The sequence below is a fragment of the Sphaeramia orbicularis genome, chromosome 15 (assembly GCF_902148855.1).
Source record: "Sphaeramia orbicularis chromosome 15, fSphaOr1.1, whole genome shotgun sequence".
NCBI classification, from domain to species: Eukaryota; Metazoa; Chordata; class Actinopteri; order Kurtiformes; family Apogonidae; genus Sphaeramia; species Sphaeramia orbicularis.
The window spans coordinates 7,074,359-7,218,537 of NC_043971.1; the positions used below are offsets into that span (position 1 = coordinate 7,074,359).

Genomic DNA, 144,179 nt, shown 5'->3' on the forward strand with positions numbered 1-144,179 from the left:
TAATTGAGAAAAAAAACAAAAACAAAAAAAAAAAACCGGCATAGGCAAGCTACGACATCAAGACATGGAGGTGTGAATGAAAACTTGATAAAACAGAGATTATGGCAATAATCAGAGGTTCTAATAAGCTAAATAAATTACACTGGTCTACAAGGAAAATGCTTCCAGAATAAAAGTAATGAAATTTTACCACATGAGAGTCACTGATAAAGAAAAATCAAGTAAAAAATGCTGGTTGGCTGAACTTTCCGAGATACAGCCTTGGGTCAAAATGTGAAATTCAAGAATTAAGGAGAGAATGGGTTTGACTCAAAAGGAATATTTGTCTCAGAGCTACAAGATCTACTTCAAAACACCGTCTGCACATTAGAATACATTCACTTTACAGGTTCTATTTAGTGGAAGATTTAGAAAACTATTATATAAATGTACATAAACCAATATATATGTGTAATAACACTTAATCATATACCTTGAAAACATGAGCAAACCGGCACTTTTGTCATTTATTTTCCAATTAATCTTATTAAAATACGTAACATTTAGCACATTTAATCTCTGAAGTAAATCATTTCTAAAAAAAATTGTAGACCAGTGATATTAGGCTATTATCATTGAGCTAATTGGGCTATTACATTAAAACACAAATTATTATTAAATATAATATAGAGTAATTACAGTATGATGTAAAATAAATAATGCGCTAAGCCTGATGTTTGAACTATAATTCGGCCTACTGTTCAGTTCTCCTAGCCTATAGCCTATTCTCATGGTCTACATTCATTTTTTAATGCTGCAGGGTACCTTATAGTACAAATTTGTACTTTACATAATTTTGGACCCTTTTTCATAGCCTAAAGGTGCAGTTCTGGCCTCCTAAAGACCAATATTGTACTTTTGAGAGAACATTCTTAAAAAATGTACTTATAGGTACATAAATGTTCTGATCTCGTACCTCTATTTTTGAGAGTGTAGTCAGTCCGTTGTGTCCTTGGACAAGACATTTCACCCTCCTTGCCTCTAGTGCCACTCACAATGGTGTATGAATGTTTGGCGGTGGTCGGAGGGGCTGTTGGCGCAAATTGGCAGCCACGCTTCTGTCAGTCTGCCCCAGGGCAACTGTGGCTACATATGTAGTTTACCATGTGGTGTCAAAAAAATCAGTATTTTAATCAAAAGTATTCATTTTGTAATCAAAAGTATTTAACCTGTATTCATTTTGCATGCCAGAAGTTATTCTTAGTGTAATGTGTGGATTGTACCAGAGTAGCTGACTTTTTTCCTGGGAGACCCTCGAAAGAACGAACACATGAAGCCATCGAAAGAGCCTGTGAAATGGTGGAAAGTTACAAAATGGGGCGGGCAGAAAGAGCGTGTGAGCTCATGGAAAGTTTCGGCGAATGTGGTGTACAAGAGAAGTACACGTGAAGAAAAATTTTGGACACTCTGGGAAATAATTTACATTTTCTGGGAAAAAGTTTAATATTAATATATGATAAATTAATTCTAGGAATCGACTGCATATATATATTCTCTGACCAATCCTGACAGACACCAAGAAAACCGTACCCTATTGGAGACAAGCTAAAAAAGGGGGTTTCTGACGTGACTAGATTAATGTTCAAAATATGATAAAAAATGGGTATGGTTTGTAGCTAAACCCAACCTACTTCTGATAACATAAAAATGGTCTCCCGGGGTGAAAAAGTCAGTTGCTTCTGCAGATGTCAACTCAGTGTTTATTTTATGCATGAATAAACACTTTATGTGGCTCCAATTCTGCTTGATCTCTGACTTTGACTTGACTCTGTGTGCATTTACTTGATGAAGCTCCACTACGTACTACAGTCTACTCTCGTTATACCGCCAACTTCCGTTCACAGCCAAATTGGCGGTATAGCGAAAATGGCGTTACAACGGGTTGCGTCCATAATGTGCATGTCTTTACTATATGATGTCTATGCTGCCTCCGTTAACCCGTTCTAATTGCGTTTCTAAATAAATCTTGACTCTGTTATGTTGTAAGGGATCATTTAAAGTGGGGAAACATTTTAAGCATTATTATACCGTGTCGGGAAATGACACCCCATCATCTTGAGGCTTTGGCTTAATCCCACGTCCTCTTCCCGACATCCTGACCTACTGAGTGTTCTGTGATAAATGAACGGTGGCCGTTCCGTAGACCTACTCGTAGCTTGTCGCGATCAGCGTCTGGCGCGTTTGTTTCAGTGCATTGTTAAAATTTATGTGTACTCGATGGCAATCACGCTGGCGGTATAACGGTCGGGAAATCAATGGTATAAGTGTTGTTTGTGCATGGAACTGGGCTGGCGGATGGCGATAGGCGGAAATGGCGGTAGCTAATGTAATAATGCATTGGGGATTTTTGTGCAATGGTTTTGGTCGGCGGTGAGCGAAAATGGCAGTATAACAGCGGGCGGTTTAACGAGAGTAGACTGTAGACGGGAGTACAGAGACGTAAATTCAACATGCCAGAGTACAGTAAGGAAGAGCGCCAAAGGGACCAAAGGTGTCTCCCACCTGCGGCGGTAAATTTTTCACGACAACCACCACCAGAGGGAGAATGTGAGAGCAAATGAATAATGGGTCCATAATGTAAAGCGCTTTGAGTGACCAAAAAAGCGCTATATAAATCTAATCCATTACTATATTTATCTGGGTCTAGATCTGACCGTGCCATGTTAAAAAAGGCATTTTAATGTTTCAAGAGAGTGCCTTGGATTTTTCTTCCAGTTGATGACTTCAAGTTGTTATTTATTTGATCACTGACAACCTTCAAGCTTCCGTAGCAGTGAGACGGCTAGCTTACACTGTCCACGTGCAGAGTGAATGCACCTGCGTCCTGTTGATGGGAGCCAATCCAAACACGGACAGGAAGCATATGTTGGTCCAGCTTGTAAAAGTTACTCTGAGGCTGTCAGTGCACATGACAGCCACGCTGAGACAGAGGGAATGCAGAATGACAGGCCAGCGTCTCACCTCTGAGCCTCAGAACCGAAACCGTGACAGCACGCCGACGTTCAGCCGGAGAAACAAAACTATCCCACACACTCCTGGATGGCCTTTTCTTTAAACGCCTTCTTGAAGCCTCGACAAACGCGGCTCCTAATGCATAGAACGGACAGTGTTGGGCGATACGGACAAAAAAAACCCAAACACCTTGATATAATATAATAATAATAACTAGAAAAGCACTCGGAGAGCACGGACCTCCACCAAGGCAGACCAGTCCCCCCTGTGATCACCACCAAAATGTAATCATTTGTTCCTTGTGCCAGTATCAACATTTACTAAAAATTTCATCTACATCAGGGGTGTTGAGCCGCATTATGTAATAAAATTCCCATTATGTAATAAGACTTCAAAATGTATCATCTTGTAATAAAGCCGCATTATGTAATAAACTGACACATTTTGTAATAAACTATGTCAACGCATTATATAGTAATTTTTTTTCACATTATGTAGTAAGTTTTTACAATTTGAGAAATTTATTACAAAACACACTTGACACATTTTTATTTAAAAAATATATATATACCATGGTTCATTATGTAATAACAATCCAAATTAATATAATTTCAGTGCAATTTAGAAGAAATTAGTCACAGGAGCTACAGGTCATGGAATCAGAACTTGAACCACACAGTTTAAAAATGAAACTAAAAATGTGTCAAGTGCATTTTGTAATTAATTTCTCAAATTGAATAAAACAACTTTATTATTTTATTATTACTTTATATTTCTTTTGCTGCTGTAAACCTGGAATTTCTCCTTGCTTACCTGACCTGACCTGACCTTTATTTATACCCTAGGTCTGCTTTCATCCTATTTGGTGGTCTATATTTGTTGGAATGACTTGAATAATTACAGTCTCTGGTCCCAGGATCTGTTATCTTTACGGGTTCCAAAAGTCAGAACAGAACTGGGAAAGAAAGCTTTTAAATCAGGGGTCGCAAACTCATTTTCTTTCAGGAGCCACATTCTACCCGTTTTGATCTCCAGTGGGCCGGACCAGTAAAATAATAGCATAATAACCTAGAAATAATGTCAACTCCAAATTTTCGTCTTTGTTTTAGCGCAAAAAAACCCTATTAAATTATGAAAATTCTTACTACCCAGACAAAAAAGATTTGAATAACCTGAAAAAAAGAAATTTCTTAAGAAAAATAAGTGCAATTTTAACAATATTACGCCTCATTTTATCATTTCTACATGTGCGTTATGGATCAGATCTACACAGACACTAAACACTTTGTAACAGGCAGAAAATTGTTAAAATTGTGCTTAATTTTCTTTGGACATTTCAGGTTGTTCATATTTGTTCAGGTTATTGACATTCTATTGTTGCAGGATAGCTAGTAAATGTAAATATTTTTATAATTCAATGTTATTTTTTGCACTAAAACAAAGACAAAAATTTGAAGTTGTCATTATTTACAGGCATAATGTAATATTTTTTTCATATCAAACCAAGAAATAAAAATGGAGTCTTTTTTTTTTTGTAGGTTATTATGCTTTTATTTTACTGTAGATCATATTGGTCTGTATGTGGAACCTGAACGAAAATGAGTTCGACAGCCTTGACAGTAGAATTTTTGCACTTCGCACATTCATCCCACGGGCCAGATCGGAACCTTTAGCGGGCCGCATTTGGCCCCCGGGCCGCGTGTTTGAGACTTCTGTTTTAAATGTTCTGCTCCCACTGCCTGGAAGAACCTACAGAAGGACATTAAACTGAAGGAACTGGTCTCTTTTAACACTTTTAAAGTCATTTTAAATCAATGGGAAAAGGACAAATGTGGGCGCAGATGTTTTTCTAATTGACTGAATTGGGTTTGGCTTTGAGATGCTTTTAAGGAACATTGTTGTTTTACTTTTAGTACCTTTTAAAATAATGGTGATGATTTATATGTATGTTCTTATCAGTTTTAAGTTTGTTTTTACTATTGACTTTCATTGTGTTTATGTATATTAGTGTGGATGTATGGGTGTGATTTCCATTTCTTGTAACTTCTGCTGCTGCTGTTGTCTTGGCCAGGACACTGTTGAAAAAGAGACTCTTTAATCTCAACGAGCTTTTTTCCTGGTTAAATAAAGTTTATAATGATAATAAAAAAAAATCTTATCTAATCTTATCTTTATTTATACCCTAGGTCTGCTTCCATCCTATTTGGTGGTCTACATTTGTTGGAATGACTTGTATAATTACAGTCTCCACTTCCAGGATCTGTTATCTTTACGGGTTCCAAAAGTCAGAACAGAACTGGGAAAGAAAGCTTTTAAATGTTCTGCTCCCACTGCCTGGAAGAACGTACAGAAGGACATTAAACTGAAGGAACTGGTCTCTTTTAATACTTTTAAAGTCATTTTAAATCAATGGGAAAAGGACAAATGTGGGCGCGGATGTTTTTCTAATTGATTGAATTGGGTTTGGCTTTGAGATGCTTTTAAGGAACATTGTTGTTTTACTTTTAGTACCTTTTAAAATAATGGTGATGCTTTATATCTATGTTCTTATCAGTTTTAAGTTTGTTTTTAGCACTAACTTTCATTGTGTTTATGTATATTAGTGTGGATGTATGGGTGTGATTTCCATTTTGTGGAACTTCTGCTGCCGTTATCTTAGCCAGGACACTGTTGAAAAAGACACTTTTTAATCTTAACAAGCTTCTTTCCTGGTTAAATAAAGTTTATAATACCGGTAATAATAATAATAAAATCTTATCTTATCTTAGAGTTAAATTCATGTCCCTGTTAAAACTTTTGCTGTGTTTTAGGACACATAAAAATAAACAAATGCCAGTGAATCGGTAGTCTTCCTTATATTAGTTTTTGCTCGAGCTATAATCTTACCACAGATGGAGGTTTCCCTGTAGCGTTTGATGACATTAATTGAAATAGAAAGAACAGAAGAGTATTTTCAAGCGCTCGGTCGATAACAGGCGCAGACCTACCAACACTAGTATCTCATTAGAGTTCAGTCCGAGTTATTAGAGCATGTCTGTCTTTGTGCCTTTGACCGTTAGACACACCCAAACAGTGGTGGAGATGAAGCCTCGTACATTTGACCTCAATTAGACCTGTCAACATTTATATTTATTTTCACCTACGTCTCAAAGAACAACACACACAAAGGGTTTATGCAATTATCTATGAATGTAAACATGGATTTGAGAAGAACGGACACACACAGGATTAGCAAAGCATTACCAATAAATAAATTAGCATTTACCAATAAATAAATTTGCCATGATTATTTATGTTTATTTTTATTAAAAGTGAAACTGAAAGTTGTGCTGAGGTGTAAAGTTGTGTACATTTTTCCACATACATGTACGTACAAAAAGTCTAACTTTGGCTACACTTAATACATTTAACCCTCTGGTATCTGGGCACGCCTTTTAGGCACACTTTGCACTTTGTTTTAAAAAACTTCATATTATTTTTCACAATTTAAATAAGGTTAGAATTCAAAAGTTGTTCATTTTTGCATGATCTTTAAAATTCTGGCCACCAACTAAAATGTGCACATTGTAAACAAAAGAAAATTACAAGACTAGCATCTGTCTCCCAAGTGTGCCTAAAACACACTATTTCTTCCATTTGATCTGCATGATTAGGGCTGACCTTGATTTATAAAAATAAAATCAAATTAGAGCAGAAAAATAAATCAATGTATAATATTTAATAGTTTGATTTATAGGTGTGCTTTTTATGCACACTTGGTGACAGATGCTAGTATTTTTGAACATTTGACCTAGCACCAAAAATAATAATGCAAATTAACCAATGTTGGAGTTAATCATTGACATATGCCAGGATGAAAAAATCAAATAATATGTGATACATTTTTTATGTAGTATATTGAAAAAAATTATTTTTGTGTGTTTTTTGCCTCAAAAAAAAAAGTTTGTTTACATTACAAACACGGCATTTAAAGGGTTAAAAAATGTGACAATTATTGAGTATTTGGTATTTTTATTTCCGGCTCAAGTTGATGAAATAGAAAAAAGTGTAAAAGAATTAAAAACAAACTGTATGAGATTTTTTTTGACATTATTCCACAAATGTGCGAAAAAGGCACACTTGGTGCTTAGTACAGGCCTTGGTGGACGGGATACCGGAGGGTTGAATCTTTTGTCTTTTATTTACTGAACCTTATGTGTATTTTCTTTGATTATTGTTTGTTTTTGCTTTTCTTTTCTTACTGTGCAGAAAAATAAATTAAAATAAAATAAAATAAAATAAAATAAAATATGTTTCTTCTTCTTCTTCTTCAGTGGTGGAGATGAAGCCTCGTACATTTGACCTCAATTAGACCTGTCAACATTTGTATTTATTTTCACCTACGTCTCAAAGAACAACACACACAAAGGGTTTATGCAATTATCTATGGATGTAAACATGGATTTGAGAAGAACGGACACACACAGGATTAGCAAAGCATTAAAAAAAAACTGCATTTATCTTGTGTGTTTAATATTAAGGTTAAGTTGTAAAGAGGCCGTTGTTGCCCTAACTGGTTCCCAGCTCTCTTTCCCATGCCCCCAGTATCCTCCAGTGCCTTTCAGCTTGATTGTCCAAGTGTGCCCAGACCTCCGGTGTCACCTTTATCTGCCAAATGGCAGACAATGTTGTGGCAACATGATGAGAACGTCATGCTTGAGAGATCTGCTGCCACTGTCGGCCTGTCAGTTTGGACGGGTTTTGTGTGCGTGTTCGTGACCGTTTCCTCTCATCGCGACAGGGGATCGCTGGGCTTTAAGGGGTCCGGATGGAGCAGGGGGGCTTTTTGTTGTGTAGGGTCCAAATTACCACCATTCACAAAGAACAGAGAAAGAACATATAGACCATTATATTTGACCCTTAAGGAAAGTAATCAACAAAATAACAACTTTATAGACACAGTTACTTCAGGTACAGATTTGACCGGGACAAGTACTGGGACCAAATTTTCCATGATAGATCTATAAAAACTATGGATATTAAAATATGATATTTATAAATAAGTGGTTGATCTTTGATTAATGTTTAAATGAACAGGGAGGGTATGTTACTCTGGTTTTATACAACTGATCATGAAGAAAAGGCGTCTATTACCACTAACAATATCATGTGTGATTTTACCTATAAATAAAATCAGCCATGATTATTTGTTTGTTTATTTTTATAAAAAATGAAACTGAAAGTTGTGCTGAGGTGTTAAGTTGTGTAAATGTTTCCACATAAATGCGTGAATGAAAAGTCTAACTTTGGCAACACTTAATACATTTAAATCTTTTATTTGTCTTTTATTTATTGAACCTTATGTGTATTTTCTTTGGTTATTGTTTGTTTTTGCTTTTCTTTTCTAATTGTGCAGAAAAATTAAATAAAACAGAATAAACTAAAACAGACAAAAATAAAGTAAAGTAAAATAAAGTAAAACAAAATAAAATAAAATAAAATAAAATTTAATTTAATTTAATTTAATTTAAAAAAAAATCTGCTTCATATTCAGTGAGTTTCCATGTACTAAACATTTGTGGAACATGTACAGAGGTATATATTAAATTAAAATATCTATAATTCCTTTTATGCCTTGTGTGTCACTTTATGAACTCATTAATTTAACCCTTTCATGCATAGTGGTCACTCCAGTGGACAGCTATTCTACAGCTGTTCTCTTGTATATTTATGGATTTTGTTGTTCTTTAATTTTTATTTTTTTTAATTTTTTTTCACATATCTTCATTAAAGTTTTAAGACACTACATATCTTTTCTGACATGAATTGGTAACATTATGTAGATCTCTCCTGAGTATAAACCCCCAGAATCACAAGCCCTCCCCATAGTTTTCACACAATTTATCAGTAATGTTTCTGTGTGTCAAAAATTAAACGTGTGGTGTCCAGCTGAGTGGACATTTTTGCAACTTCATGAAAAATACGCTCATAAGAATTTGTTTTCATTATTATTTTTTAATGTTTTTTTTTTAATTATTATTTTTATTGTATTTATTTTATTTTTTAATTTATTTTTCAGAAGAAAATTTTCAACCGCATTGTTTTTTTCATGCCTAAAGAGGAATAAAAACACTCAGGAAAAAAAAATTGATTAAGGTTCTCATAATTTGTGCATGAAAGGGTTAAAATAAAACAAATGTTATTGAGGGTGTTTTTAATGCTGTCTAATCTCAAAATGGATCGAAAAGGATGTATGGGGTTCAATAACGGACCTAAAATGTTCAGAATCTGAAAAAGTGTAAAAAAAAAAAAAAAAAAAGTCTTAGTTACACTGTGCTTGTTGGTTGACTCTTAAGTTTTCTTCCTTTTGATTTTCCTGTTTTGTTCTAATGGATAATTTAATAATTTAACAATTAGAAATCAGTCAGATACATTTACAATAATTTTAGAGTTTAATTATTGCACATTAACCCTGAAAACATATAATAAATAAATTCCCAGAAAGATGCATGCTTCTTCTTTTGTCAACAATATTTCAGAACAACAAAATTCAAAGACATGAAACTGTTAATCTGATCATTTTTTCTTTCTTATAATGCACACAACCTTTCAGCATCATTTAAAGTATATTAGTAGTAAAATATTTATTTACTTTTTAAAATAAATAACATTACGTTTTGACAGGAACTCTATATTTTCTGTTATTCCATCCTGAGAATCACTTCACGTTTGTCTTTTTTTGGTGAGTTTACACCTATTTCATCATAAATAACATCAGAAAGTCAACAACAAAATTCATTGATGTAGCATTTAAGAACAACCTGTTAGTACGAATGAACCTAGTGTTAATGTTCAGTCATTTTGTTAGAAATTAAAATTATAAACACTATGATTATATTTTGAAACTGACATAAAAATTCAACATGATTTGAGTCTGTTTGAACTAATTTGTAATTTAGTTATTTTCTTTAATATAATTGAATTTAATATAATTTAATTCTTGTATTAAACCCGTTTGTTGGTCGTCTATGAGTTTTCTGGTGATTAAGTGTGTTCTGCTTCGTTGTCTTCCTCCGCCCTTCCTCTTTTCAATAGAAGCCGATCCACTGGGAATGGGCTTTATTTCTGTTGGGACTGTTTAGTCTTTTGGGTGAAGGGTGAATGTGGGGGATGTGGGTGGAGAGGAAGTGGTTTCCACTGTAGGTTAAACTCACATTTAGACCTGTGGTATTTGCGTCTTGTTTTTTTTTTTTTTTTTTTTTTTTAATACTTCTTCATGCAGTAACGCTATCATTTCTGTAGAAATTAATGTTGTTCTCAAACTTTCACAGACTTTACCTAAATTGCATTGAAAAAATGTGCAAATTACTGGAGTAAAGGGTGTAATTTTCCACTTTTAAAATAAAACAATTAAATTATAACAAGAGATTTAGCTTGTTTTCAGCAGTTTTATCAATTATAAAAACATTGTGCAATAATAAAAGTACATAATGATTTTGTTTTTGGGATGTTGAAAGTTTTTGTTGATGTGTGTGAGTAAAATTATGTACAACTTGCATTCAAACTTTTCATTAGTTATGTGATATATTTGTTTGTACATTAACATAAAAGGGAAAGAGATGCACAATGTTAAAAAGGCTGAGATTGGGGGGCATTTATTTTCATGGGGAAAAGAGTCATAAAGCTGTCTCTGACCTCCAAGATGCAGCAGGTCTGTTTTAATCTGTTTATGTTACTTTATTTACTTTTTATATCCTGATTTTAAGCTGAGGATGCCCTCAAAGATTTCACCAAAAACTACAGCTGAAAACTCACTGCTAAATTTTATTTTATTTATTTATTTATTTAACCTTTAATTACTCAGGCAAGCAATTAAGAACAGATTCTTATTTACAAATGCAGCCTGATCAAAGAGCACTGCAATACAACTGTGATGGATTTTAACACATCATTTTCCTGTTTTCCATTAAACTGACAGGTAGAGTTCACAGACACACTGATTAAAAAAACCCTTCCTATACATGGCCTAATCAGCTTTCATATGACGCTATCTGAAAGACTGCGGACCGTGTATCAGTTGGAACCACAGGCCCAGAGGAAATACCAAACCCTCATGAAACAATAAGCACAGAACATAAAGTTCAGAGGCTGAATGGACTCATATGGGACTATAGGGGAGGGATTTCATGTGGCTTCCTCCTGCAGCGCACACAGCTACCAATATGAAATCTGCATGAGCTGCTTTACAGAAATGACCAGATTTATGTCAAATAAATACTTCATATAACAACTGTTCTGTAAGTAACACTAGTTGTTTTACATGTTTGGATTAATTTCCTCTTATTCATGTTCAGAGGAGGAGCTGAGGTGCTTTTAACATATTTGTACACTGCAAAAAAAAAAAAAAAAAACATAAAAAAATGGTAATATTCTGGCAGCTGGGGTGCCAAAAAAATACTGTTAAATAATGAAAAATACCCATCTCATAAAAATATGGTAATTTTCCATAATGAAAATACTGTTTTTTGCCCTAACTTTACATGAGATTTTGCTTTTTTTTTTTTTTTTTACTTTTTAATGTTTAATAAAGAATATTTACATGTATGAAAACAATCAAATTACCTATGAATATATATATATATATATATATATATATATATGTATATGTAATTTTCAATGAAACTAAGTTGTACAAACTGTATTTTGACAGTTTATCAGTGCTTATACATGTTGTACATTCACAAAAATATATTTATTCAACATGTTTGTTGTGAAACCTCCCCTAATTACACAAGATATTTGTCAATTAACAAACAAGTCTTGTTAAACTTACAGAACAAATGCTTCTTTTATGGTTAATTGTCAGTAATTTTATCTCATTTTATTATTATTATTATTATTATTTTTTTTTTTTATTTATTTTTTTTTTTTTACAGTATTAAACTTTAAATTAACAATTTAATCTCATAAATAGAAAAGCATAATTTGTGAAATTACAATACATTTGCAAATGTATTTTAACTGTATTTTTCTGTGAAAAAAGAAAAAAAAATATTTAAAAAAAATTGAAATTTTATGGTTATTCACAGTTACAGTTTTTTCATGTTATTTTACATTTGACATGTAAAATCACAGTCTATTTTTGGAATTTCATTGATATTTTCCTGTATCTTAAAAATACTGGAAGAATCTGTTAAATAAACAGTGAAAATTCCATTAAATTACAGATTTTTTTTTTTTTTTTTTTTTTACAGTTTTAATTAATTTAATTAAAACATTTAACATTTCAATATGCTGCCCCATCTGCATGGACTGTCCTGCAAAACAACTTAAATCTATCTGAACTTGTAACTATAGGTGAATTTAAAGCTATTTTAAAGGAGAGTGAAATCAATGAGCTTGGTCAGTGTAACTTTAACCCTTTAGTTTATTAATAATTCATGCATTAGTGACATTTTTGACATAAAACATAGACTTATGGATTTCTACACTGCTATTCAATTTAGTGGATTTGATGCATCAACAGTTTAACATGTAATTTTTTTAATGCATAAACACATCCATAAAGCTCTGTCCAGAAACAGAATATATCACTGATTTAAGAAAACATATCATTTCAGTGTAAAATATAACTGTCCACAGTGATTATATTCTGGGAAATTTCAGTCACTGAGACAAAATGACAAAAACCATTAGGATTAAACTGTGAACAAATTATTGCCTAAACGGCAGATTATTAAAGAATTTCTTTGCAACCACATGTTTTGATTTCATTAAACAATTTATCAGGTTAAGATCTGACTTTATTTATCCCACAGTGGAGAAATTCAAGTGTCACAGCAGCATTTACAGTAGAGTGAGCCCAAGAAACATTAGAAAACACAATGGCATAATTAAGAGTTAGAGTCATTACTGAAAATAATGTAACTTTAATTAAAGACTGAATATCTGTCCGCTGCAGTGATGTCATGCATGAAAGGGTTAAACTTGTAACTATCGACCGTAAGTTTTTGTGTTATGTGCTGATTATTGATTATTTTTTGTCTTGTCAGAAACTGTGTGTTATGCTACTTTTCTTGGCCAGGTCACTCTTGAAAAAGAGATTTACAATCACAATGAGGCTTTTTTTTTTTTTAACCAGGTTACATAAAGGATATATAAATATAAAGGAAAAACCTGATGGTGTCGGCCTCATCCAGGATGGTAGTGTCCTAATCCATAGAGAATGAAGGCTGCTATGAAAGGTTTAATGCCAGAGTGGTGTTGGTTCCTCCAGTAGACTTCACAGATCAAAGCTGTTCTGGATGTAGACAATAGTCCATCACCTGATTTAAGATGCTGGTTTTTCCTTTAATTTGTCACCCATGCGTAGTTTTGAAGGAGTTAAAACTTGCAAAAGTTCCATAGACACTGAAAATCTACTGAAATACAAGTCCATGCCGCCAAAAAGAGTCTTAAATCCAATCCTAACTCCAAGGTTGTCCAGAGAGTCAATGGATTGTGAATTCTAAAACATTCCAGAAGGAAAATGGTCCAAAAAATGCATCAGAGGTGAGAAAAATCTGCAGCTGGAAAGGATTTCCACCAGTTTTTCATGAGTATTCATTTAAAGGCTGTTACCGTGGATGTTACTCCTGAATGTCCGTTGGGTCAGAAGACTGAAGGACATCCAGAGAACATCCTTTGGTGCAGAACATCCAATATGATGCCATCACAGCAGCCCTTGGAGAAAGCAGAGCTACTGTAATAATATCCGGTCTGCCTCTGTATCCCTGGTCTGATTAAACTTTAGCACCACAGCATTAGACGATCTAAAAGCGTCCATGTCATCGTCTCCACGGAAACAAACAGTAACGGTCACTTTCTTGATCAGCTGCGTCCCATCATCCCTCTGTTGTGGCTGAGCATTTTATACACCCTTTTTTTTCACATGACTGGAAAAATAAGTCACAGTTTAATGCTTCAGAGAACTGATGCCGGATTTGTTTGGGCTTTTCCAGCCATGAAGACACAAACATAAGACACCAATTTGTAAAGTGATACACAAACTGGCAGCCTTTGTTTCACTGGGATGAGTCCAAGAGGTTCTACTGAGACTAAAACCTCATCTAGAAAAAAAAAAAAAAGTACTAAGCCTGACATGACAGTATCCCACATCAGAAATCGACTTAAAAATGCATCTTATTTTGACTGCATCGCCAACATTTGACCTTGTAACAAAAACTGGATGAAAATGTAATAAAACCACATTGTGCAATAGTTGTCGCTTTTCCATTGACCTTCAAATTACGCATAAAAATGTACCTAATGGAAAAATGACAATTTTGCCAAAACTCTCGTTTTTCGATTAAAAATTTTTCCACTGGCAAGAGGTGGTTTTTCAGGCGTAGCACATTGATATATCACACAAAACTGCAATGGAAAGACTAGAGTCACATGAATAAAAAACTACATTGAACACTGAACTAATATTTCAGGGTTTTTTTTGTAAATATTACCCTAAATCTCATAATAAATTGAATTTAGCTCATAAGCAATTTGTATATTCTAACATGAAAAGATTAAAACTGTATTTCACCTGAATTATTTGCATGTATCAATAGGATTAGTAGATCAGGTATTGATTTTACATAACTGATTGTGGATGGCTGTTTACATTTTTGAGGGTGAAAAGGCTGAATAACTACAAAAAATGACAAGTGAGTAATGTCCTGTATTAACACTCTAAAATCTCTCCCTGATAATTCATAAATTCATTTATTTATCTATTTATTTATTTGACAGGGACAATGCAGTGAAACATGAGTTGCTTTTCCATTGACCCGCAAATTGCACAACTATAACTTGAGCATAAAAATGTACCTAATGGAAAAACGACAATTTCGCCAAAAGTCTCATTTTTCGATTAAAAGTTTATGCGCTGGCAAGAGGTGGTTTTTCAGGTGTAGCACAAATGGTATATCACGCAAAACTGCAATGGAAAGACCTTTTTTCGGAGCTAGAGTCAGGTGAATTTAAAAAACGGATGTTGACCGACGTTACAACGAGCAAAGAAGAACAGTTTTAAAAGAAACATGGCACGGTATGTGTGGACACACCAGGAAACTGAATCTTTTTTTTTTTTTTTTAATTTAGTACGAGATAGAGAGGTAATATATAACAACAATGAATATATCTGTAAATCAACATGATATTTATGTTCGTCGCCATGTTTATGGAATGACTTCTCGTGTCAGCTTGTGATAATAAATAAACAAATCATCACATTTGTGAATGAATGAAGGTGGTTTAAGTGAAGGACATGTCGTACAAACGTGAGATTTTGGAATTAAATTAAAAGCGATCATCTGGTTATGACTGTTATAATAACACATTAAAGACCACCTAAAGCTGGACCAAATGATGGCTAAGAACAGGGTGTACTGAGACCAAAACAAGACCAACATTTGGGGGGGTTGAGACAAAGACTGAGGCCAAGACAAGATTCTCAAATATTACATATATGTTTTATGGTATATGACACTGAAATAACTATGATCTTTAATGGAGGAATATGTGAATTTTCAATCAGAGTTACAGATTATAGACAAATCACACCTGTTGCAAAAGGTGTCACACCTAAAAGAAAGATTTTTTTTGTCAAAAAACAGTGTAGATCAGTGGTTCCCAACCTTTTTTACTCATGACCCCATTTTAACATCACAAATTCCTGGCAACCCCAGACATTCAAAACAGAGACATTTTTTTTCTGCTAAAATTAATTTGTTTTTGATCATGTAATAGTTTGCTATACTATGTTGCAAATAAAGGTTAATTTTAGATGACATTTAGTCTATATAACGTATACTATTATGGACGGAGGCAGTAAAGCCACGTGTAGATTAGTGCACAATGAGAGGATTTTATTTTCCTTGGTCAGGGTATTTACAGTCAGTCCAGCTTGGATTTACAAGGCTGACAATTAATACTGAACAAACAAGAACTCAAACTATGAATTATGAAAGAGCTGCAGCATCTGAAACTGACCACAATGAACATTTGACAGATAAACAGAACCACAGTGCTTCAGTTTCAGCTTCACAGTTTGTCATGTCTTTTATGGATTGAGATTGTCTCTCTCAACTCACCACATATTTTTTATTAGTAAGTTGTTTTTTTTTTTTTTAATCAATTACTAGAAATTTCAAGTGACCCCATTTGAATTCCAGGCGACCCTACATGGAGTCCCGACCCCATGGTTGAAAACCACTGGTGTAGACGTTATGGAAATAACATTTAGTGGTAACCCTGCAACTGTAGTCTTGATCAGTTTTTAAGTAAAATCCCATGTTTGTCTGAAAAAGAATGAAAAGAGTTACAGTCGAGATTGAGCCAAAGCCTAGACCTTGAAGAAGACACTGAGACCAGTCTCCAGTATTACAACACCAGTAAAGTGATCAAATATGGTAATTATGATGAATCTCTTGGAAATTAGGAAAACAAGTAGACCATAACAGTGTAATAAATTCAATATGTTAAAGTTTTGGATTGTTACTTCTGCCAAGGAACGGTGGAAGTTATGTTTTCATCGGGGTTTGTTTATCTGTTTGTCTGTTAGCAAGATAACTCGAAAAGTTATGGAAGGATTTTAATGAACTTCTCAGGAAATGTTGATACTGGCACAAGGAACAAATGATTAAATTTTGGTGGTGATTGGGGGGGGGGGGTCTGCCGTGGTGGAGGTCTGCGCTCTCCGAGTGCTTTTCTAGTTTTGAAATAAAATCCCATGTTTGTCTGAACAGGCATGAATAGAAATAGTTGAGATGGAGACAAAGCCTAGAGCTAGGAAAAAGTCACACTGAGACCAGTCTTGAGTACTACAACACCAGCAAAGTGATCAAATATGGTAACTAGAAAAGCACTTGGAGAGCGCAGACTTCCGCCAAGGCAGATCAGTTGTGCACCCCCCCCCCCCCCCCCGTCACCACCAAAATTTAATCATTTTTTCCTTTTGCCAGTATCCATCCATAATTTTTTGAGTTATCTTGCTAACAGACAAACCCCGATGAAAACATAACTTCTGCTGTTCTTGGCCGAGGTAATTATGGTGCATCTCTTGGAAATTAGGAAAACAAGTAGACCCTAATAGTGTCATAAATTTAATATATTAAAGTTTTGGATTGTTACCTCTGCCAAAGAACGGCGGAAGTATTGTTTTCATCGGGGTTTGTTTGTCTGTTTGTTTGTCTGTTAGCAAGATAACTCAAAAAGTCATGGAAGGATTCTTATGAACTTTTCAGGAAATGTTGATACTGGCACAAGGTGCAAATGATTAAATTTTGGTGGTGATTGGGGGGGGTCTGCGTTCTCTGAGTGCTCCTCTAGTTTTGAAATAAAACCCCATGTTGGTCTGAAGAGGCATGAATACAATTACAGTCGAGATGGAGACAAAGCCTAGACCTTGAAAAAGTCACACTGAGACCAGTCAAGAGTACAACGCCAGTAAAGTGATCAAATATGGTAACTAGAAAAGCACTCAGAAAGCTTCAGTAAGTAAAAAATTTGTGCCCCCCCCCCCAGAGTCACCACCAAAATTAAATAATTTTTTCCTTGTACCAGTGTCAATATTTCCTGAAAATTTCATCCAAATCCATCCATAACTTTTTGACTTATCTTGCTTGTTAGCAAATAAACGAACAACCAAACAAACCCCGATGAAAACATAACCTCCGCCGTCCCTTGGCTGAGGTAATTAAGGTGCATCCCTTGGAAATTAGGAAAACAAGTAGACCATAACAGTGCAATAAATTTAATATATTAAAGTTTTGGATCTTTTCTCTGTCGGAGTTGTGTTCCCGATCAAGTTGGAATTCTATTGGACATTATTTGTTATTATAAATTGTACTTAGTTTTATTCTATGAGCTCAAATTAGTGCTCATCAATGCTCTCTCCTCTCTGCATCTGTAAGAGCTGCATTGTTTGACGTGACAGAGAAGAGCTGGGCCTCCGCTGAGATGCTGCACCTCGCGTGACTTCCACCTCTGCAGGCCGCAGCCCATCGTGCATGACTGTCCGTCATCATTACTTTCTTGTAAAAACACCAAAGACAGGCCCGGGGAGGGGGTCGTGGAGGAGAGGCTTAGCTTCCCTTTGAGCGCCGCGTCACCTCTGACCTCTCACAGGGGGGAAGAGATAAACACAAGGGGGGAGACGACTAAGCTTCAGTGACTTTTAATGACAGACCTGGTTTGGGTTAGAATAGCAACACTGTTATCATGCAGAGAGCAGATAAGATTAGGCGTCATCAGGCAGGCCAGCCGAGGTGGCAGCCTCTAGTTTTCTTCTGCATTTAGTCACGTAGGTGTGCTTTAAATGTGAGGTGCATATTAACATTAGCACACACAGGTGAACTAAGCTGCAAAGGTCTCCGACTTCCAGATTTCCTGCAGGATGTGCAATAAGCAGCGGAATTTACTACATCCAAAGGGTAAAAATATTAGTTTTTGTTTTATTGACCAGTATTTAACCAGGAAAAAATGACTTAAAAACAATTTACAAGACTGTCCTGGCCAAGACAGTAGCAGAAGCTGGAAAAGTAGAAATGTCTGCCATATATCCGCATTAAAAACACACATAAAACACTCACACACATCACACTAAAACCATACATATAGAACACCATCATTAATCTAAAAGGTACTAAAAGTATACAACATTGTTCCTTCAAAGCATCTCAAAGCACAACCCGATTCAATCAGAAAAACATCCACATTCAGCCTTTTCCCCATTTAAAATGACTTTAAAGTGACCAGCTCCTTCAGTTTTAGTTCCTTCTGCCGGTTGTTCGAGCAAATCCTCACCAACTTTAAAACATTATAATTATTGAAGTCATGCCAACGTATGTAAACCAGTAATATGACAGCAAAAAATATATATCTTCACCGATGTTTCATCTGAAGGCCTGATCATACTTGCATTCATGTCAACATCATCCTTGGTTCATTCCTTTCACACAGTAATCTGCGAAAACAAAAACACCTCCGCCTTCATTAAAAGCTATTCACATTCTATTCACTGCTTCTTTTCCACAGGGTTCTTGTCAAGTCTTTTCAATTAAGCCAATAAAAACAATGAATGACGACAACAGTTACAAGGGTAAACGCGGGCAAACCTTTTTTTTTTTTTTTTTTTTTTTTTTTTGTTGGCGTCGATTTGGAAAGCGCAGTCATGCAGCTGAACACGTAATAAGCCTCCCATTCTTTACAAAGAAGCAGCAACAGTTCAACTAGTGGACTCCACAGACCCTTGAAAAGGTTTTTCCTCCAGTAGGACAAAAAAAATGCGACATGCACGCCGATTGAGGATTCCGGGGGTAAAATGCCCTTTTAGTGTGAGAATAGAGGGAGACGCCTTCACGGGCTGCTGACTACGCTTTGGCAAGGGCCTCCGTAGCCCTTGGCTGGACAAAAAAAACCCCACCATACAGATAGAGGTACCTCAATGAGCGCCCAGTTAATCTGCAAGGTCATTAGTATACTTGAAGCACTCATTAGCATCATTCTCACGAACATAGAAGGAGAGCTGTTTTTTTTTTGTCCAAATCGGTGAGGAAAGCACAGGATTTGTGGACTTCTGGGAAATATCGGAGAGGGAGGGGGGGCGGAGTTGTGTTGGGGCACTTTGACATTTGGAGTCACCGGGGTTATTCAGTCGTAATGAGGCGCTCGCGGTCGGACCAAAGTAAAAAGGCTTTGCCCCAGCGCTCAACTCTCCCTGAATCATGGCCAGTTCGGTTTGGTGTAGTCAGACCAATCACACGGCGGCGTTATGATTCATCTCTAATAGAAAGTAATTAACAAGATGGGGCCATGTGTGTCTGTGTGTGGTTCAGCAGTGTGTGTCCGCCCCTGTATTTATGCTTTTTGCTAAATCAAAATTAATCAATTCATAAAAAAATGGAATCCATGTGCAGCAACATTCTATGAAAAAAACGTATATTTGCTCATAATTTGATCAGTTGAAATGTTGCCACTAGGGGGCAGCAGAATGACCCAAAATTCACCAAAAATTACTTAAGAAAATAGTTTTGGTAAATTTATTGATCTGACTACCTATCTAAAATAATTGTATCTTGAGTAATATCTCATGTTTTAAGTCATGAACAGTCCTGACAAGTGTTTTCAAAACAAAAATACGCATTTCCTTTGCTGGTAAATACTCCAGTAGATGTTCAAAGACAGTAAATTTGAAAGATATGACATCAGAACAAAGAAAACTGAAGAAAAAGTGATATACTGAGTAAAATATATCATTAACTGAACATACAAATAATCACCTACAACCACTGTCATGTATCAAACTCCGTGGGTTTTACTGGTGAATCAATGTAATGCTCGTAAAAGCTGAAATTAACGTTGAGGGTCATTAGATCAAAAACAGAGGAAACTGAAGAAAAAGTGACTTTTTCAGTAAAATATACCATTAACTGACTACAAAACAAGTGTGTCCATCCACTATCATTGATCCAACTCCATGGGTTTTACTGGTGAATCAATGTTGGAGAAGATGACGGTGTTTCCATGGTAACCACAGAGCCTTTCAACGTCCAAATGGGTCACATCTGATGACCACGAGAAGATGAAAAACTGGATTTTCTAAATTTATTAAACATTAATCAGTTTATCTAGCTTCTAACCAACATCTAAAATTACTCTATCTTGAATAATCTCTCATGTTTATGCTTATGAACAGTCTTAACAGAAGCTTTTATGACAGAAAATATCCAACTTTTTGGCTGCTTAATGCTCTGTTGTGTTCATTAGCTAATGCTGAACTCAGATTATGGAGATGTAGTCGATGAGAGCTGTGTGACTCAACCAAAACAGTGATGGTGGAAAATAAAAACAGTGAAGTAAAAGGCGTAAATCTGGTGTAAAACTAGCGTAGTCAGCTATCTGTCTTTCTCAATGACCAATCTGTCAGGAATCGCGGGGCTTGAATCCAAATATTAAGGCGAGACTAACAGGCGCCGAGTAAACCAATCACAGATAAGACGGATGTGACGCTTTTGTCAGAGAAACTTATATATATATATATATATATATATATATAGGGTATGTAGGGTGTAATCTGTAATTCAATCCTTATTTTTGAATCGATTAAACAACCGACAACAGTTTAACCCAGGGGTTTCAAACTCATTTTAGTTCAGGGGCCACATTAAGCCCAAATTGATCTCAAGTAGGCCGGACCAGTAAAACAACAGCATAATAACTTGTAAATAATGATGACTCCAAATTTTTCTCTTTGTTTTAGTACGATCAAAATTAAATTATGAAAATATGTACATTTACAAACTATCCAAACAAAAATGATGTGAATAACCTGAAAAAAATTAGATTTCTTGAGAAAAATAAGTGCAATTTTAACAATATTACACCTCAACTTACCATTTATACATGCATATATATTATGGATCGGATCTACAAAGGCACAAAATATTTAATAACAGGAAGTATAATGTTAAAATTTTACTTACAAAATTTCAGGCTTTTCACATTTTATTGTTAAAGGATAGTTTGTAAATGTTAATATTTTCATAATTTAACGTAAGTTTTTACACTAAAACAAAGAGAAAAACATGGAGTTGTCATTATTTATAGGTGTAATGTAATATTATGTTTTTCATAATAAACTAAGAAAATTTGGAGTCATTATTAAGTCACTATTATTTTAGTTGAGATCACATTGTCCTGTATGTGGAACGGGAACTAAAACGAGTTCGACATCCTTCATTGTTAATATCTTAAGTGTAGTTTTTGCAAATTCATTCTGCGGCCCGGACTGGAACCTTTGGCGGGCTGGTTTTGGCCCCCGGGCCGCATTTTTGACACCACTGGTTTAACCCATAAAGACCCAGTGATACTTTCGTGTCAGTTCCTAAATTAATTTTTCTCTTTATTTAACCTTTCTTGAGTGTTTTATCACCATTTATTATAATATTATCCTCTGTATTTGGCATTTTTTAAGTGTAAATCATGTATTTTCCTATATTTAATTCACTGATCATATAGATGTTCATAGAAGCTCAGAATAAAGTTGAGGGTTATTATATCAAAAACAAAGAAAACTGGGAAAAAAAAGTTACTTTTTCAGCAAAATCTCTCATTAACTGAACATAAACCCAGTGTGTCCATCCACTGTCATTGATCCAACTCCGTGGGTTTTACTGATGAATTTAGAAGATGGGAAGTGTGTGAAGTGGGTATTGTATTTAAGTTATGTGTAAAATCCAAAAGTAGTGTTTTTTCTTGTATGACTGCCACTTTCTTTTATCTTGATTCCAATAAAAAGAACATTGAAAGAAAAAAAAAGAAAAGTGACAGGTCTAATCACTTCCAAAGCCGTACTATCATTATGATTTTGCATTATTTATATTTGTAAGTTTGATCTGCTTCTTGCATCATAAAATCATCTAAGCGTCTGATTTGTACGACTACAACATTTTAACACGTGCACGGCTCGTACGAGTTTTCATCGGCGGCTTCAGCTTCCTACAAAGCTGAACCGAAGCTTCTCTATTCTGTGTAAATCCCTGAGAAGCGTGAAGTGGGAGGCCTGTGTTCAGTGAAGTTGTCAGCGTCTTCCCCTTCAGTTGTCACCCCTATGATGAAGCACATGTGCGTGACTGCTCTGCACCTTCAGAATAGCCTTGGGCGGTCGCCTGTATTCCTCTGTTTTCCCTACAAGTTCACAGCGTTGATTTAAAGAATAAGATAAGCCCTGTAAGTGCCGTTAAAGGCGTGCAGCTCTTCTCAGGTCCCTGTACGTGCTGCCAATAATTACAGGCATAAATCACAGTAATGGCTCGTTTCATTTCTCAGTCCTTTTTTTATACGTGAAGAAACTTCCTAACGCAGCCTCCTCGGATTTCCTCTGTATGAAACTATGATCTGAATGTGAGAAATGTTGGAGGAATCAGATGCGATCGCCGTCGCACCGGGCTTGGAGCTGCTTAATATAACTGTACCGTGGCTGTCTGAGCAACTCATCACCTGGACACACCTTCCTGAGCTCCTCCCTGACCTCCATGTCTTATTCACACGCGATGAGCAATTCAGCTGTCAGTCAAGCAGGAAGAGAAACTGCTGTTGAAACAGAACGGGCTGGAAACGAGGAGCTTTAGGGGCCCCGGGCGGGAGCGTCTGTGTGGGCCCTCAGCGCACGTCACCTCGCTGCACCTCACAGGGGATTACCTAAGGGACTGAGTGTCCAAACAACAACAAATGTGGGCTTTAAGGGCTATTTTTAGTCTTATAGTAACACTTATAGTACTGTGGGGACCAAACTGCAATGATAGTTGAAAGGATTAATGCACAGTTTGTTTCGCCATGAATCTAGATGAGATTTTTATCATATTTAATAGCCCTAAAGACATAAAACTTTTTTTTTGCTGTTTCCCAAATAACTTTTTTCTCCACATTTAACTCTTTCTAAGTGATCTGCTCCATTTATTACACTGGTCAACAACAAATTTATTGTTTTAGTTTTTTAAGCTGATTTAGGATAATTTTGGTGTGCTGAATCCAAAAATCACATTCATTTTGCTCAATCAGGTCAACTTTCTGAACTATGCTACATATTGGCTTTTTAACATTTTTGCTTACATTTATGGGCATTTTCACATCATATGATACAAAATTCTTTCATATTTCTTGCAATAAATGAGTTCTGAAGATTTTACTTTTGCCAATTTATAATTAATGGTTTTTATAATATTACAGGTGAATGAAATGGCTGCGACTAGAAGATCTTGCAAAAATAAGCCTGACGTATTCTGCTACATCTGCGGTGAATACACCATTGTACCTAACAGGAATCCTGTTAGAAATTTTTTTTTTTTTCTCTTAAAACCTATTTTGGGTGAGAACTATATAGAAAATCAACTGATAAAGTCACAAAAATGTAATCAATTTTGTGAGAAGATCAAATTTTTCAAAATCAAATTAACAAAAAAAACCCTGACCTGATTGAGAAAAACAGATGTCATTTTTGGATTTAGCGGTGCAAAATGGTCCTAATTAAGTTGAAAAAACCTAGACAACTTGCAAAAAACATTTTTTTGTAACCCAGTGTAATTATTATTGTCACATTATGTGTTTACTGCATCTCAGAGGGGATTACCTAACAGACTCAGCGTCCAAACAACAACAAATGTGGACTTTAAGGGCTATTTTTAGTCTTATAGTAACACTTAGGTGACTGAATTTGTGTATGAAACTGCAATGATAGTTAAAAGGATTAATGCATATTTTGTTTTGCCATGAATCTAGATGGGATTTTTTATCATTTTTAATATCCCTAAAGACATAAAACTATTTTTTGCTGCTTCCCAAATAACTTTTTTCTCCACATTTAGCCCTTCCTAAGCAGGGGTGTATGAAAATATTGGTATCGTAATATATCGCGATATTTCACTTCATGATACTGTATCGATATTTTCAGGTATTTATTCAAATGCAGACATGGCGGGGGTTCATTTTTGTTTTTTGTTTTCCAAGCTCTTATTTCTATATTCACGTGGGTATTTTGTTCTGTTGTTTGTTTACTACAAAAGTATTATTGTGATATTACAGATCATAAATGTAGTTTTTTGAAATTGATAACACTGTTTTGTTAAATAATGGATAATTCAAGCATCCTAAAAGCACTTTTCGCTGTCTGAAAGACGCAAATGTTTGTTTTTTTTATTGGGAATGCACAAAAATAATGTTCTGATGTTGGATGGTTCTGGGACTGAACATTGTGCATTCTTTTCGCAAAAGAATACGAACATTTAAGCAGGATCTTAAACTGTAATGTCGGTACAACATTATTTATTTATTTATTTATTTGTGTGGTTTTTTTGTACTGGTAAAGCTGCATGTTAAAACTTTATTTATCCAAATGCTGCACTATAAGTTTTTCCAGGAAATAATCTTTTAAAAACGGAAAAAAAAACCCAAAAAATCTCGCCTTGTTAACAGTATCATGATATATCGCAATATATCATATTCTGATCCTAGTATTGTATCGCCAGACTCTGGCCAATACACACCCCTATTTCTAAGTGATCTGCACCCATTTATTATAATTACATTATGTTTATTGTCACATTATGTGTTCACTGCATCTCAGAGGGGATTACCTAACAGAGTCAGTGTCCAAACAACATCAAATGTGGGCTTTAAGGGCTATTTTCAGTCTTATAAAAACGCTTTTAGTACTGTGGTGACCAAACTGCAATGATAGTTAAAAGGATTAATGCACATTTACCATGAATCTAGATGAAATTTTTATCATTTTTAACCCATAAAGGCCCAGCGCTACTTTTGTGGCAGCTCCAAAATGTTTTTTTTCCCTCTTTATTTAACCTTTCTTAAATGATTTATCAGATTTTATTGTAGTATTATCTTCTTTATTTTGTGTTTTTTCAGTGAAAATCTGGTATTTTCCTGCATTTAATTCACTGATCATGTAGATGCACATAAAAGCTCAAATTAATGTTGAGGGTTATTATATCAGAAAGAGAAAAAAATAAAAATAAAAAGTGACTTTTTCAGTACTTTTTTAATATACCATTAACTAAACATAAAACAAGTGTGTCCATCTACTATCATTGATCCAACTCTATGGGTTTTACTGGTGAATCAATGTTGTAGAAGATGACAGTGTTTCCACAGTAACTACGGAGCTTCTAAACATCCAAATGGGTCATATCTGATGACCATGAAAAGATGACAAACTGCATTTTACACCAAATATTTACACTCATTTCTAGGTTTAGGGATTCAGAAGTTATTAAACATTTTACATTAGCAGATGATTTTGGTCAATGGTGGACGTTTGGGTTCCAATGGGTTAATACCCCTAAAGACCTTAAAGACCTAAAACTATTTTTTGCTGTTTCCCAAATAACTTTTTTCTCTACATTTAACCCTTACTAAGTGATCTGCTCTATTTATTATTATTATTATTATTATTATTATTATTATTATATTATGTTTAATGTCACATTATGTGTTTACTGCACCTCAGAGGGGATTATCTGATGGACTCAGTGTCCAAACAACAACAAATGTGGGCTTTAAGGGCTATTTTTAGTCTTACAATAACACGTATAGTACTATTTATACTACTATGGTGACTGAATCTGTGTACGAAACTGCAGTGATAGTTAAATGGAGTGATGCATATTTTGTTTTGATATGAATCTAGATTAGATCAACATTTTAACCACTAAAGACCTAAAACTATATTTTGCTTACTTCCAAACAAGTTTTTCTCTTCTTTTTTTAACCTTTCCTAAGTGATCTACACCATTTACTATTATTATCTCATGTTTATAGTCACATTATGTGTTTATAGTTATATTCTATGTTTACAGTTATATTGTATTTTCATTTTTTTAATAGTTACACATTTTTAAAAATAGGTTTTCTGCTTTGTTTCTTGTGACACTGTGGTCTTTAGAGTGTTGTAATTTAAGATTTATTTATTTATGTATTAACTTACTTACTTAGTTACTTACTTACTTACCTATTTACTTATTTACTTATTTATTTATTTATTTACTTATTAGGGACAGTGCATATTGATGAACATCTACAGCAATTGCAGCTGTAAATATGCCAGATTATAGCAACAGTGCTAATTTCCATCTGTAGTCCCTAGGCAGGTGACAAGAAACACAACTGACAAAAGACGAAACATCATAAAAACACACAAAACAACACTGTGAGGACAATCTACTGATAGTCACAGGTTGTATTGTTGTACATATGGCAAAACTGACAAAAAAAAGGTTGACTTTGACTATATATTAGTGGAAATCAGATGGTTTTCTATATTTAATTAACTGATTATGCAAATGTTCAAAAAAGTAAATCAGAGTAAATTTTAAAGTTATAATATCAAAACAGAGAAGACTGAAGAAAAAGTTACATTCTAAACAAAATGGTGCACTGTGTATAAGTTCTAGTTCAACTTTATATTTGCTGGTTTAATAAAGTTCTAATATCCACACATATGCATTTGTATTTAGATCCAATCTGATATATGTGAAGTATAGAACAGCAGGAAAAACAAAAGTTTCAGGGGAAAAACAGCTTCTCTAAACCAAAGTGGTCGTATTTAGTTTGACCTCCCTTTGCACTTAACATGACTTTAACCCTTTTGTTCAGAAAATATGAGATTTAGGGCATTAGTGTCTTTTAAGGCTGGGCTCATATTTCCTGTATTTCCTTGTTGCATCTGAAAAAAAGAGAATGAGAAATAAATATGTGTGCAAAAACAACCCAGATGAAGGTGGACCAAGACTTCTGCACAGTGCTGTAGATCATTTACTAACTCGAAAACAAGCGTCTACAAGCACTATCATTTGCCAACCTACATGGGGAGAGGGTGACACTGCATTTTACCTGAATTGATTCAATGTACTGGTAGGATTAGTGGTTCAAAAGTAAGTACATACTGTATTTCAGATCACTACATGTTTTTGATCACTAGTGGCTGTTTAGGTCTTTGAGGATTGTAGAATAAAGTTTTGTTTGTTTTCCCTTCACCCTCCAACATAAATTTCTGCCAAACAAGAGACTAAAACTTAATCTAATCCAGAAAATAATGGTGAGACAGGAATTAAATGGCAGCTACAAATATATAGGAATATACTGTACATAATTTTTAAAGGTTAATCTTTAAAAGTGTATCTTTTGCTTTGGGAAAAACGCCAAGTTTAATCAGATGAAGCAGCTTCTCAGTTTTCTTAGAATTTGTGGAATTACTTGAAATACAGCAGTGACACAATGACATTTAAAGCCACCTTGCATTACTGAGTGCCTTACATCCATGCTATTCACAGTAAGTGGTTCAACTGAAGACGTACTGAGTCAGTCCCATGACCACAGATGTTCAGGATCACCAGTTTGGCCACTTATGCTCCACTGACCGACCACTGACACACTGAACACACAGACCTGCCTCTATATTTAATCACTAACACGCACACACACATACACACGCACGCACACACAATTGGATAAATCTAGTACAGACTGTAAAATTAAAAACAAGGGAGGGGGACCAGCTTGGGATCAGTCTAATAACTGGGTTCTTCCAGAGAAAGAGGCTGGGACCAGTCATTTATTGACACGTTTGTCTCCACCCTCAAAAGTCTGCAGAAATGAAACAAAATCCCAGTGTCACCTTGTAAGAGGTTCATCCCAGGGAGACAATTGGAGGATCCACAATCAGTAAGTCAATTTGTTCTTTATACTTAGATATTTTTGCAATGTATGGATGGAAGACATTAAGATATAATTATACAGTTACAACAAAAGGATAGAATTAGACCCTGATTATTATTATTATTAGACACAGCTAATATGAGAATATCTTAGTGTTTTAGGCCATAAAACAGAAAAAGTCTGTTGAAACTGACAGTTACCAGAAAAAAGCAATAAAATACCAAAATGATGGCAAAGTATTAAGTATATTAAAATAGTATGGGTTAAAAATATAGTCTGTTCAGTTATTGAAGGAAAAGTAAATTTGCAAAGTATTTTATGGTTTAATTTAGATTAAAATTGTGATAATTGTGTTTAAATTATTGCGCAATCACTGATGGACATAATTAAGCAGGAAACCTTTTAAAAATTGTTATTCTATTCTTTTTAACAAACAAACAAACAAATAAAGAAATTTTTAAAAATGGGACGGTTTCTGATCCGGGTCCGGTTTAGGTCACAGGACACCGGGTTTCTCTGAAGCCGCTGTCCGCGGTCCTGAAGCGCAAAACCCCGAATCTGGTCAGAAAACGGTTCAAACTAGAGCCGAGCACACAATTCCAGAGCCGACATCCGGCTGTTGTGATCCCTCAGAGGCTGAACTGCACACAAACACCTCAAACAGGCGGACACTAACACAACAAACACGAAAACACGACGCGTCAAAGCGCACCGCTGAAGCCCGGCTGAAGCCCGACTGTTTCCGCGGCTGCAGAACGCGCACCAGGAACAGAGCCAGGTCTGAAGAGGACTGAACAGAGGAGCAGGGATTTACTCTGCGGTGGCGCATGTCCACAGCTCCCTTTTACGCATCAGCGCGTAGTTTTAGACTTAAAAAACAAAACAAAACAAAACACCAGGTTGAATCCGGAGTCCTGCAGGACAGACTGGTCTGCACCATGAGGGTTAATTAGAGGAAATTAATGGGTTTCCAACACGGGGCTCGCCTCCTCCTGGTGGTTTGGTGGGAAAGCACACCCGAACTGCGCTAAAACACTGCACATCAACGCATCTGATGCATCACAGAAAATACAGAAAACACGTAAACTCGACACATTCTTTAGATTTTAATGCGCATCTTTATATTGTACAAGAAAAAGTAACTGCGGCTCCAAGGGCATTAAACTCAGCTGTAAAACATAGGAAATCATATATTTTAAATCAGTAAAAGTATTTTCTTTTTGTTTTGGTAAAAAAAAAAAGAGTTTCTTTTTTTAAATTTAGAAACATGAAACAATAAAAACGAAACCACATCCAAGCTGTATAATAACATAAGACGCGCACTTTGCGGAAAAGTAAAACTTTATAAACCTATTTTAAAAGAAATACACTGTTATCAAAACTTCCATCTAATAAACATACTTTTTCTTTATTTTAGACACAATAAATCACCTGAAATCTGATTGTAAATTATATAAAATACCAGTTACGCCTTTGTTAAAATGCAAGCTTGTAATACATGTTTTCAGCGCACAATGTTAGAATTGCCTCTGACTTTACTTTTTTAGACTGCGTTTCCTCAGGCAGCGACTCGCGAAAGCTTGTTTTTAACAATTTTATAAATTGTGGATTCATATGAACAGCATTTTATATAATAATAATAATAATAATAATAATAATTATTATTATTATTATTATTATTATTAAAGTTACTGCTAGACTTTAAAAATTACTATTAACAGCTGCTTAGTTGTAATGGCTACTACTACTACTAATGATAATGATAATAATAATAATGACTATAACATCTCTTTAAATCCCTTATAATTAACAAAATCTGATAAACAGGCACTGGATGCGGCGTTTAGGAAATTAGATAAATCGCCTCAAGTCCTATCCTATAAAAAACAATCATCCGTTTGCCTCATCAACTGCATAAAACGTGTAACTGTGTAAAAACACCACCAGTTCATAAACAAATACGCATATATAAACACACAGTATAAAGTTTATTCGCTCCTATCGGTCGTATTGTAACCGCTGCTCCCTGTGACGCACGGAGGGACGAGAAAGAAGGAGGGAGAGAGGGAGGTGGGAGGAGAAGGTGGAGGTGGGAGGCTGGTGTGAAACCCTTTGCAACAAAACCTTCCCACTGTAACAAAGCAGGGCACCGACCGACGCTGACGGGCCGCCCGTGATGCTGCGCGGTTTGGGGATAAAATAAATGAGTGGTGTTGGTGCAGCAGCGGCTCAAAGCCTGAGCGGCCAGAGGACAGAGCACAGAGCACAGGAGCGCACTTTGTGAATGAAACCTCAACTCAAGCCAACACTTCCAACCCTGTCAACGCCACATATATAGGGTTTATTCTTATTTTTTTTATGGATTTAAGTCATTTAAAGTGCAGATAGAGGGTTTTTACGCTGCAGTAAAAATCTGGATAATCCACTCAGGTAGATCATCACCCCCTCATTACTGTTTTTTTTTTTCTCTCTTTTTTACATGTTACTTCACACACCTCTGCAGCTTCTAGACCAACATCAAATAACATGATCTGGTTCTGGTGATCCCCCTGCAGCCTCCCAGTCATGGATGTCATACAGGAGGAGATTACCGCAACGAAAACCAGAGCTCTGCTGCTGGCATGCGTGACTCTGCTGTTCTCCTTCCACCTGTGGCGGTGGCTCCGGCACGGTTCGGTCGACTCCATGCCCGGTCCGTTCGGGTGGCCGATCATCGGGAACGCGGCGCAAATGGGCAACACGCCGCACCGGTACTTTGCGCGCATGGCGAAGAAATACGGCAACGTTTTCCAAATCAAACTGGGCTGCAGGACAGTGGTGGTGCTGAACGGGGACTCCATCAAACAGGCGCTCATCAGACAGGGGCCAGAGTTCGCCGGCAGACCTGACTTCGTCTCCTTCCAGTTCGTCTCCAACGGTGACAGCCTCGCCTTCAACACCATCACGGACTGGTGGAAGGTGCACCGCAAAGTGGCGCACTCCACTGTCCGCATGTTTTCCACCGGCAACCCGCAAACTAAGAAGACCTTCGAGCATCATGTGCTTTGCGAGGTGAAGGAGCTCCTGCAGCTTTTATTGGGGAAAACCAAGGAGCATAAGTATTTCCAGCCCATGACATATCTGGTGGTGTCCACGGCCAATATCATGAGCGCAGTGTGTTTTGGGAAGAGGTACTCCTATGAGGACGAGGAGTTTCAGCAGATGGTGGGAAGGAACGACCAGTTCACCAAAACTGTGGGAGCAGGGAGCATAGTGGACGTCATGCCCTGGCTCCAGCTGTTCCCCAACCCCATCAAAACCATCTTTGACAACTTCAAGGCCCTCAACTTTGAGTTTAATTTATTTATTCGAGATAAAGTCATGGAGCACAGGAAAACTGTCCAGTCCAGCGCCATCAGGGACATGACAGATGCTTTTATAGTAGCCCTGGACCAGCTGAGAGATAAAACTGGAGCTTCATTACAAAAAGACTATGTGACTTCAACTGTTGGGGACATTTTCGGAGCAAGTCAAGACACTCTGTCCACAGCTCTGCAGTGGATTATCCTCATCCTTGTCAAGTAAGCAACTTTTCATTAACCCATAAAGACCCAGTGCTACTTTTGTGGCAGTTCCCAAATTAACCCTTTCATGCATGAATTGTGAGAACCTTGGTCAAGATTTTTTTCTTCAGTGTTTTTATTCCTCCTTAGGCATGAAAAAAACAATGCGATCGACTTTTTTTTTTTTTTTTTTTCTATGGAGTTACAAAAATATCCATGCGTTTAATTTTTGAATTAAAAAAAAAAAACATGTGTTTAAAACCCGATATCGGACAGTGATATGAAAACAATGAAATAAAAACATTTTTAATGCTGCTAATCTGATGTCTTCTCACATTTTAACTTATTCTAATGCTAGTAATTATTCACTTCATGGAGATAATATGCAAAAAAAAAAAACAACAACAAAAAAAAAACCTTCTTGTCTAACAAATAACAATTGATTTACACTCAAACATGTTACTACAGATCAGGTTTATCAAGAACAGCAAAGTTACAGTAATGGTCTGAATGTCAGTGTATTGGATGGTGCGTAAGTGTCCATTGTGTTGGCTGATATGGAACTAAGACATCAAAACCCATGAATATACAAGAGAACAGCTGGAGAATAACTGTCCACTGGAGTGGCCTATGCATGAAAGGGTTAATTTTTCTCTCTTTAGTGACTTATCACCATTTATTCTAATATAATCCTCTGTATTTTTGCATTATTTCAGTGTATATCAGGTATTTTCCTGTCACTGTAAGAGCGGATAGTTGAGTTTACTTAACCCTTTCATGCATAGTGGTCACTACAGTGGACAGCTGTTCAAAGCTGTTCTCTTGTATATTCATGGATTTTGTTGTTTTAGTTTCATATCAGCCAACACAGTGGACACTTATGCATCATCCCATACACTACAATTGATAACATTACTGTAACTTTGCCATTCTAGATAAACTTCATCTAACATATTTGAGTGTAAATCAATTCCTTGTTATTGTTATTAGACTGTCATTAACAACAAAAGTTTTTTTTTTTTTTGCATGTTATCTCAATGAAGTGAGTAATGTCTAGCAATAGAGCACGTTAAAATGTGAGAAAACATCACATGAGCAGCATTAAAATGTTTTTATTTCATAGTTTTCACAGTAAATACATGATTTTTTTGCTTCAAAAATTAAACGCATGGTGTCCAGCTGAGTGGACATTTTTGCAACTCCATGAAAAATAGCTTAATAAAAAAAATTATTGCATTGTTTTTTTAATGCCTAAAGAAGAATAAAATCACCCAAGAAAAAAAAAATCTTGATTAAGGTTCTTGTAATTCATGTATGAAAGGGTTAATTCACGGATCATGTAAATTTTCATTAAAACTCTGATTAAAATTGAGGGTTATTATATCAGAAAGAGAAAAAAACAGAAGAAAATTTGACTTTTTCGGCAAGTCTATCATTAATTGAACATAAATCAAGTGTGTCCATCCACTGTCATTGATCCAACTGTATGGGTTTTACTGGTGAATCAATGTTGTAGAAGATGACGCTGTGTCTGGTAGAGTTTCATACAGTCTTCGACATACAATTATTATAGATAATTCATTTATCAAGACAGGGGTAGTTCTTTGTTTACCTGCTTTATTAGCAAACAACTACCCCTGTCTTGATAAATGAATTATCTACAAAAATAGATGAGTGTTTCCACGGTAACTACGGAGCCTCTGAACGTCCAAATGGGTCATATCTGATGACCATGAAAAGACGATAAACTGCATTTTACTCCAATTATTTACATTTATTGATAGGATTAATGAATCAATAGGTATTAAACAGTTTAGATCAGTAGATAGTTTTGGTCAACGGTGGATGTTTGGGCTTTTAAGGGTTTTAAGGGATTATTTTGTTATTTAAGGAGGAATGATTGGAAGTAACTTAGAGGGGTTTGATGTTGCTTTTCAGCTGTCTGGACTTGAGTATTTGTTATGTAAGAGCCCAGCGGAGAGCTGAGACACAGGCACAACAGTGAAAGTCAATGAAATGCTCTGTCAGCACTTTACCATTCAAGAAAACAGTTCAGGCTGACTTCTCATGAGGTCATTTTCTCATCTGGTTTGGCTGCTTCACCTGGTCCGACTTCCCCTTCAGTCAGTAGTTATAAGACAAGGAACAACGCTCTGCTTTCAATAATATCTTTTTTTTTTTATCACTGATATGGTTTCAGGTAACAAAAAAAAGTCCAATCACCTCTTTAGAAAGTTTTTAAAATGACACATCCTGCACCTCCTTCCAGTTTTTTTCTCACTGCATGTGTAAAAACTGCAGATTATATTCCAATTGGTTCCAAATGAATCATGATTTAATGTCACAACTCTAGATCAAACCCATTAAAGTCAGGATATGACTGAGGGAAGAGATACAGCGAATAAAAAAACTTGTCAAGAGTGAAACTTGACGTAACTCTGGACTGTCAACGGTGAATGACAGCGAAGGAAACATGAAGGACCTGTTTCTGAGTTTAGAGGGACTGTAATAATCCAGACTCACACTGCGCCGGAGACCATCATTTTCAATAAGCAAACAGTCGACTTCTGCAGAACGAGTTTGGAACAATGTGCTTCACTTACTCAGTGGTGGAGGAAGTACTCAGAGCTTTTAGTTTAGTGAAAATACCAATACCACAGCCTGAAAAGTCCTGCATTTGATACCTTGAACTAGAAGCACTCGGAGAGCGCAGACCTCCGCCAAGGCTGATCAGTGGCCCCCCCCCCCCGTGGGCCCCCCCACGCCAAGGAGGTTATGTTTTTGCCAGGGTTTGTTTGTCTGTCTGTTTGTTTGTTTGTCTGTCCATTAGTGTGCAACATAACTCAAAAAGTTATGGACAGATTTTGATGAAATTTTCTGGTCTGCGCCCCCCCCCCCCCCGTGGGCCCCCCCCCCCCCCAATCACCACCAAAATGTAATCATTTCTTCCTTATCCCATTTCCAACAAACCCTGAAAATTTCATCCAAATCTGTCCATAACTTTTTGAGTTATGTTGCACACTAATGGACAGACAAACAAACAGACAAACAAACAAACCCTGGCAAAAACATAACCTCCTTGGCGGAGGTAACTAGAAGCACTCGGAGAGCACAGACCTCCGCCAAGGCTGATCAGTGGCCCCCCCCGTGGGCCCCCCCACCCCCGATCACCACCCAAATTTAATCATTTCTTCCTCATCCCATTTCCAACAAACCCTGAAAATTTCATCCAAATCTGTCCATAACTTTTTGAGTTATATTGCACACTAACGGACAGACAAACAAACAAACAAACAAACAAACAAACAAACAAACCCTGGCAAAAACATAACCTCCTTGGCGGAGGTAATAAAAGCATTAGCACCAAAAGTAGCAGAATTTAAGGTACAGTTAAAAGATTATAATTATTGATGTGTTAATGTGTTTATTTTATGCATTAAAGCTACAAATAGACTCATTTTACTGTATAATAATAATAATAATAATAATAATAATAATAATAGTTAAAACTCCATCCTTATTTATTATGAAGTTTTCATTTTATATTAGTAGCAAATATTTCCAATACATGCAGCGAAAAAAAAATCTAAAAAAAATGCCATGAAAGTATAAAAGTAGCAGAAAATAAGTACAAATATTTCAGATTTGATACATTCCACCACTAATACTTTTGCATTTTCTGATTATATCATAAGATCAAGTGTTGTTTTGCTCATTTCATGTCTGATTTTACAGATTAGATGTCTTTAAAAACAGCAGTGTGAGCTCTGCGTAACATAAATCAGTGGGAAAAGAACAAATGAGGGTGTAGATGTTTCTGAGATGCTTTTAAGGAACATTGTTGTTATACTTTTAGTACCTTTTAAAATAATAATGTTTTATATGTATGTTCCTATCAGTTTTAAGTTTGTTTTTAGTACTGACTTTCATTGTGTTTGTGTATATTAGTGTGGATGTATGGCTGTGATTTCCATTTTGTGTACACTACCAGTCAAAAGTTTGGAGTCATCTTCTCATTTAAATAACATGAGATGGACCTCAGATGGCCATCAAGTGCTCAGCATCACTAGGAACTCCTTCAAGACTTTTGGAAAACATTTCAGATGACTACCTCATGAAAATGCCAAGAATTTACAAAGCAGTAATAAAAGCAAAGTGTGGCTATTTTGAAGAAATTAAAATATAAAACATGCTTTGAGTTTATCACACTTTTTTAACTACAAAATTACCTCCGCCAAGGAGGTTATGTATTTGCCAGGGTTTGTTTGTTTGTTTGTTGGTTATTTAGCAACATAACTGAAAAAGTTAAGGATGGATTTGGATGAAATTTTCAGGAAATGTCCAAAATGGGACGAGTAACAAATGATTAGATTTTGGGAATGATCCGGATCACTGTCTGGATCCAGGAATTTTTAAAAATGATTCTTTATCATTGGGAGATAGGGGTATTTTCAACATATGTATGTGTAACTCCAAAATGAATGGTCAGCGTGTTTGGTAAAAAAAAACATATAAAATAAGTTCCAAAACAGGTTCTGCAAGATATGGAAGATTGATTCATCATGTGTAGCAAAAGTGATATAGTTGTTTGTCTGTAAGCAAAATAACTCAAAAAGTTATGGATGAATTCGGATGAAATTTTCAGGAAATGTTGATACTGGCACAAGGAACAAATGATTAAATTTGGGTGGTGATTGGGGGGGGGGACTGATCTGCCTTGGTGGAGTGGTTTTCTAGTTCCATGTGTGTTCTTTCATAGTTTTGATGCCTTCAGTGAGAATCTACAATGTAAATAGTCATGAAAATAAAGAAAAACGAGCTGAGTCCAAACTTTTGACTGGTAGTATAACTTCTGCTGCTGCTGTCTTGGCCAGGACACTCTTAAAAAGGAGAGTTTTAATCCCAATGAGCTTTTTTCCCGGTTAAATAAAGGTTATAATAAATAATAAATAGTTCTGACCTGTGCCCGCAGGTATCCGGACATGCAGGTGCGTCTCCAGCAGGAGGTGGACAAAGTGGTGGACCGTAACCGCCTCCCGTCCATCGAGGACCAGCCACATCTGCCTTACGTCATGGCCTTCATCTACGAGGTGATGCGATTCACCAGCTTTGTGCCGCTCACCATCCCCCACTCCACTGTCACTGACACCTCCATCATGGGCTACACTGTACCAAAGAACACCGTGGTCTTCATCAACCAGTGGTCCATCAACCACGACCCAGAGCTGTGGGAGCATCCAGAGACCTTCGACCCCGAGCGTTTCCTCAGAGACGGCGTCCTGAACAAGGACAAGGCCAGCAGCGTGCTCATCTTTTCCCTAGGCAAGCGGCGGTGCATCGGTGAAGAGCTGTCCAAACTACAGCTCTTCCTCTTCACATCGGTGATCACCCACCAGTGCAACGTCAGCGCAGACCCCTCAAACCCTCCCAAACTGGAATACAACTATGGTCTGACTCTAAAACCTCTCCCTTTTAGCATTGAAGTGTTGTTAAGAGATGATGCATATCTGCTGAACAACAATCAGACGCTCGCTGCTGATACCGAGGAGGTGAATGACAACCTCGCAACAAACTCACAAACAAAACAATAAACAAAAATCAAAGCTATAATGAGTGAAAATGAAGGCTGAAACACAGAAAGACTCATGGACAGGAGCTCCATAAATATATATATTTATAAGCTGAAATCTCAGGCTAAATGTATTTCTTTACACACTGTTTCAGATGCTTAAGAGGACAGTCATTTGAGAATGATTAAATACTTGTGATCAATGCAAAAGTGACTTATTTTTAAGTATTATAGCTACGCAGAAACAGATGTGGCCTCTTTTTCACATGTTGTATACAGTACTTTCTCACATAACCTACAGCTCACCCACCAGCCTTGAATCTGAACCAGTTTTCCACTGCAGTCACTGGAAACCAGCCTCATCCAGACCCACGTTCATACAACGCTGCACTCACAGGAGTTACAGGAGTGAAATGCTGCTGTGATGAATCCTTAAAGCCTCCGACAAATTAACCCTAAGATGGAAAAGTTGAAATCTTCCTGGTTTGTATGTAGCGCTGTCACAGCCTTTCATATGGTTAATTAATCCGATACAATGGATATTTCAGGAATTCCTCTAAAATAAAGGTTCAATATCTAAGATTTGTAGGTGTTTGAAGGGTTATGTGAAGGTTGCATTGAAGTCTGTGTTGTGTTTAGGCTCAGTCAGGATACGAAGAGCGATGTGGATGCATTGAGGCTCTGAACAGGAATGAAACTGAAGTACTGCATATGTTTTTAGGATGTCTGAAAACACCACAAAAAGGTGTATCAAGAGTAAGAGTAAAGAGTATGTAAATTTTCCCTTTGTGAGGAAATATAAGATCTCTAGTTTGAACAATCTTTCCTTATTCCTGGTTAAATTCCTTAACAACTAGAAGATTCAATCACTTAAACATATGTCATGAAGAAAACCGACGGAACAAAAAGAACGGTCGAAGTTGTCATATCGAGAAGAGTCCATGCAAGAAATCATTCCTCCTTAAAAGCTGATTAAGTTTGCAAAGAAACACCAACTTGAAAAGAAAGTTTGTGCCACATTTTCGAATCAGCAGTGGTCACTCCTAAGATATATTTGATGATAGTTCTGAACTGGGCCTAAGCTAACGATATCCGGTGTGAAATGTAATGAAGAACAAAAGAGCAAGTGCAGGGATTGTTGCAGAAAAAAAGTGACCCAAGTTCTCTACAGAAATGAGTCTATTACTACGGATACAGACTAATGACACAAGTCGCTTTTCCATTGGACATCTGCGCAAAACTTTACCAATATTTACTAAATGTCGAGAAAACAGAAGTGCGTAATGTCGGTTTTTCCATTAAATCACAAATGCAATGATTTGTTTATTATCGCGAGATGACACGAGAAGTCATTCCATAAACATGGCAACGAATGTAAATATCATGTTGATTTACAGATATATTCATTATTATTATATATTATCCCTCTATCCCGTCTGAAATTTAAAAATTATTCAGTTTCCTGGTGTGTCCACACATATCGCACCATGTTTCTTTGAAAACTCTTCTTCGCTTGTTGTAACGTCTAACCCTAACCCAACATCTGTTTTTTTTTTGTTTTTTTTGTTTTTTTTTTATTCATGTGACTCAAGTTGCAGAAAAAGGTCTATCTGTTGCAGTTTTGCGTGATATATCAATTTTGCTATGCTCGAAAAACCACCTCTTGCCAGGGCAAAAACTTTCAATAGAAAAATGAGAGTTTGGGCGAAATTGGAGTTTTTCCATTAGTCAAATTTTTATGAGCAAGTTATATTAACGCAATTTGAGGGTCAATGGAAAAGCGACTATAGTTAATGGCTAAGAAATGGAATTAGCTAACATCAACAAACACAAAACTCTTATTGCTAACTTTGCATGAGCACACAGCTATGAAAGTCTTACATGTTGAACCATTATTTCATGTTATTTTACTGATGTTTTTCTTTAACTTCTGAATGCTTCATCAGATCATCATGAAACCTTTGAGCATAAATAATCGTAGATGGAGACTTCCTGATCTCCTGACTGATGCTCCGGTCACATAAACAGGTAAATAAGCTGCAGAGTACTTCAGCCTAATGTCTCCTCACATAAAATGTCCACTTCTAATGTTGGTTTGATACAGATGGGTGATAAATTAGAAGACGTAAGATGTTTTTTTTTTTTTTGATGATGGAAGAGAATGTGGTCAGAAACTCTCGTTACCTCCACCAGGAGGTATTGTGATCACTTTGCTTTGTGTGTTTGTTTATTTGTTTGTTTGTTAGCAACTTTACGGGAAAACTGTTTTACCAAATTGTACCCACAGATAGGCCTAGGCCCTGGGACCAACCCATTAAATTTTGGGCCAAGTAGGCCAAAGTTCAAGGTCACAGCAAGGTCACAAAATCTACAATTTTCCTACCTCTCATCATTGAGCAATTTTCAAAAATTCATAAAAAAAATTCAAAATGACTCCAATTAGCCTCCAATTTGATACACCCATAGCTTATAACAATATCTTGTATCTGGCACAAAATTGTCCACATCCACTGTGGAATGTGGACATTTCAATTAAACATTGAAAATCCCATTTACGACACATTTTTCATTGTAACTCAACAAATATTGATTGGAATTTAATATAATTTGACATACACATGACTGGTACCAAGCTTCAACTTTTTCTGCTGTATGGAACAACCTGGAAACTGTTGAATTTAAAAAGAAACAGTTGATTCACACATGCACACTGTTTGGGGTGCTTGGCGGAGGTTTGCGTTCTCTGAACACTTGTTTTTGTTGAGATCTGGTCAAGGTCAAAGTCAAGTTTATTCCTATAGCACATTTACAACAATGCAAAGTGTCCAAAGTCCTGTAGAAGGATATAGGTAAAAATACAAGACATAACAAAACTAATAAAAATATATAGATATAGAAGATAAGATATACTAAAACTGATAAAACAGATACACAATAATAAGATAAATAGTATCTAAAAACACAACCAGTGACTGAAGGCCATAACGTACATCATTTTCGGGCTCATACTCGTCCTGGATGAGACCACTCTCTTCTGTTTGATTTAACTCATCACCCATCTGCAGTTTGTGAAAAACCACAGAGTTGCTCAGGAACAAGGCCAATTGAGACGCCAAATATTTGACGTAGAATGCTTGGGAGAGTCATCTCAGACGTTGACGCTGTTAGGGTACACCAAACAGATCTGCTGCACATGTACATGTAATGCATGTACCTGTGAACTGCTGTACAGTGCACCTATGAAACATTAGACCAGTGTTATTTATGTCTTTTACTTTGATTCTGTTTGAATGAATGTTAGAACGCTGCTTGATGATTAACTTTTCTACTCCACCTCTCGACGATGCCAGTAACCAAATGATTCCTACACCACGCCGTTTCCTGTGCTGATGTCCACGTGCTGTCACATTGCATTCGTTTTCTGTAGACTCATGTAATTACTGTCTCAGTATGAGAGACGAATGCACCGACTGTAAAGTCTTGGATTTGGGCATTTGTTGGCTTCAGTTACATCACATTGAAGTAATTCAGTAATTCTCCTAACTAACAGGCGATGTTAAGTAAATATTAACAGACATGATTTAAGTTATTTGTATGTTTTAGTCAATCCTACTGATTTCTTGCCCAAGTTTAAGCACTGATGCACACTTTCCAAAAAATATAAAAAATACCATAAAAACATGAGGCTTCAGTATAGAGATTTTCATTTGCATTCAATGTATCCGTATATATTCATATATTCATATACAGATCAGACATAAAAGGGGGCAAGCAATGCCTTAAATCTAAAGTTTACAGTATATTTACTTCATGTGTATCATTGTAAAAAATTAGATGAATGGTGAAAAAACTATAAAATGATTACTGCTCATTGTAGTAACACATAAAGCTTTTATCTAGATGTTGCTGAGTATTCTTAAATCCACTTGCTGAAAGTTGTATATGATATTGTAAAGTGTACAAACAATTAAAAGACGATTAAACTAACATTTTTTAACTTATATAGTCATGTCATTCTTGATTAATACTTCTCAATAGATGGAATACAAAGACACATAAATCCATGTCTTTCTTTGTGTCTTGATGTGATTCTCGATGCTGATTTGTCAGCACATATGGTTACTGTAAAAATGCATCAAGCTCTTGGTTTCTTCCCAGATGAGGTGGGAGCAGAAGAGGAAGTGTTTGGGAGACCCCTTTCCCTGCACTGCGTTTTTATCTCGCCCTGCCAGAACATCCTGTACTTGATCACTGGGAGGTTTGCAGCCAGCCAGCTGGCCAGACAACTTCAAGAGTGCGTGACAAATTCAGATAAAACTACTGTAGATGATTACTGATATGGCATTCTCTGCTGCCGTGCTCCTTTTTTTTTTCTACGACAAAATTAATTCTGAAGACTAAATAGTACCGGTGAAGTCATGAGTGGCAAAGTTCCAAGCATAATCTTTATGAATGGGAAGGAAAACTGTAAGTCTGCTTCTGCAGCTTCTTAGTGACATATGTCAAACTGAGCCGACGGGTCATCAAACACAGTTGACATTATAATGCACAGTTTAGCGATTGGACTTAAGTCAGTGGTTCCCCACTTTTTTTGGCTCGTGACCCCATTTTAACATCACAAATTTCTGGCGACCCCAGACATTCAAAACAGACTTTTTTTTTTTGCTAAAATAATTTGTTTTTGATCATGTAATAGTTTTCTATACTATGTTGCGAATAAACATTAATTTTAGATGACATTTAGTCTATATAATGTTATTATTATTATTATTATTATTATTATGTTTTTATTATGGACGGAGGCAGAAAAGCCAGGTGTAGATTACTGCACAAAGTGAGAATTTGATTTTCCTTGGTCAGGATATGTACAGTCAGTCCTGCTTGGATTTACAAGGCTGACAATTAATACTGAACAAATAATAACTCAAACTATGAATTATGACAGAGCTGCAGCATCTTAAACCGACCATAATGAACATTTGACAGATAAACAGAACCACAGTGCTTCAGTTTCAGCTTCACAGTTTGTCATGTTTCTTATGGATTGCGACTGTCTCTCTCAACTCACCATATATTTTTTTATTAGTAAGTTTTTTTTGTTTTGTTTTAGTAATTACTAGAAATTTCAGGTGACCCCATTTGAATTCCAGGCGACCTCATGTGGGGTCCTGACCCCAAGGTTGAAAATTAGTGTCTTAATGCATAAAGGCCCAGCACTACATTTGTATCAGTTCACAAATGAATTTTCTCTATATCTAACCTTTCTTAAGTGATTTATCACCATTTATTATAATATAATCTTCTGTACTTTGTATTTTATCAGTAAAAATCAGGTATTTTCCTATATTTAATTTACTGATCATGAAGATGTTCATAAAAAAGATCAGATTAAAGTTGGGGGCATTATATCAATAACAGAGAAAACAGCAGAAAAAGTGACTTTTTCAGTAAAATCTGTCATTAACTGAACATAAAACAAGCATCTCCATCCACTGTCACTGATCCAACTCCATGGGTTTTACTGGTGAATCAATGTTGTAGAAGATGACGCAGTTTCCACGGTAACTACAGAGCCTCTGAACGTCCAAATGGGTCATATCTAATGACCATGAAAAGACGACAAACTACATTTTACACTAATTATTTACATGTATTGATAGGATTAGTGGATCAACAGGTATTAAACAGTTTCGATCAGTCGATGGTTTTGGTCGGTGATGGATGTGTGGGTCTTTACGGGTTAAAGTTGATGACAGTATCGACCTTTAGGGGTTATTTCTTTTGTTTTGTTTCCTTACTTGCATAACAGGAAAAGGCTATTCTCAATATTCTGTACTTTTGAGGAAATGCAGCCAATTGGACGGGCGGATTCACATCCAGCCGTCCCAGACAGAAAAGCAGGTGCCTTGCAGGAGTTTCGGAGCGCTGCAGTGGCATAAGCCTGGTGGGAAACATTAAATATTGCACGAAGTGGTGGTAAGACACATCCTATGTCATTACAGCTTAGACCTGTCAGGACTGTATTAACCAGATTAGCATCATTCTCTGTGTTTAATCTGGTATTGAGCATTGGCTGTTGATAAAATATGTACACACAGAACACACACAAGATCTTACTGTGGTTGACTGAACGTTGTGCAACTTTAGATGGTGAATGGAGGGACACGTGGAGATCTGAATGAAGATGTAACATTCTGACAGCATACGAGATCACCTGAGTCAGGAATGAAAAACAGCATCAAAATACCAACACAGACCAGGGAGTCCTTTAACCCTTTAACCCAGTGGTTTCCAACCTTTTTTGGCTCATGACCCCATTTTAACATCACAAATTTATGGCGACCCCAGACATTCAGACCACAGATTTTTTTTTTTTTTGCTGAAACTAAAATAGTTTGCTATACTATGTTGCAAATAAATGCTAATTTCAGATGACATTTAGTCTATATAATGTTTATTATTATGGACGGAGGCAGTAAATCCAGGTGTAGGTTGCTGCACAAAGGGAGAATTTGATTTTCCTTGGTCAGGATATGTACAGTCAGTCCAGCTTGGATTTACAAGGCTGACAATTAATACTGAACAAACAAGAACTCAAACTATGAATTACAAAAGAGCTGCAGCATCTGAAACCGACCACAATGAACATTTCAAAGATAAACAGAACCACAGTGCCTCAGTTTAAGCTTCACAGTTTGTCATGTATTGGGATTGTCTCTCTCAACTCAGTGTTTTTTTTTTTTATTAGTATTGGGTTTTTTTTGTTTTTTGTGGTTTTTTTTAATCAATTACTAGAAATATTAAGTGACCCCATTTGAATTCCAGGCGACCCCATGTTGGGTCCTGACCCCAAGGTTGAAAAACACTGGGTTAAAGGGTTAAAATAATAACATTAGTTCTCCAACATCCTCATCTGCCCGAACCCATGATGCTGTACAGTGATTTCTAAGGGACTCTTCATTATCCTCCCTTTCACAATATGTTTTCAAAGTTTTTGCTACGTAAAAGAACGTCATACGAGTTGCAACTATATGCCGAAAATTGCAAGTTTTCGTTTGTTTAGTTTTACTGCAATCTAGTTGTTTAGTCTTCCTCTTTTAATTCCACAAAAACAACTCCTCCCTTGTCCTGTTGCTGCATCCCTCACATAGTGATGCATAGGTTGGTTATGATTCCGTTAAAACAAACTTTTCTAAAGCGATAGTGGATGGTGCCAGACCTATCTAAAGCTTTGTGCGTAAAGATGGATGTGGATACCAGTTTTCTATTACAAAGCATCAACAGACAGTTTAGAAATGGAGATAACATCAATAAATGGGGAAAAAGAAACCACAGAATAAACAAATAAACACATGTGAATGTTACAGATTGCACGTTTAAAACCTCAATGCTACAACTTTAAAGAAAAAAGAATATAACCTGATGAAATCCTTTCGTAATCACCAATATTTTGATTAATAACTAGGTATTAATGATATATTTTGTCAGAAATAACAATAGACTACAATTCCCAACACTGTCAGCTCGTGATGGACTCGAGAGGAAAACCTAAATGCAGATGCCTTGAACTGACAGTCTTATGTAACATGGCGTCCTGTCTTCTTAAGCCAGCATGCATCGACATCAAGATTAGATGCAATCACACAGAGACGTAATATATAACGGTCGAGAATAAATATAGAACATGAAAAAGTCTCCTTGAGAAAGAAAAACCAAACAGCGAGCATAAGCGTAAACATAAACATCACAGCTTTAACTTCTGATCAAATTGCACTAATAAAGTCAGTCAATTTAAGGTGAAGTTTTTCGTGACTGTATAAACAAACACCTGCGCTCATTTGGGAGGTTTGGTTTGGTTGGAATGGTTTTAGTATGGAGGAAAAAAAAAATGCTGAAACATGACTAGACTGGCAGGACTGTGGCCTGAATCAGATCCAGTAACAAATTCCCAATTCCTGCGGCACAAAATGTACAGTCTGGGCGAAAGAGACGAGCAACTTATAATGCATCGGGCTGTTATTCATCAGCTGTTGGATTAAGACCAACTCATGTTTAGAATTCCTCTGTCTTTAATCATATGTTACAGGTCGTATAAACTATTGCAAGAGTGACTTCTTATAAACACCCATAAAAACAGCAAATGCACAACTATACCTACTCATAAAAGAAGACAAATATCAAACTGACAGCACATATTAGGATTGCAGAAATTTAATTATAGACTCCAGTATCTTTATTCCATCATACAGGCTATGATATTTTACAGTATAATTTCTATGTAGTGTATTAAATCTGACATAACCATGATGAATATCCTGGCTTTCCGATTAAAACAAAAACCCAAAAAAAAAAAAAAAAATTATAAACACACAATACATTCATAGTGCTGATAGAAAAATCTGTAAAGTGGCAAATGACAGTTCAGGAACATAGCTTTAAAATACACGATAAACTGATTTAAATGTTATACAAATCTAAAAGTAAACAGTTTTTGGTTTCATAAATTATGCAAAAATGCATCCCATGGTAAAAACATTAATGCACGTGAATGAATTAATTAGGGAATGCATGGGATGGTCATGGCTTCGGTCAAGTCATGCAGATCTGCAGCATGGGAACAACCCAAGAATGCAGTTGTGCACGTTATTACATCATGTCAAAGCTTTGAGACTGTACCGACAGTCCATCATTACCCCTCAGTGACTGCATTTACACCAATAAGGCTGATTTAATAGGGTTTTAATATGTAAAAAAAAACACTCCCTCCTTTGTCAGTATGTGCAAAAAAATAAATAAAAATATGGTGGCTCATGTGAATAAAGGAACAAAGGTGTTTTTTTAACTCATGTTGGCTTGAACAAAACCAGTAATCTAGTCATCTACAAGCCACATTCACTGTAAAGTAAGTAAAGTGGTTTTGCTTGGGTGCAGAACAACCACATTAAATGCAAAAGTGAAGCGTATGAGGGTTCTCTGTTGAACTTTATAATCACCCAGCAAATGTTCAAAAGACAACAGTAGCTGGAGGACATTTTCCTTTTGTCTAAGTGTGAAAAATAAAGAGCATAGTGGTGAGTTTTACGGTGAGTAAAAGAACGAGTATGTATGTGGTTCTACAGACACATGACAAATTAAAGGAAAAAAACCGGGGGGGGGGGGGGGGGGGGGGGGGGGTAAATAATGTACCATCTGCAGGACATGACGGCTCACTGAATGGGTTGATTAAGATGAAAGCGATGTGAATCATATGCTATGGCCTTCATCGTCACCAGATTTCAATCTATTTGGCACCTAAAAGCGGTTATGGATCCTCACGTTCATGTTTCGTTTGCTTTGTCAGATTCATTGGCTCTGCTCCTAATGATCTGCAAAATTTGCCAATATTTCTCTGAGGGCAGCTTTGATTTGATGGCACAGGAGTGGAGTTGAAGGTATTTTCTGAACAACCAATATGGCTTGTGCTGATGTGGAACAGTCTTCTGAATCCACTCTTGAATTAATATTGATGAATAAGTTGGTGGTGGGTTAAAAAAAAACAAAAACTGAATGAATGAATGAATGAATGAATGAACGAGCGAATGAATGAATGAATGAACAGTAAAGTGATGGCAGTGACAGAAATTCCATTTTTGCAAACATTGCTGATGCTATTTTAACAATTTTCTTTGGATGAGTGTCTAAGGTAAACTGAGATACAAGAATTATACACATTTTCTAAGTTTCAATGACTGTAACTGCCAAATAAATTACATTTATCAAAGACTCAATTTGTATCACTGTTAAAACTTCTGACCATGACTATGTTTTCTCTAAAAGTGACTGTTAATAAGATAGAAAAATTTGTGGTACTTTGGACAGGATTGGGTTCATTTCTTTGAACATGTTTTGTTGTTCTGATTGCACATATCTCTGTTCATGTGCATTCATAACACACCTTGGAAATCATAAATGAGCAGAGGTTAAAGGTTATTTCTGGTTTGGGAACTGGTCTGATGATGGAGTGTTTTTTGGATAAATGCAGGATACAGATATCTGGGACAGTTTATATTAGTTTTCCTTTAATTTGTCATGTGTCTGCGTGATATGTTTTTATAATGTTTCATTTGATAAACTGCAGTTGTATTGAAGTGACATTACTGTCACAGGACCTGAGTAAAAAGAGATAAATGAGAGGCTTCAATGGAACGACGGATGCCAAAGCAAACAACTGCAATAAATCATCCCTCACACTGGAGATTGTAAAAACATTTTAAAAAGATAACATGCGTTTTGATTGCACAATCAAATGTGTGGGAAATATTCACTCCTTAAATCTGTGAACATGTAAATGCAGTCGAACGGAGACGAAATGAGGACAACGTGAAGAGGGCACAAGGTCATCCAGTGGTCACGGCATTCCAAGATCTTTGTTTGGGTGCGCCTTTGTCTGATGTGCTTTTGTTATTCCCACTTGGATGTCTGGTCGGAGACACAACAGAAACCGGATGGGAACACGAAAGAACGACAAGTCCTGTGGGTCAATTTCCTAAAAAGTGAGACATCTTTGTTGTCGAGGAAACTTGGTATCCTTGAAACACACGGGAGATTCATTCGCTATCGGAGCAATCAGACGTCTGAGAAGATGAATATACACACGAGCAATCACACAGTTTACAGGACATTCATCTGATTTCTCTTGATAACAGCAAACTTGAGAATTTGTTGAGTGAGGAATCTGTAATGATACAAATAAATAATGATACACATAGAGTTTGTTTTCCGCTATGTAAGTTAGTCTACGGGTCCGATTTCTAAAGCTGAAGGATGGTTCAGACTGTGGCCGCCTGTTGCTTCCATGATGACATAAAACCCCACCACTCACAGAGTGAATTAAACTCAGGGATCTCAACACACACACTGCCTGCAGCACATGGAAAATAACTTTCCAAAATGTGTTATAGCTGGGGTGGCATCACACTCCAAGCAACGGGCAAAGTACGTCCAGCTCCTTCTGCGCCTCGTCAGCCTGACGGAAAATGATAATTAAAAATATAATTAAGTAAAACACAATATTCAACATGACATTTCCTTAATTTGCACAGTTCATTGGGCTGTGATGTGGTTTGATCTGTGTTTGCACTGATTATTTAGTTGAGATCAAAGATTAATAGTAGATTAAACAGGGTTATTGCAGGTTCCAACGAGTTAAATGTAAGACTTTTTAAGACCAGTATGAAAGTAATTTAAGATTAATTTCATGTCCAAACTGGAAAAATACTACAAAAGATCTGAAGGACTATGTGAGTCCCAGAACTACATACAAAGACAGTGAATTTGTTCTAAATCCACTAATACGGAAGGTCACATTAAAGGTTCAGTGTGTAAGACTCAGCAGGATTTAACTTCATTAATAGAGAATAATGAAAATCATAAATGAGAATCGTCCTTTCTTTACCTTCATTTGTTGCATCGACAGAGGGAGTGGGGAGAGGGAACAACTTCTTTTTTCCATTGTATGAAAGATATAAACATTTTCAAGCAGGATGTAAATTACACCAGACATTGAACCTGACCGGACTGGAATCTAAAAACACGACGTTGCACTTGATTCAGCAGATGCTCCTGAGTGGCACGAAATAAATTGAGATTTTAGCCACTCTGGTCCACTTGGTGACAGTAATGCACGTCTGAAGTGGTCCGACAATTGCTGATAAACATTAAATACGAGAAGAAGCAGGCAGCGGAGTTGTACGGTAGTTAGAAATGTCTCCATACTGGTGTAGTTTTAGTTTTATTAGACACCAAGTCCGCCATGTTTTAACTGTTGCTGTTGACAAAATACGCATTAAACATGTGCCATGTTCATCTTCCAACTCAGATGTTATCTCTTTCATGTTGTTGGCCTCGATTTGGCAGAATACTGAGCTTGCATCGACATTATTCTGTCTGCAAAGAAACATAATGTTATGTTAAAGACGTTATCATGTTACTTATTATGGATTAGGGCTGGGAGATTTGGCCAAAAGATCATGTGGCGATCTTTAGACGTGGAATGATGATCCTCGATCTGAATCAATTTTCTCAACTGTTATACATGTGAGTTATAACCAAATGATCTTTGAGTTTTCTGTTTTCTGGAAGCTTATGCTCTGAGTAATGGCTTTTGTTGTTGCCACTGGGCGATAAGCTCATTTATTTTGCACCAACATTATAACAAAACTTACAATATCTACATAAAGTTAGCACTAATTTAGTTTTTATCAATGACTGACATTTTAATTTATTCCGGTGGACTTTTAAAACTGTTCTTACACAAGTACAATTCTGCATCTGTGAAATTCAGACTCATGGCAGGTTGAGTTCAGAAGCTGAGCCCTCAACTCATGGACTGAATTCATTATTTCTTCAGCAGCAGCAAGTTTTATTTTTACTTAACCTTTATTTCTTTAACCAAGTTGGTCCCATTGAGACGGGGGATCTCTTTTTCAAGGGAGACCAAAACAAAACATGTTAAACTCTACATGGAAATAAAAAAGGAAAAAAAGGAAACAAAGTCATTAGCCTAGCAACTTGTGCTAGGAATATTAATGCTACACACCCATGGTTTAACGCTACGCTGATATGCAACACTCTGTAAAATACTTTAATTATACAAATAAAGGGACGATTTAAAACAAAGGGAAGTTTTTTTTTAAATTCCTACAGCAAAATGAGTCAGATTTAAGTTCCGTTTTGCTGTCAGAACAGTTAACTAATGTACGCCACTTTTTCAGAACCAGTCATTATGAAAAATACGAGCTCTTACACAGTCCAGTCCAAAACAACCGGAGACTGAACGAACTATAGAGGTGAGCCATATTCAAGTGGTTCAAATCTATAACATTATCATCTGATGACACTAAATGTTACACATTGAACCTTTAATGGATTTTTTTTTTTTTACTCATGATATCTATTTTTTGTAGTGGGGTTTAATTTTGAAGTTTTGTTACAGCACAGTTAACATCAATTCATGATCTGATCAACTTTTAATAGCTGTCAAAACTATATTTGAGACATTGTAGCTGAAAATGTTTTAAATATAGTTTTGACAGGTTGAAGTCCTCAGGTCTTACAATTTGTAAGACCTTAGGACTTCAGCATTTGCACGAGGTTCTAAGGAACCACGTAAATCCTGTTAAATATGACTGATGCAGCCGGCTCTGGTCAGATTGGAAAAAATGACAGTACACCAGATCTGACGCAGTGAGCTGGGTGCATTACAGTGTTGTGACAGGACAGTAATGAGGTCTACCTCTTTGGCGATGGCGTTCATTGAACAAGCAGCTTCGCACATCTTCCGTGCTTTATCCCTTTGCCCGAGGTCTTTGTAGCACTGCCAAAGGAAAAGAAAACAAAACAGACCCAGTCAATGCGTTGTTGGAGCGCCGGTGGGATCCCGCAGAGGGCTGCGTAGCCCCAAACTCTCATCATTTCCAACTTCAAAGTTACTGACCTTGGCTAGGAACACATAGTTGAGTTTGGAATATCCTGGATGGATCTCTTCAACCTGAATGAAAACAAAGCCACACGGTTTTTAAGACACTGGGGACCTTGATAAACCTCGGAGGATATGTCTGTTGAAGTTAGACAGCCTCTCCGGAGGCTTCGCTCAAGGTCACGACCAACATGTTCCAACAGGGACCAGTTAAATCAAATTGATGGGTGAGATCCATGAGGCACGAGGAAGAGGCACGCACGGGAATATTGGCCAGAAGCAAAATTCATTTCTCTACTATATAAACATATGAAATGTGGGAACACAGATTAAGTCTTTCTAAATACTGAGGGTTTGGTCTTTGAAAACTTGGTACAGGAGCAACCTGGAGGCACGTTGCAATCGAGCTCAAGACAAACAGGACTCTGTACACAGCAGGAGAGAACGTCTCAAAACTGAAGAAATAATATTTGGATAGTCCATCTACAGAGAGTTTATGTTTCAGCAGCTTATTAGTCGAGGATCAACAACATATACTCACATATACTCTATAGATTATCTGTTACACATTTTAAATGTGTTACGTTACTGTCAATATTGAATATAAGTCAACATCACATTCAGATTTAATCAATATTAAACTAAAAAACAAGAATCCTTCATCAGCAAAGTCCCCATTTTTGGAAGAGAACCATTAATTTAAACACTAATCCTCTGTTTTTCCATCCCCCTTAGGGATAATATGATTCTGTGGGTTTTCTTCTTATTAACCTGCAAAGGCAGACTGGAAGCTCTCCTAGTTTGTTTAATCTCCTCAGCCAGTGGCAAGTTTGTCAGACTGATGTAAGAGGTAAAAAACACTGAAACATTGTACCTTAAGGAAATTTTTCAGTGCATCTTCGACTGTGGCGCTCGGTGGTTCTCCGAATAACGTGGCAGCAACTTTTCTCTCAAGCCATGACAACTGAGCCACCTACAAGATAAGACACGTGTCAACGTAGAAGCACTTTATTTCAGAATTTTAAAAAAAAAATGCAATTACCAGTAGCTGTATTTCTACAAAACGTCAGGTGAATGTGTAGAGAAGTCAAAATAAATTGGTTTAGTGTGACTAATCTTTCAAAACTAGAGCATTCTGTTGTTTTCCCTCTAAAATGGCTGCAGTGTCTTTCTTCATGAATTAAATTGTGGAATAATTAGACCTCCTCGTCAGCAACCAGACATGTTTTCACACTTAATCTGAAAGGACGCCACAAACAACTGATCAACCTCGTGAGTTAAATGTTTGCCATATCAAAATTTATTGGAAAAATGAAAGCTTTTGGATTTCCCTGCATTTATTCTTTTATGAAAGAGGAAAAACACCATCTGAAGTTAGTGAAATTTGCAAAGTTTTCTACCTAAAACACAATTTCAGCATACATTTATACACCTAATATTAGTGCTACTGTTTGTTTTATATAGTTTTGGGTTGCTTCCTTTCCAGGAGGTGGTTTGTCCTTTACCATCAGTAAAAACAGGCAATTTTGCAGCTCATGGAAATGAAGTTAATAAATTATGTGGCTAGTCCTTTCCATATACGAATACCCACATCATTTCCTTGCTGGTTTTGGTTACGTATCACTTTTCCAAACTATACCAGGCTAGAAAAACAAAATTTTCAAAGTGTAACTCTTCCCGTTTTTTTTCCAAGACCATAGTAACCCTGAGCGCTGATACTTTACACAGGGGCCGAGGTCAAACATGTAATGTTCCTGCCTCGCACCATTCATCAGGGTACTGTCTAATTGCAGGTGTAGCGTTGCTTTGGCGTCATCACAGGACCTTTCAAACAGAACCGCTGGCTGAATGCAAACAGTAGATCATTGTTGAACATGAGCACACCACAGACAGCCCATAAAACTGAATCCCTGAAAATATCAGGTGTTACCTTTCTTCTAAATTCGCACAGTCCCTTAGTCCTGCTCTGGTACCAAGAGTGAAACTGACTATTACATAATGTAATCAGAGCAATCTTTATAATGGCTTCCTTCCTTTCAGGCTTGACAACTGGCACCGAGTTACATGATAAGTAGCTCGTGAAACAACGGGAACAGCAGAACGGTTGTAAAATTTAACAGCTAAATGACAATAATTCCTCATTACAATGTTTCTGTGAGTGAGTCAGTGACTGTGAGACAAGATGTGGTGATCATAGAAACAATCATGAGCTGCATCAAAAACAACTGACAGAACGTGAGGCGAATAGAAACAGGATGAAAATATCTCCCTCCCTGGTACAATCTGATTTGGAGCTAACAATGGCTGGTGTTAACCTCCCGTAGCGCTCTCTGCGAATATCGCAGAGGGAAAAACAAACCTCAGGGAAACCTAAACACTGCGAATGAATGAGGGGAAACCGTGGGTGGGTTAGCAGGGGCGAGGGGGCCACGCAGACATAGGCCATAAATTCACTGTTTGACGACGTGAGGACAGATGGGAGAGAGATAGATGTGTTGTGTTAGCGAGGGTCACATACAGCGTAGCACCAGCGGCCCAGCAGGTAGTAGGACAAGGGGTCTTGTGGGTTCAGCTCAATGGCTTTATCCAGATGATCCTGGGAGGTGAGACAGACAGACAGAGACAGACAGACAGAGAGGGAGAAGATTTTCACTGTTGATTCATGACACGGCTGCTATTTCCACTGCCTTCTGTTCTGACCTGATCTGTCCTGCTTCACCAACCCACAAGTATTTCACAAACACCTCTCACACACGCGATCTCGCCAAGCGACCACACACTCCGGGCTGTCGCGCACCCTCCCTCATTCTTTTCCATTCTCTCTCTCTCTCTCTCTCTCTAGTGCAGATTTTTTTTCATATCTTCCCTCTACTGCACTCTATCTCCTCCTTTCACCTGTCAAAGAGTTTTTGCAGGTACACAGACTCTGAGGGAAGCTGCTGACAGAAGATAAAATGCTACGTGCCGTTGTTCCACACTCTAGATTATGCAACTGAACGGCTGCATAAGTGGCTTAAGTACTATGAGTAGCCATTCCACTCTGTTCTAAAGTCAATGGGACAGGAAATTTCCAACATATTATGGAAAACGTTCATATATTTCTATGCGCATTACAAGAAACGCTGACAAAAAGCTTTAAAATGTGCAGTCGTAGCTACAACTCACCTTGAAGATGTACCCGTTCTTGATCTTGTTCTGTACAGTGTCGTACTCTGCCATGATTCCACACATGATGGCGTACCTGCGGAACATCATGGTGATTCACTTCCACTGTTGACAAATTTTACTGCCAATTAATTAGGTCTTTGTTTTGCTGAAAACAAAACGAGCAGGCGGCTGTCCCAGCTTGTAGTTTATTTTATTAGTCAAATCATCAGTTCTATTCCACACGTGGTGCTTTTAAAAACAGAGTGAGTAAAGGTGATGCAAATGGGAAATACGTCTGTACGTCATTATGTCCCATTACTCATAGAGGCTTCACAAGTGTTTGATAGAGACACTCAGACTTTAAAGAATTTCCTACAATTCAATAACAAAACTGAAATTCTCCTGTTTGCCTTAGTTTGCCAACCCGTTCAATCAAATATTCTCTAATCTGGAAACTCCAACACCAACCGCCAGAAATGTCGGTGTCACCTGAGAGCTTTGACCACTAGGTTAGAAAAGCTCTTCTGAATTATTTCTATCGACTCAGAATGATTTAAGCAGACGGTATAACCAGCACAACGCATCATCTGGCACAACTTCACCTACTTCCAAGATGCATAGAGGGGAAAAACTTAGAATACGTCATGAACTCCAACAGCTCTTATGAGCCCCTTTAACACAGCACTTTTGTTCCGGGAAAATTTCACCTTTTTTCTGGAACGACATCTGTGTAAACGAAATGGTGGGATTGGGGATGCAAATAATCAATTAATCCATTAATCATTATTCGGTTGACCTTATCGATCAATTAACAATTAACTGATTAATGGCAATTTTCCTGAAAACCTGAATTTCTCTTTCGATTGGGTCTATAAGAATAAAAGCTAAATATTGTTTATATTCGTCATGAAAAAAGCATGTCATATTCGTTAATGATTGATTTATTGTACCATCAGGGATACAGTACAGGCAATGATACTTATGTTGTAACTACATAAATTCTGCAGAGAAATTCAATAAAATAAATGGATCTGAAGAGGGGCAGTTTAGAAGAAATGGGCATTTCTGACTTTGCATCACTGATATGATGAAGTGAGATTTCAGTGGAGATGCCGGAGATTTTGTTTTAATGGTTTTATTACATATTTATTACTGTAATGCTTTTAATGTTTTATGTAAAGCACTTTGAATTGTCTTGTACATGAAATGTGCTATATAAATAAACCTGCCTTGCCTTATTACTTTATTTTGCTTGTAATATTTTATTTTTCTGTGAAGAACTTTGTAGCTTTCATAGGAAAAGTTCAATATAAATCATTTTTACTGTATTAATATTTATTATAATGTAAAACAGTAAGTTCCAGAGGTTGGGTGATGTAGTGAACATACTTGATATTGATGTTTTAAATAACTACATCCTCCTTTCACAGACATTTATTTCAAATGATCGGAGTACCTGAATAAGTACAATAAGCTACTTACAGTGTTGTATAATGGAACTCTTACAGTATTAATGCACAGCTGGGGAATGTATTTACATCTTTTTCGATTGAATTTTTAGAACCTGTCAGGACTATGAGTGTGTGGTTTGTCCACTTTCACTTGCGGGAGTTTGAGTTTATGTGTAAAGCTTCATCTTACTGAAAATTTAACTAAGTTCGGAAAAATATTGGGTTAAACATATGGAGATATTAATTCATATATTGTCCAGTCCTGTTTCAATTCAGCATTTAGTGCAGGCCTTACACTCAGACTCAAAATTTCCCACATCTTACGTTCTCTAAACACAAAAGTTTCCACTTCTGCTACAAGAAAACAACAACCTCTACAGCTGCCTGTTGACTAGATGCTCTTCTTGTATGTGAAAAGTGTGTTCAGTATATGTAATAATCGAAGGAATTACAACAGGTAATATACAAAACAGAACAGATAACGGGTGGATTTGTTATTACAAATTGAAAATAATGAACTTGACTTGACAGATGAACATTTATTTAATCTCACCAGCAGTGACAAGCATGCTTGCGGTTCATATTCATACGGGTAAATCAATTACAACTGTGAGCCACCATTTGACACAGTTAGGGATCAAGTAACTGGCTCAAGGGCAACTCAGCTCCATCACCTAATACACCCACCCGCTCAGCTCCGCAACATGAACCTTTGACCGTGAATACACAATATCACTGCTGTCCTCGGTGTGCCAAGTCTTTATAAACACAGCGTATCAGTGGCACTTATTTGTTTAGAAGCAGAATACTGTGCAGAAGGAAGTTAATTATTTTCAAGGTAACATCAGGTTTCTTCTTTCAAAACAGAAGCCTATTAGAGTTAGCGTTTGATACTGTCTTGAAAACCTGAGCTTTAAGTGGAAGAAGCCAACACTTTGTACACTATTTCCCAATAGTCAGGTGGGAGAGTGAAGCTTTGGCAGTGCCTTTTACTCACACAACCTTTTCTGTGGGTCACTAAGAATGCAACAGTGAAACACCAGTAGCACTCAGCCCTCTTTAGCCGGACTCCTTTGTTAGACATCAGCGGAGATAAGCCGCTTCACCTCGATCCCTCACTCCTTAATTAAAAACTCTGACTTGGACCAGTGAGCAGGTGGAGGGGAAACAAAGACTGATTTCATCTTTGGGATCTGCAAGTCAGCATGACACCGAGGGTTTGGAGACAGGAGAGCTGATCAAAGTCTTTTCACCGCGAGCCTGCTTTAATCCCACCGGTACTCTGATGAACACCACACAGCGACATCAGCATCCATTTCTAATAAGGATCGGCGTGTATAAAGCGTCTTCTGACACGGTGTTGAAGATGGAATATGTGTGTGTGTGTGCTACTGTAAATGGATTTTTACAAGACACGATTTCTGTCCATCTTTCTGGTTAAAAAGTGTAACAGACAGAGTGAGAATCATGGTTAAAAATAAAATAATAAAATAAAATAAAACTAGTAGCCACAATATTACTTCTTTAACGGAAATAAGAAATAAAAATGAAATTAAACATTTCATTTTTGTTTTCATACAATATTATATTCAGATTTTCAAGACTAAAATGACGTTACATACCTTTAATAAACTCTCCTACCTTTGTAGCCTTCTGTAAATTAAAGTTTTCCAGAAAACACCTAGCAAATGAAAATTAAGTACATAAAAACTAAACAAACACAAGTTGGTTCCTCAAAACAAAACTCACATATACTACATGTTCATTCATTTTATCAGGTGAATTGCGTGTCTAGATTAAAACGTCATATTGATATTCCAAAGTCTCACCAGCAGAGGGAACTCTGGTACCAGAACACACTTAGTTCTACCAAACCCACCAACAAATTGACTATGTATCCACAGTCTGTATCAGTCACTGAATAAAGGATAAAGCTCATTGTTTCCACACATCTGTATTATAGTATCATTAAGTTTTCTTCTTCAAACTAAAACTCAGACACTTATGTTAACAGTCAAAATAACACAGTGTCTTATAATCTTCATGTGGTGCATCAGCTGATAGTTTACATTATTGCTCTTTTATCTTAGCTCTGTTTTTCAGACTGAAAACAGCCACAGTAAAACCACAAATCACCTCAGTTTTCTGTTTGGTTTGTGTTGTCAATAGCTGAACTAAAGATCTGTTTGAAATCATCCAAACAAGGTCAGAACTGTTACACTTTAGTCTGAACAGTTGATCAACAAACAGCAACTTAGCAACAATAATAACATCCCATAATAACTTTATACCTACATAAGCCTCAGAATCAAACTCATCCGTGTTGCCATTTCAACATCAAACTCCATTCTTTTAATTTAGAGCAGGAGTAGAAATACTACATAAAGCCACTTTAACTGAAGGTAAAATCAAAACCAAAACTGAAACACTAATAAAAATAAATAAAAATGTCCAAACTATAACTGGTAAAAATTAGTGGGTTGCAGCAAAGTAAAAAATATTGCAGCTATCCACAAGTTCTATCTTCACCAAAATAAATTTAAAAAAACAAAAAAAAACAAAACAAAAAACAAAGCAGAATTCGTCTTGTAATCAGGTGAAACCCATCTATTTTCTGTACTATTATATCCATCATTACTCCTACTTACTGCCGGTGCTTCTGAACATTAACGATGATAAGACAAGTACTAACCACATCACTTCTAAGTGTCTCAAATATTCACTGAAAAGCAAACAAAGGCAGATGAAAAGTGTGTAACTGTAACCAAAAAGATCTGTTTATTTTCTTAAGGTAGCGCTGGGTGCGGCAGCGCTGCCACTGGTTGGCGCTCGATGAGTGGGAGCTCGACAACCTCACAGGAGCAGAGATGCTATCTGTCTGTAGTCGAGATGCCTGGCTTCCAATGAAAACAGACTTCTGGATGTAAAGGCAAATCCATCACCAATGATTAAACGTCTGCTGGAAGGAAACAGAGCCGGGATGTTGGGCCACTGCTGTTTAATCCAGGTTTGACTGAAGTGATCGGAGCAGCGAAACATATTAAACTATTATAAGCATTACCAAAACAGCCTTCGTACTGTTCATATATGTTTATCCTTGATCTGTACAGCAATTTTGTGTTTTATGCATAGTCAGAATTTAGTCTGATATGTGAGGATTTTTGAGTTCCTTAGGGAATCTGACATAGCAATTTAGGGTAGGTAAAGGGGTGGGAGATTATAAATTAAACTTCATCCCGCTCCTTTTCGAATGGTTTACTTTCTTTTTTATATAATTCTTTTGTTGTTTGATTTTATTGCAATATTCGCAATAAATAAACAAACAAAAAAACTAACAAACAATATACATATAAATATATATATATATACACATATATGCGCACCCACATACACACACACACACACACACACACACAGTATTAAGAATCAGTTGTATATTTTTATATATTTGCTTGTTTTGCTAAAACATGCCCAACTACTGATTCAACTAAGCATTTTAGCTGCAAATTATTAAATTATTTATAGTGGAAAAATGCCATCTGTGATCGTAAATTAAATGTCTACGATAATAAAAAAAAAAAAAATCAATAATTCTCTATAATGAGCTCAATGAGGTGCAACTTTGTCCCAGGGGTTCTGCTAATGTCTCCAATCATACTGTAATATACTGATGTGATTAAACACTATAAATCTAAGCCGTGGTAGGATGAGGAGGGAGACGGGGGCAGCATACCAGAAGGGAGTAATCATAAATGGAATTAAGCATTGCCCAGGTGAGGGCTGTGGGAGAGATTGCTCAACATCCATGACACCGCAGGACATATTTTTACTCCCATCTGATTGGGTGGTTCTACTATTATTCAACATGTAGCAATTCTGCAGTGTTACTGAGAAGCATGTGAAACATACTAGTGTGAAAAAAATGTTGATGGTATGCATAAAAACAACAACAACGAGCTAGAAGCACTAGACGATGTCACACTAGGAAAGATGCCTTATAAAAATAAAAATGAGCGAAGTGTAGACAATATTTAGAATATTTCCACCACTTTCCACTGCCTTCAGCTTGCCTGTTCTGACAGTAAACTGAAAGCCATAAGTAACTTTCTCTAGAAAATCACAAATTTCAATGGCGATAAAACACAAGTTCCTGGTCTGAAGTGGCCACAAAGGCTTTTTTGTAGATGTTTTAAAGGTTCAATGTGTGATATTTAGTGATAACTAGTCGTGATCTTACAGATTTTCACCAACTGAAAACCCCCTAGTCCTCCACTATGGTTTTCATTAACGGGATAATGACTCCAATACATTCCAAAGGAGGAAGGAGAAGAAGGAGAAGAAGAAGAAGGAGGAGGAGGAGGAGGAGGGGGAGAAGGAGGAGGAGAAGAAGATGAAGAAGGAGAAGAAGAAGGAGGGGAAGAAGAAGAAGGAGAAGAAGAAGAAGGAGAAGGAGGAGAAGAAGAAGAAGAAGAAGAAGGAGGGGAAGAAGAAGAAGAAGGAGGAGGAGAAGGAGAAAGAAGAAAAAGGAGAAGAAGAAAAAGAAGGAGGAGGAGGAGAAGAAGAAGAAGAAGGAGGAGAAGAAGCAGAAGAAGAAGGAGAAGAAGAAGGAGGAGGAGGAGAAGAAAAAGGAGAAGAAAAAGGAAGAGGAGAAGAAGAAGAAAAAGAAGAAGGAGGAGGAGGAGGAGGAGGAGAAGAAAGAGAAGAAGGAGAAGAAGAAGAAGAAGAATGTTCAGAGCTACAGCTGTTTGTAAACATGGCAGAGTCAGTGAAAGGCCATCCCTCCTCTCTTTGGGGATAAATGGCTTATTCTACAGGACACATTAATACATCATGAAATCCTACTTGTGTGGACTACATTCCATTTCTTCTAGATCCTGAAAAAATGTTGGTATGTCCATGATATTAGTTAGAGTTACTTCATACTGGTGCTGAACTAGTGTGTCCTGTCCTGTCCACAGTAGTAGCAGTGCTAGTGTAAACAGCCTTCCTGATTGGTCTGCTTCTCTGACCTCGGTGCACACGCCCCCAGCATCTACCAACACAGAATATCACCAATTTTATCACGATTCTCAAACTTACTACTATATTCCTGGTGATTCTCTAGTAGTTCAAATTTTCCTGGGTGTTCGTAACATGTTTTCCTGCAGCGTAGCAAACTCAGAACACACATTTATTTGTGTTTTTAATGTGTTGGCTCACTCTGCCACCTGGACTTTCCCCTGCACTTCACAAAGGACTCACTGAGTGATTATGTTGCAGCGTATCCCCACCGGTCTCCTCAGTAGTAGAAATTATAGAATTAAGCTGGCTAACAATCATGTTTTTATGCATGGTGTGTGGGATGTTTTTGTTCTTATGCAACATGACTTGATCACCGTGTGGAAGCGCATGAAGAGTCAGAGCTGTGGGGAAGGGGAGGGGCCAGAGGAGGTGTGTTTAACAGTATGGGATGTGAAGGTGTAGGGAGGTGTGTCTGGCCTCGGGGGCCTTCTTGCTGTTGTTTATCCTTTCTTTTCTGAGGTGAAATACTATCCCTCCTTGACTGTCTAAGGAAAAAAAAAAAAAAGGGAAATATCAAGAAGACGAGGGAAAAGTGGGCGGCGTCAAAAATGACAGGGGAAGATGAGAGGAGGACAGAACATTTAATTGCGCAAGGTTCGTCTGTGTGTGTTTTTATCACAGCTCAGTGAAATCCCCCACTCTGCTGGGCAAAAACAAAAGGGCCTAAGTGTCAGCTGCGTGGCGGAAACAGCACAGTGATTCCAGCCTTCAAATCCAAACATAGAGAGCTCACTGAAACCCGGGCTCCAGGATAAAACCTGCACTCACACAGGAGGAGGAACTCGAGGAATTCAAGGACGACCTGTGTGAGACAATGTGCAGGAGTGAGTGAAGAGCGCTGATAAACATAGCCCATGACAGGATGAGCTGACGGTGTGTTTTCTTTACACTGGAGGTGGGATTTGTGGCTGTGTGTCAAGTGTTCCCACAGCGATGAACCGTAGTACAGTGAGGTCTGAAGTTTACGCACACACACGGTTTCCACGGCTACTGGGAGCAGAGCACAATGCTCCCACGGCGACACCAGCGACGATCACAGCAACCGAGGCACGTGTTTGAAATTAAAGTTGTCTTTGTGGAGGTCAAAGTGACCCCCCGGCCACCCCTAACCCCACCTCCCTCCCTTTGACTGGCACTGCCACAGGCTCCGTGGTTAATCCGCGGCCCTTTGTACCATCAGAGAGGCCCTATAGTCAGGGATTTACATGGGCTGAATTCACACGGTGGGATCACTGAAAATGCACCTATAAACAAAGCCAGTGATACAAGAATGCAATCACATCTCCCAGCCGCCGGCCTGCTGAGATTATACAAATAGGTTTCACAGTAACTGTCACGAAAGCAACTCATGTAACACAATGCATGTATAGGCTCACTTACAAGAGACATCCACACACAATGACATTACTTTTGCGGTGCAATTATTTATGTATATTATACTGGTATTTATTTCATTGTATTTTGTTTCTGGAAAATGTGTTGTTTAAACCCCTGTCTGCTATTGTACTGAAACTTTTCCATAAAGTTTAATCTGCGATATGTATATGTATATCTATGTATTTACATTAGGGGTGCAACGGTACATGTCATACTGTCGTACGCCCCTCGCAGTTCGGTACATGCATGTACTGCGGTACGGCTATGGACAGACAATTGTCGTTTTCAAATGACATTTCTGGACAACTTACATTTATATTAGAGCTTTGCAAGACGACTGGTTTATGGAATTGTGCAGTCATTGGTTGGAGTCGGACACGGCTTAAGCCAGACTTTCTTCTTCTCAAAAAACTTTACTCTTCTTCATGGTATTCAGCATTTAGTTCAGTATATGATATTTATTGTTTTTTACCCTATGCTGTACAGTGTCCTTGGGTTTCATGAATGATGCTTTCAAAGAAAATGTATTATTATTAATATTGATATTAATATCATTATTATCATCATCATCATCATCATTGTTATTATTATTATCATTATTATTATTATTATTATTATTATTATTGCCGCTGATAAAGCCAGAGCTAAAAACACATATTACATTATATAGTCAGTTTTCTTTTGTAATGCTGTACTGGCTACTTGTTTGCCTCTGAAGAGTGAAATCTGATGTGGAAGATGTGGAGGTGTCTAATCTGTAAAGCCCAGAGAATTACATATTTACACATATGTGGAGACACTGTTTGACTTCATTGAGTACACTTATACATATCCAACTTCAAAACACCCTTTATTCGAGCACAGAGCTTTCTGAGCCTGACAGTGGAAAAGTATGCATAATCTATTGAGAAGTGACGACTGTTACGAGTACATCATGTTCATAAATCAGTGCAGGATCTTAAAATGGCAAATGCACTGTCTTAAAAAGGATGCCGCATGTTTTTGTCTGTGTTCACTGTCTTAAAACTTGTAGCTGCACATCAATATTTTTGAGTGGATCAAAGCTTTGGGCTATTTAATGTAATCCCTGGTTCTTTCACCGAGGAAACAGCCTTAGTGCTGCACTGTGCAAATAAATACAAACCTGCTGAATGAGTGCCATGGTTTTGCGATTGAAGTTAAATATCAGTTTCTGTGAATGTGAACACAAGGCACCATTGCTCCTGTGTTTACTGTCCTGTATTTTCTATCTGCAGATAATTCTCTATGGGATGCAGTTCATGAATTAAGTTAAAGGAGTGACAGTTTGCTTTTTTTAAATGGAATTATGCATTTTAAAACATTTCCCTGTGGTCTACATAAACTGTAAATGCTCTGCTTGGGTCTGAATTCTTCATTAATTCAACTCCACAGGTCCAGCTTCAGCCCTATTTCTGAGTAATGACACCAGAAAGGCGGTTTTGAGTGCTGGCCTTTTAAATCCAAATGAGCCACTTCACGCCCCACCCCCTCCAGGTTGTTGACTGTGCTTTTTGTCCCGTTCATCCACTTGTGTTTGTTACCTCAACCAACAACTGAACATTTTAGGTAATCGGCTCAAAGTTTGGACATATTTTCAGTTTTTACTACAACCACTACTGCTGATAAACAATTATGTCTTACTCAGAGAAATGTTCGTCTGAAGTCTTGACCTTACACGTGCAAATGTCGTGACCTAACTAGTTATAAAACATAACAAACTAGGCAGGATTTAAAATGGGTTGTAGAAAGTCAATTTTTGCCGGAATTAATATAAAGTTAGCTTTGCAGCACCTGGAGGGTTCAAATTCAAACTTTTTGAACTATTAGGGTCCAAATACACAAATAAATGAACCAAAGACTAATAAAAGTGGGTTTAGCAAAATATGACCCTTTAAACCTGCTCTTATTAAGCAAATACTGGGGGCCAAAGATGGTTTAGGTAAAACCTTTCTCATGCACTATTTCATCTAGATTTAGACACGGTTGTATTTTACCACCATTGATAAGAGTGTATTAACCACGGCCTGTGACTTGCTCTACAAGCTACGGATGCAACAAAGCAGGTTTGTTGAGAGTGCTGGCCTCAAACTAAACTGCTGAACTGTCACTCAGAGATGTTTCAGTGAGTACACAGTTGCTGTCTTGGCAACTGAGATTTACAGGCTATCATTTATGGCTAAATCTCCAACTGGGGATTGTACAATATGCTTAAAATAGGCTCTAAAGAGTAAGGTGATACCTTGCAAATGAAGATATACAGCACTGGTTTATGCAGCACAGTTGTGAGTCTTCTAATATAAAGCTGTTCACATACTGCTGCAGTAAGAGGTCGTGAACTCTGTAGAATTTTCTCTGTTTCTGCAAAAGTACGACCTAAAACAAGAGGTTTGCACAATTTTAGGTCAAGGGAACTCAGTGATTGAGACACTAATTCCTTTATGCATTTATGAATTTAGAATGACACATACTTTTGCAACACACGCAAATACCAATTAGACAGTTTAGCTTAATAATTATATAAATAAGTTTAATGGTTTGAGTTATTTGGGTTCTTCATTTAATTTTAGTCTGCATTTTATTATGAAAATGTGAACTACAGTGACTGTCCATACTACAACACATAACACACTCCACGTAGATTTATAAAGAATGCTTAATCCCATTTATAATCCTCCACGTCCAGTAAAATAGCTATTCTGCATCTAATCAGCAGATTAAGACTGAAGAATCACTATGTTTCATAATGCATAACTTACTGCAAATGACAAATTGAATGAACAGCGTGAAATATGTCTAACTGAATACATGGTGTTAAGTTTAATATTAATAATGTTGTGTCTATTAACTAGAGCTGCACAATATATTGTTTGAGCATCGACATCGCAATGTACGTGTGCGTAATAGTCACATCGCAGGTCCTGCAGTGTAGGAGGCAAATGAACTCAACGTGTTCTCATCTAATTTCAAGGGTATGTGACACACTACACGCAGCGATCCACCAATCACAATCGTTCTTAATCAGTTTGGAGTGAGTCGCTGGTAACAATATTGAAAAATGAGCAACGAACAAGAGAAAAATCACAGAAGAGGAAGACCTGGTGCCAAAAAGAAAAGCAACGTCAGTTATCTGGAATTATTTCAGCTACAAGAAGGACGATATTGAAACAAGTGTTCTGTGTCAACAGTGTCTTCCACCTGTCGACACAACGAGAGGAAACAGAACCAATTTGTTTTACCATTTATGTTGGCGCCACACAGCGATTATATCCTCCTGAGTATTTTTTCATATCGCAGAGTTTTAAAAAAATCGCAATGTCAGTTTTTTCCAATATCGTCCAGCACTACTATTAACAATCAAAATGTAACATATTTGGATCTGTGCATCGGATGCTGACTTTCATTGATTTCCAAAATGTGCTATACAACCATAATCTGCCAGTCTTTAATTCAACCAAATTCAGCCTGTATCGCCACCCATTCCAAAACCTAAAGCCTGTATAATTAGAGTAGATGGCAATGAGGAGATTACATTTCTTTCATTCGCTCTGGCTATGTAAAGTTCTTTCTGCAGGTAGTTTCAGTGGCAGACCAGGAAATGACTGGCAGCGCCTCTGAACAACATCTGCCACGCTGTGACAAGCTGGGCGGCATTCAGGAAAACAGGTGACAAGTTTTCTCACCGCATCGCTACACTAAGTAAACAGTTACCTCAGACATAAACTTCCTTGCAACACTACCTGGCACCATCCCCAGTCGCTGCCTGTTCTCTCCTCCAAGTGCAGCTTTACCTACTTTTCCCCTCCTGTCCATTCAACTTCTGCTCAGTTTAAGAATCTTACAAATTCCATTAGTGGATATAGGATTAAGCATTAAGCTTTTTCAAAGCTGTTGCTCATAATTAACTAAACAAACACGGCCTTCTATTTCACTTGACGTCTCAAGTGCTGCGGTATGTGCATGAGCTAATGCTAATTATTCCCTAACGAACGGAGCAAACAGGACTGCTGGCTCAAGTGATAGGTTTGGGTCTGTTCTCCACACGCATGTATACACAAAGTAACCACACGATCTCAATTACACTGGACACTTATTCAGGGAATGTAATTAACGGTAACAAATACGTACACCAAGGAAACTATTAGTATAGTATATGTGTGCAAACAAAGTGCACTGTTTACAGTATGTAATTCATATATACAAGCCTAATGTTGAACATGACTTTAACAAATTAAAATAAGAAGGGGTCTTTCATCATTTTATTGAAGCGTGTCAGGAGCAAAGATCAGCTTGCAAGCCCTCAAACCCCAGAAGCTGATCTCAGACCTGCATCTGGTGCAGTGTTCAGGTCTCTATTCCAGGCCTGGATTCCACGTATGATCAGGAGTCAAGTTTTGACACGAGCGGTGTTTCAGATGAGGAATGCACCACTGGGGCCTGCACAAATACAAACGGGATTCATGCCATCAGACCCACTCCGCACCGCTAATTAAAAGAAAGGGGATTTTTCTCTGAGTCACCTGGCAACCAGGGAGGTATAAAAGAGGAGAAGAGCCTCTGAGCTGAGGACCACTCTGTGCAATGCCACCCAGAATCAGAAAAAGGTAAAAACAGAAAGCAGTGGTTCATAAATGTACTTTGACTTGTTTCTCTGTGCATAAAGTAGGGTTAGGTGACATAGATAAAAATGTAAAAAAAAAAAAGATAATATTAAATAAATGTTGAATCATTATGTCTTTCAAGCTAAAAGGCTGAGTTTTTGTCCTGTGTGAAACTTCATTTGCTTTTTCAAGCTCTAATCATTTTTATATAACACTTGTCAAGCACAGAATTATAGCAACATTTCACAAACCTAGACATTCAGAATGATTAGAATGAGAAAACCTTTTTTCAACATCATAATATGAAATTAAGTAAAACAACTACAAATTTAAACTGTGGTTTAGCTAATAATCTGTACAAGTAAATCCAAAAAATCTAAGACAAATGCATATTGTGATAGTTACTGATTCAAAACCCAGTCCCTGCAGATGGTATGAAAAGAACATATTTAACGTTTCCCTAATTTTCTTTACAAATCCATTTCTGCCATTTAAGCCTGCAACTGCAAGTATTAAAAAACAGGGAATTTTGACTTTGTGATTAGAAACAGTCAACGATCTCAGGCTCAAAAGCAACTTCCAAAACAATGGGGAGTTACACAATTTGCTCTCAAGTGAAAAAAATCCTTAAATAACTCAAAAACAATGTTCTTCAGAGGAAGAAAAGAACGGATTTAAAAATTATACCCTCTATGATGCAGAGCATGACTAGAAGATTAAAATTATCGTTGTGTAAACAAATACTAGTAAAACGCTTTGTATTAACCGTCTGACAAAAAGTGCCATGGATTTCTCTGCTCAGATGCATGTGGGATTGAGTGTCAATGTGCACTGTTATCGACAATGAGTAACAGGTACAGGTTTAGTATCCACTGCTTTCTGATTTAATGTAGGGATGTTCTGATAGTGGCTGCTGATCAGGCATTTTTTTTTAGAAGACTGGATTGGATCAGATTTAGTCACAAGATCAGGCCAATCTGGGCCTGGTTCTAGGGGGGGGCAATGTCCTCTTAAATGACCTGCCCCCTCAAATGAAAATTTCCAAAAGTAGGAAAAGGGAAGTGAGGTGCACAACAGCAGGAAACTTAGAGGAATTAGTAAAGCCTCTTAAGTTTCACTTTCAGTTCGTACAGTCGTATGGTCTGCTCATATTTATTGTGAGGTATGAACAGCATGGAACGCACCCCCCCATAATGCCTGGCTGAACCTGTCCATAGACACATATAGCAGGGGTGGCAAACATACGGCCCATGGGTCAAAACCAGCCCAAAATATGAATTTAGAAAGTGCAAAAATTATACTAAAGTTGTTAAGAGTCAAAGGTGTCATACTTGCTTTAGTTCAGGTTCCACATTCGCCCAACTGTGATCTCAAATAAAAAAATAATACCATAATAACCTATAAATAATGACTCCAAATTTAAATCCAAATTTCATAGTAAAAAGTATCACCGTCGGCAAAAATGATTATAAAAATATCGGCTCGGAAAAATCCTAATTAATGCATCTAATTTAATGTACATTCTCTGTACTGTGCTGTCTTTTCTGATTTGGGCTGTAGAATTACCAGCCTTGCATTACAACAATGTTTAAAGGGAGAAAACATGACAGAAGAAAGCAAAAACGTCTGCCGATTTCACTGCTTCACCACAGACAGATGACTATTATCAGGACAACTCCAAACACTAAATATTTATGGTCAGCTGTAAGTATGTCCTGTTCACACTGGGATGCAACCACCAAAATAAAGGAAGAGCAAACGCAACAACAACACACCATTAGTCACATGAGCTTTCCAGTGTACCCCTCAGTTAACCTACAGTAGGCAGTGTTTACATTCCTAAGAGTGGATGTGATGCTATCAGGTGGATGGGGGGACGATCTACAGGAAGATGTTTGGGAGTAAAACTAGTGTTTGAACCTACATACATGTCTACAAAACATGCAGCAGCATTCACACACATTACGAATACACATTTCAGTGCTAAACGCTTTACTAGTTTAGGCCCCTAAAAAAAAAAAAAATCAAACTGCAACAGTAAGTCACTTTTCTTCGCCTGTGGGCTTTCTGACAAGTTTCCTCTGATTTGTTCATGTTACGCTTGCTGAACTTCCCAAAGTAATGCCCGAGTCAAACACTCAGTCACACGCTGTGGAACAGCTGCTCCAGGCTGACACGTCACTCAAAAAGGTTTCTGGCCCCAAAAGGAAAGTACCTGTGTTAATAAGAAAGGAAAAAAAAAACTCAAACCCACCACTGATGACTTTCAGCACATGTAGGGTTCAGCCTCACTGCCTCTTCACCGACTCTTTTCCCTGAGAGAAAAGAAAAAGAACAAACTGATAATGATGCTCCACTGAAAAACATAATCAACACGTGCAATTCACCTGGCCCGGACGTTCCTGTTCACGTGACTTGAAGAGGAGAGAGCGTGGATTAGTCGACTCTAGGGGTGTGTTGACTAAGAGAACACAATAGGATGTGCGTAAACCTAGAAGTATCAGTGGGCGCTGCATTAAAGCAATAAAAAAGAGAAGTGGTATGACATGTGGTCCAGGAAGAGAGCTTCAAATCCTTCAATGCTCAGTGCAAGCGTCTCATTCCATTTTGTCTATTAATACCTAATTGAATGTTAAATATGACGCCGTGTTGCTTTAAATAACCGTGTCCCTAAAGGTGTCAAAGGCACAGACACAGGTGTCACTGAAGGAAGCACCTGGCCAGCGATCATTAGAAGCACACTGATGAGGAAGGATTACACAGAAACAGGTCAGTCCAGTCTGAACTTCAGCACAATCACAAGACAGCCTCTGTTTGTGACGAAAAAAAAAAAAATAAAAAAAAAAAACATTACGGTCTACTGTGCAAAATGTGAGAGTGTAATTCAAGAACAGTAAGGGAAGTCATTGTACCCTGTTTTTAAAGGACCTGCGGGACATCACCGAGAAAAATGTTTTGTCATCGTGAAGTTGACTTTAGGACTGAAAGGCGTTCTCTTTGTTTGGTGTAACTCTATTTTACAGTATGTGGAACAGACTGGACATTTTACACCTAAAAAATGAGACTATTACAACCCAAGAGGAAAAAGAAAACCTAAAAAAAAGTATGATTTATTACTTCGGTTTAATTTTCTTTTAGGTTGTTTGTTTAGTTGTTGCAAAAACAACTTATAAATGCGTATAATAAGGAAATCATCATTAAAAACAGCGTAAAGTATCAAAGTACAGTACAAACAGAATGGAATGAACTGAATGTGCTTGTCTGTAAAGACATGTTGCAAGATTCAAGCTCTGTAATGTTAGAGAGTGACTAAGGTTATTTAGCTTATTCACAGTTAATACAACGTGTAACGCAATCAAACTTGTCAATTCACACTAATGCAGTCCTAATGACGACTTTTCTTCTTATTTTAATGACTCAGTCACAATTATAGCTGAATAATTCCTCTGGACGACGCAAAATGGTTCATACTTGGAGTTTGGAGGAAAAAAATTGGTAGTAGGTGCTTCAGTGGAAAGGAATCAGGTGCTTACCAAGGACAGGAACAGAACAAATGAAAAACAAGTAATAAAAACATTTATTTTAGATCAGAAGGCTTTGGACTTGTTTCTGGCTGTTGTAGTGTTTTTTTTATACTTGTAATTTGTCACATTTATCAAAGATGTAACATTAAATCTAATCTTGCCAAACATAGTCTTTACCACTTTTGGTCAATTAAAGTTTGGGTTTTCCAAATGATAGTGACTATATTTACATGTACACTAATAAAACAGTATTATTCTGAGTATGATGATATTGTAAATTTGATAAAGGGAATGAAATGAAATGAAATTAAGCTTTACTCTGAATGTTGTATTTCGCTGTGAAGACATGAGGTTGACTGTAAGCCAGTAGTACTCCATTTGGGATGTTCTTTCAACAGTATACAGTACATTCAGAATATATTTCTCACGAGGGGACTTTACCACAGATTGGAACACATGACCTCTTGTCTGTATATGTACACTCTGTGGAAACCAACAAGCCATTACTTTGAAAGGCCAAGGTTAAAGATACATGGCCAAAAGAAAAAGTCATATTTCAGCTTGAAGGATGAACACACATACTTTTAAAAAGGGGTTATATGTAGTATTTCTACTTTTAAATGTTAAAAATGAGGACTGTAATGTGTGAATCGGAGCATTTAGAAAAAAGAGCTGTGAAGTTCTGCCAAAGAGATGCCGATGTATTGGATTGTAGAGATAAGAAGTGAATGAGCCAGGGGATTTGGTCAAGGCAGACGGCCATCCTCCAGGAGTCTGGGTCTGCTCCAGGTTTCTGCCTGTTAAAGGGAAGTTTTTCCTCGCCACTGTCACCAGTCACAAGTGTTTGCTCCTGGAGGATTCTGTTGGGTTTCTGTAAATTGGCTTAGAGTCTGGTTTTGACCAACTCTATATGTAAAGTGTCATGAGTTAACTTTTGTTATGATTTGGCACTATATAAATAAAATTTGATTGATCTGATTGATTGGTTGATTTATGTGACCACTAGAAGGAGTAGTGAGTTACTGAAACTAACGCCACAGGGCCTTTGACTGCAGCATCAGAAAGTGACCAGATGAGATGAGAACCACTAAGAAACGACTTTTAGAGTCGAAGAAAGTGAGACTGAGATAAAAGCTAGAAGCACTGTTGTTGTTTTCTCCACCGGACACAGCTCTAAATGAAAAGAACGGAGTTTGGTGATGATGGTGACTTTGATTCTGAGGTTTATGAAGGTATAAAGTTGTTATGGGATGTTATTATTTTTGCTAGGTTTCCGTTTGTTAATCCATAGTTCAGACTAAACTGTGACAGTTCTGACCTTGTTTGTTTGATTCCAAACAGATCTTTAGTTCAGCTACTGACAACACAAACTGTACAGAAAACAGGTGATTAGTGGTTTTACTGTGGCTGTTTTCAGTCTAAAAACAGAGCAAAGCTAACAGAGCTATAATGTAAACTATCAGCTGATCTAGCATGTGAAGATTATAAGACACTGTATTTTGAATTTGATTCTGTCAAAATAAGTGATACTTGGTGGTTTTGTGTGATCTGGTGAGAGTTTGGAATATCAATACTACATAGTGCCCCATTAAAGGTTCTAAAATACTTGGCTATCTGGTATTAAATTGTATGCAAACATTGAAATGCTATACTTTTCAAGATGAAGGTTAGATGACTAGTAGAAGAAGGCTGTGTTTGCATGGTTGAACAAATGTGCCTCAGGTCGAAATATTTTTCATGTTGATCACACCATGAACGGTTACATGTATATGAGAATATTTGCTAATTATTTATTCTTATTAGCCTTGTAAACAGTTCTAGATGAGTACTGCCTGCTTCAAATAAGAGCAAAAAACCTCAATATTTTGTGCATGTCATCTGTTGGATTTGGAATTTAACCACAGTAACAGCTGCTGGGGTACTAAAGCACCTCATCTACAGCTTGGTACAAACTAAAACAGTTACCAGTTTCTGCATGGGTCTTCTTCTCTTCTGTTGTGGAGCTGGCATCGTGAAGGTCGCAGTAAGCTCGAATTAGCCGCCAAAGGAAGGTGGAGTTCTGTCCAAACTAGAAAAGTACATCACAATGTTCAGACACTGTTCTGTGTTGAGTAAATGCATCAAAGGTCATTCATACATATTATAACAGACCTCCTCTTGCTGCTCTAAAAGGATGCTGAGGCTTTCTCGTTTGTCGGAATCAGTGCCTTGGTGTAAACGGTCGATCCTCTCCAGGAGGATGGATAGTTTGTCTGCAGGTTGTTCTTCATCCCTCTGTTCTGCATCACTCAGCTCTTCTTCGTCAGAGTCAGTCAGTGCAGTGATATACCTGATAACACAAACAGACACAGGGAACAACATGTTAGTAAAGAGAAAACACATCTCCAGTCTGCTGTCAACACGTGCAATTAAACGTTACTGATGTGGATTCAAGCTGAACTGAATACCAAGATGGTTCCAATCACCAGTCTCCATCTCACCATCAAGATGTGCAACTTGGCCTCGGGAAGCGTCAATAAACAACCTGAATGCTGCCAGTTTGCTTGAATTACTAGAAGACGGCCCGTGTTCCAGTAATACATCTTCTGCTTGTGTGGTGCAGTGAAAACACCTCAGCTAAGGAATTTTTCAGATCAATCAAAATCCTGTCTTAACGAGCATTTTCTTACGAGCAGATCTCTGCCAGGTCTGATTATAAAGGATCAATCTTCAGTGCCTGTTTACACACAAACGGCACCGGGTTTGTTTACATAAGTGGGTCACTTAATTGTTTATAAATGCTAGCTGTTAAGAAACTCTTGACGTCTTAACGTGGATCCCCAAAGGCTTTTCCTCAAACACAGGGAGACTTGTTTGTCAGGGTGAGGCATGCCACACTCATATTAGATGTTTTATGGTGCTCTTTCAACTACTGTAAGTAGGCACTAACACCCTAAGCTAACACTTAAGGTGCAGCAGTAAAAAAATTGCTATATTAACGGTATAGGTAGAAATGAAAGGCATAGACAAGGGTGAAAATATGAAAAGCCTCTATTAAGTGTTGGCAACGCCTCTATGTGCGTCATTGGTGGTTAAGGGAATATTTTGGGCAGCCAGCCATGGTTCTGGAGGGATGTGTTGGAGCGGGCTGCAGACAGAAACATTGTGGACCCAACAGGTGCCTAGTGCCCGAGGGTTCTGCCCGACTCCACCCCAAAACACACACATTCAACACCGACTGCTGTGATTACTGGAGTAACATGAGGGCATCTGTAGAAATGTGTTTGTACACACAAAACTGTCATGAGTAACACACCACAGCTGGTTCGTCTGCAAACTCTGCAGCTCCTTTCATTTCTATAATGTGTCTTAAGATACAGCATGGCTCATTGTTTTGATTTTATGGCCTGCAACTTTACTCTTTGGGTTCTCTAAGTTCTCACCTACTTAATTTTACCTCCAGGGTTTTTTGTTTTTTTTTTATTATAACAACCAACCTTTTCAGCTTGTAACCAAGAGAAGAGTCACAAAAGTTGCCAACTTTGTTAGCAATAGATAACATTAGCAGGCCAAGTTAGCAGCTAAATATATTTCGACTTGTAAACGTATTTAGCTTTTCTCAACTTCTATTTTATTTCCTTTACAATGTTGTTCATTTCCTATTCTGTATTCAATAAAGTCACAGTAAAATCTGCTAATTTTATCATGTCTCTTTTTATTTTTCTGCCAGTGGACTGTGTAACGTGGATATATGAATAACTCTATAAAAAGATTACTGTTATAGTGGCTATGCAGCTACAGATAAATGCTATAATGTTTGCTTCAGAGCTGAATGTGCAGCTTATTTTCACGTTTCTCATTTGGGTAAAGTTTCAAGTAACTTAATACAGTTTTGTGTTACAGCTCAGGCTACAACGTGATGGAAAAGCACAGCACACAGTATAGTCACTACTAGAGATGCGTGATTTGGTGAAAAACTTCCATCACCATTATTGTGGACAACAACATGATTTGAACCTATTTATTTTATCAAGAAAATTCAAAGTGTACTAATCATTTTGAAAGCCGTATTTTTTCATTTAAACTAGAAATTAAAAAGACCGTTTTACATAGTACTTCTGTCTGCTCAGTGTTATCAATATTACCATACATACAGACGAGCATTAAATCGCAGCAATTTTTAATTATATAATTGCCAGGATGACACTATGATTGTGATTTTACTACATGTGCAGCTCTTGTCAGTACACAGCTATAACTATTTACCACTATAAGTAGTTGATCACATCAGAAAAACAATGGACTAAAAAGAGCTGTGAACAAGTTTTATTTGATGCATAAATATGTGACTGACAGCTGAAATCACCAATCACTGATCAGATTCTGGTAGACATGAGCTGCATACCATTCCAGTCCTGTACTCCATATCTTTACATGGAAGGTTGGAAAAATGAAGCCATTTTTTTTACTTTTCGATGACAGCAAAAAATGAAAAATCGTTATCTTTCTTTACATTTAGCTTTTTGATTTGGACTAAGAGGAGAGAGCTGCAGCATGAAAGTGTGAATTTTTTTATTCTGCTGTATTTTTCCTCTGACCTCAGCTCCAATTAACATTGGCAGGAGATGATAGTAGAAATACTGTCTGCATGAACACGCTTCAAGTGCTCTGTGATAGTCCAAATTATAACACAGTCACAATTATAATACAATCACCACACTGCAATCATTTGAGCTATTGCATCGCTATTCATTTGTATAAAAACAGTTGGTGAAGCTAATAATAAAAAAAAAAAAAAAAAAATCCTCATTATTTTACAAGCAGAACTCTTTCTTCAACATTGTGTTGCCATGTCTCACCTTTACAATGAGTTCAACATAGAGCTACAGTGGTTTAGTTACAATTTGTGTCTTGGTTTAATATTTCAGTAGGGATGCACTGACATTAGATGGAAATCATATTTTCAGAAATCAATATTGGCATATAAGATGGCAGTGGTGGATATTTATCTGTTGTGTTTTATTAGAGGTTTTTAACATATTTCTATGTCTGAATCTGTGTTTATTCAAAAATAATGTGATGAGACACAAAGACTTAAAAATACTAAGTATTTTTATATACATAATGAAGATTTATTTGTTAAATGGGTGAGAAACCAACTAAAACAGGATAAAGAAACACAAAATAACATTGATATCAGCCATTACAGATGATGGAATCGGCCAGGAATTTTGCAAATTGGTGCATTCCTGTATTTCACTAATGGACTTTGTGTATTTAAGTCATGTCATATCACCATGGTCAATTTTTTCTTATTACAACACGAAACAGACATATCAAAAAGAAGAAAATACATGCCTCATTGTCATAAGGTGTGTGCGCATTACACTGGTCAACAACAAATTTATTGTTTAAGTTTTTTGAGCTGATTTAGGATAATTTTGGTGTGCTGAATCCAAAAATCACATTAATTTTGCTCAATCAGGTCAACTTTATGAACTATGCTACATATTGGCTTTTTAACATTTTTGCTTACATTTATGGGCATTTTCACATCATATGATACATAATTCTTTCATATTTCTTGCAATAAACGAGTTCTGAAGATTTTACTTTTGCCAATTTATGATTAATGTTTTTTTTAATATTACAGGTGAATGAAATGGCTTCGACTAGAAGATCTTGCAAAAATAAGCCTGACGTATTCTGCTACATCTGCGGTGAATACACCATTGTACCTAACAGGAATCCTGTTAGAAAATGATTTTTTTTCTCTTAAAACCTATTTTGGGTGAGAACTATATAAAAAATCAACTGATAAAGGCACAAAAATATAATCAATTTTGTGAGAAGATCAAATTTTCAAAATCAAATTAGCAAAAAAACGTGATCTGATTGAGAAAAACAGATGTCATTTTTGGATTTAGCAGTGCAAAAGGGTCCTAATTCAGTTGAAAAAACCTAGACAACTTGCAAAAAACATTTTTTTGTAACCCAGTGTTATTACCTATTGAATTTCATCAGCCAGTAGAGACCTAATTTTAATTTAATTTTTTAAAAAAAAAAAAAGCCAATACCAGTTCTCCTATCTCATTCTATAAACCATCAGATTCTACTTGTTTTACACTGACTGGCTGGGTAAGAAAAGAAGAGTCAAACTCACTATAAGAACATCCAGAGTTTACTGTATCTATATTTTAATCTACGTCTGTTTTGAGACAGTGCACTAAACCCTTTCCACAATCCCCCCTCTCGGCACTAACCCCTGAGTAAACCCTAAAACCTGCAGGCAGGGCTCAAACCATTTATTGGCCAATACACCCCAGCTTAGAAAAATCTGAATGGGTGTGCTTTTGTGTTTACTCCGACTGTTGTGGTCGTCCTCCTTTGTCTGCCCGCACCGTATTACGGGGTAGTGAATGCAACAAGTAGGCTGGGCCTTTAACGACAGCAAGACAGTCATTTTATTGGTTTTCGGTCATTCATTCATTGGCTTATTCATTCATCCGTTTGTCCTTTTATTCATTCAGCGGTCCGTTTTACCACCCTCCCTGCAGTTATTTATTCAGTGGAGCTGGAGAGACAGGCAGCAGAGTATTGAGTGATCAGCGCATTCCTGTCACGCCATTCCACGGCTCATGAATTACTTGAGTTGAAAGAAAAAAGAAGCTAAGGATCTATTTGTATTACTGTGTGTGTTTAAGTAGTGTATATATGTTGATGCAGGGACCATTATTATCCTTGCAATGTTAGTAGCAGTACAGAGCTTTGAAAGAACATGTCTAAATATTGTCAGCACCATTTCAGTAAAAGGGTACGCATACAAGCAAACCCTCCCATGTCTGACAAGACAGGAAATGATATTATATTCTGAAAAAAATTCATATTGGAAGGGTAGACAATAGACATTTTCTTAAAACGTATGGAGAAAAAAAAAAACAAAACAGCTTTTCATCTGTGATACACTTCAAGCTGAAATGAGTTTGGGTAACCGTAGATTAAATTATTGTTTTTAATGCAAACACTTTCTAATGTAACCAAAGCATTTACAATTAACACACAGCTATTAATGCAGTAAAATCATCTCAGCCTAGAGTTAGTAATCCTTATATCAAATTGTGTAAATAAATAAATCAGTTCAATTGGAAATTAATCAGTTGAGATGGACCTTTAATGTTTTTTTTCATTTTATCAGATGAATACTGCTCTTACATTTAAGGGATTCTATGTAATATTAATATTCCAAATTCTCACCTGCGGGGGGGAGTCACATACCAGAACACACTTAATTCTACCAAAACCACCAACGAATCGACGTTATGTATCCACAGACTGTATCAGTCACTGAATACAATATAAAGCTCATTGTTTCCACACATCTGTATTATGGTATCATCAAGTTTTCTTCTCCAAACTACGTAAAACTCAGATGCTTATTTTGACAGCTGTTCAAAATAACACCATGTCTTATAATCCTCATGTGCTGCATCAGCTGATAGTTTACATTATAGCTCTGTTTACAGACAGAAAACAGCCACAGTAAAAACACAAATCACCTCTGTTTTCTGTACAGTTTGTGTTGTCAATTGCTGAAGTAAAGATCTGTTTGGAATCCAACAAATAAGGTCAGAACTGTCACAGTTTAGTCGGAACTGTGGATCAACAAATGACAACTTTAGCAAAGATAATAATTTTAGGTAATTTTTTAATATTTAAAAGAAGAGATACTATATGGAGCCCAATTTAACATCTGCTGTTCCCCTCAATACAAAGGTTTAAAGATGGTTTCTATACAACTACTTACTTGCAACTTAGCAAAGATAATAACATCACATAATACCTTTATACCTTCATATGCCTCAGAATCAAAAAACTAGGAGAAACGCAGCCATTTCAACATCAAACTCCATTCTTGTTACTTAGAGTCAGTGAAAGTGACTCTAAATATTGTTTCTTAGTGGTTCTCATCCCATCTGCTCACTTTCTGTTGCTTTGGTCAAAGGCCCAGTGATGTTACTTTCCTGAATGCCTGGGGTTGCCAGAAATTTGTGATGTTAAAATGGGGTCAAGAGCCAAAAAACTGAGAACCGCTGCCTTAGCCCATCACTGGAAATACATGCAGTTCATTTCTCTACAATCTACAATCCAATACATTAGCACCTTTCGCAGAACTTCTCAGCTCTTTTTTCTAAACACTAATTATAATTTTATGTCATCTTGTTAAGGTTTAAAACTAGAAATACTACATATCGCACCTTTAACTGACCCCTGATTTCCTGTCATTTAGCAAAAGTCACCTCAGGCAAACAAAGTTGAGTATCTCTGTTGTAAGCAACTGAGCAGTAAATTCTATAAAACATGATTAGCTCATGACACAAAAACCTGATCGGGTGCAATACTAAAGGACTCTAAAATACCGGGGAAGTCTCAATGCTGATAATAAGATACCGCTTTGAATACCAACTGAACTGAAACACTGGGTTGTTTATCTTTCACTCTGGATAAGCAACACCAACCAAAGACCTTCCATCTATTGTGCTGTGCCAGACTTGTAACATTTAGCTTGGCCTGAAAAACCCCAACCTTTGTTTTCGGCAGGCTGTGTTCTCACAAGATGAGACGGGCCATCCGGTGAACAGAACCCAAGGGGTGAAGATGAGAGCTCTCAATAGGCCTTAGCAATGCCAGTCTCCGCAGTTACACCATTCAAAACAAACCTGAGTTACCATCCCAACATCAGCGGGCCTTGGAACATGCAGCCCAGCTCATTCAGTCTGTGGAACACTGCTGACAAGACCAATGAATGCCTGCTGTTCCACAATGGCTGACGGACTGGACTGAGATCAATGATTTCTTATTTATCCCCATAAAGGCTGGGCTTTGATTGATTCTTTTGGAGCTCAGACTTTCACACCAATCAACTGCTGATATGACTTCACTTTAAATGGGTTCGTGTAGTCATCAGACCACGCCCCTGACTACCAAACCCACCAATGAATTAACTCTATGTATCCACAGACTGTATCAGTCTCTGAATAAAGCATAAAGCTCATTGTTTCCACACATCTGTATTACGGTATCATCACATTTCCCTCCACAAACTAAAACTCACATCTGCGTATTTTGAGAGTTGCTCAAAACAACACCGTCTTATCTTCATGTGCCGCATCAACTGATAGTTTACATTACAGCTCTGTTAGTTTAGCTCCGTTTATAGACAAAAAAAAGTCACAGTAAAACCACAAATCACTTCGATTTTGCGTAACGTTTGTGTCCGCAGTAGCTCTCCATCCCATTTTCATTTAGAGCTGTGTCCAAAAAAACAGCGATGCTTTCATATTTACATATTTATCACCTCTTTTCTTTCAGTCTGAAAGTTGTTTCTTACTGGTTCTCTTCCTCAACTTGGTCGTGGCGTTAGTTTTCATGGGACACCAGCAAAGTGCCTGACTACTTCCTCTAGTGATCACATATATTAACAGTAATACACATCTCTACAATAAAATGTAGCCCACATCTTTGACATAAAATCAGGACTCTTTATTTTAAACCCTCTGATGATCATTTTTCAATATTTTCAGGTACAGCTCTACATACAACTCCTTTACCTACGTCTGCTCTGTCATGGAAAGTTAGAGCTGCACAAGAAAAAAAAATCTGGCAAAAAATAAGCTGTCATTCATTTGTCACAAGATGACATTGCAGTTAATAATGAATGCAATAATTCATCCTGTGTGTTCATGTCATCACAGCTTTCAATTCTGATACACAACCACAAGGAGAAGAACTGATAGGATGTTGTAACTCTCTTTGTTCCTAAAATAGCAAGAGGAAGAAGCAGGTTTAGAAGCTGAGGTTTGTAAACAATTGAATAAAGGATAGTTTAGCTTGTAATTTCGCCAAAGGGCAAAGAGACAAGAAAAATTATCTGAAGATGCACATGCAGATGGAATGACATCTAAAAATACAGAGTGAAAGGAAAGATGCGAGGTAGATGTCAGGGTAGCTGGACATCCAAGGGCTTATGTGAAATTAAATATAAGTTCAGACGGAGGCAGTTCAGTGATCGTCAGCAGTCGAGGAAGTAGCGTGATAAAAAAAAAAAAAAAAAGAAAATGACAGGTGGGTGGTCAGAACACTTATGGGTTGAAGCCTGGCCGTGGCATCTGTGCTGTGTACATACATGACATCCTTTCAAAAATGCGATTGTTTGGCTGAATATCTTTCATTGAAGTAGGACACCGAGGATATAGACGTGAATGCCTTGGATACAGACAGCTGTGGAGCAGCACATACAATGACGTCATAGCAAAGTTAGACTAAATCTTTTAATCACAAAGCAGACAATGAGCTCCTTTTTCTCTTTCTAAACATTTCTGCGCGTGTTGATCAGGCTTGCCCGTCACTAAACAAAACTACTGCCTAAATCTGCTTAAATCAACAACTATCCAATGTCATAGATGCCATTTTTTTGGAAAGGGAAAAAAGAAGTGCTAATGTCCTTGAGCTACAGCTACGTGAGGTGAATAAACTGAGTGGGAACTTTTTTTTTTGAGGAATTACAAGTTCCAACAGGACACTTCTAAATGAAGCCTCTGACAGCTTGGCACACAGACGGTGTGATTGATGGGTCTCCTAACCTGCAGAGAGGTAGCTCTGAGGAAGCCGTTATGACACATGACTGAATGGAGTAAACAGCTGGAACTTTCAACCTTTCAGTGGCTGGGCCTACACGTACTTTGTTTTATTGACTCGGCCCCGCTCCACGACTTTGACATCACGTCAAACTAACTGCTCTGCTATTTGTGAACATTTCTGCACGAGCACTGTGATATAGCTTCTTATTCCGAACTTTGCCAGCACTAATCAAGCTTAAAAGGACAAATTTGTTTGGAAAAATAATAATTTTGTTTTAGTTTTTATGAGTCAGGTAACGTTATGCCAGCCAGATCCAGAAAAAACAATCAAAACCATTAAGCTCGCAAAAGCAATCAACTTCAGAAAGGGAAATAAAACAGACCTCTGCTTATTCATCATGTGCATCTATCACTGTGTTCAGCAGACACTTCTGTAAGATCTCTTGACAGTCTTGTCCACACATGCATGATGCCCCCTATTGGAAACATGATGCCTCTCTGATGGTGTTATTTACATAGATTTTGTGATTTATTCAAATGAAGATATGTCTGATGTCGTCTGACAGAAATGACAGTATGCAAATCCTAAAAATGTGTCCCACTTGCAAGAAAATTCAAATGAAAATAAATCCAAGACTCCTGCAATTCAGCATTAACCAATAAAGAGACTAATCTGAAATGTATTCCTGAGGCTTTAAATTTCAACAAACATGCAAAAGCAACAGCGAGCAGCAGCTATTACCCAACGCAGTGTCATCGATCTAACTGGGATATTGTGTGGGGATGTTATGCTCTGATCCCAAACACTTCCAAACCAGCTGAAGACACAAGAAGAGACCTTTAAATGGATGTGAGGATTAGGGGTGTATCCTGCTCCTCTGGGGGAACACTACACATTCCCTAAGGGGCTGGAATTTCTTGACTGCATGGTTCCCACTAACCCCCACACCCTCTGTTCATACAAATCACAGAGCGGCAGGAAAGGCTCTTTAATTATGGGAGGTGTGTACGTGATGTGATTTCTTTTACAGCATAATAACCTCAGCTGTAATTAAAAGTATTTGATGCAGCCGACGACTGTCACTCAAAACCTGTGAAGCGCAGCTGCTAGAGGGCAGCCTTACACCTCCATCTGCTCCTTGAACCAATGAGCAGGGACATGGTAACATAAGAAGAGGTAGGCTGACCTGAAATGTTTATCCATCATGAAGGAAGACTGGTATTATTGCCTGTGTATGAGCCAAAGCCAACAAACTTTCATGACCTGAAATACTTTCAGAGTGATACGAGCACTGTTCACATCGGTTCTATGTCACTCCTGCTCTGACGCAGGTCAAATAACACATTTTTCCGGAAGATGACATGAAGGCATGTAACTTTTTTCAACTTACATTATATGCTGGAAAAAAAATGTATCTGGAATCTTAATGATCATAAACCTCAAATATTTTACACATTATATAATGACTGACACTGGCTTCATTCCTACAAAAAAAAAAAAAAAACTATAAACAAAAAGAAAAAAACCCAAGCTCTGGATGGAATGCGATTCTTAGACAACACAGACAGAAAAATACAGCACCTGATAACTCTCCAGGGTACACTGGATGTTAAGTTGGCCTACTTTTTGTTGTTGTAGTTGTAAAAAAGTGGCTCCAAGGCAATTGATTAATCATTGTGAGGACAGTAACAGATAGGGAGGAGTCACACAGGTCTGATCTGAGGCTCGCTGCACATTTAAAGCTCCGCTGCGAACGCTTAAGAAAGAGCTCATCTCTGTGTTATGATACCGTGTTGGCACTTCATAAACTCTACTTCCTTCTGAGAAAAAACAGAGGTCAATCCTGTTCAACTCCTGGCAGAGACTTCAACCAAATTTGATACAATTCTCAGTCGAGCATTAAAATACATATTCAATCGCCTCCAAGAAAAACTAGAGTGTACCCGGCTGCTGAAAACTCCAAAGCCTCAGCTTAATCATCAACATTTAACTACTGATATTTGTTTTTTCAAGATGCTAGTCCATTCAAAAGAAACACATCTGTTGTTTATGTTAGTGAAAGCTGGCGCGGGTTCAAGGTATTTGGCTGAGGACGGAGGTGAATGACTGGGCATGTGCTGCTTGATTAGTCTGCTGTTCTCTGCAACACCTGAGGCAAATGTACATACTGTCATAACTACAATTTAACATAACAGCAGATGAACGAGCAAGTTTAACTGGTAAAGTGGGACAGGCGTGAGATTTTTGATTCGCATATTGATCAAGTACAGAGGAGAACTTAATGGAGATTCAAGTGAGATTACTTTCTAGTGTCATGTAGATTTAACACCTGTGAATTCAGTGGTTATTATTTTTGCATAATGACAATAAGGACGTCTGTTGGGGTCGACAAGAAAAAAAAAAAGACTCATATACTGACAAGGTGACAAATATTACATGTCCAAAGATTTTTATGTGTAAAGAAAATTAAAAGATACCAGTTAGACCTTGTACTTCAACATGTCCTGAGCCAAATCATGAATTGCAGCTAAATTTTGCAAACAGTGGTGTCTACTGGACAAACTAAGTAATGATGGCACTGGTATTGAATGAATCAGGTTTATTCACGATGATTAAAAAAGTTGTATATATTGTAAATAAATACCAGGGTTTGGCTGAGGTGTAGATGCTCCCTGAGTCCTGGAGAGTAGAGATGGTTGTGTGAAGTTGAAAGTCTATTAATACATAGAATTTATTTTAACTTTTTTGTATCGGTGAAAGAAAGCAGCAAATTCTGCAACGTACAAAAACTAGAGCAGATAATACAGACAAAACACTCAAAATAACTTAAAAACAAGGCAAGATACTAAGTTAGTGTTTAGGTTTTCCAGTGATTTTATATTAATTTGTGCTAAATCTGAGTTTTACAAGGGAAGGCATAACGCTGAGTTAATTATACTGACAATAACCAGCCCTTTCATGTTAACAATGTCAAGCTTCTTCTTCATTTCTTACATCATTTAAAGCAAACTATCCTCCTACACAGCTTCTCATCTGGTGTTTTTATAGTAATTATTTTGGACAGAAACTAATCAAACAGGCTACTTTTAGTGACAATTTTTTTCACTACTTCATTATTATTTTCTTCCCCCTAATATTCACATCTGTACATTTCCCTGATTATTACTCAGACAAACTAAAAAAAGTTTCAGTCAGACCTGCAAGGTGGGATAACACTGTTCAATATTGCAATGATATAATGATTTACTGAAATAGACTGAAATCCCTTCAGTGCATGAACTAAAGAGCGGTTATACTGCACACATAAGTAAATGTCCACTATGAGAGACTTAATGAACCTTTTGTGTGTAATTAAAATCCATGAAACACATCCTTGAATCATGTGACAAGCAGCTGATGCTGATTTCTATCAGTTAAATACATACTAATTATGCAGACCAAATGTATAACTTCCCAAATCAATAGTGAGCTGTGTTGAAATTTCGATGTAATGCCCACAGTCAAGTCATATGGTAACAAGAATTCATAAAGACTGAATTAATATAACTATAAAGCCTCAAATCAACCGTCACAGTTCTAAATTAACTTTGATAATGGCTGTTATTGTCAGCGACAACACCAATTCAACCCTTAACACACAAGGGTTAGCTGAAAATACTATGAGTAGTGTAACTGAACACTTGAACTGTTCAGATTTTGAAAAACAAATAAATTAATTACATGCATGATGCATGGGTTTTCTATACTCATGTATGTAGCTCAATGAATATAGAAATACTGCAATTATATACAGTAGAATTTAACTGCTGCACCATTCTAAAAATAGCTCATTATATGTAATGTAATTAAATATGATTAATTAAATATAAAATAAGACCATAGTGGTGAAAATCCAAGAAATGAACAGTAAGTCTCCATAGCACTATATTACAGTAAGAGTTACTTCCCTTATGTTTATAGATGCTTTTCTCCAACACGAAACAGTTGCTTTCCTTGTTCCTTGTTTCTTCTTGAACTGAAGAATGCACTTTTGTGGGTGTGTCTTATTCAAGTAGGATGAGAACAATAACGTAGTAGTCTGAGGAACCAGTATTAAACCAGAATTAAACATTATTATTATTATTATTTTTATTGCTGAATAAACATTGTGTCTGGTGGTTATTTAGTCTTAAACAAGTATAAGGAAAAGGTACAAGAAGTAAGAAAGAGCTAGAAAACAGGTTTCACTTAAAGGCAAGAAAAAAACAAAAAAAATTAAGCCACTAAAAAAGACTTAAGGATTACAGAAACTGATCACATTCTATCATGTGCTGCGAACTGTGCACTGTTAATGATCAATACTTGATTAGAACAGTTCCACTCAGAACCTGTGGAGACATGGTACCAAATAGCACCAAGGTTCCAGTAATACCTAAGAGAACCAGTTCATGAATCACAACATATCTGGACTAATTTGTTGCTGTTACAGGTTTTAAAGAGGTCATATTTTGCTAAATCCACTTTTATTAGTCTTTGGTTCATTTATTTGAGTATTTGGACCCTAATAGTTCAAACAGTTTGAATTTGAACCCTCCAGGTGCTGCAAAGCTATCTTTAGATTAATTTTGGCAAAACTCCAGTTGATTTCTACAATCCGTTTCAAATCTTGCTTAATTTGTCACGTCTATAACTAGTTAGGCCTCAACATTTGCACATATAAGGTCAGGACTTCTGATGAACATTTCTCCAAGTATGACATAATTGTTTGACAGCAGCAGCAAGTTGTAGTCCATACTGAAAATATGTCCAAACTTTGAGCCAATTACCTAAAATGTTCAGTTGTTGGTTATATTAACGAACACAAGTGGCTGAACGGGATAGAACAGCACAGCCAACAACCTGGAAAGGGGTGGGGTCATGTGCATTTAAAGGGCCAGCGCTCAAAACGACCTTTTTCGTGTCATTACTCAAAAATAGGGTTGATGATGGACCTGTGGAGTTGACTTAATGAAGAATTCAGACCTAAGCATAGCATTTACAGTTTATGGAGACCACAGGGAAATGTTTAAAATGCATAATTCCATTTAAAAAAAAGCAAAATATCACTCCTTTAAGGTGACTCACCCTCCCTCGCTCTCTGCTTCCTCTGAACTCCGACCTCCACTTCTGCTCCCACTCACGATTCCAGCGGGTCTTTTCCGTCTTGTCGGTGTTGTTCTGTGAAGAGGACTTACACGACGAGCTTCTGCGCGCTCACGTCCCCTCAGCTCCTCCCTGACTTGGTCCTGCAGGGTTGGCAGAGCGTTCTTCAGCGCCTTCATCTCATCCTTCAGCTCGGACACACACTGGATCAGTGCTTCAAGCCGGTCCAGAACCTCTGCCTGGCCCGGAGCCAGACTTGGACTATCTACGAACATGAGGTTACCGGCCCGCTCATTAGTGCAGTTGAGGTAGTACGCTGGCATTGAGGCTCTTCGTTTAGATTTATAGCCTTTGTACCACGCCACAGCCAAACTGACGCCAGCCACCCCGGCCAACGCTCCCAGCACCAGCACCTTACTGTCTGCCTGGGCCATCCTATAGGACTGTAGAGAACAAACAGTAACATCAAATGAAAAACTATTTTCCTGATTTTACATAGTTGACACAGTGAAGTAATGCTTGAATATTTATGTGTTTTGATCAAGATATAAAGCAAAGACATTTATTTTTCTGATCAACAACAGTTATCATACCTGAGCCGATTCATTTTTACACTTTCAAAACAAATAAAAAATATAAATTTGCAACTAATATTCAAAAAATGGAGATTAACGTGAAGGCTTCATTTTATTCATCACTTCTTACTGAATACTGCAGCCCATGTGCTTTTTTTCTTTCATAAATGCCTTGTAAAATGTTAATTTCCAATCATCATCTAACATTTAAGCACTGCTGAACAATTTGATTCTTGTTTCCTGATATAGATCCCAGTACAATTAGCTCAGACCCACACGTTATTGTTCAAAACAGACATTTGATAAGCAGACATTCGGTGGTATTATTTCTTAAACCATAAACAGAGTTTAAAGAGAAGGGATTTTGAGTGTTAAACATGGTTTTGCTTGTGAATCTACACTCAGTGTGTAGGACAGAGAAGCTTATCTTAGAAACGCGTGTTTGAGCTCTGGTTTCCTACATTAACTGTCTGCATGTTTGTCCTCTGCACAGACACATTTCAGGAGACAGTGGTTTAGAACAGGAGATAAACCACATCCTGTCGTTTAGTGGTAAACGTCTAGAACCTGCCTGTCATTCATGTGAAGTTGAGGGTTTACCGGCGCTACGTTAAGCTAGTTAAGACAATTGGATCAACACACTAATCACTCTGTGAGGGTGTTAGCCTGCCAGAAGTCTGTCTGACAGCAAGAAAACCTCAACAAACACATAACAGTAAATATCTGTCAGGCTGTCGAGCATGAGGTAACGTAATTAACTTAATCTACACAAAATTAACCCTGAATTTGCTGTCATTTAAGCCCTGATGCTAGCTTGACTGCAGGTCGCCAATGGAGTGCAAACGATCAAAACAAAGTTACTCGTCAAGGTTATACCGTTAAAACAGCGTTAAATTGTAGGTTTATGCGACACAACATCACAATAATTTGTTAAATAAACATTTTATGTCGAAACAAAAGCAAAATTCTGAATATTAGACGCCTTACAGCACAGGTAACAGGGGAGAGTCTCCTGTTGTCAATGGTTCCACTTGACAGCTCCCGGTGTAACGCTGGAACCTTCCGGGCGGAACAAGCAGAGAAAATATGTGTTCCGAGTTTGAACTGCGTCACAGCCTCATATCGAAACGAAAGCCGCAAAACTGGTCGGACGAATAAGTTGTCGTTTTTTCCTCCTCTTATTGCTATATGTTAATTAAAAATGGTGAACAAAGGACAATTAAAGCTTAACTCTGAAAGCTGCACTTTATCCTTCATCCATCCACAGTTGTATTTTGTACTTGTTAATTACTAGGAGACTGTATATTTTTAATGTTTCTTTTTTTTTTCCCCTGTCTTTTTTTTTTTTCTTTTTCTATAATTCTGTCGTTTGTTAAATTGATATTTTGCATTTTATATCAGCTGACAAGCATTTTCTGCTCTTTTTGTCACGGCACACAACTGAAGACTCAGTGACCAAAGTTCATTTCAGCAGCTACAAAGTCACCACTGATCTCCATAAAACCATGTACATATGCATGTCTTAAAATAACTGCACCTAAACCACTGAAACATAATCCCATCAGACCAGCTACCTTAAATTCTTTGCATATACAATATGTCTCCGGTCTCAAGTGGAACATACCTTATGCTTAATATTAAACACAGAACTGACATGATCTTTTATTTCCTTTTTTCTTTTTTAAAAGAAAAACAAGCACACTTTACCATAAGTGATTATATCCTAAAATAATGAGTATAAAAAATTTAAAAACATACGTACCTCTGACAATACTTCACAGCCTTTCTCCCACAGTGGATGTGGAGAGAGTGATCAACCCGATTTAGGACGTTACTGAATTATCAATTTAACCTTGGACCTGGGCTCAGTGAACATTAATAGTCCTTGCTGTGTTTATTAAGTGTCACAAAAGTCATTTGCTCTGAGAGATAGTTATCATGTATTTTAGATGTCTCACCCTTTATTTTACTTTTATTATTATTTTTTATTATTATTATTTTATTTGCACAACATAAAACAGCAAGAGAAAATCTAAAAAAAAAAAAAAAGCAACATTCAAACAAGTAACATCATTGTGCAGGAGAGGTTAGAAGCCAAAAAAAGTTTATATGAATACCTCCCAGGAAATGAACAATACGCAGAAACAAAAGGGGGGAAAAAAAAGGATTAGGAATATAATATAACTTATAATATAACTGAATTAATAAACTAAAGAAAAAACAACAAAAATACAAATCACATTACAAATCATCAAATCAAATTATATACAGCCTTACATTTTTTCATGAATTAGAGTTCTTTTCAGATGCTTTTTAAACAATGATAAAGTAGATGTTGATTAAAGTTCCGGTCGTAGATTATTCCACAGATTTGGTCCACGATATTTCAGAGATAACCGACAGACAGAAGTTCAGCAGTACAGAAGATAAAATTTGCTTGAATATCGTGTAGAATAATTGTGAGTAACAGAAGACAACATAAACAAATTCTGAAAAATTTTGGGAAGAATATGAGTATATTATATACATTTTACATTATATACATTTGATATATTCTGTAATGTGTTGCAAGATGATATTTTTCATCTACATAGACAAAAACATCTTGTTGAGTTGTTTGGTGGTGTCCTTCAAGGCATGTTGGTTTTAGTAAGCACATGAAAAGTATGAAAATGCAGATGGGCATCCTGGCTGTTACAGAGGTAACAGGGAGTTTCCTTGCATGTTATGATGTGAAATTTGCTACGTGCAGTTTCTTTCCTGCTCTCTGAACACAGTATTGTTCCTCAGCCCACAGCCTGCATTCTGCCAGCACAGGGAACAAAAAGCCCACCTGAAACCCAGAGGCATGGCGGTGCAAAAAAAAAAAAAAAAAAAAAGAAAAAAAACTAAAAGAGAAAAAGCTTGGCCAGTGGTTCTGGGTTTGCCCCGCAGACGAAGATGTGGTGATAAGAGAGGTGCATCCAGCCATGGTCTCGCTCCCATCGGGTCAAAGCCAGAAGATAAGCAGATATTGTCAACACCGCCGTTTTATCCACCCACCACACATCTGCCCAAGCTCTTACACTGCAGGGATCGCCATAAAAGCAGCTTAGATTTGCCTTTGTGCACAGAAATAAGCATTACAGTTGTCAAACAATACATTGCTGAAAAAAGCAGGATGAAATAAGGCGTCACTATCAGGCCTCTGGTGACAGACCACAGAGTGTGAAGCCCAATTGTTCCCTGTCAGTTTTTCTAAGAGTGTTTTCTCATGTGCATGAAGCGCCTACCTCAGTGCTACAGCCAAACTAATTTCTGTATCAGTTTGCGTGCCATGTTAACAGATAGTATAAGGACTCATTCAGCCAAAGAGATGTGGCAAGTGTTGTGTAACAGAAAACATAATGTCAGTCAACTATAGTGTTTGTAAGGCACTGGGGAAGTCCGACTCATAGGCCTACACTTGCTCTACTGATGTGTATCTGCACTAAGACTCGACATTCTTTTGGTTGGGCTTATCAGTAGATGCAGCTAGTTACATTATTACTGCAGTAGGGTGTGCCAAGGAATCAAAAACAGTAACAAAAATAATCATTATATTATTTTTGGCAGTAACAGGAGTCTTTATTCGGTAAGGGTGTAACATGGAATGTCTTTATTACTGAATAAAAGCTGAATTTGGAAATATGATAATAAATAAACTAGTGCTGTCAAAATTAACACATTAACGGAGATTAATCCATCATCATGATTAATCTGATTAAAAATTTTAACACAATTAACCCATCTACAACGCAGAATGATTCTGAACGTCTCTGCCAATGCATTTGGGTCAGTTTGTCAAAGCAGAGTTACCATCGCACATGCACAAATGGACAGTTGATCTGGTAGTGACAGGCAGCAGAACCAACCCATAAAGATGGAAGACACTAAACAGCACGTTGGCCCTCTGGATGGAAATATGAGGACAAAAAACCAAGACGGAAACAACTGATTCAAGTTGTTTTGTTGAAACTGTTGAAGGTGTTTAATAAACACATTAAGTGCATTTATATTCCCTTTTTTCTTGAGTCTGTTTGCTCATGCAAAATGAAGTGCGATTAATATAGACTAAAAATGAATGATATTTAATTTTGATTAATGGAAATTAATCCACAGCAACCCTGGGATTAATCTGATTAAAAATTTGCATTGTTTATCATGTCCTGCCGGAAGCTCATAAAGTCAGGTATTCACTTCGACATTCAAATGGAAAGTTCCAGAAGGCATGGGGTCCCTTTTTAAACATATTTCAGGCCTTGTGAAACATTTGACATTATCCTAATTTACCAATCCATGCTCCATGCATCATTGTTATGACAGGCTAATACTGATATTTGAAAGCTCACTGGCAGTGACTGGGCATTATTTTTGTTTTTATTTATTTTCTATTTTATTTTTCTTTAGTGTTCCTCTTCTTTGTCTTAATGTGCTAAGATGCTGACATGCATCTAGTCATACAACTTGTCTGTAACAACTGAACACCTGTGCACTATGTTCTGGAAAACATAAAAAAAGATTTTGATTTTAAAAAAAAAATTAAAATTAATCGTTTGACAGCACTAAAAAAAATGTCTTCACCGACAAGATCGAATATGGTTTATTATTATTATTATTATTATTATTATTATTATTATTATTATTATTATTATTATAAACTGCATTTAAAGCACTTTTCATTTGGCAGAATCTCAAAGAGCTACAGAGAGAAGACAGTCCAATAAAAATAAAATACTGTATCAGGAATAAAAGACTAAGTGAATAAAACAAAGCATCAGGTTTATAGCTGCAGCTCGGTTAAAGACATATTTTAATGTCAAATTCAGGATCATAAGTGAGGCTTACAACATCCTCCACCCCAGTCCTCATGGACGCCACTTTTACTGAGAGTCTGAAGTTGCAACTGATACCCTGAAACTAACTTACAGTCTGGCAGGTTAGCATGATTGTGAGCACTTGGTCCGGGTTAGTTTTTCAGGCTAAAACCATGTGAGTATTTTCTCCATTGTGCTCATTGCATGGAATAAAATGTTTAGCCTCAAGCCCCTTGCCATTTTTTGTTGCAAAGAAAACCCATGAGAAAAGCCCTTCCCATGCATGGTCCTCTGACATTATTGTACCACATCATGCTTGAAACAGTAGCCTTCTAGCACAGAGAATTTGGTTACTTAGGCTATTGACTTTCTCAGCTGCTTTGTCAGTGTACCTCTGCTGCAGTCTAAGCAGCTTAAGTATATGGTAACTCATCTAAATTACTTTGGAACTAATAAAAGAATCAGTTGTTCTTACTGTTGTTATTGTATTATATAGAAAAAGACACAAAATCAAGACCTGCATTATGAATAAAATTTACTAGTATCTAGAAAATGTGCTCTATCGCTGTCATATACATACATGCACTTATTTTGGAGAAGTTAAATGATTAATTTCCATGTAATTTAACCCATAAGGACCTAGTGTTACTTTTGTGGTTGTTTCTAAATGAATTGTTCTCTATATTTAACCTTCCTTAAGTGTTTTATCACCATTTATTGTAATAATATCTTCTGTATTTTGTGTTTTTTCAGTGAAAATCAGGTATTTTTCTGGCATTTAATTTACTATTCATGTAGATGTTCATAAAAGCTCAGATTAAAGTAGAGAGTTACATCAAAAACAGAGAAAACTAAAGAAAAAGTGACTTTTTCAGTCAAATCTCTCATTAGCTGAACATAAACCAAGTGTGTCCCTCCACTGTCATTGATTAAACTTCATGGGTTTTACTGGAGAATCAATGTTGTAGAAGATGACAGTGTTTCTACGGTAACTACGGAGCCTCTGAACGTCCACATGGGTCATATCTGATGACCATGAAAAGATGACAAACTGTATTTTACACCAAGTATTTACATGTATTGATAGGATTTGTGGATCAACAAGTATTAAACAGTTTATATCAGTGGATGGTTTTGGTCACCAGTCACCAGCTTGGGTCTTTATGGGTTAACATAACTATAATGTGCATAACCTTTCCTTTGACCTTAAAGCATTTTGAACTATGGTTTTAAAGATATGTAATAATAACATAATAAACACCTGGATCACACACATACAGATCGACCTGACCCACCTTATCAAAATGTAGTTTAAACTATACTGTATTCTGGTGTGGAAGTTTTTTTTTTTTGCTTTATACAAGCAAAAAAAATCTGCCAATGGAACAAGTGAAAATATCTTGCAAGATTTCTTTAAATAAGATTTTCAAGCTCTTTTGTCTAAAATCAGTTCTTACTCTTTAGGTGATTATGTCTTATTTTAAGTGTGATGAGATATTTGGACTAGAAATGAGAAAAATACACTTGGTAAGATTTGGATTTTTGCAGTGTATTGATGATGGAGAGTTGGGCCGCTGTGTAAAGTCTTCTCCATCACAATGAAAAGATTCTCAAAGTGGTTCAGGTCTGGACTCTGTGATGTCTAGTCATATGTGAAAACAATGCCTCATGCTCCTGAACCAGTCTTTCATAACTTGAGCTTGATGAATCCTGATCCAATCTTTATGCTCTTTTGAAATAAGTAAGAAAGGGGTTAAATAACTTGTTGCAATTGAAATATATTCATCACTCCCCTAATGAATCCTAGTGGGGATCATTTTGTGTGATTATACACTGATAAAAACAAAAAGAAAAATTAAGATTGGATTTTATTCCTGCGATTACATTCTTCCTAAATACTTCTTAAACTTCCACACTGGACCCGTGTTTAGAGATAGTCCTGACTGAGACCAACAGCAGTGGCAGTTAACATTTCAGACACAGCTCCAGAAGTACCTACATAATCATTTACATAATGATAAGTAATGTATTACAGAATCACAAAATAAGCCAAAGTTGTTCTACTGATAAATCTTGCTCTGTACGGACACGCTCCTGCTCTGTAACATGTTTGTGTTTTTTGTTCTTGCACTCAGGTCTCATATGACGCAGAGTCTTGGTCAGAATAGACTTAAATAATAATTTACTGCTTGAGGATTAATGAGTTAAAATGTGACATATCAGTGTAGCACATGACCCCATAAAAATCTGTATTATTTAGAGGAAAAATATGTATGCACTACACAGACCTACTAGTAGAACATACATTTATATTTACAACATAAATAAATTAGATTATAGATCATTTGAATGTGCAAATGAAATAAAAGGGAGAGAAAGTTTTATTGATAAGTTGACTTTTTACAGTCATACTGACTGTTTTCCATCACCAGAACCTGTCTTTTCAATCTAGTATACCACGTCTAACTCTACTCTGCTATTTATGTATTAATTTATTTTATTATTATTATTCCAATTATTGTCATTTTTTGCTTCACTTTCCAGCCTTACATTTGTATATGTGTTAACTTATTCTTACACAAATTGTGTTTCTAACCATTTTTAGTATTTGGTTAGCACAGATAGTAATAGACACGCTTTAACTGTAGTGCAGTATTTTAACTATGTGTCATATCAGTCCCTGGACTTTTTCTTGTTTTGTGTGTTGTTTCCTGTTTTATTTTGTTAGTTTCCCTCATGGGTCTTGTCTGGTGTCTTTACTTCCTCTTTGTGTTCACCTTTGCCCTGATTACCTGACTCCTCCCTGATTGTCTCCACCTGTGTCCAATTGTCTTCCCGCCCTCTTGTGTATTTAAACCCTGTGTTTCCCCCTGTTCGTTGCCAGTTCGTTTTCAACCCTTGGTGTGATAACTTACCAGCGTTTTTTGATCCTGCCTGCCTGTTGTGACCTGTTTTGCCCATCGACCTCTGACTCTGCCTGTTCCTCGTCTGCCTGCTCGTCTGTCTTCGACTTGGTTTGTCCATCACACCTGAGAATACGCCTGACCCCTGTCTGTTCCTCCGCCTTGGTGCCTTTTCCTGGTTTTGACCCCTGCCTGGACTATCGGTACGTGAGCCTGCCTGACCCTATGTACGTTTGCCTGTCTGATAGTCTGCCTGTGTATGACCTGGTCTGCCCTCTGATTCTCCTTTGCTCTCTCCTAGTCGGGTTCCCCTCGTGTGCTCCCGACCTGGGCCGTAACGTGGTTCACTTAAGATCCGAAGCCGAGACGAATCCCCATCTCTGTCCAGCTGAAGATACATTCATTACCACTCTGTGTGAACCTGTTACTCTGATTATCTCTAATAAATCCCTTTTAATTGTACTCCTGTCTGAGGGTCTTGCATCTGGGTCCAGTACTCGTACAATCTGTCCTAACACTATGTTGTATCAGTACCTACTGAAGTAACAGAATAAAACAGTGGGTTTCAAAGCAGGGGCCGGGGGCACTAGTTAAACCCCAGAAAATTGGAGGAAAGACGAGGGGAAAAAATGCAAAACAAAACAACGTTTAAAAAAAAAAATAGATGCTAATTATCAAGGATTATTGTGAATATACAGTGGAAACATGTCAGTTAATAACATTCTTATGCTAAACAAATGTAATAATTATTTTAAAGTGAATAAAAGTAAGAAAACACACTCTAAAAGTCAATGTTTCTTGACATATTTTGTAGTATTGTCAATGGGTTTGCAAAGGGGGACCCGGCCAGAAGCTAATGCTGTTTGGGGGGCATTGGCATGGAAAAGTTTGGGAACCCCTGGATTCAAATACTTCTTCTACTAGCTCTAAATGCATTATTATGGGGTCATTTAGCTACAAGACCTCAGTCCAGTGGTTCCCAACCTTAATTGACTCATGACCCCATTTTAACATCACATAACATTCAAAACAGAGACATTTTTTGCTAAAATTAATTCATTTTTGATCATGAAATAGTTTGCTATACTATGTTGCAAATAAACGTTAATTTTAGACCACATTTTGTCTATATAATGTATATTATTATGGACGGAGGCAGTAAAGCCAGGTGTAGATTACTGCACAAAGTGAGAACTTGATTTTCCTTGGTCAGGATATGTACAGTCAGTCCAGCTTGGATTTACAAGGAGGACAATTAATACTGAACAAACATTAACTCAAACTATGAATTATGAAAGAGCTGCAGCATCTGAAACTGACCACAATGAACATTTGAAATATGAACAGTACCACAGTGCTGCAGTTTCGGACTCACAGTTTGTCATGTCTGTTATGGATTGTGATCGTCTCTCTCAACTCACCATATTTTTATTAGTAAGTTTTTTTTTTTGTTTTTTTTTTAATCAATTACTCGAAATTTCAGGCGACCCCATTTGAATTCCAGACGACCCCATGTGGGATCCTGACCCCAAGGTTGAAAAACACTGGTATAGTGAATAAAGGTAAGAAAACACATTCTAAAAGTCAATGTTTCTGGACATATTTTGTAGTATTGTCAGTGGGTTTGCAAAGGGGGGGGCTCCAGCCAGAAGCTAATGCTGTTTGGGGGGCTTTGGCATAGAAAAGTTTGGGACCCCCTGGATTAAAATACTTCCTCCACTAGCACTAAATTTATTATTATGGGGTCATTTAGCGCCAAGACCTCAGTCCTTAATGCAACGCATCTGGTTCTTATTGCAGTTCTAAAGCTGCTATTATGTCTATGTCAGATAAATACATAAATCTAAATGTAAATGTGATTTCCACAAGGCGTCACTGCTGGACTTTCCAACACTGATAAATAAAGTTTAAAAAGTGTTCTATGACAGGACAGATACTAATTTGAAGTAAAGTAGATGTGGGTTCGATGGATGCTTTGGTAGATCCTGTTTTTGGTAAATTACAGTCCATCTGAAAACGTTGGTTATGACAGTGTAATACTCCCTGACAAGTGATGCATGCTGGGAAAATCCTCGTCAGATTACATCAGAGACCTCTTGGTGACTTTTGATTCTGCGGTTTAATGTTTTCTTCCTTCCTCTATGTCCTCCCTGACTGAGATTTGGGGATGTAATCAGTCATGCCATCGGTCTTAATGCATTCCTCCACAGCCCGATGCCAATCACTCACACAACAAAGTGGCAGATTAGTTTGGAGAGATCTGTGCTCCTTGTAATGAAAATGAAAGTTTGGGCGTTGTTGTCTTAAAGGCAATAGGAACACAAGGTTCTCCCTTAGAATAACACAAACATATTCCTGTTCTTGAACTTTGATCAAGCCAAGCCGACTGAGTAAACACTCGCAGGGACAAATAACATACCTCCTGTCAAAAGTAATGACACAGTTTGCATGGACTTAATTAACTTTATAGGACGTTGACATATATGTGGCTCTAATTAAAGCCTTTTGCATTAATAGTATCAGTCACAGCTTCATTCCATGTGGAAATAGCTGCTTTAATTTGTAATTCCGAATATAGCCAGCAGAGGGCGCCTAGAGGATTACTTTTGACATCCTCCTGTAGAGATGATCCATGACTGAAGAGCACAGTCAGGACTTTTTACAGGATATATGACATTTTAAAGCAGTGGTTCCCAACATTTTTTGGCTTGTGACCCCATTTTAACATCACAAATATCTGGCGACCCCAGACATTCAAAACGGGGACATGTTTTTTGCTAAAATTAATTTGTTTTTGATCATGTAATAGTTTTCTATACTATGTTGTAAATAAACGTTAATTTTAGACCACATTTTGTCTATATAATGTATATTATTATGGACAGAGGCAGTAAAGCCAGGTGTAGATTACTGCACAAAGTGAGAATTTGATTTTCTTTGGTCGGGATATGTACAGTCAGTCCAGCTTGGATTTACAAGGCTGACAATTAATACTGAACAAACAAGAACTCAAACTATGAATTATGAAAGAGCTGCAGCATCTGAAACTGACCACAATGAACATTTGACAGATAAACAGAACCACAGTGCTGCAGTTTCAGACTCACAGTTTGTCATGTCTTTTATGGATTGTGATTGTTTCTCTCAACTCACCATATATTTTTTATTAGTAATTTTTTTTTTTTTTCATCAATTACTAGAAATTTCAGGCGGCCCTATTTGAATTCCAGGAGATCCCATGTAGGGTCCCGACCCCAAGGTTGAAAAACACTGTTTTAAAGGCTCTCAGCTGTGGTTTTTACTGTGTAGCAGTAGTTTATTGTATTTTATTTTATTTTATTTTATTAGTTTATTGTATCGTGGACAATCCCAATTAATTAACTGTATCAGTAACAGTAAAAAGGGGCAGTTTTAGCTGACATGGCTAATATCCTGCTGTAGTCCCCGGTCTGATGACAATAGGCACCTTAAAAACAAGAATATATTACACCACATTAATGAAAAAGAGAGAGTTAAGACAGCTAAGAGACAAGATAAACCAATAAAGATAAAAAAAAAAAAAGATAAAAGAGCACAGTGAAGTATCAATACAATCATACAGACAGCACATATAATCCAAACATACAAAAGCAGCACACACAATATAAAAGGGGTGTCAAACTCATTTCAGTTCAGGAGCCACATTCACCCCAATATGATCTCAAATGGGCCGGACCAGTAAAATAAGAACAATGAAAAAGTAAAATTACATTATGATAATGTTTACATCTACAATGTTTCCTTAAAAATCTGAATAACATGAACAACCTGAAATGTGTTTAGAAAAACAATTGCAATTTTAACAATATTCTGTCTCAGTTTATCATTTACACGTGCAGTACAATTTACATTACAATTACAAATACACAAAACATTTAGTAACATGCAGAATATTGGTAAAATTGCATTTACTTCACTTTAAGACATTTCAGGATGTTCATATTTAGGTTATTCACATTTTTTGTAAAAGGATAGTTTGTTAATATAAACATTTTCACGTGATTGTACTTTTTACACTAAAACAAGGGTACAATCTGCAGTTGTCATTATTTATAGGTTATTATGATAATGTTTTACTGGTCTGACCCAACTGACATCTTATTAGTCTGTATGTGGAACCTGAATTAAAATGATTTTTTCACCACTGATTATTTCTTCAGTGTAATTTTTGCATTTCACAAATTCATCCTATGGGCCAGATTGGACCCTTTTGGGTGGGCCGGATTTGGCCCCCGGGCCGCATGCTTGACACCTGTGCAATATAATAACACATAAAACATCAGCACAAAATCAGCAAAGGATGTAAACAGACATCACAAACAGACATCATCAAAGGGCATTTGTGTACTCTGCTCCATCCACATGGAATATGTTGCTAAAAGACTGGAAACTCTCTAAATTGATCTCCCTGAATGCTTTTAAATCCAAACTCAAAGTGCTGGAGAAGAACTCAATGACTTGCACGTGTTTTTCATAGGTTGAATTGTCCTGCAAAATACTGTTTGTTGTAACTGTATGAGGTAATTGTATGTTGTAACTATGTGTTGTGTTTCATGCTGTCTCTTGGCCAGGACTCCCTTGAAAAAGAGGTTCTTAATCTCAATGGGATCCTTTTCCTGGTTAAATAAAGGTAAAAAAAAAAAAAAAAAATCACATATGGACAGACAGCATCCACGATCATGACACAAATAACACAGAGCCACAGGTTAATGTGTACAGGTGTAGTTGTCTGCAAACCATGTTTTTAATTTGGCTATAAATTACTTTAAACAACAAACAAAAACAACATATCCGTTGTACAATGCGACCGAAAGGGTTTAGGCTGAAGTACAGAATTATTTTGTAGGCTGAAGTACAGAATTATTTTGTAGGCTGGAGTACAGAATTATTTTGTAGGCTGAAGTACAGAATTATTTTGTAGGCTGAAGTACAGAATTATTTTGTAGGCTGAAGTACAGAATTATTTGGTAGGCTGAAGTACAGAATTATTTTGTAGGCTGAAGTACAGAATTATTTTGTAGGCTGAAGTACAGAATTATTTTGTAGGCTGGAGTACAGAATTATTTTGTAGGCTGAAGTACAGAATTATTTGGTAGGCTGAAGTACAGAATTATTTTGTAGGCTGGAGTACAGAATTATTTTGTAGGCTGAAGTACAGAATTATTTTGTAGGCTGGAGTACAGAATTATTTTGTAGGCTGGAGTACAGAATTATTTTGTAGGCTGAAGTACAGAATTATTTTGTAGGCTGAAGTACAGAATTATTTTGCCTAACCCAGGGGTCGGCAACCTTTACAACCTAAAGAGCCATTTTTGTCTTGGAAAAAAAGAAAGAAATCTGTCTGGAGCCATGAAAAAAGTATTTAAACCCATCTACAATTTACCATGAGGTGAGTGCTCTGCTGTAACCTATTTGTGATTAGTTTGCTATTTAGCTTTGTATTTCCATTACAATAATGCAACATCTGGTGCATTTATGAAAATATGTAACTACAAGAAAGAAAACAAGCAAGATTTGAACCATTTTTTTAAAAAAAGGATGGACACTATTTCCAAAACATAAATGCGTATTGGAGAAAAAGTGCAACTTTCATGTATAGTGGCTTACCTACAAACTACAAGCAAATACAAATTGAGCATCTGGTATTGAATTTGGCAAGAAAATAATCCATTTTGGTTTTTATGCTGTCAAAAAATTATTTTATTTCGTGTAAAGCCTGCGCAATTTTGCAGATGCACAAAGTTAGAATAGATTTAGGCCTACAACGATGTTAGAAAGTAATGACTCATTCAGTTCATTTCAAAATGTTCCTTGTGTTTTTGACCAGAGAAGCCATAGAGAGATGCTAAAGAGCCATATGTGGCCCCAGAGCCACAGGTTGCCTACCCCTGGCCTAACCCTATTTACAGTTAACACAATGTTTCCACATGAAAACAAACAAACAAACAAAATTTCTATGTAATCACTGCTAAATATATAACAGAAGAGAATGTATACTTAATTTTAATCCAGGTAAATCGTGTCCTTATCTCATCTACCAATACTGATCCTAGTCTTTTAAACAAGATAAACTAGAATGAGTTTCATCACTGTGTCAAATCAGCTCTACGTGGCTCAGGATGGAATAAACCAAAGATCAAGTTAATCTGGTGTTAAACAGCGTCAGCAGATCCAGACGTATGAACCCAGTCTGCATCAGTGGATGTGAAGGTGATGAAAGCCTGAGTCATGTCTGCTCTGCTCAGGTAGACTGAAACAGGACAATTAACAAAGAGAATGGATGGAAAACACTCAACAAGTCTCCTCTTGAAAAGCACAATGTAAGCCTGAATAAGTTGAGTTTACTTAAAAATGAGAAAAATGTTATGTGTGTTTTTTTTTTTGTTTTTTTTTTCTGTTTTTTGTGTTTAATATGTCTGTAAATTTGTTGTATAATTTGGGTTTTTTTGTATTGTCTGTGTGGTTCCTTATGTCTAAGTACATGTTTATGTATAATTTAAAATAAAAAATTAAATAAATAAAACAAAAAAGAGAAAAGTGGTTGCCTTAAAAATTAAGTAATGATTAATGAACTTTTTAAGTACATTTAACTTAAAATATTTTATAATATTGACTGCTTTGCATAGCTATTACACTTAAATCTCTCCTTGGCTTTTGAAACCATGTGAGATGTTTGAATGTATTATTTTTTATTCTATTGTTTCATTTGGTATTGGTTTATTGTTTCTTTTTTTTTTTTTTTTTTTTTTTAAATTGTACAGTTTTTTATGTTTTTTAATCTATTCTTGTATTTTATTCTTTTATTTAGATTTTATTTATTCTCCTGTACAGAATGATTTTTTTTAAGTACAGTTCTATGTCTTTTAATCTATTCTTGTATTTTATACTTTTATTTTGGTTTTTATTTTTTCTTCTATACAGCACTTTGGTTCATTGCGGTTGTTTTAAAGTGCTTTACAAATAAAGATGGATTGGATTAAATGATTAAGACAATGCTTTAAATTCCAAGTTGATCTGACTAAAAATATTTAGTAATAATTTTTATGCAAAGCAGTTGATCTTACAAAAGATTTTAAGTTAAATGTACTTAAAAAGTTCGTTAATCATTACTTAATTTCTTTAAGGCAACCACTTTTCTCAACTTTTTTTAAAAAAGTAAACTCAACTTATCCAGGCTCACAGTGTAGAGGGATGTCATGTAGAATTTTGCTTTTTGTACTTTCATGGTTTTGTTGCATATTCAAAGTTAACTGAACTGAAAAATGAAGGTAAGCCATTAAAATTTCTCACATAATGCAAACTGGAAGAGCGGTTGGAACGACAGAACCTTTAGACCTCATACATCCACTCATGTTCCTATTATGTAATATTATTGAGCCACAAACAAACCACAAATTATGACATGTTTTCCTCTCTCTGATGGTTGATGGTCAGAGTGTATATATATATATGTTTTATTCTGAACTCCCAGCGTGTAACATTTTGGGGGATGTAGGAGGATCTACAGTTCTGTGCAAGAATCTGAGGCCACGTTTAGCTTTGTTTGGGTTGAAATGAGCATAAATACAGATTCAGAGTCAACAAGAAAATATAGGAAATATGTGCACAGCCTTAAAAGACACAATAAAACCAGAACTAAATGTGTTGTAATGGTTAAAATCCTTATTTAGTTTGACCTCTGACCCCATGACAGGAAGTAGCACAATTAGAAACATCTATTCATGTAAATAATTGGTGTAAAATACAGTTTGTCGTCTTTTCATGGTCATCAGATATGACCCATTTGGATGTTCAGAGGCTCCATAGTTACCGTGGAAACACCGTCATCTTCTACAACATTGATTCACCAGTAAAACCCATTGAGTTGGATCAATGACAGTGGATGGAAACACTTTTTTTGTATTCAGTCATTGATATCTTTGCAGAAAAAGTCATGTTTTCTTCAGTTTTCTCTGTTTTTGATCTAATAACTCACTACTTCAGTCTGAGTTTTTATGAACATCTACATTATCATTGAATCAAATATAGGAAAATACATTATTTACACTGAAAAGACACAAAAAAACAGGGCATAATATAATGAATGGTGATAAATCACTTAAGAAAAGTCAAAAATAGAGGAAAAAACAATTGCCGCAAAAGTAACACTGGGTCTTTACAGGTTAAATCTGGTATGAAACATCAGAAAATTAATGCAATAAATCTATTTTCCGATCAGAATGGTTAAAAACATGTTAAATGCAAAAAGAGGTCACATTAAAGTTAATAGAAGCTGTTTTTATCCCTGAATCTTTTGTTTTTACTGTTGTACATACTTCACATATATCACATTGGAATTTAATACAATACTGTTTTTGTCGACACATACCCTACAGACATTTATCAGCCCAAATTATGAAATTATGATGAATTAATGCTGCAGAATGTTATAGCTTAAACACATTCACTATAAGGCCTCTGAATGTGCAAACAGAACTTATGTGATTCCACTGAAAAGATGAGAAACTGAACTTTGCGTCCCTGGTTAAAGAACAAGGGCAGGATTAATGGTTCAAAACGTTTTACAGTCAATTTAAACCGAGTCCATCCATTTTCAGAGGCTCAGTAGTAATTGGACAAGTGACTGACAGGAAGCTTCATGTCCAGATGTGTCCTGTTCTCTGGTTATTCTAGGACACATGAAGGAGATGAAAGGTCTGGAGTTGATTCCAGATGTTGATGTTGCATTTGGTGTCTGTTCCCTGGGATTCTCTATGTGCGGTCCAAAGAGGTGTCAAAACCAAAAGGAAGGAAAAATAATGAATAAATCTACCGGTGAGATGATGAAAACGACATTTCAGATACTTATGAGTCTGAACATTTATTAATCACACTCAAAAAAGAGAGAATGTTTTTCAACCTTGGGGTCACAACCCCATGTGTGGTCACCTGGAATTCAATAGAGGTCACCTGAAATTTTTGGTAACTGATAAAAGAAAAAAAAATTACTAATAAAATGTTTTTTTTTATGATTTAATATATATTTCATTATGAAGATGACAAATTGGAAGAAAACTCCAAGGCATTTTCTTTAAATATTAAAATGCCTTTATTCCCATCAAGGTTATTATCGTTGATGAAAACTAACGAAATGACGAAAACTAGAATTGAAAAAACATTTTCATTAACTGAAATAAATAAAAACTATAATCAAAAGAAAAAAAAAAGATAACTAACTGAAATTGTGTGCTTATAAAACTAACTAAAACGGATAAAAATTATGGATAAAATTCCCTTCGTTTTTGTCTGGGATACAAAACAAGAATGACAAATGTCATAGTATAGTTTTATATTGGGATAAATATCAAAGTGATTATTAAAATTGATGTTTTTATCTCAAATCAACATGAACAGGACATCTTACAGCTGTAAACATGATGTGTCCCAGTATTTTTGTCCATGTAGTTTATAAACATCAATATTTCCTTCAAGTTTAATGAGAGATTTTTCTTCCAAAGTGAGATGTGGTGGTACAAAATTATTTAGTCAGAGCACAAAAAATATTGTAGAAATTTAGAGGTAGAACATTTAAAATCACAATCATGGATAAAATTAATACATTTAACTAGAAGCACTTGGAGAGCGCAGACCTCCGCCAAGGCAGATCAGTGCCCCCCCCCCCCACCCCCAATCACCACCAAAATTTAATAATTTGTTCCTTGTGCCAGTATCAACATTTCCTGAAATTTTCATCCAAATCCGTCCATAACTTTTTGAGTTATCTTGCACACGGACAGACAGACAGACAGACAGACAGACAGACAGACAGACAGACAGACAAACCAATGCCGGCAAAAACATAACCTCCTTGGCGGAGGTAAAAAATCAACATTGAGAGAAATTAAGTAAAAACCATTTCTGAGGCATTCCGGAAGCAAAGATAACCATTTAAACCAAACTAACCAATGCAAAGATATTTATCCCAGTATAAAACTATATTATGACACTTACCATTACTGTCAGAAAAGAAACACCTGAATTCAGCATGTCCCAATACTTTTGTCCTCAGAGTGAATGACTTTGGCAATTATGCTATGAGGCTAACAAAATCCTTGATAGATTCATTCATTTTCTGAACCCCCTTTATCCTCACTGGGGTCACGGGGGTCGCTGGAGCCTATCCCAGCTACTTATGAGCGTAGGTGGGGTACACCCTGTACGCGTCACCAGTTCCTCTCAGGGCTGAACATATAGAGACAGACAATCACTCTCACATTCACATCTATGAGCATTTTAGATTAACCAATTAACTTATCAGTGCATGTTTTTGGATGGTGGGAGGAAGCCGGAGTACCCGGAGAGAACCCACGCAGACACGGGGAGAACATGCAAACTCCACACACAAAGGTCCCACCCCCATCAACAATATTAACCCTTTCATGCGTAGTGGTCACTACAGTGGACAGTTATTCTACAGCTGTTCTCTTGTATATTCATGGGTTTTGTTGTTTTAGTTGCATATCAGCCGACACCATGGACACTTATGCACCATCTCATTCAGTGCAATTCATACCATTACTGTAACTTTGCTGTTCTTAATAAACCTGATCTACACAAACATGTTTCAGTGTAAATCAATTGCTAATTGATATTAGACTGTAATTAACAGTGGGTTTTTTTTTTTTTTTTTTGCATATTATCACCATGAAGTCAATAAAAACAAGTATTAGAGTATGTTAAAATGTGAGACAACAATCGATTAGCGGCATTAAAAATGTTTTTATTGCATAGTTTTCCTTATCACTTTCTGATATTAGGTTTCAAATACATGTTTCTTTGCTTCAAAAAATTGATGTATGGTGTCCAGCTGAGTGGATATGTTTGTAACTCCTTAACAAAAAAAAAAAAAAACTCAATTGCATTGATTTCTTCATGCCTAAAGAGGGGTAGGAGTAAATAAGTTTATACTTCTTCCTATTCCTTGTTGACCATGCAAAATTCAGACTTGCACGTACTTGAACATAGATTCTGTTCATTTAAAAATGTTATTTTGTTTTTGTCTTATTTTGCTTTGTGTTTGTTTTATTTTGTTTCTTTGCATGTTCGAAATAAATAAAATTAAATAAAATAGAACAAAATAAAATAAAATAAAGCAAAGTAAGATAAAATAAAATAAAATAAAATAAAATAAAGCAAAGTAAGATAAAATAAAATAAAATAAAATAAAATAAAATAAAAACACTCAGGAAAAATATCTTGGCTAAGGTTCTCATAATTCATGCACGAAAGGGTTAACAAATAGAAAATTGGTCAAATTCTGATCAAAAATGACATTTCTAGGTTCCACAACAGCACAGGTGCATGTTTGTTTGCACATCCTCCAAAGTCCACGAGGCAGAGAAAAAATAGAACCTGCTCCAGACTCAGAAAACACAACAGTTTTTATCCACATAAACGTACATGTAGTAATAATCATTGCATTATTTCATACTGAATTCCTGCTGGTTGTTAAACAGACGAGGATCGTAGCAGCAGCCACTGTCAGAAGGTCAAACTACAGATGACTGTTTTTTATCAACAACCAAAGATATGTCTACAATTTGTCATCTTTGGTCGGGGACAGCCCACAATTGCACAGTTGACACTTGGTGTAAAGACAGACATATGCATTTTTTGAGTCGACCACATGTAGGGGTGTGGGTGGAATATCCAGTTGATTACAATCTGCAGCTTCACCGCTGAGATGTGAATACCTGTTGGTGTTGTTTTTTCAGACACATGATTATTCCACAATGAGCATGTGTTTCCCAAACCTTCTGTTATATATATCTCCACATGGATAAACATCAGCTAGAGTGTCCACTTGAGAAGATTTTAAGCTCTTTGTAAGTGGATGAGACGCTAAAACATGGAGGAAAGTGTGTTTTACAGGTGAAAAGGAACCCAGGGCAGCTCCAGGGGGAAGGAAAGTGAGAAACAATTTCAGCCTCCACCTCTTTGTATGGATCTGCTCCAGATTTTGAGGGCTTCATTCTTGGCCCGTGTCCTACCCTTCTATCATTTTTCATGAAAATAGATACAGTAGTTTTTATGTAATCCTGCTGACAGACGGCCAGACAGACAGTGAAACATGATCGAAAATACCTTGACAGATGTAATAAGATAAAGACAACATGTAAACCCTGGCATTAGAGGAGTTTTTCTTCTTTTTTTTTTTCTTGAAATCTATGCAAAACATCGTGTTTGTTCCACGTATGGTTATTTATATCCACTATTTGTGTCGATTGTATCGTATTTATTTAACCCATAAAGACCCAAACATCCACAGGATCTAAAATGATCTACTGATCTAAACTGTTCAACCCTTAGGGGTCCAAACTGTATTTGTGAACTAAAGCTATGTAATGTGTGGGTGTAGCTTTAATTTTTAAACTGTTTCTAATTTTATGAATGCTGCCACTTTACATCTTACCCAGGGACAACAGTTGAAAAATAGCTTTTTTTTCCCAATACTGGCACATTTACAGAAATGTGTACTGTCCCTGCTAAATAAACAAATAAACAAAAGTAAATAAATCCATTAATCCTGTCAATACATGTAAATAATTTGTGTCGAGGTAGAACAGCAGTTGGGGTGTTTAACCCTTTCATGCATACTGGTCACTACAGTGGACAGCTATTCTACAGCTGTTCTCTTATATATTCATAGATTTTGTTGTTCTTTTCGTTGTTTTTTTGTTTGTTTGTTTTTTTACACATATCTTTATTAAAGTTTTAAGACACTACATATCTTTTCTGACATGAATTGGTCACATTATGTAGATCTCTCCTGAACATAAACCCCCAGTATCACAAGCCCTCCCCATAAGTTTCACACAATTTATCAGTAAATACATGTTTCTGTGTCAAAAATTAAACGTGTGGTATCCAGCTGAGTGGACATTTTTGCAACGTCATGAAAAATAAGTTCATAAGATTTTTTTTATTATTATTATTTTTGTAATGTATTTTTTTTTTTTTTACATTTTTTAAATTATTCAATTTTTTTTTTTTTTTTCCAGAAGAAAATTTTCAATCGCATTGTTTTTTTTCATGCCTAAAGGGGAATAAAAACACTCAGGAAAAAAATTTGATTAAGGTTCTCATAATTTGTGCATGAAAGGGTTAAAGCTGTCGAGTGTCAACAGCAACGACCCTGTTCTCCTCCCTCCACCTCTACGTCCTGTCTGTTTCCACTTTTTTACTCTTAATATCAGATAAATTTGGGTTAATAGCATAAATAGATCTAGAAACTAATCAACTAAAGGGAATAAATGACAACGAAGGTAGCTTTAGCCCAGTTATTTGTGGATTGTAGCCAATGCGGTTGCCTACATTAGGAGTCCCCAACCTGTATTTTTGGTACGATGACCTGGTTTAACCCATAAAGACCCAAACATCCACTGGTGACCAAAACCATCAAATGATCTAAAAAGTGTCTAATACCTGTTGATCTACTAACTCTATCAATACATGTAAATAATTGGTGTAAAATACAGTTTGTCGTCTTGTCATAGTCATCAGATATGACCCATATGAACGTTCAAAGGCTCCGTAGTTACCATAGAAACGCAGTCCATGGAAACACTGTCATCTTCTATAACACTGATTCACCAGTAAAACCCATGGAGTTGGATCAATGACAGTGGATGGACACACTTGGTTTATGTTCAGTTCATGAAATATTTTGCAGAAAAAGATACTTTTTCTTCAGTTTTCTGTTTTTGACATAATAACCCTCAACTTTAATCTGAGCTTTAATCAACATGAACATAATCAGAAAATTAAATACAGGAAAATGTCTATTCATTAGGGCTGTCAAAATTAACAAATTAATGTGGATTAGCTGGGAACCTTCAGCCTGACTTTCAGTTTTTATAATTGTATTTATTACCTCCGCCAAGGAGGTTATGTTTTTGCCAGGGTCTGTCTGTCTGTCTGTCTGTCTGTCTGTTTGTTTGTTTGTCTGTCCGTTAGTGTGCAACATAACTCAAAAAGTTATGGACAGATTTGGATGAAATTTTCAGGGTTTGTTGGAAATGGGATGAGGAAGAAATGATTAAATTTTGGTGGTGATCGGGGGTGGGGGCACTGATCGTTAGTGTGCAACATAACTCAAAAAGTTATGGACAGATTTGGATGAAATTTTCAGGGTTTGTTGGAAATGGGATAAGGAAGAAATGATTAAATTTTGGTGGTGATCGGGGGTGGGGGGGCCCACGGGGGGGGGCCACTGATCAGCCTTGGCGGAGGTCTGCGCTCTCCGAGTGCTTCTAGTTTATTTAGTGTTTTTACATTACAACAGGAGGGCTATTGCTATTTATTGTTAAGTATTTTTTATTGTTGCTGCGATTGTTATTGTTATTTGTTTGTTATTTATTTTTCGATATTAGGCAGAGAGAAACCCAGGGCGCACTGTGTTTCACTGCCATGGTACTTGAACCCTGAATTTGCACATGACAAATAAATTTCAAACTTGGAACTTGGATTAATCCATCATTTTGATTTCCTTCATTATCTGAACCTGCTCTATCCTCACTAGGGTCATGGGGGTCGCTTGGAGCCTATCCCAGCTACTTAAAGGCGAAGGCGGGGTACAGCCTGGACATGTCTCCAGTTCATCACAGGGCTGACATATAGAAACAAACAATCAGTCTCACATTCACATCTATGGGCTATTTAGATTAACCAGTTAACCTATCAGTGCATGCCTTTGGATGGCGGGAGGAAGCCAGAGTACCCGGAGAGAACCCACGCAGACACGGGGAGAACATGCAAACTCCACACAGAAAGGTCCCACCCCCATCAACTGGTGTTGGAATCAAACCCAGGACCTTCTTGCTGTGAGGCACGAGTGCTAACCACTGCACCACTGTGGTGCCCCCTCACTTTGATTTATCTGATTAAAAATGTTAATGCAATTAACCCATCTACAGCACAGTATGACTTTGAATGTCTCTGGCAAAACACTTGGGGCAGTTTGTCCCAAGGTTATAATCGTTAACAAAAACTAACGAAATGACGAAAACTGGAACTGAAAAACATTTTCGTTAACTGAAATAAATACAAACAATAATTAAAAGAAAAAAAACCATAACTAACTGAAACTGTATCGTGCGTTTACAAAGCTAACTAAAACTGGTAAAAGTTATGGATAAAATTCCCTTAGTTTTCATCTTTGTCAACATCGGATTGATACGAAATCGATTTATTTCGCTCTAGTAATTTTAGCTAGCGGCACCATACGACACTTCACGGTCCGTCACTTGTGGTTTAGAGCCGTCTTCTGGTCCCCACTCTACCTGGAAACATGGAGAGTAAAGTTGGGAGAAAGCAGCAGAGTCCTGTTTGGGATTTATTTGAATACGACGGAGATGAAGACAAAAGATACGATAAATCTAAAATTAATACTAAAACTAACTAAAACTAAGCATTTAGAAAAAAATTAAAACTAATCAAAACTAGTAAACCTGCTCTAAAAACAAACTAAAACTAACTGAATTAGAGAAAAAAAAGTCAAAACTAAATAAAACTAAACTATAATGAAAAAATCCTAAACTATTATAATCTTGGTTTGTCCAAGTAGAGTTAGTGTCACACATAAACAAATGGGCAGTTGATCCAGTGGTGACAGGCAGCAGAACCAACCCATAAAGATGGAAGACACTAAACAACATGTTGGTCCTCTGGATGGAAACATGAGGACAAAAACCCCCAAGATGGAACAGTTGTTTTGAGTTGAATTATTGAAACTGTTGACGTTAAGCACATTTTAAGTGCATGTACTGTATATATTCCCTTCTGTCTTGAGCTCATGCAAAATGGAATGTGATTAATATCGATTGAAAATGAATTATATTTAATCATGATTACTGAAATTAATCCACAGCAACACTGTGATTAATCTGATTAAAAATTCTAATTATTCTAAATACAGAGCATAATATTAGAGTAAATGGTGATAAATCACTTAAGAAAGGTTAAAGATATAGAGGAAAAAATCATTTGGGATCTACCAGAAAAGTAGAGGTGGTTCTTTATAGGTTAATGAAATAAAATGAAATGAAATCTTTATTTCAAACATGTAGACAATAAAATAAAAGCAAAATCAACCAGCAAAATATAAGTAGTGGTACATAAATGATTGATAAGCAAACAAACCACGAAATGAATACATAAATAATAATAATAATTAAAAAAAAAATAATAATAATGATAACAATAATAATAATATAAAGAAAACAAAGGAAATTGAATTATACATGCTCGAAAAGGAGTAGGAAGAAGTAAAAACTTATATACTCCTACCCCCAGTTACTATTCCTTATGATCACTATATAGCGATTATTATTTTGCATGAGTATCAAAATAATAATAATAATAATAATAATAATAATAATAATAATAATAATAATAATAGTATAACAATATCATACATCCTTTTTCCTCTATACACTAATATGATAATACCCATTTAATAAATGGTTTGTATGATTAATTAAAATGTCTCTGTATTAAAAGGTTTAGTCAGCTGAGGTTAGTAGCAGGTTTTAGATTCAGTCTTTATAATTAGTGGTAGATGAAAATTATATGTAAAAAAAAAAACAAAAAATAAAAAAACATGTTTTTCTTGGTGTCTGAACCCTTACTCTCATGGTCTACATGTATTTCACAATTCTCCTTTTTTCCCTTTTTTTTTTATCATTGTCATTTTTATTTTGTTTGTTTGAGAATAAACCGAACTTGAACTGAAGATAATAGTATTTTCCATGTAAATATTATCAACACAGTGGATATTAAAAACCAAAACAAGCTTGATTTAAAGAAGAAAAAAAAAAAAAAAAAACAAAAACTTGCCAAACAAACAAGCTCTGTGCTTCTATTCATCACGACCAATGAAGAATAAAAAAAAGAAGAGAAATGAAATATAACATGTAAATAAATAATGTGGCTTTTGTTGTGGCCTCTGGAGACCAGAGTCTTGTAGAGCATGTATCTACTTCAAAGAAAAGGTGAATTTGTTGCTTCTTTGTGTTCTTTCTTTTGATCAATGTTTCAGAAGCTCACAAACACAGACCAGTAGATAAAGGTGAATTCATTAAAATAGAGTGGATGGTGTATTCATCCAATCTCAATTTAGGATTTAAGATGGGAAATGTAGCCCTGCTGGATTGGATGAAGTCATTCGTGGTTGTATCTGCAGTTCAGATGGAGGTTGAGGATACGGTTTATTGTCCGTGACACAATGAACATCTCCAGGATCCAGAACAAGACTGTACTGTCTGAAAGCACTGAGGCCTCGCACCGCACATGACACTAGGTCTAGAGCACGAGGTTGTAAAAACAGTCCCGAGGGTTACATTCTACCTCAAAAATTTCATAAAACAGGATAAAAACGATGATGTGACAGATGCCAGGTATTATGGAACACAGTGAGTAAAGATTCTGAATTAAAAATATTCAATCAAGTGGAATTTAACCCATAAAGACCCAGCGCTACTTCTGTGGAAGATCCAAAATGTGATTTATCTCCATTTATGATAATATTATCCTCTGTATTTTGCTTTTTTAAATCAAAAATCACATCTTTTCCTATATTTAATTCACTGATCATGTTAAAAAAAAAAAAAAAAGCTCAGATTTAAGTTGAGGGCTATGATATCAGAGACAGAAAAAAACTGAAGAAAAAGTGACTTTTCCAGTAAAATATATCATTAAATGAACATAAAACAAGTGTCTACAACCATATTTTGTTCATGACACTTATTATTTGTTCATTTTTTTTATTCATTTTGTTCATATTTATTAATTTAACTTGTTGTTTTGTTCAGTTTGTGGTTCATTTTGTGCATGTTACTTTGGCTAGTTGGTTTATTATTCATTTTATTATTTATTTTGGCTGTTTTTGTTGATTTTGACACTTATTTTATTTTTACTTAATTCTGGTTAGTTATTTTTTATTTTTTCATTTAAGATTTTGTAACTTCTCATTCCCTTTGATTTGAAATTTTATCATGTAAAAAAATATTCACATCATTTGTTGTCAATAATTATCACGCTAAATGTAAAATCATTATTTCTTCCTGCAGAATATGACGCATAACTGTAGATTAAATGTCCAACAGTAGAGCTCAACTTTAAACATACACAGCAGTAAAATAAATCACAAATATTAGACGTAATAATAAACTGCACTTAGTGTCATATCACAGTGTGGTATTAGTATTTTTACAAAAATAAAGGAACATTAGTGTTTCTCCACCACTGGTGAAGTACAACACCATTGATATGATAACAAAAGAGAATAAATGAGCTGCCATGACAAGTGTAGAATGTTTCTGATGGACAACATACTCTCTGGTTTCCTTTATTTTTTCATTCTATTACATTTAGTGCACTGGAATCACAGCAGAGAGTGGAACATCTTTAATATGCTTCACATTTTCATCAACTATTTTTTTTATTTTCCATAATAAGAGTAATTTAGGTATGTCAAAAACCTTTTTGCATCTACGTCACAGAGGAATTCCAACTTATCTTGGGTGGTTCCTCCTCAAAGAATTAATCAGAACCAAGACAGTTTAACTCTTACATTTGTGGGTTTTGCTTATAGGGGCGGGAGACTTTCGTCACCAATTTTTCATCATATCTGTCAAACCTCAGTCATGTCCTCAGTATCATGAATCTGTCAGTCTGTCTGTGATTACTCACCTGAATCTCTTTCCTCATGGTGAACAATTTCTTAGTGTCATCCACCATAAACAGACCATGTGTTTACAAACAGAGCCGGGAGGTAACTTGGGCATCTTCGGAATTTTGTTGCGACGTACATTGTGGGAAGCGGAGGCTCACGCCGCCGCCTGGAAGCGTCAGTGCATCCATATGATATTATACGGATGAAACAAACACGATGCGGAAACGGCTGAAATGTGGAAACGGCTAGAGCTCAGCTTCCGTTCAGCCGTTTCTGCATCGTGTTTGTTTCATCCATATTGTTGGAGCCAAAATACATTTTTGCTTGTTTATTCCTCTTTTTTATTTTGACCTTAATTTAGTAATTGTTTAGTGGGAGTGGCTGCGATGATCGCCACAGGTGCAGTTCATTACAGGTGTTGGTTTGGGTGTGGCAAACTTACATATACCTGCTGTGTGAGGTGGGCGGGGTGTGTGAGGACAGCCCCAAACAATTTTCAGACCGTGAAATCGTGAGACAAGTGGATTAAGTTGGTCAGCATTTTCAGTGTTTTTCTTTGTGTTAAAGAGCCTATTTTGTTTATTTGTAGAAAGAATATGGAAAGACAATTGTGACTTATAATGAACTCTTGGATTTCATATTGCTAAATAAATGGATTGGCATATCCAAATAAGACAAAGAAACCCAGCCCGACATTCATTTAAATACAGCAGGTTGAACCCTTCCACACCGTAGTAGTGGCTAAAGGTAAAGCCACTACACATATAATATCATATGGTTGCGCTGCTGCTGCCGCTGCCACAGCCAGGCAGCAGCACGAGCCTCTGTTTCCCACAATGCATGTCGTAACAAAATTCCGAAGATGCCCGAGTTACCTCCTTGCTCTGTTTGTAAACACATGTTTTTTTTTTATGGTGGAGTACACTTCGAAATTGTTCACCATGAGGGAAGAGATTCAGGTGAGTAACCACAGAAAGACTTACAGATTCATGATACTGAGGATATGACTGAGGTTTGACAGATATGATGAAAAATTGGTGATGAAAGTCTCCCGCAGCTTTAATGCTCTTTTAGCAAATTGATCATTGTTTAAGAAATACAGGGGTTGGACAAAATAATGGAAACACCTTCACCTCAAGATGATAATGCCCCAATCCATACAGCTAGAATTGTTAAAGAATGGCATGAGGAACATTCTAATGAAGTTGAGCATCTCGTATGGCCGGCACAGTCCCCAGACCTCAACATTATTGAGCATTTATGGTCAGTTTTAGAGATTCAAGTAAGACGTCGATTTCCACCGCCATCGTCTCTAAAAGAGTTGGAGGGTATTCTAACTGAAGAATGGCTTAAAATTCCTTTGGAAACAATTCACAAGTTGTATGAATCAATACCTCTGAGAATTGAGGCTGTAATTGCTGCAAAAGGCGGACCTACACCATATTAAATTATATTTTGTTGATTTTTTAAGGTGTTTCCATTATTTTGTCCAACCCCTGTACATCAGTTAGGGTTAAATAACTTGTTGTACTTAAAATATATTCATCACTGCAGTAATAAATCCTAGTGGGGATCATTTTATGTGATAATACACAAATGAAAACTAAATTATGAATATTAGATTTTATTCTTGTGATTACATCTTCCTAAATATTTTCAAAACTTCCAACTGGACCTGTGGTTAAGACTGTCCTGGCTGAGATGAACAGTTAACAGTTCACACAGGGTCCCAGACATTTCACAGTGTGATACAAGTACTTTTACAAAAATAAAGGAACATTAGAATTCCTTCACCACTGGCAAAGTACTACAACACTGATATGATAACAAAAGAGAATAAGTGAGCTACCACGTCCACAGTAAGAGAACAATAGTCTGTTTTTGATGGACAAGTACTGCTTGGTTTCCTCTATTGTTTGATTCTATTATATTGTTATAACATCTTTAATATGCTTCACATTTTCATCAACTATTTTAAATTTTTTCCATAATAAGAGCAATTTAGGTGTGTCAAAAACCTTTCTGCATGTACATCACAGAGGAATTCCAACTTATCTTGGGTGGTTCCTCCTCAAAGAATCAATCAGAACCATGACAATTTAATTCTTACGTTTGTGGGTTTGGTTTTCATTCCTTTACTCCTTTAAATGACTGTGACTGTGAAACTAAAATGACATCATGATTATGCAGAGAGATGCACAGTTGTGGGAATGATGAACCATCCCTGTGAAGGAGCCCGAGAAGAAAAAACAATAGTATAATATCATACTGCATGTACAACGGTGTACAAAAAAAGAAACAAAAAAAAGACAGAAAACAGTATAATCCTAGGTGCTGCTGATGCTTCGTCCAGCGTATTGTAAACTGCAGCTGGATGTCTTTGTTTGACTCATGCCGCAGTGGCCTAAATCAAAAAATATTCAATCAAGTGGAATTTAACCCATAAAGACCCAGCACTACTTCTGTGGAAGTTTGAAAATGCAATTTATCTCCATTTATTACAATATTATCCTCTGTATTTTGCATTTTTTAAATCAAAAATCACATCTTTTCCTGTATTTAATTCACTGATCCTGTAAAAAAAAAAAAAAAAAAGGTCAGATTTAAGTTGAGGGCTATGATATCAGAGACAGAAAAAACTGAAGAAAAAGTGACTTTTTCAGTAAAATATATCATTAAATGAACATAAAACAAGTGTCTACAACCATACTTTGTTCATGACACATATTATTTGTTCATTTTTTATTCATTTTGTTCATATTTATTAATTTAACTTGTTTTTTAACTTGTTTTTTAAATTAATTTAACCTCTTGTGTTTGTGGGTTTGGTCTTCATTCCTTTACTCCTTTAAATGACTGTGACTGTGAAACTAAAGTGACATCATGGTTATGCAGAGAGATGCACAGTTGTGGGAATGATGAACCATCCCTGTGAAGGAGCCCAACGAGAAGAAAAAACAATAGTATAATATCATACTGCATGTACAATGGTGTACAAAAAAAGAAACAAAAAAAAAGACAGAAAACAGCATAATCCTAGGTGCTGCTGATGCTTCGTCCAGCGTATTGTAAACTGCAGCTGGATGTCTTTGTTTGACTCACGCCGCAGTGGCTTAAATCAAAAAATATTCAATCAAGTGGAATTTAACCCATAAAGACCCAGCGCTACTTCTATGGAAGTTTCAAAATGCAATTTATCTCCATTTATGATAATATTATCCTCTGTATTTTGCATTTTTTAAAATCAAAAATCAAATTTTTTCCTGTATTTAATTCACTGATCATGTCAAAAAAAAAAAAAAAAAAAAAAAAAAAGCTCAGATTTAAGTTGAGGGCTATTATATCAGAGACAGAAAAAACTGAAGAAAAAGTGACTTTTTCAGTAAAATATATCATTAAATGAATATAAAACAAGTGTCTACAACCATACTTTGTTCATGACACATATTATTTGTTCATTTTTTATTCATTTTGTTCATATTTATTAATTTAACTTGTTTTTTAACTTGTTTTTTAAATTAATTTAACCTCTTATGTTTGTGGGTTTGCTCTTCATTCCTTTACTCCTTTAAATGACTGTGACTGTGAAACTAAAGTGACATCATGCTTATGCAGAAAGCTGCACAGTTGTGGGAATGATGAACCATCCCTGTGAAGGAGCCTAACGAGAAGAAAAAACAATAGTATAATATCATACTGCATGTACAACGGTGTACAAAAAAAGAAACAAAAAAAAGACAGAAAACAGCATAATCCTAGGTGCTGCTGATGCTTCGTCCAGCGTATTGTAAACTGCAGCCGGATGTCTTTGTTTGACTCACGCCGCAGTGGCTTAAATCAGTCCTAACACCATATGATGGCAAGAGGTAATAAAAAAACAAGACAAACAGTAAACAAAGAGGCCACGCCCCTCCTCGTCCACAGCCTGAGTTTCTCATGTTTTTCTCTCTCAGGCTTTATTTGTGCGGTTGCTGAGTGAAAGCCACCACAGTGGCAGAGAGGCCCAGAATAGCCGAGGGTGGGGAAGGCCAGAGGACTTGCATGTGGGCTGCTGAGCTGTAGTGTGTCTAAACCATTCGCCGGTCTGTGGAATAGAGGCTGCTTCCTCATGCATGCCAGTGGTCAGAGCCTGGCCTACACACCCTCAACTATTTCTGTCTTCTTCTTGTACTCGTTTTCATTTTGCGTTCTCCTTCTCATGCCTTTTCAGAGTAATGCAGGATTTAAAAACACATGGAGGAGCACAGAGACACTGAGGGAAGAGACTAAATAATAGAAATAACACTCATCATCATAATCGTTCTCAGTGCAAAATTTCTGGACACAAAAAAAAAAAAAAAATCACATTTTATTCATTTCCTGTATTCCCCTTATTCCAATTCTGTGATTTATTAAGAGCTGAATACATGTTTGGCAGCTGCATTTGACTTATTTATTCCATATACTGTCTGGCTGCTGTGTCGGAATATAATACTAGTGACACAAGAATATTTATCTGTTTTTTCCCCTGCTCTGTGGAAGGAAACGCTTACATGGAAATCTAAATGGAAGAAATAATGCGTGCAATTAGAGATAAATGATTGATGCTATTTGTAGACTTTAAAAAAATGTAAGCATTGCGGGGGAAAGGGATAAACATACCCCATGGTGTTGTTAATCACGGTGCAAGTCATGAGAATGAAATGTACTTTAATGATAACACTGACATTCCTGCAGCGTTACTGCTCCTGAGCACACAATTATGTGGAGCTGATTAAGTCTAATTCAATGACTAATGAATGTTTAGCTGCCACGAGGCATGGCAGTTTTATCTGAGAGAAATGTGAAACATTCCCTTTGTTTGGTATCTGAGTGTCTTGGCGAATGGCTCAGACTGGAAATATAAATGTAAAACAATGTAATGACAGGCTATTGAGGAATTCTTCAGCCATATACAGAGAGTGGTATTGTTTCAGGAGGCCCTCGGTTAACATTTGTTACTCTCCAGCTTTCTTTGCTGACTTAAATGTGCAGTCCTCACCGACACAAAGGGCCATATGAGTGAAATATTGCCTGTTTGTCCAGATGCATTCCAGACACCTGGTGAAGCACAAACACACAGACGCTCACTGTAGAAGAATGTGTCCACTGAACAACTGTATAAAACTGCAAAATCTCCCACTCAAATACTCTCACTCCCTCTTTCCCTCACACTTACTGTCATTCAGTGGCCTGGAAATAAGCCAGATATGCCCACTACTGTGCATCACATACATGACAGACTGTTGAGGCCCATTCTCTTTGGCTTAGTGACCTAAATTTGAGCATGATGTCAACTTCTACAAGTGGAATTTAATGCATTCAATAAAATAATCCACAGGTGTCAAACATGTGGCCCGGGGGCCAAATCTGGCCCACCAAAGGGTCCAGTCCGGCCCTTGAGATGAATTTGTGAAATGCAAAAATTACACTGAAGATATTAACAATCCTTTTAGTTCAGGTTTCACATTCAGACCAATTCAATCTCAAGTGGGTCAAACCAGTAAAATATTACCATAATAACATAAAAATAATGACAACTCCAAATGTTTCTCTTTGTAAATGTAAATATTTTCATCTATTCACACTAAACAAAGTATAATTTTGCAAAAAATGCGAATAACCTGAAATGTCTTAAGAGAAGCAAGTACAATTTAACAATATTCTGTTACTGAGTGTTTTGTGTGTTTGTAGATCCACTCTGATCTGTAAGTTATAATGTACATGTGTGAATGATAAACTGAGGCAGAATATTGTTAAAATTACACTTATTTTTTCAGTTTGTTCATGTTATTCAGATCTTTTGAAAGGATAGTTTATAGATGTAAACATGTTCATAATGTAAATTAACTTTTTTTGCTCTAAAACATAGAGAAAAGTTTGGTTAACATTATTTATATATTATTATGTTATTATTTTACTGGGCCGGCCCATTTCAGATCGAATTTAGCTGAATCTGGCCCCTGAACTAAAATGAGTTTGACACCCCTGCCATAATCCATATGTTTTTGACATTTCTAGATCATTTACCTTCCATAAGTGTCATTTGATCCTGGTCACTGCAGGTGTGTGTCTTACTTTTTCATCAGAACTGTCATTTACAGTTCATTCATGCATGTCATTTACTCAATAAAAGCCTTGTTAACTCTTTAAAACCTGACGTGTCATGGCTGACGCACCCTGCACACATGCATGTCGGATGACTGTAACTCTTTCACTGTTTGTGCAATTGGAAAAATTCCAACGGTTTCTGAAACCTGAGATATTGCGGTTTATAGGCTTTATTGCAGTGTTTTCCAGCCTTAGGTTTGGGACACCACATGGGGTCACCTGGAATTCAGATGGGGTCACCTGAAATTTCCAGTAATTGATGAAAATAAAAATAAAATCTTACTAATAAAAAATATATGGTGAGTTGAGAGACACAATTCCAAAACATAAACAAGAAAAGCACTCGGAGAGCGCAGACCTCCACCAAGACAGATCTGCCCCCCCCATCACCACCAAAATTTAATCATTTCTTACTTGTGCCAGTATCAACATTTCCTGAAAATTTCCTGAAAATCTATGCATAACTTTTTGAGTTATCTTGCTAACAGACAAACAAACACGCACACACACAAAGCAAAGCGATCACAATACTGTAGCTCCTGGCAGAGATAAAGACTGAAACTGAAGCACTGTGGTTCTGTTTATCTGTCAAATGTTCATTGTGGTCGGTTTCAGATGCTGCAGCTCTTTCATAATTCATAGTTTGAGTTCTTGTTTGTTTAGTATTAATTGTCAGCCTTGTAAATCCAAGATGGACTGACTGTACATATCCTGACCAAGGAAAATCAAATTCTCACTTTGTGCAGTAATCTACACTTGGCTTTACTGCCTCTGTCCATAATAATATACATTATATAGACTAAATGTCATCTAAAATTAATGCTTATTTGCAACATAGTATAGCAAACTATTATATGATCAAAATCAAATTAATTTGAGCAAAAAAAAATCTCCGTTTTGAATGTCTAGGGTCGCTGGAAATTGGCACATGGACTCACTCACAGCATATTTTCTAACCTTTTAGTTAGTCAAAAAAGAAAAAAAAAAGTCCAGGTGGACCATTTTAGGTTTACAAAGGCTTTATTTAACCTCCTGAGACCCAGGAAATGTCAGCAAAGTACAAGCTTTTTTTGTTTTTTATTAAATAAGTGCCTATATTGGAAACATCATGATACAACAGTTTTTTCAGATGCAGTTTTTAAAATTTTTATGGCATGTCCTTTGTGGTGCACAGTTTTCTTTTCTTTTATTTTGTATAAAGTTGTGAAACTCTTGTCCACAAATGTGGACAAAAAGCCCATAGCTGGGTCTTGGGAAGTTAAAACAAGCTATGCACTGCTTTGTTCAATATTTCATGTCTGATTGACTGATACTGTCTGAGAGGAAGTTGTCGTACACATGTGCATCGTTGAGATCATTATTGCTGTCGAATAAACGATGGATGAGTGAGAACACGTAGCTAGTTCGTGGTCTTTTCAAAAACTCACACAACGCAGCCATCTCTCTTGAACATCCAGGCAGAGAGCGTAACACATGCGTTCTCGGTTTATGCGAACTTGCGATTAGAACAGTACTTGGGCCGTGATTGATGACGTTTCATGAGAACGCAACAATGAAAGAACAGACAAGAACGCATGTTGCGAAACAGCCAAAGTAAACACATTTCGATGACATCCCCTTGTCATCTGTCTCCCATAATGCACCCTGGTTTCATCTTTACATCTCCCGCTCAGACACTCGGCTGAAGTCTCTGATTGACGTCCAGCTCCGGCTCTACAAAGTAAAAGATAAGCAAGCCCAGATGGGGAGGGTCGGACATGTCTGCCTGCATGATTTAGCCTTGAGTGGGACAGTGGAGGCGACCGATGCAGACCGGATCCCCCACCCCCGGCTACATGTCAAATCCATTCCACATGGGAGAGGTGTAAATCACCTTTTGATCTGCCCTGTGGGAGAATCAGGACGTCCAGACAGACTGATGTGTGCCTTTGTCCGTCCTCAGCCTCTGTTTGACCCGGCCACCACCAGCACCCAGGTTTGTCTGCAGTCGATAATATCCGTGGCTGCTCATTAGGCCACGGAAAAAAGCTGATGGTATGATTTCTGGCTCATCATTTTACAGTTGTGTGCTTTTTCTCCGACCCTGCCGACTGCTGAGGTTTGGAGGTTAGATAATATTTTTCTGCAGTAAAACCGAAAAGGAAAAATGGCTGTGAATCATGTGGCTGAAGACAAGTGAAGGCCCATTATCACAGCAGATGTCTTCATACATGAATAGTGTTTCTATGTGACCTGGAAGGCTATCGTCCGTTATTTTACAGTAGAGTCGAATCAATCAGCTATGGGTCAGTTATGACGGTAAGGTGATCCTTAACAGCTCTGAAACATGATGCACTTCCACTCATACAGCTACATTATGACCACATACAGAACATCTCATATGCTTTTAACAGACACAACTCCATGACCACTTTCTACTTTGACTCCCTACATTTTTACACAAGTATCTGTTCTACTCCTTACATTGATAAAACACCATTATGGGGGTCTTAATGCATTCAAGGGGGATTATTGATTATTTAATAGTTTGCATAATTGCATCTTTTTAACATCAAGGCTGATTTCAACTCAGACTACTTGACAGTTTTTATACTTTCATTGTCATTTTACTTGTTACACTATTTTATACTTAAATTTTTATTTTTAACTGTATAATTGATGTGTGTGTTTTACTTCAGCACCTTACAGAATGTAAAACTAAATTTCGTTGCACTGTACAATGGTATTTTGCAATGACAATAAAGCTTATTCTATTCTATTCTATTCTATTCTATTGTATTCTATTCTATTCTATTCTATTCGACAGGACTCCCTTGAAAAAGAGGTTCTTATTCTCAATGGAATCTTTTTTCCTGGTTAAATAAAGGTTAAATAAAACAAATTCTATTCTATTCTATTCTATTCTATTCTATTCTATTCTATTCTATTCTATTCTATTCTATTCTATTCTATTCTATTCGAATACATAGAAAAGAGCCGTTCCTAACATATTTCAAATGTAAAAGACAAAACAGACAATAGATGGAGGTGTCGTCTGTTAAATACCTTTTTCATAAATACCCATGTCTCTGCTGGGGTGAAAAATGCGAGTACTTTTGACACCTCTGTTCCAAACACCGTAATAAATCCATCCCAAGGCCCTCACAGATAAGGAACAGAACATAACTCAGTGTCAAACTAGAGCCGTTTGTCATGTCAGTCTGATTTTAATGGCTGTATAATAGTTCAGGAACATTCACTCCTCCAGCACCTTTCAGCTTAAATGATGTTTAAGGAGTTTATGCCTTAAGTGGTGTTATATGTTATATTACACTTTACAATGATTTACACATTGTTTAACTGTGTGAGTTTCTCAGATGTGGGAACGAAGCCAAGGGGGCTTTACTTGAACAGAATTTGCCAAAGGTAAAGCCAGAAAGAATTTAATTTAGTTGGTGTAAATCAGTGAAATAAATCAGTACTAAACATGAGTAAGTTAATAGAAAGAAACTATTTCACTTTTCACAGTTTTACACACTTTTTTTTTCAGATTTTGTTATATCAAAATGGAATAAATGATTTTGAGCTAATTTTGATTATTGCTTGTAGAATATAAAGACTAACTTACATAGCCTCAGACACAAATTAACGCTTTGTCATTTTTGTTTTGTTTTGGGTTTTTTTTAAGAAATTGTGCGCATTTTTACAGAATATATCTATCTGAATCTATGTGGACTTGACGTTTCAGGTGCAGATTCATTACACAAAGTAATAATAAACATGAGCAAAATAGGACGCCATTCTTTCCCAATATTTACATTTTCCTTGAACACACAAAATATTCACTTTGGAAACAGCTTTTGTGACTTAAATGCTACTTACATGTGGACAAGAAGTGCAAATGTAAAGAAAAATATGTTTTAAGAAATATCTGCATTAGTGTGGATGGGGAACGAAACAGAATTGTTTCATTCTTCTGTTTTCTAACACTAACTGATAATAATAACTGATTTAACCCATAAAGACCCAAACATCCACTGGCGTCCAAATATCTTCTGCTGATCTAAGCTGTTTAACTTTTGTTTTGATCTACTAATACATCAATGCATGCAAATAATTGGTGTAAAATACAGTTTGTCGTCTTTTCATGGTCATTAGATATGACCCATTTGGATGTTCAGAGGCTCCGTAGTTACCATGGAAACACCGTCATCTTCTACAACATTGATTCACCAGTAAAACCCATGGAGTTGGATCAATGACAGTGGATGGAGATGTTTGTTTTTACACTCAGTTAATGAGTATTTGCTGAAAATATAACTTTTTCTTCAGTTTTCTGTCTTGATATAATAACCCTTGAATTTAAATTTACTGAGTTTTCATGAACATCTGCATTAAATGTAGAGAACTAAAAACAGGAAAATACATGACTTACAGAAAAAAAGACCAAAACACAGAGGATAATATTATAATAAATTATAATAAATGGTGGTAAATTACTTGAGAAAGGTTAAATAGAGAGACAAATTCATTGGAGAAGTGCCACAAAAGTAGCATTGGGTTTTTATGGGTTAATACCGATCTTATTCTCGAGGACCAGACAATGTGAGGGGTGGGGGGCTTGGCAAAATATATTCACCAGTAAATTCACCAGTAATTCACCAGTAAAACCCATGGAGCTGGATCAATGACAGTGGAGAAAGACATATGGTTTATATTCAGTTAATGATAGATTTTGGTTGAAAAGTCACTTTTTTCTCAAGTTTTCTCTGTTTCTGATATAACTTAACTTTAATCTGAGCTTTTATGAACATCTAAATGATCAGCAAAGTAAATATAACAAAAGTCATGACTTACACTGAAACAATGCAAAACACAGAAGATAATATTGCAATAAACGGAGATAAATCACTTCAGAAATTTAAATTTAGGGGAAAAAATCATATGGTAACTGCCGCAAAAGTACCACTGGGTCTTTATGGGTTAATCTTCAGCATTATTTGCATGTTAGTCACAGTCAAAGTATAATCAAGTTCAGATATTTAGGAGTCTCCAAAAAATGTTCTACTGGCCCGTGTATGGTACAGTATCGTATTAGATCTGAGGACTTGAACTCAACCTTTAGGCCAAATATTTGATCCTCTCATGCGACATTAGCTCATGTCCTCAGTCAAACTATCTGTATTCTGAAACTACCAATTAGTCAAATGAAAAGATGCATTTGTTGGTTAATTATCAACTCCGCTTCCAAACGGAGTCCTCTTTGATGGTTTCTGTGTTGACGCCACACACGTTTTGTGGCCGAGCTATCAAATACCCTTCCTTTCACATCATCAGCTCTTTTGTGGTCTCGCTGTGCCTCTGGCTTTTGCACACGCTCAGTTTCACCGCGCACGCTCGATGTCTCAGTACTTTTGTACATGCTCACTGGCTCTGAATACAATGAAAGCTGAGGTATCCCTGGTATTTGTGTAACCCCTGCTGCGGCTCCCTCCGCCTTTTGACACATACTAGGGTTTCAGAGGGACAGACCGTTATTACAGACCTCCGCACAATTCCTTCACAGGCTAATTTATATGTTTGAGTAGAAAAACGCAGAGTATGATGCTGTGTGTGGCATTTGCTGATGTAACACAAAGGGAATTGTCACATTGTGAAGTAATGTCAGGCTGGAAGGAATGTGAGGTTTAGTGGACTTAATATAGAGAAATACTGAAGATGTTTTAGGGTAAAACATCTGCGGTGTTATTGCCTTTAATGTGCAGGTTTGGACAGGTCAGCACCATCAACTCTGGAACCACAGGGTTATATAATGTAACTAGAAGCACTCGGAGAGCGCAGACCTCCGCCAAGGCTGATCAGTGGCCCCCCCGTGGGCCCCCCCACCCCCGATCACCACCAAAATGTAATCATTTCTTCCTTATCCCATTTCCAACAAACCCTGAAAATTTCATCCAAATCTGTCCATAACTTTTTGAGTTATGTTGCACACTAACGGACAGACAAACAAACAAACAAACAGACAGACAGACAAACAAACAAACAAACCCTGGCAAAAACATAACCTCCTTGGCGGAGGTAATTATTATACAAGTTTAGGGAACACTTTATAATAAGTACACACTATGAAGCATTAGTTACGCATTAACAAATACTTAATTCATCATTTATAAAGCATATTTCTGACACGAATACTCATTAATATATGGTTTATAAGCACAGTTATAATGGTTTACTCATCATTAACCCTTTCATGCATAGGTCACTCTAGTGGACAGTTCTTCTCCAGCTGTTCTCTTGTATATTAATGGGTTTTGATGTTTTAGTTACGTATCAGCCAACACAGTGGACACTTACGCACCATCCCACACAATGACATTCATACCATTACTGTAACTGTGCTGTTCTTGATAAACCTGATCTGCAGTAACATGTTTAAGTGTAAATCAATTTTTATTTGTTAGACAAGAAAGTTTTTTTTTGCATATTATCTCCATGAAATGAATAATTACTAGCATTAGAATATGTTAAAATGTGAGAAGACATCAGATAAGCAGCATTAAATATATTTTTATTTCATTGTTTTCATATAACTTTCTGATATTGGGTTTTAAACACGTTTCTTCACTTCAAAAATTAAATGCATGGATATTTTTGTAACTGCATAGAAAAAAAAAACATGATCGCATTGTTTTTTTTATGCCTAAGAAGGAATAAAAACACTGAAGAAAAAAATCTTGACTAAGGTTCTCACAGTTCATGCATGAAAGGGTTAATAAGCTCATCTACAATATGCTTAATGATTGTATTTTCATACTTTATAAATTATGGATTCCGCATTTAAACATTTAGTATTGCATCACTTACAAACCAATTATGATGTGCGTTTATGCTCGCACATACACTATTCAGACATGTACTAATGATTAGTGAATATGTTAGTGTGTATTTTATACTAACTCACATTTATTTTCCAACAGATGTCTTATAAACAGTTATTAATACAGGAATTCATTATTTCAGGTAGTTATGAAGCACTTACTCAGTAATTAAGTATATGGTGTGAGCTCATCTAAAGTGTGGACTATGTATACCATCTAAAGCATTTACAAACTAGAAGCACTCGGAGAGCGCAGACCTCCGCCAAGGCTGATCAGTGGGCCCCCCCGTGGGCCCCCCCACCCCCAATCACCCCCAAAAGTTAATCATTTCTTCCTTATCCCATTTCCAACAAACCCTGAAAATTTCATCAAAATCTGTCCATAACTTTTTGAGTTATGTTGCACACTAACGGACAGACAAACAAACACACAGACAGACAAACAAACCCTGGCAAAAACATAACCTCCTTGGCGGAGGTAATGAGATTTAAAGGTTGGCAATGTCTAAAGACTCACACAAAGTCTCAGTTATTCTAACAAAGGAAAGACACAGCACATGGGATTATCAAACAAACTGCATGATTGAATGATGAATGATTATGAATGATTAGTAAAACATTTATAACTTTGCTTATACACTATATACTGAGTACTCATTTCAGAAATATGCTTTATAAAAAATGAATTCAGTATTTGTTAATGCTTAACTAATGCTTCATAGTGTGTACTTATTATCAAGTGTTACCCAACTTTATTTAGAGGGTAAAAACACTTACATTTATTACACTAGATTTAGAAGGGAAACCTCTGGAAATATCCTCATTTATTATGTATTATAATTCTGGAAGACACTTGACTCTCATGTCTTTTCATTCATTATCGTGTGAAAAGTTACTCACCTACTTATTGTAGTTCATTTTGAAATAAGCACCAATTCTGTCAATTCCCTTTTTATTAAACTAGCGCTACCATGCAAAAAGTTCAAAATCTGACTTAACCCATAAAGACCCAAATATCCACCAGTGACAAAAACTATCTACTGATCTAAACTGTTTAATACCTGTTGATCTCTTAATCCTATCAATCCATGTACATAATTGGTGTAAAATACAAATATTCATCTTTTCATGGTCATCAGATATGACCCGTCTGGACGTTCAGAGGCTCCATAGTTACCATGGAAACACCGTCATCTTCTACAACATTGATTCACCAGTAAAACCTATGGAGTTGGATCACTGACAGTAGAGGAAGGCATGTGGTTTATGTTCAGTTAATGATATATTTTGTTAAAAAAGTTTTTTTTCCCACAAGTTTCCTCTGTTTTTGATGTTAGAAACCTCAAGTTTAATCTAAGCTTTACGAACATTTTCATAATCAAGAAATTAAATAATGGAAAATACTTAATTTTCACTGAAAAAATGCAAAACAGAGGGTAATATTACAATAAATGATGAAAAAAGACAGAAAAATTCATTTGGGAACTGACACAAAAGGCAAGGCAAGGCAGATTTATTTGTATAGCATAATTCATACACAGGGTAATTCACAGTGCTTTAAAAAAGTAGCTCTGGGTCTTTATGGGTTAAGATTTCAGATTATACTCTGATGAAAACAATGTTACAGATATTTAATTCACTTTCTAACTCTTGCATGCTGGTTTTTAACCTCCTAAGACCCAGCTATGGGTTTTCTGTCCACATTTGTGGAGAAGAGTTTCACAACTTTATTCAAAAAAAAAAAAAAAAAAAAAAGAAAAAAGAAAAGAAAAGAAAACTGTCCACCATAAAGGATAGTCCATAAAAATTTTAAAAACTGCATCTGAAAAAAACTGTTGCATCATGATGTTTCCAATATAGGCACTTATTTAATAAAAAACAAAAAAAGCTTGTACTTTGCTGACATTTCGGCGTAATGGCGCACGGTGGTGCAGTGGTTAGCACTCGTGCCTCACAGCAAGAAGGTCCTGGGTTCGATTCCAACACCAGTTGATGGGGGGTGGGACCTTTCTGTGTGGAGTTTGCATGTTCTCCCCGTGTCTGCGTGGGTTCTCTCCGGGTACTCTGGCTCCTCCCACCATCCAAAGACATGCACTGATAGGTTAATTGGTTAATCTAAATTGCCCATAGGTGTGAATGTGAGAGTGATTGTTTGTCTCTATATGTTCAGCCCTGCGGTGAACTGGTGACTTGTCCAGGGTGAACCCCAGCTTCGCACCTATGCAGCTGGGATAGGCTCCAAGCGACCCCCGTGACCCTAGTGAGGATAAAGCGGGTTCAGAAAATGAATGAATGAATGTTAGCATAACTTCTGAGGAGCCATTTATCTGGATATGATTGTCCAAAGAATGTTTTTTTTTTCCATCAGTACCTTTGTTGAGGACACTGACAAGAGGATGAGCTCACATAAACTTGGTTCTGATGGTGGCGGAAAATAGAGCATCTGGAGGAAACCTGCATGGCATCAAACACTTCCCTCTAGCTGTAAGGCAGAAGTGTAAACCATTACACTGCCCATTTACCACCCTTATTTATCTCTTCTCATGGGATATCTTTGAAGGTATGACTCACAAACATGGCTGTCATTAAACACTTGTCACATTTCAGGTATTTTATTGAATGCAGCAACTTATGGGCCTTTACATAAGTGGTGAAATTATCTCAAAATTTTGATAATTTTCCTTACAACGCTACAATTTTATGCAACTACTACAATTTCCAATCAGTCAGTGCTCACATCTTGATGACATGCAACCGAGAAAAGTTAATTCTGTCATTCTGACTTCCAAATTTCTTAACTATAAGTGCATTAAAGACTATATACAGAGAGAGTTAGTGACATCGGGTAGTTGTTAGCTGTTGTAAAAGTAGACAGAGATTAATTGGATCCATTAAAGAGAAGATAGAGTTTGTAGCCTGAGTCACATTCACTGCTTAAAATAATACAATTCTCCAATTAAAACAGTTAAGATAAAAGCTCCACAGATGGTGCCTGGTATCTTCAAAAACCTCCTGCTTCAGATCTTGCCCTGGCGTTCTCCCGTTTCGTGCCCGGTTCTGTTTTGGAACCGATCATGCGCTTTGGTGTGGGATTCACGCCACACTTCGGGCCACCACTAAAACGAGCAACAATGCCCGACAAATCCTCAAGAATGCAATTCGTCTTTCAAATAATGCAATTAAGCAATTTTACACTGAGTATGAATGCAATCAGCTTCATCAAAGTGTTTTTGCATCGGCAGCTGGAAACCTCCGGCGTTTCTAATGAACTGAGCTTTGGGAGATAATCTCACCAGATGTTACAAAGCACAGCGCTGTTGCTGGAAATGAAACCACACATACTTCTATCTAAAGCTGGTGAAAAGTAGCCAAAACACACTCGGTCTGACGATGTACAGTGCTGCAAAAGACTTCCAGAGATCTGAGCTTTAGGACTGTTGGCATTGTTAAGGTGGAACAGTAGTTGAGTGTTTAAAGCTGTCGATTGTCAATAGCAACGACCCTGTTCTCCTCCCTCCACCTCTACGTCCTGTCTGTTTCCACCTCTTTACTCTTGGTATCAGATAAACACAGGTTAATCGCATAAATAGATCAAAAAACAAATTAACTAAAGGGAACAAATAACAATGAAGTTGGCTTTCACCCAGTAACATGTTGATTCAAGCCAATTCGGTTAGTTTAATCCATAAAGACCCAAACATCCACTGGTGACCAAAATAATCAACTAATCTAAAAAGTGTCAAATACCTGTTGATCTACTAATCCTAGCAATACATGTAAATAATTGGCGTAAAATACAGTTTGTCGTCTTTTCATGGTCATCAGATATGACCCATTTGGATGTTCAGAGGCTCCGTAGCAAAGTTATTATCGTGAACGAAAACTAACGAAATGACGAAAACTAGAATTGTAAAAACATTTTCGTTAACTGAAGTAAATAAAAACTATAATTAAAAGAAAAAAAAAAGATAACTAACTGAAACTGTATTGCGTGCTTATAAAACTAACTAAAACGTATAAAAATTATGGATAAAATTCCCTTCGTTTTCGTCGTTGTCAAAGTCAGATTGATATGAAATTGATTTATTTTACACTAGCAATTTTAACTGCTGGCACCATACGGAACTTCACGGTCCGTCACTTCTTGTCACTTGTGGTTTAGAGTCGTCTTCTGGTCCCCACTCTTCCTGGAAACATGGAGACTAAAGTTGGGAGAAAGCAGCAGAGTCCTGTCTGGGATTTATTTGAATGTGATGGAGAAGAAGATAAAAAATATGAAAAAACTAAAACTAAACTAAAACTAAGCATTTAGAAAACAACGAAAACTAATAAAAACTAGCAAACCTGCTCTAAAAACTAATTAAAACTAACTGAATTAGAGAAAAAAAACAGTCATAACTAAATAAAACTAAACTATAATGAAAAATCCAAAACTATTGCCACTGGGTTTTTATGCGTTATACCGATTTTATTCTTGAGGACCAGACAATGCGAAGGGTGGGGTGGGGGGGCATGGCAAAATATATGACTATCAGAATGAAAAACATATCATGAGCATTTGCATTCATCGTAGAAAACCCAACTGGTCAAAAGGTCATGTGGTCTGATGACTCCAGATTGACCCTGTTCCAGAGTGACCCATCATGCCTAGTGCCCCCAGTACAAGCCTGGGGGGGCGGGGCAGTGCTATGGTCAGTTGGTCAGTTGTAGGTTTATGTTATGTGTCTGTATAATTATGGAAAAAAATGTTGTGATATTGAAGCTGATTGAAATGACACTGTGGCAAATGCAAACTGTAATCAAAGCTAAAGGCGGGAAGGGTGTGGGGTGTTGAACTGGCCAGACTGCGTACATCCTTTAATTAGAAGTCAAACTTAAAAAGATATATTCAAGGTTTCTTTATTTAAACAATAATGAAAACATGAGATAAATAGCTTTATTTGGCTGTATCAAGACATCTGTGATGATTTTTGTCTCTGCTGATTCATGCAAAATGTGTTTTTCAACAGACAAAATTTTAAGCGTCAGCTCCAAACGTATTTTCCCTTTGGCTGTGGAATGTTATTTACTGACCAAACAGATAAGAGCTTCATCAGCTAAACAGGAGCGACACATGGATTCCCAGTGGACGTCCGAGCAAGCATGAAGAAAAACAGGAAGTAATCATTCGATCAGATTGGAGGTAACCTGACAATGTTTTGCGTTAGTGCTGAGGTCACTCCCCCATTTAAGTTGTCATGCATTGACCACGTAACGTACCCCAGGGTCAAAAAGACAACTGACCTCCCACCAAGGTTATAATAGTTTTGGATTTTTCATTATAGTTTAGTTTTATTTAGTTTTGACTTTTTTTTCTCTAATTCAGTTCGTTTTAATTAGTTTTTAGAGCAGGTTTGCTCGTTTTTATTAGTTTTCGTTATTTTCTAAATGCTTAGTTTTAGTTTAGTTTTAGTATTATTTTAGTTTTGTCGTATCTTTTCTCTTCTTCTCCATCGTATTCAAATAAATCTCATACAGGACTCTCTTGCTTTATCCCAACTTTAGTCTCCATGTTTCCAGGTAGAGTGGGGACCAGAAGACGACTGTAAACCACAAGTGAACACAAGTGACGGACCATTAAATATCATATGGTGCCAGCAGCTAAAATTGCTTGAGGGAAATAAATTGATTTCGTATCAATCCGACACTGACAAAGGGAATTTTATTCCTAATTTTTATCCGTTTTAGTTAGTTTTGTAAACACACAAAACAGTTTCAGTTAGTTCTCATTTTTTTCTTTAATTATAGTTTTTATTTATTTCAGTTAACGAAAAAGTTTTTACAATTCTAGTTTTCATCATTTCATTAGTTTTCGTTCATGATAATAACCTTGCCTCCCACACATGATCAGTGGATTGCAGACATTATGAGGTTTTTACATATGGAGAAGATGAGACATACGTTAGCAGGGTCAACTGCAAAATTCTATAAAGTGTGGCAGCCTTTACTAAAATTCACAGAAACTTATAGAATGAGCAATATATCATGACTTTAACACCAAATCACCACTCATCACCTGGATATCTGTAGCTATGGTACATATTTTATTTTCGTCTGTTTTTTCTTTTAATATATGTATAATTGTTATCTATATAATTTTATTTTATGTATTTATTTTTGCTTTTACTATGTTTTCACATCTAGACTTTGTATGAATGTTATATGCCTCCTGTTCATAATCCTGATGTCTTCTGGTATAAGGTTATTATCGTTAACGAAAACGAACGAAATGACGAAAACTAGACTTGTAAGAACATTTTTGTTAACTGAAATAAATAAAAACTATAATTAAAAGAAAAAAAAAAAGATAACTAACTGAAACTGTATTGTGTGCTTACAAAACTAACTAAAACGTATAAAAATTCTGGATAAAATTCCCTTCGTTTTCATCTTTGTCAATGTCGGATTGATAAAAAAATCGATTTATTTCCCTCAAGCAATTTTAGCTACTGGCACCATATGATATTTAACGGTCTGTCACTTCTTGTCACTTATCATTTAGGCATCTTCTCGTCCCCACTTTACCTGGAAACATGGAGACTAAAGTTGGGAGAAAGCAGCAGAGTCCTGTCTGGGATTTATTTGAATTCGACAGAGAAGAAGAGAAAAGATATAAAGAAACTAAAACTAAACTAAAACTAAGCATTTAGAAAATAACAAAAACAAATAAAAACTAGCAAACCTGCTCTAAAAACTAATTAAAATTAACTGAATTAGAGGAAAAAAAAAGTCAAAACTAAATAAAACTAAACTATAATGAAAAATCCAAAACTATTATAACCTTGTTCTGGTAAATGTTTTTACATGTTTATATTGAAGTTGGGGGTGGGGACTTGTGTTCAAAAACACAGTAGAAATGTAAAGATTGTATGATGCATCCATGTTATGTGGTTGAAAATCCACAAATAAAATTATTTAAAAAAAAAAAAAAAAAAAAAAAAAAAAAGAGAACTGAGCCACAGTGTTATTTGGTATCTCCCTTGTATCTGATAAAGAATGCTGAATCATTGCTTTTCCTTGTTAGTTACAGTAAACCGCGTGAGTTGTTGCTCAATAACTGCATCATGACTTTACTGACAGTATATTCTCACTTAAAAGGAATTATATAACCTCTGCTCGTACATTCTCCAAATTCCAACATGGTGGGGCATGTTCTTGGAGCCTCTGACATGTTTCTAATGAACAACAGACCACAGCGCAGGCAGGAGAAGAAATCACAGTTGACTGTAAGTACACTGTGTCCCTCAACTTATCTGAAGATCTCCACCATGACAACAAGAGACATATGTGACTGGTGCATTGGCTAATGATGGGAACATGGCTCAGGTTGAGGCCTCCAGCTGGCCTCAGCTTGACTCGACTCCACTCACCCTTGTATGATATGGGCGAGGGCAGCCTGCCAGTTCTCATGCACATAATAGCGCTTCGGTTGTGGACGGAGCAGGATGTAGGCTGGTGGAAATGGATGACCACAAGCTGATTGCGAGAGGGTGGCCTGTGGCACGGCTACTGGAATTCCAGTGGGAAGACTCCCTCCTTACAAAGTGATATATCCCTGGCTCTGTTTCCAAGGATGTGAGCCAGACGTCGACACACTCGCATGGATGCGGTCTGATAGTCTAATTGTAGAACAGAGAGCTTGTCTCTGCAAAGTTAAGGAAAAATCCCCCCTTGGATACTCTTACACTATCATAGATCTGAGATGTTTAATGCATTCCAGGAGTCATTTTGTGATGAAGTGTTACATTAAGCTACATTTGTTGTATTATTTCCAGAGGACTAGCCTCAATTTGCTGCAATCAGTTGTGGTTTATTCATGGACGTCATATCGATGCAGACAGGCACAGCTGTAATGATAGTAGGCAACAGCATTAATGAGCTAGTGTTGGCAAGGTTTTCTCATTATCAGTTACTTCAAATGCAACATGTGGCTGCTTTGCATTCTACTCTATTGGCTATCAGTGTGTAAGTTGGCATTTGTTTACAGTGGTGATTACACTGGTCAACAACAAATTTATTGTTGAAGTTTTTTGAGCTGATTTAGGATAATTTTGGTGTGCTGAATCCAAAAATCACATTAATTTTGCTCAGTCAGGTCAACTTTCTGAATTATGCTACATGTTGGCTTTTTAACATTTTTGCTTACATTTATGGGCATTTTCACATCATATGATACAAAATTCTTTCATATTTCTTGCAATAAACGAGTTCTGAAGATTTTACTTTTGCCAATTTATGATTAATGGTTTTTTAATATTACAGGTGAATGAAATGGCTTCGACTAGAAGATCTTGCAAAAATCAGCCTGACGTATTCTGCTACATCTGAGGTGAATGCATAATAAATAATAAATACATCCTGTTAGAAAATGATTTTTTTTCTCTTAAAACCTATTTTGGGTGAGAACTATATAAAAAATCAACTGATAAAGTCACAAAAATGTAATCAATTTTGAGAGAAGATCAAATTTTTCAAAATCAAATTAGCAAAAAAACCTGACCTGACTGAGAAAAACAGATGTCATTTTTGGATTTAGCGGTGCAAAATGGTCCTAATTCAGTTGAAAAAACCTCGACAACTTGCAAAAAACATTTTTTTGTAACCGAGTGTTATCGCTCCGTTTGGCTGTTCAAAGCCGTAGTAATAATAGTAAAATTTTATTTGTTTGTAGTAGGAGACAGCGATAAAGTTACACCAGGGGTGTCAAACTCATTTTAGTTCAGGGGCCACATTCAGCCCAATTTGATCTGAAGTGGGCCAGACCAGTAAAATAATACCAGTGAAAAAAGTAAAATTATACTATGATCAGGTTTACATCTACAAAGTTTCCTTAAAAATCTGAATAACACAAACAACTTGAACTGTCTTAAGCAAGGTTATTATCGTGAACGAAAACTAATGAAATGACGAAAACTAGAATTGAAAAAACATTTTTGTTAACTGAAATAAATAAAAACTATAATTAAAAGAAAAAAACGATAACTAACTGAAACTGTATTGTGTGTTTACAAAACTAACTAAAACGTATAAAAATTATGGATAAAATTCCCTTCGTTTTTGTCAATGTCGGATTGATACGAAATCGATTTATTTTGCTCCAGCAATTTTAGCTAGCAGCACCATATGACACTTCATGGTCCGTCACTTCTCGTAACTTGTCGTTTACAGTCGTCTTCTCGTCCACACTCTACCTGGAAACATGGAGACTGAAGTTGGGCTAAAGCAGCAGAGTCCTGTCTGGGATTTATTTGAATATGACGATAAGGAAGATAAAAGATACGACAAAACTAAAATTAATACTAAAACTAAACTCAAACTAAACATTTAGAAAAATGAAAACTCGTAAAAACTAGCAAACCTGCTCTAAAAACAAATTAAAACTAACTGAATTAGAGAAAAAAAAGCCAAAACTAAATAAAACTAAACTATAATGAAAAACCCAAAACTATTATAACCTTGGTCTTAAGAAAAACAAATGCAATTTTAATAATATTCTGCCTCGTTTGTTCATATTTGTTCAGGTTATTCATATATTTTGTAAAAGTATAGTTTGGTAATGTAAACATTTTCATGTAATTGTACTTTTTTACCCCCAAAAAAACGAGAAAATTTGGGGTTGTCATTATTTATAGGTTATTATAATAATATTTTACTGGTTTGACCCACTTGAAATCCAATTGGTCTGTATGTGTCTGTATGTGGAACCTGAATTAAAATGATTTTGACACCAGTGATTTTTAATATCTTCAGTGTAATTTTTGCATTTCACAAATTCATCCCGTAGGCCGGATTGGACCCTTTGTCGGGCCAGATTTGGCCCCAGACTGCATGTTTGACACCTGTGTGTTACACCATTTAAATTATAACAAATAGCTACTAATTGTGCAGTTTGTTGCTGAACAACCAGTGTAAAGTCAGCTTATCAGTGCACTTATTTATAATTCAGATTAAAGACAGCAACACTGCAGAACCCAGTAGTAAATTTATGATTCATAAAACTAAAGCAATAAGCTAAAAATGAGCTAAAAGAGAAGGCAGAGCTGGACGGAATCTGTAGATATTTATCTGTTTGTTATTAGGGTCAAAGCAACAAGTTGGAAGGAATTCAGATCAATAGTTCACATCCATGAGTCTTAATTGTAAAAAATGCAGCAATTTATGCATTTGTTTTGTTTTTAAATGCAGCCAAAATCTAACATCTTGTGTCAAACTGATCAAAAACTGCACATTTAGCCAAGTAGCGAGGTTTTAAAAGAAAAAAAAGTGATCTTATTTAGTTTGTGTCAAAATCTCCTGAGGTTTGAGTATTTTTGTGTCCGCTAGTGCAGAGGAGAATGACATCCCAAAGTGAGAAAAGGCTGCTTTGCATTCTACTCTATGGGCTATCAGTGTGTAAGTTGGCATTTGTTTACAGAGGTGATTATCGCTCCCTGTTTGGCTGTTCAAAGGCGTAGTAATAATAGTAAAAAAAAATTTTGTTGTAGTAGGAGGCAGCGATAAAGTTACACCATTTAAATTATAACAAATAGCTACTAATTGTGCAGTTTGTTGCTGAACAACCAGTGTAAAGTCAGCTTATCAGTGCATTTATTTGTAATTCAGAGTAAAGACAGCAACACTGCAGAACCCAGTAGTAAATTTATGAGCCATAAAACTAAAGCAATAAGCTAAAAATGAGCTGAAAGAGAAGGCAGAGCTGGACAGAATCTGTAGATATTTATCTGTTTGTTATTAGGGTCAAAGCAACAAGTTGGAAGGAATTCAGGTCAATAGTTCACATCCATGAGCCTTAATTGTAAAAAAAAAAAAAAAAATGCAGCAATTTATGCATTTGTTTTGTTTTTAAACGCAGCCAAAAGCTAACATCTTGTGTCAAACTGATCAAAAACTACACATTTAGCCCAAGTACTGAGGTTTTAAAAGAAAAAAAGTTATCTTATTAGTTTGTGTCAAAATCTCCTGGGGTTTGAGTATTTTTGTGTCCGCTAGTGCAGAGGAGAATGACATCCCAAAGTGAGAAGTTGACTGAGTCCAAAGGTCAAGGGTTCAAACCATAGTCTATATATAAGAATTGGACGTAGCCACCATGACATCTCCTGTTGGTTTTTGGATTGCTGTTGTGAAGCCAAGGGAGTGTGTTTTAGTTGTCTGTAGAGGGAAACGTGACCATATTTTGAAAAAAAAAAAAAAAAGCAGAGCTGGGAGTTATGGGGGTTAATGTTAACTGTTAGATTACTGACAGGATAAAGGTATTAACTGGATTAAAAGTTTAGTTAGTTTAGTTAATATAACATATTAACCATAAGTACTGGACAGACTTAAGTTGTCTCTCACAAAAAAAAAAAAAAAAAAAATTGTTTAATGAACAGAAGCTTTGAAAGTCCGACTACACAGATATCAAAATCTCATTAACAGGGAAGTTATTTAAAAATGAACCACAGACCAAATAAATAAATAAAACCCTAAATACTGAAATACTCCCTAATAAAATTATTAACTCTCTACTTTTAGAGATGTTCAATGTAAGTCTACAGTTGTGGAAAAAAATTATTAGACCACCCCTTGTTTTCTTCAATTTCATGTTCATTTTAATGCCTGGTACAACTAAAGGTACATTTGTTTAGACAAATATAATGATAACAAAAAAAAGCTCATAACAGTTTAATTTCAGAGCTGATTTCTATCCATTTTCCATGTTTTCTTGATAAAAAAACAAAATCACTTCAGTTCTTACATCAAAATCTATGGCATTGTACTGATAAAAACAGTGCTTTTAGACATTCCATGTTTTCTTTTCTGACTGCTTTAGTCACATGATACACACAGGAGTTAGTACTGGATTGCAGTTCCATTGTTTCTGATGACTTTTGATGGTCTAATAATTTTTTCTGCGACTGTATGTGAGCCGGGCCTCTCATGGACTTACGTGGCCTTCTGCAGTCTGCCTCTGGTGGCCATCAGTGGTACTACACTTCCACATAGGCTTTAATTTTCATCCCTTTGTTCCAACTCTGTCTCTGCCAATTTTAGGTTGTTTGCCCAGATATGTTGCATTATTTCAGTCGGATTTAATGAGAAATGGGGCGACACGGTGGTGCAGTGGTTAGCACTCGTGCCTCACAGCAAGAAGGTCCTGGGTTCGATTCCAACACCAGTCGACGGTGGGTGGGACCTTTCTGTGTGGAGTTTCCATGTTCTTCCCGTGTCTTCGTGGGTTCTCTCTGGGTACTCCGGCTTCCTCCCACCATCCAAAGGCATGCACTGATAGGTTAATTGGTTAATCTAAATTGTCCATAGGTGTGAATGTGAGAGTGATTGTTTGTCTCTATATGTTCAGCCCTGTGATGAACTGGTGACTTGTCCAGGGTGTACCCCACCTTTGCCCCTGTGTAGCTGGGATAGGCTCCAAGCGACCCCCGTGACCCTAGTGAGGATAAAGCGGGTTCAGAAAATGAATGAATGAATGATTAAATGAAAGCCATGTTTCATTAATGAATAAGAACTAAGCGTTGAAATGCTCCCACTCTGTTTGGACCTGATCGTTGTCACATGTAGCCACATTTAATTTGTGTTTATGTAAAGTACATTGAACGGCTGTTGTATGAGATGGTACTAGACAAATAAATTTGACTTTGAGTTAAAGCCACCCTTTTTGCATTTCATGTGGTTATTTGAGCAACTGGATTAATCGGTCCTTTCCGCACTAACATGGGTATTTTGCAAAACAATCATTTTTCAGTACATTCAGGCCTCTTTTCCTTATGTAAACAGCATTGTAGGTCATTAAAATAGAATATTTTTCAAATCTCACACTTCAATTTGTGCTTGTCTGTTGTTGCTTTGTTTAATCAACATTCATATCTGAAGCAGCAAATATACAGGGGTTGGACAAAATAATGGAAACACTTTCACCTCAAGATGATAATGCCCCAATCCATACAGCTAGAATTGTTAAAGAATGGCATGAGGAACATTCTAATGAAGTTGAGCATCTCGTATGGCCGGCACAGTCCCCAGACCTCAACATTATTGAGCATTTATGGTCAGTTTTAGAGATTCAAGTAAGACGTCGATTTCCACCGCCATCGTCTCTAAAAGAGTTGGAGGGTATTCTAACTGAAGAATGGCTTAAAATTCCATTGGAAACAATTCACAAGTTGTATGAATCAATACCTTGGAGAATTGAGGCTGTAATTGCCGCAAAAGGCGGACCTACACCATATTAAATTATATTTTGTTGATTTTTTAAGGTGTTTCCATTATTTTGTCCAACCCCTGTAGATGCATGAAGAAATGTGTGGTGAGAATGACTTCAAAAACCTGAACCAACATGTTTAAGTGAACTTACCAGTGGGTTTATTATTTCACTTGTTTCTCAACTTCATGACAAACTAAATCCTTTGCATCTGCACCATCCAAAATGAATGTCTGAGGTCAACCAGACACAATAATGCAGTGTTTGTCAACCTTGGGGTCGGGACCCCACGTGGGGTTGCCTAGAATTCAAATGGGGTCGCCTGAAATTTCTAGTAATTGATTAAAATAAAAATAAAAACTTACTGATAAAAAATCTATGTTGAGTTGAGAGAGACAATCACAATAAATAAAAGACATGACAAACTGAAGCTCAAACTGCAGCACTGTGGTTCTGTTTATCTTTCAAATATTCATTGTGGTCAGTTTCAGATGCTGCAGCTCTTTCATAATTCATAGTTTGAGTTATTATTTCTTCAGTATTAATTGTCAGCCTTGTAAATCCAAGCTGGACTGACTGTACTGACTGTGCAGTAATCTACACCTGGCTTTTCTGCCTCCGTCCATAATAATATGAATGAATGAATGATATATAAATATACATTATATAGAATAAATGTCATCTAAAATTAATGCTTATTTCCAACATAGTATAGCAAACTATTACATGGTAAAAAACAAATTAATTTTAGAAAAAAAAAAAAAAAAAGATTGTCTGGGGTCACCGGAAATTTGTGATGTAAAAATGGGGTCACGAGCCAAAAAAGGTTGAAAACCACTGCAATAATGTATCTATTATAAACTATAAATCTATATATTTACATCCATATAATGACCACTGCTATTAGTAGTAGTTAGTAGCACTGAATTATTTTAACAGGGGAATGTTTCTGCTAAAAAACTAACAAACAAACAAAAAATCAATCTCAGTAAGGGCTTTTTCCCCTTTTTTGTCATTGGAATACTAATATATGTTTGTTTCCAAAAAATCGAAGCAGTCTCTGTCATATCAGTCCCTGGACTTTTTCTTGTTTTGTGTGTTTCCTGTTTTATTTTGTTAGTTTCCCTCATGTGTCTTGTCTGGTGTCTTTACTTCCTCTTTGTGTTCACCTTTGCCCTGATTACCTGCCTCCTCCCTGATTGTCTCCACCTGTGTCCAATTGTCTTCCCGCCCTCTTGTGTATTTAAACCCTGTGTTTCCCCCTGTTCGTTGCCAGTTCGTTTTCAACCCTCGGTGTGATAACTTACCAGCGTTTTTTGATCCTGCCTGCCTGTTGTGACCTGTTTTGCCCATCGACCTCCGACTCTGCCTGTTCCTCGTCTGCCTGCTTGTCTGTCTTCGACCTGGTTTGTCCATCACACCTGAGATTACGCCTGACCCCTGTCTGTTCCTCCGCCCTGGTGCCTTTTTCTGGTTTGACCCCTGCCTGGACTACTGGTACGTGAGCCTGCCTGCCCCTATGTACGTTTGCCTGTCTGATAGTCTGCCCGTGTATGACCTGGTCTGTCCACTGATTCTCCTGTGCTCTCTCCTAGTCGGGTTCCCCTCGTGTGCTCCCGACCTGGGCCGTAACGAGGTTCACTTTAGATCCGAAGCCGAGACGATTCCCCATCTCAGTCCAGCTGAAGATACATTCATTACCATTCTGTGTGAACCTGTTACTCTGATTATTTCTAATAAATCCACTTTAATTGTACTCCTGTCTGAGGGTCTTGCATCTGGGTCCAGTACTCGTACAATCTGTCCTAACAGTCTCTGATGTCTTCATTGTGATGTCCGATCATGAAAATGAAATGAAACAACACAATCCAGTAAACATGTCCTAACATGTTTCTACATCAGCTGTTACAAGGGAGTGAAGGGGCTTTAGGCTGAAATGTATTAGAATGTATTTATTTCATTTTCAAAGACAAAAAATAAATTTAAACTATATTCTTTTAGACCAACATTGAATATTGCAATGCCCCCCAGGTGTGCTGCTACTAATTATGGGCCCCATGAAAGCATAATCGTTGTGGATCCTGCAGAAACTGACTATCTTCTCAATCTGTCGGGGTGGAGTGTGTGCGTGTGGGTGCGGTCCATAAACAATGTCATTTATGATACCGTAAAAACGAAACTTAACATGCTTTCAACGTTCGCTGTCTTCTACACCTCTCTTATACAGCGGATCTTACATGAAATTTTCACAACTTCTTTATCCACTGGACCCCCTCCACTGCTCTATAGGCCCCCACAAATACTGGGCTCCATGAATTTGTCATGTTTACCCCCCTCCCCCCCTTATCAGCACCCCAGATGACCCCTCAGCATTTTTTGACACTGACTTCTTCACTGCACCTACTCCCCTGTTGCTCCCTGCTCCCCTACCAGAATCCCCATCCCCTCACCTCATCTGTGCTTCCGTCTGCCCCAGTGACCATCCACTGACCCTGAAACACCTGAAAAATGTAGGTCAACGTTGTCATCCACATTTGACGTGTTGACCCCAAATTGACCGTGAAGGTCAAGGTCAAAGAGGTCATCCAAGAGCTTTACAAGTTGCACCTGAACACGAAGGAGAACAGAAGGTGAACAGTGACGGCTTTGGCACTGATGGACAAATGGACGCCTCCGGGTACGACAATACCTGTCAGTCCAAAGGCCGGCCGAGGAGTAAAAACAGATTACTATTGACTTTTTAGGATTTTTATATCTAAGACCACCTTAAGTAAACTCATAGAGCAGGGCTGTCAAACACATGAATTTGTGAAATGCATAAATTGCACTGGACATATTAACAATCAAGGATGTCAAAATCACTTTAGCTCAGGTCCCACGTACAGAACAATTTGATCTTAAGGGGATCAGACCAGTCAAATAATATCATAATAATCTATAAATGACAAGTAAAAGTACATGAAAATGTTTTCATTTCCAAACTATCCTGTCACCAAAAATGTGAATAACCTTAATATGAACAACATGAAATGTCTTAAGAGAAGTAGCTACAATTTCAACAATATTCTGCCTGTTACTAAATGTTTTGTGTGTTTGTAGATTCACTGTGTTGTAATGTGAGTTCTAATGTGCATGTGTAAATGATAAACTGAGACATAAAATTGTTAAAATTGCATTTATTTTTCTTAAGAAGCTTCAAGTTGTTCATGTTATTCACATTTTTAAAGGATTATTTGCAGATGCAAACATTTTCATAATGTCATTGGACTTTTTCACTGTTGTTATTTTACTGGTCCGACTCACTTGAGATCATATCAAACAGGAAAAAAAATCCAAGGCACTCTCTTCTAACATTAAAATGCCTTTATTAACATGGCACGGTCATATCTGGACCCAAAACACACTTCTACACGTTTTGGCTTCAAGCCTTCATCAGGAAGTCAAGGTCTGACTGCCTTGGATTTTTCATCCTATTTGATATGAATCCCTTTTTCCAAAGAGCACCTCGAACAAACTCTTTTATGGTCTAAGAAGCATTCCTTCCCATGAATTTTTTCACTTGAGATCATATTGGACTGAATGTGGGACCTGAACTTTTGAATGAGTTAAACACCCGTTACAGAGGTTCCAAGAAGTACTCTTATTTATTTTTTATTTTTTTAAGGCTCAGCACCTATTGATTAAAGTTGCATTCAAGGTCACCAGTATATAGGAGTGGGAATCGAGAACCGGTTCCCAGTAGCTCGAGTCCTTGGAATCATTTGCCTGCCTGTTTAACGATTCTGCTTATTGATTCCGCCTTTGCTGTGCATGCGCGATGACGTCACACATACGCTGCATTGTTTTGGTCAGAACGTAGCCAACGTGGTGTTGAGGCAGTAACGGTCTAAACAGACGACACCAGGTCCACTTCGTAACACTTGCAAAGCTTCCATGTCTTCAAAAGGGTGGAATGCCTCCAATCTGCTCAAACATTTGTCCACAGCATGTGATTCATCTACAGCAGGCATGTCCAAAGTCCGGCCCGGGGGCCAATCACGGCCCGCGGTCAGATTTTATACGGCCCACAGCTTGGGTTTTATATTATATTATTTATGGCCCGCTTGGACTGTTGAACCGAGTCCATGAATCATAAAAGGTTCCAAATGCAGTTCCTCCTTTCACCTCATGGTGGCAGCACCACTCTAACTCTATCTGGCTCTGTGACCTCACCGTGAACCTTTTTCGCTAATTTCTAACCACGGCGCCTGTAAATAAAAAAACTAAAGCTGACAGTGAGGGCCGCCGTTTCCAGGAGAGATGGGAAGTACAATTTTTTTTTCACTGAAAATCGAGGCAATTGTGTTTGCCTAATTTATCAAGAGACTGTTGTCTTGTTTAAGGAATTCAATGTAAAGAGACACTAGCAGACAAAAAATGCTAATGCATACGACAAGCTAGCAGGGAGTGAGCGTTCTGAAAAAGTGAAGCAAATTGAAGCTGCTTTAAACTCACAGCAGTGACTCTTCATGTGAACCTGAGTTCAGTGAATTCATCACCAAGGCAGGCTACCAAGTTGCCAGGTTAGTTGCCTCTAACTGCTGGTGTTATGTACTTGTAGATGTGACACAAAATATTACTTTCTGAATGATTTTGTGAAAGACAAGAGTAAGAGTCATATGTTTTCATCTTGAACGTTAACAGACTTTGCATTACTGAGTAATATATGAGTAATGATTACTTATATAAGTCATGTTTAAAATGAATGTGGGGTTAAGATTTTTATCAACTTGGATGTTTAAGATACTCCACACAGTTTGTTCTATGTTATCTGACTCCAGATGTGAAAGGAAGGCAGAAATGTTTTTTTTTTTTTAAATTTGTTCACACCTGAGTGGCTTAGATTTGGTTACATTGCCATTTAAAAAAATGATATTGTGACAATGAAAATAAAATTGTTGTAGAACAGCGCATTTATATGTAACTTTTACTGCTTAAAAAATGTCTGAAGGGACCACTGGCCCTGGCAATCTCCACATTATCAGATCTGGCCCTCTTGAAAAAAAGTTTGGACACCCCTGATCTACAGGAATGTCACGTATTTGAAATGCTACTTAGCGGTGCTTGTGAATGTAGCGGCAGAGTGAACACCAGGCCCAGTTTCAGTTCCGGTGTGGGCAACAAACGTCGTACCCCC

General features: G+C 36.7%; 2 protein-coding genes and 1 long non-coding RNA gene across 6 annotated transcripts; 1 reads left to right on the forward strand and 2 right to left on the reverse strand.

Annotated features, from left to right (window-relative positions):
• Window positions 1-20,342: 20,342 nt before the first annotated feature.
• Window positions 20,343-43,009, reverse strand: LOC115434642 (uncharacterized). Its single transcript, XR_003937569.1, has 3 exons — window positions 42,982-43,009; window positions 26,679-26,682; window positions 20,343-20,604 (listed from the first exon to the last, which is right to left on the reverse strand). It is a non-coding gene; the product is annotated as an uncharacterized LOC115434642 (long non-coding RNA).
• Window positions 28,216-37,549, forward strand: cyp1b1 (cytochrome P450, family 1, subfamily B, polypeptide 1). Of its 4 annotated transcripts, none has more exons than XM_030156676.1 (3): window positions 28,216-28,239; window positions 30,737-31,793; window positions 36,748-37,549. In XM_030156676.1, the coding sequence occupies exons 2-3, from the start codon at window positions 30,799-30,801 to the stop codon at window positions 37,364-37,366; spliced, it is 1,614 nt and encodes a 537-aa protein (XP_030012536.1). In that variant the 5' UTR covers window positions 28,216-28,239; window positions 30,737-30,798; the 3' UTR covers window positions 37,367-37,549. The 4 variants fall into 4 exon arrangements, with proteins under 4 accessions (XP_030012536.1, XP_030012538.1, XP_030012535.1 ...); XM_030156678.1 differs by having other exon boundaries at window positions 28,224-28,239; window positions 30,789-31,793; XM_030156675.1 differs by lacking the exon at window positions 28,216-28,239 and adding an exon at window positions 30,331-30,663 and having other exon boundaries at window positions 30,789-31,793.
• Window positions 43,010-45,539: 2,530 nt separating the features above from the next.
• On the reverse strand, window positions 45,540-87,349 carry rmdn2 (regulator of microtubule dynamics 2). The gene is made up of 11 exons (XM_030156680.1): window positions 87,280-87,349; window positions 85,700-86,160; window positions 72,131-72,308; window positions 71,945-72,047; window positions 68,710-68,770; window positions 53,966-54,041; window positions 53,319-53,396; window positions 51,675-51,773; window positions 50,819-50,872; window positions 50,618-50,698; window positions 45,540-48,349 (listed from the first exon to the last, which is right to left on the reverse strand). Exons 2-11 carry the CDS (start codon window positions 86,149-86,151, stop codon window positions 48,296-48,298), a joined length of 1,236 nt encoding a protein of 411 aa, XP_030012540.1. The 5' UTR covers window positions 86,152-86,160; window positions 87,280-87,349; the 3' UTR covers window positions 45,540-48,295.
• Between the last annotated feature and the right edge of the window lie 56,830 nt (window positions 87,350-144,179).

What these genes read in the sequence shown, in the direction of transcription:
- cyp1b1 (XM_030156676.1), top strand. Translation starts at nt 30,799, where the DNA reads ATGGATGTCATACAGGAGGAGATTACCGCAACGAAAACCAGAGCTCTG. An exon ending in ATTATCCTCATCCTTGTCAA is followed by an intron (nt 31,794 to 36,747) that starts GTAAGCAACTTT and finishes CTGTGCCCGCAG; the next exon opens with GTATCCGGACATGCAGGTGC.
- rmdn2 (XM_030156680.1), bottom strand. Translation starts at nt 86,151, where the DNA reads ATGGCCCAGGCAGACAGTAAGGTGCTGGTGCTGGGAGCGTTGGCCGGG. An exon ending in GAAGCAGAGAGCGAGGGAGG is followed by an intron (nt 72,309 to 85,699) that starts GTGAGTCACCTT and finishes TTGTGTTATCAG; the next exon opens with GTATATCACTGCACTGACTG. An exon ending in TGAACGCCATCGCCAAAGAG is followed by an intron (nt 48,350 to 50,617) that starts GTAGACCTCATT and finishes ATTTTCCGTCAG; the next exon opens with GCTGACGAGGCGCAGAAGGA.